The sequence below is a fragment of the Urocampus carinirostris genome, chromosome 3, assembly GCF_059441175.1.
Source record: "Urocampus carinirostris isolate Australia breed hairy pipefish chromosome 3, RoL_Ucar_1.0, whole genome shotgun sequence".
Lineage (NCBI taxonomy): Eukaryota > Metazoa > Chordata > Actinopteri > Syngnathiformes > Syngnathidae > Urocampus > Urocampus carinirostris.
The window spans coordinates 38,761,434-38,905,612 of record NC_142351.1 but is presented as its reverse complement, the minus strand read 5'-3'; the positions used below and the strand labels follow the sequence as shown (position 1 = coordinate 38,905,612).

Sequence of the window (144,179 nt, the reverse complement as noted above, 5' to 3'; positions counted from 1 at the left end):
AAATGACCGGCCAATTTTTTACCGCTAGATGGCAGAAGCCACACAATTTACTTGTGTTTTGTTTTTAGGGTGTTCTAAAGACAGACACTTTCTGTGGCTCAATTAAGAATAGGACACATTGCACCACAAGCACAGCCAATGTGTCTTCGTTACTAATTAGCTTATGTTTACACAAGACAATGACCCAATTCTCAAACCTCTCCAAGGCGACCCCCTCTAAAAACAAGATGTGCAAATAAGTAGGGGGCCAAGGGTTATACTCTAGATAAGTGTTTTTTAAGCATTAGTGTGCCGCAGGAAATTGTCCAATTTTAACTTTTCAGAAAAGCATGCCATTTTTCAGTATCATTGCTTTTTTTCTGACATTAGCCAAATAATTATAACATTCATCCACATTAGTAGGTGGCAGCAGATAACCATTTTTTCTTCTTTTTGTATACTAATCATCTGCTCATGAGGTAGTACATGGAAATATAATAATGTATTTTATTTGATGAGGCTGTTTAAAGAAACATTGTGGATTATTTCACGATTTCTAGGGGTAAAAAACATCATCATGAACTCATTCATTGTGTTAGGGAAAAAACTATATTAGAAATGTAGCGTTTACCAAATTGTTCGAATTAGTTATCTGGCTCCATTAACCAAACACAAACTTAATTCATCTAACAATGCATGCTCTTTTCTTAATTTATGGAAAATATTGACAAGAGACAGGCATTTCCACATGGGGGCAGATTTATTTTCTTAAAGTATTTAACTAAGTGAATTCCATCGAATTTAGCTAAATTATTGTCGAATTAGTCTAATTAGTCTTCGTCGAGCCTCCCTCTCACGATCTCTGATCTGCTCTTCCATCTCTGCTCTCATCTCTCCTTCCGTCTTCCGTCTTTTCACACGGCCCCCAATGGGCGGGCCAGGAACTCCCAACGTGGCCCCCACCTCGTCTGACCGGTGCGTAACGAAGGCCGCCCCCTCCATGGGACGGATCAGGTGCCAGCTTCACCACCTCCTCACTGAAAGGCAACGCCACGTCTAAAAAACTAGCAACAAGAAAGCTTATCAGCCAAACAATGTCTCCTTTCCCTCGTCTGCCCTTGTCCCCATTCTTGTTGTTTTCCCGTAAACATCATTCTTGTCTAGGCTTCAATTACCTCGCCCCACAGCTCAGCCAGTGAATATCTTTTGTATTTAAATGTAATTTGTATTTGATCGTAAAAAATCCCTTATAGTCAATTAAATAAAATAAAAAATCCTTCAATTGCCATTGACAGCTATCGACATCAATTACATTGAGCTTCTTAACAGCCATGGATGACTATAGACCAGCGTTTTGAAAAGTAATTAGTTAGTTATTCACTATTTCCAAAAAGTAACGGAGTTAGTAACTGAATCCCTCTATAGTAAAAGTAACTAGTTACCAGGAAAAGTATTTTTTTCCATTACTTTAAAAATAAGTTGTTGTATGTCAAATAATTTTAAATTGTCTGAGCTGTATTGGTGAATAGGGAAGACCAGACTGGTAATTATGCTAAAGAACCTTCTAGGGATATGACCAGGGTAGATGGATAGATAAGGATTTTTTGAGAGAGCCACATCATATATTTTGAGACAAAATTCAACAAAACTGCCAGACATGCTCTCCAGACAAAAGCTAATTCTAATTTTATTTCATTGTGTGATGTTTAATGATTTGATAATGTCTGTAAACAGCAAGAAAAGTGAGGCAATCCTGAGACATGTTTGGTCTTAGATTTAAACCCTTTTTTTTCAAATCAAACGTTTTCTTTTTTCCGATTTCAAAATCTTCGTTCGGTTTGGAAATTTCGGTTCGTTTGGCAATTTGCATACTCGGCAGCCAATCAGAAGCCTGCATCGAATAACTTCGTGCTTCCGGACTCTCCCGAGCGTTATAAGGTCGTTCATTTGCATATCATTTTGCAAAGTAGATGCACACAGAACACAAGAAAAATGGATAAGTGGTTAGGAATCTAGCCAAAACATCAGCCCCAGAAGAACTATTCAAAAGAAGCTAATATTGAGGATGCTACAAAACATAAACATACACTAAAAGCATCGTGGAAAGAGTAGTCCACGTGGCTTGTAGCAGACGACGCAAAGCAAACATTGCAGGTACCCACTGATGGCAGATGGAAAACAGCGACGTCATATACATGCAATGAATGCTATAAGTAGATTTATAATAAACTTAATTTTAAAGTGTTGTTCTGTTATATATTCTGATCCTTAATACTTTGCAACAATGTTTTTGGGTTTTTTGCGATTAGTCGTCTTATTGTGTTTCAAGTTGTGATAAATGGGGCAGGCAACTTTTCAGAGTTGTCTGGCCTGGTGTCTGGTATCTTTTTGTCATGAGTTTCAGACACTGACAAAAGGAAAAAAAAGATAAAAGAAGAAAAAAAAGAAACATCTACATTTTTATACAAACACATTAACAGATAGTTAAGAATGACTGATAGCGATACAAATGATGCGGAGGAGCTAAACTAGTGTATGCTGTCAGGCCTTTCTGCTGATGAAGGGTTGCATGGATCAGCAACTCACCTATTGTTGTGCTCTGTGCTTAATGTTCGGTGTCAGGTTGGGAAGAACAAAGGGGAATTAATGTTTGGTAAATGTGAGTGTTTTTTGACTCCAGCCATCTCCCACTTGGGCAGGGGTGGCGAACACGTGGCTCTACAGCCACATGCGGCTCTTGGCCAATAAGAATGCGGCTCTTTGCCTCATCATATTTTCTATATACTGTGGCTCTTTGCCTTGTTTCGTGTTTAGTTTTTTTTGGTGTGTATTGAGGATGGACACTTTCCTTGAAATCTACACAAGAACAATACTTGTTGTATTGTAAGGCGAGGAGTGTCTTATGGGAAATAATATTTTTTTAATCGCGTGTGTTTGTGTGTGTCTTTCTGTCATGGGAGGTTAGTGCGTGGTGTGGCTCTTTGACTCTCACAGTAAAGAGCACTGGCGGGATATGGCTTTAGTATATAGATAGAAACACGCTGAAAATAAAGATAACATTTTTATAAACCCCCGCCCAAAAAGCTAAATTAAAAAACAATTTGAACCTATTTTTATGCTCAACAAATATATTTTAACACAGATTACCCCCAAAATGCATATTGACCAATCATAAGACTAAAAAGGCGTTTCGGAGGGAACCAGCTGATGATAGGTGGGGCTTTGTTCACTTCCAAGAGCCGGTGTTGTGCCCTTTTCCGACTCCTCTGCAGATTCCTCCCCCCCTCGCGTGAACGCGCATTCTGCTATTCTGCTGCGCTTCCAACAAAAGCGATCATATTCTATATAAAACGCTTATTAAAACAATAAAGCGAGCTAATTATAACAATTGGGGGATCCTAGTCTATATAACGCGTTTATTTAAACAATAAAGCGCGATATAACGCGTTTATTTAAACAATAAAGCGCGAAGCGCGATCGTATTCTACAAATTGCATTTGTTAACGCGGATGAAAAATTCACCAACGTCAATGTACGCTATGATTTCCGCAATCACAACTAATTGTACACAAATAGTATTTATTTGATTTACTATAATATCCGTATGTAATGTCTTTTTTATTGTGAATGAAACCCTGGTTGCATTGGATCCCGCGGTGTAAACAAATAGTTTTTTTTTTTCCATTTAAAATCGGACTTCCCTGCCTATACTGTTTGCAAAATAAGACACGCTTTAAACCTTATTATGCTCTTTGGTTTTGGGATCCAACTACAGAGGAATACCTCCACTATGCGATGTGTTACTGAATAGGTGTTCGACCAATCTAGTTCGTTTTTATTACTACTATTAATAATAATAATAGTAGTATTATGAAAAACGTCTGAAAGTTTTCAAATTCACTGTGCTGACATATTGATGCCACAGAAGGTTACTCTACAAGTTACAAGTCTGTATCTCCAACAGAGTCTGTTTTAGCAGGGGGGGGAGGATTTGGGCAGGCAAAATCCTCCTCCCCCCCCCTGCTAACTCCTGAATAAAAACTCCAAACGACCCCAAATTCCCTGTGCTGACTTATTAATGCCACAGAAGGTTACTCTAGAAGTTACAAGTCTGTATCTCCAACAGAGTCTGTTTTAGCAGGGGGGGGGGAGGATTTGGGCTGGCAAAATCCTCCCCCCCCCTGCTAACTCCTGAATAAAAACTCCAAACGACCCCAAATTCACTGTGCTGACTTATTAATGCCACAGAAGGTTACTCTAGAAGTTACAAGTCTGTATCTCCAACAGAAGTCTGTTTTAGCAGGGGGGGGGAGGATTTTGCCAGCCCAAATCCTTTTGGGCAGGCATTTCTGCCCCAAATCCTCCCCCCCCCCTGCTAAAACAGACTCTGTTGGAGATACAGACTTGTAACTTCTAGAGTAACCTTCTGTGGCATTAATAAGTCAGCACAGTGAATTTGGGGTTGTTTGGAGTTTTTATTCAGGAGATAGCAGGGGGGGGGGGATTTTGCCTGCCCAAATCCTCCCCCCCCTGCTAAAACAGACTCTGTTGGAGATACAGACTTGTAACTTGTAGAGTAACCTTCTGTGGCATCAATATGTCAGCACAGTGAATTTGAAAACTTTCAGACGTTTTTCATAATACTACTATTATTATTATTAATAGTAGTAATAAAAACGAACTAGATTGGTCGAACACCTATTCAGTAACACATCGCATAGTGGAGGTATTCCTCTGTAGTTGGATCCCAAAACCAAAGAGCATAATAAGGTTTAAAGCGTGTCTTATTTTGCAAACAGTATAGGCAGGGAAGTCCGATTTTAAATGGAAAAAAAAAACTATTTGTTTACACCGCGGGATCCAATGCAACCAGGGTTTCATTCACAATAAAAAAGACATTACATACGGATATTATAGTAAATCAAATAAATATTATTTGTGTACAATTAGTTGTGATCGCGGAAATCATAGCGTACATTGACATTGGTGACTTTTGCATCCGCGTTAACAAACGCAATTTGTAGAATACGATCGCGCTTCGCGCTTTATTGTTTAAATAAACGCGTTATATCGCGCTTTATTGTTTAAATAAACGCGTTATATAGACTAGGATCTCCCAATTGTTATAATTAGCTCGCTTTATTGTTTTAATAAGCGTTTTATATAGAATATGATCGCTTTTGTTGGAAGCGCAGCAGAATAGCAGAATGCGCGTTCACGCGAGGGGGGGAGGAATCTGCAGAGGAGTCGGAAAAGGGCACAACACCGGTTCATAGAGATGTGTCGTTCGTGAACAACGCAAGTCCATTGCCGCAGAAATGACAACAGCACTGTCAAATACAGCATTGGACTCACATTTTTCGCAATTCAGCCCTCATTCGCCTTTTCATTTGGCGCGTTTTTATGGTAAATACTATATTTGTGCTCGATATCTAACTATATGGTAGTCGCCGTTTTGAATGATGACATGATCCAAAAAGACGTCACGTAAACAACTCTGAGGAGAGCAGAAAACCGCACCGCTGAAAACAGCGTCAGATTTGCAGGGGAACGTTCTAAAGCCAAAGAACGCACCGCTTTTGACCGCCAGTGATGGCGAAAAAGAAAACTGTTAAATTACCCCATTACTGAAAACGTTACGCCGTTACGTGACGGCGTTATTTATAAAGGTGTTATTCACATTACTGCCATAGAAGTCAAAGATCCTTTTTTATCAAATACTGATAATGAACAAAAATATACTGAACTCATTCACTGCCATTTACAACTATAAACGTCAATTATTCTTAACTTACTATAGTTTACGACTGTAGATGTCATACATATATCCGGTTTACCAGTAAAATGTTCAAAAAATATTGTGAGCTGAAAACGTTTTTGTTCAACTAGAAGGTACTTTTTCCGTTAATAAAAAAAATTAAAATAAGATTACTTTAAAAAAAAAACAAGATAGAAGTAATCAAAACCTCTCTAATATAGGGTAAACAATGTTATAAAAGTCTTGATTTTAGCATAATCATTATGCAAAATTAGATCACAAAATGTGAAAAATCCCATACTATTAATTTAGGCAACATGATAACTAAAGCTTTAGAAACAAAAACCTAAAACTGGTGCTGGAAAGGGACAATGTGTATTTGACAACTGGGTGTCACTCTATTGTGTGGTGCAACTGAAAGTTAGCGCTACAAAGAATAAGGAAAAGACAAACTACATGGAATCAAAAAAGTTTTCCTTCTCGTTTTTTGACGAGCCTTTCACAAATAAATAGAGGGAGAAAAGATAGAAGAAAAAAAGAATAAAGCAAGAAAAAATGAACAAATTAATAAAGCATAAAGAAAAAAGAGAAAGAGCAAAAAGAAAAAGCAAAAAAAATTAAGTAAAGAATACAGAAAAAATAAAAAGATAGAAAATAGTACAAAAAGGATAGGTGAAGAGAGAAAAAACCCCAAAAGAAAATAAAGAAGAATGGGAGCAAAAATAAGTAAAGAATTAAGAAAGAAAAAGAGGAAAGAAAATAAAAGAAAAGAATAAGGCAAAAAATAAAAAAGAAGGAGAAAATATAAGGTAATTGTAAAAGAAAAAAGGAAATAATCCAGAAAAAAAGAAAATAATAGTTTTTTGCATCATGTTATGTCAAATACATTTTTTGACCGACCAGTTTTAAGAAAATATGCGTCTATATTATAGTTAAGAATTTTTACTTTTATTTAAATCCAAAATGTTTTTTGTTAAGAATGTTTTTTACCACTAGAAGGTGCTAAATATTACACACTGTCCCTTCGAACATTCTCAACAAACGGTGTGGATCGCGATTTTTCAATGAAAAAAAAGTGTGCCTTGTCCACTGCTCTAGGTCACATAATCCAGACTATAGTGGCCTTTTTTGTAATCTTCACCTTCTCCTCAGTTTTGATTTTCTTGGCCGTCGTTTCCCAAAAGTAAAACAAGACGAAGACCCCGACCACTGTCTCGGACCAGGTGGGCTCAGCCAGCCGACACAAACTCACCTTTTCTGCTCTAAATCGAATAATTGAGCGATTGTCCACGTGGCTGCCCTAAAAAGACCCTTAAGCAATAAGACGCCGCAGCGTCCGCTCCAGTTGTGCTCCCCGGAGATTTGTCATTAGTGCTGCTTTGGATATGTGTGTACATGCACGTTGCGCATCCGGTTTGTGTTTATGGAGCCCTCAGGCCAAACATCTTCACTCCCAGACATCTGACGGCAATCTGAGGATGAGAGTTCCTGATATAATCCTGCAACCAGAGGTTCTCCGTCCCTCTTTGTTTGGATGGATTTTCTTTACATTGTTTCTCTGTACAGCTGATTTCTGTTTCTAAAGGACATGGTGTATTATTTAGCGCCCCCTATTGGTCAAGAGCTGACCAGATGATGAACGTGCTATAGCCGAGTCAGATCTGGAGGCTTCTCCTGCTCCTGGTAACCACGGAAACCAGTACTATCTGTTTCATGTGCGGGAGCAAACCCCTACCCAGAAAAATGTCGTGAAGAGGGATGGGTGCCGCCAGGCTCTACTTGCCCAAGGTAACTCACAGGAAGTCATGCCCCTACGACCCCAGCGGTTAAGGGATCTGATATCTGCGAATGGTTAAAAAAAACATCCTTGTTTATTAAAGAAGGGGTGCGTGATTTGAAAATTGAAGGCTGCAATCATGGCTTCAAACAAGGAGATGGCAGCAGAGGAACACATGATTTGTATGCAACTGCATGGCAATTCTCAGACGTGCTCGAATAGACTTTTAGGGTTTTGTTCCACCCCGAACAGCCCTGATAAAAGTAAGAAAATAGCAGATGGGCACACTCTTTGTACTCAGTTGGGAATTGTTAAAACATACTTAATCGTGAAAATATTTAACTTACATTTTAAGGACACTTTAAACTTTGCTCCCCGCCTTTAAAATCAAAACAATATTGATTTAAAGAATAAGCAAAAATGCATCTGAAATACATTTTAAATCCTTGCTGGTGAGGAAATTATCAAATATAATTTAATATTTGATAATATATGATATAATATATTAGAAAAAAAAATTGTCTGAGTGATGCATATGACTTTGCAGGCTAAAACAAATACATTTTCTTGCTCATTTTCAAAAAACCTTAAGTTTACATTTTTAGTTATACAGTATTTGTTCTTTTTTAATACGTTCCAGTTTATTTATCTAACAAAATAAGCAACATATAATATAATAAACAACATGTTCTTATCTAGCAGTTGGTAGAATTTTTTCCTGGTTTTAAGAAATATTTTAACCCCAGTTGAAAAAAAAACATTGAAATGACAAACGCTCTACCGAATGCCAAATAGGACAAAATTGCTTCATTTAGAGCAGGGGTCGGGAACCTATGGCTCGCGAGCCAGATGTGGCTCTTTTGATGATAACATCTGGCTCGCAGATTTGGATTTAAAAAAAATAATAATCGTTTGTTTAAATCCATCCATTGATTTTCCACTGCTCATGTCTTGTGCAGAGTTGCAGTTACTTGAGCGATTGTAAATAATAATTTTAATTGGATGATAACCCTATGTTGGCCATTACTGGGCCGTTGCTGGGGGTACAGGTACACGCCCCCTTTTGCGTCTCTTGGCACTTGGCCGTTGGTCATTAGCTCAAAGCTAACCCTTCGACGGAGAAGATGGCGAAAGGAAAAAAAGATGATGAATATCGTACATTTCTGGACGAATGGACCGAAAAATTTGCCTTTGTGGAGAGGTATGCCTAATTTACGATGACAAAATTGCATCGATGAAATGGTCGAATGTAAAGCGGCACCTCGACACACGCCATGCTGCCTTTGCACGGTCTGCTTTTGCACAGCAATGTGCACTGGTTGACAAGAGGGAAGGTGCTAAGCCGTTTTGCGGCTTGCCTCAACGAAATACGGACTTACCTTGAAATGAAAGGCAACGCGCATCCTGAGCTAGCGAAAACTGAGTGGCTCCTCAAGTTCTATTATCTCGTGGATATTACCGAACACCTGAACCAGCTCAACGTTAAAATACAAGGCGTTGGAAATACAGTATTATTCCTTCAACACGTTGTGTTTGCTTTTGAAAACAAGCTGGAGCTCTTCATCAAGGATCTTGAAACAGGTCGCTTACTACATTTTGAAAAAATTAGAGAGTTTACAGAGGCATGCACAGCAAGTGAGCCCACTCAAACTAGCTAGCTGGCTTCACATCAGGTCTCCTCCAGTCGTTCAAAGCACGCTTTAGAGAATTTCGTGAGCAGTCTGGTCTTTTTAACCACCCATCCAAACGAGTGTTCACTGAACACAGCCGACCTGAGTTGCATTCCTGATGTCTCCCTGGTAGATTTTGAAGCAGAAGTGGCTGACCTGAAGGCCGCAGAGATGTGGATGAACAAGTTCAAATCACTGAATGAAGAGTTGGAAAGAATTGCACGACAGAAAGCGTAGTTGGCGAGCAAGCACATGTGGACAGAAATGAACAAACTTCAACCCGAAGACGAGCTGATTCTCAAAGCTTGGAACGCGCTTCCAGTCACATACCACACACTGAGGCGTGTGAGTATTGGTGTATTGACAATGTTTGGATCGACATATTCGTGTGAGCAGTCATTTTCACATCTTAAAAACATCAAGTCAAACCAACGATCACGTTTAACGGATGAAAGCTTCAATGCCCGCATGAAGCTTAAAGTCACCAAATACCAACCAGACTACAAAACCATCAGCAAATGCATGCAGCACCAGAAGTCGCATTAATGGTGAGTATTACAGTGTTCTCGTTTGCCTGCGTCCTAGACGCATCATTTTTGCTGGCGACGCATAGTGTCAAAAAAACGTGCGTCCCCGGGACGCAACCTTTTTGACACCAAATTGTCATTATTCCCTGATTACTTTTTTTTTAACCACAATTTACCGCACTCCAAACTTTTCGTCAGGCAGATCCGCCATTGTTGTTTTGGTCTCGCGCCGATCTCGGCAAACAAGATCTCGTTGCTTCGAGATGACGTCATTGTTTTGGTGGTTGTTGAGTGAAAGAGAAGTATGCCTCCGTAAAAACAGTTGGTATTAGGTGCAAATCAACAAAAAAATGGTAATATCTTCAGTGTCGGTAATAAGTCGAAACATAATACAGAAAGTGGTAACAACGGCAATAATTTCGGCACGAAAAAACGGCAGAGAAATTCTTCAGAAGACCGCGTAGGCAAGGAAAACACGTGTTTTGAAGCGAACGATTCGACGAAAGAAAATAAACAAAGGAGTACTAGCAAGAAAAGGACTTTTCTGCCAAAATGGACTAAATTATACTCCTGGTTACGCTATGAGGAGGATGGTAATGGATTGGACTTGAGAAGGCATTACAACTATGGCGGGACAGCAAACCACGAAGAATATATGAACTGAAAAATTTGAAGTGATAACTGCTTTGTATTACCAATTAACTGTGATGATTAAAACTGCATGAATATATAAATATTTCAGCAAAATTATTTTGTACTGTGTACAATATTGTGAACTGAAAAATCTGAAGTGATAACTGCTTTGTATTACAAATTAACTGTGATGATTAAAAATGAATGAAAATATATATTAATATAAATATTTCAGCTAGAATATTTTGTATAATGTACAATATTGTTGTGAACTGAAAAATCTTGAAGTGATTGTATTACCAATAAAATGTAATGATTAAAACTGAATGAATATATGGATTTATATTATATATTCGTCGCCGATTTACAATTTCAACCGCGATAACACTAAATTTTGGGGACCCATAGATCTCTGTTGGGACCCATAGATTTTTGAGCATGCGAGTCCCTGGGACCCATCACTTTTCAGAGGTAAAATGAACACTGGTATTATAACAACATTATCTAAAATAATGAATTAAGACGCTTGTTATGCTCACATTTAATTGAATTCAGTCTTAAAATAAATTTCCAAAAAGTGTGCTTTTATGGCTCTCTGATTTAGAGGGACAGTGTATTATTTGGCATCTCAAAATGGTAAAAGAAAAACGTCATTAATTTCTAAACAAATGCATGGTATGGCAGAAGACAGATACTTCATATTAATTATCCTATTCTACTATATATAAACTATTTTTAGAGTAAAAAGATCAGTATGATATAAAACGAGCAAAATTGTCTTAGATGGCAGGTGACAGATACTTTTATCATTGAAAGTATTATTTTCCCAATTTTAATATAAATGAACTATTTTAAAGTTAAAAAAAAGATAAATTGTACATTAAAGGAGCAGAATTAACTAATATGACAGAATACAGATACTTAAACTGAGAAAAATTACATTAAATGAGCAAAATGCATAAACAGCAGATACTTTTTTTATCATTTTAAGTATTGTATAGTATAAAATGCTACTTATTTTGTGTATAATTTTGTTCATTACGTCTCTTCACTGTAATTAAAACTGTATTAGTACAGTATGTTTTCCCTCCAGACTCGGATGCATTTCTAACTAAATAATTAAGTTTAAATGAATATCCCTCCACCAAAAAAAACCCTATATTTACATTGAGGGGAACCCTGTATGTAGCTATTTTTTAGGTTTTTTTGGATAATGAATAAGTAATTGTAATACGTGATTATATTACTCAGCAATTTGCATTCCACTGTGTTTCAGAAGTATTCTATAAATACAGTTTAACCTGTCGGAAGCAGACAGGATAATCTTACAAAGGGTCATTAACACATCCCAGAAAATCATCAGCTGCTCTCTTGCCAGTCTGGAGGACATTGTTGAGTTGTAAGTTGTAAAAATATTCAAATTTTAAGCTAACTCTTTTGCTGACATTGGATTCACAAATTGGAAGCAAAAAAAGGATTTCTCACTGTTCTGTAAATAATGGGGAGTGGAGAAACAGTTGATTCTATTTGAGGGAAGCTCTGAAGACGTGGGAGCCTCCTTTCTGTCCTTCTCTGTGATTAACCACCAGCTGACCCAACAGCTGCCGTTTAACAACCTTGTTTTTCTCCCAAAAGACACAGTTTAGCTTTTCATGTACGAAAACTTGTGAGAAAAAAAAAATCAACTAGATTCTTTTGAATCCGCACGTCAAAAATCATCTGGTTGGGATTGTCTGACAAATGACCTTTCTTTTCCGATTGTTGTGTTAGCACGCCTGTATGAATGAATCACTGGAGTCATCAAGGACGGCCTCGACCCGGCCTGACCCCGCCCTACCCTGGTCATGCGACCAATCAGCTCGCAATCATGCAACCAATCACCTCCCTGACCTTGCTTGCCGTGGCCGTTACGTGACTCCGCCTACTGTCACCAATCACAGACAGTTGACACTCGTGTACAAATCAAACGAATCCAAATTGCTAGTCTCATTTAATCTCTCGGATTTCCTTCGCAATGGCTTCAATTCCTTTTGAGGACGTTTTATTTTACTCTAAGCAAAGATGCTAGCTACATTTAGGAGCGTTTGGTCACATTTGAAAATGTTACCAGTGAGAAGTGAGCCGATTACATTGCAGGTCTTATTATCTATTTGTGTTGGAAAATGAATGTCTACATGTCTTCTGGATTAATTGGAATGCAGGCTCAAGTTAGGCAGGGCACACTATTGCCATTATGAGTTTTGTTTTCTGCTTCTCATGTATGATGACATTTTAAACTCAACAAATTCAACAACAAAGAAACCCTGAAAACAAATGTTCGGACTGGAGTGAAGGCCAAGAGTCAAGTTCACAGCATGGCCCTGGAAAATATTGTATATATCTTGTGACTTGTTTCTGGTGTTTTGCTGTTTATTAAATGTTATTTTTATATTGCACTATTGTTTTTAATTCACAAACATTACACTATTATTTTAACTTAGGTCTCCAAATACTACGTTGTGAAAAAAAGGCTTCCATGTATCCTTATTGTCTTCTCTTGTTTTTCTCTTTTTTTACCCAATTTTGTTGTATACAATTGTCAACAATGTTGATATCAATGACAATACAGACAATTCAATTGAATAGTTAAAAAGTGAAATGATATAAAAAGAGGTCTAAAAGAAAAACTAGCTTTTGAAGTCATAAGCGACCATACCTCATTTTAGAGCAATCATGATGGAGTAAACAGGGCTGAGTCATTCAAATGCCCTGCCAAATAATTTGAAAATATTATTTGGGCGGCACAGCGGCCGGGTGGTTAGCCCGCAGCCCCACAGTGCGTAGGCTCAGGGTTGAATTCCAGATACCGCAGCCTCCCCGTGTGGAGTCGGCATGTTCTCCCCTGTGCCTGCAGGGGTTTCCTCCAGGCACTCGGGTTTCCTACCACATTCCAAAATAACATTGGCTGGTCCAGATTGTCCCTAGGTGAGAAGGAGCGAGTGAGTTGTCTTTCTCTATGTGTCCTGCGTCTGGCTTGCAACCAGTTCAGGGTGTCCCGAGCCCACTGCGCTAAAATAGCGGGGATGGGCCCCAGAACCCCCGCGACCCTAGTGAGGATAACCGGTGCAGAAAATGGATGGATGGAGTAATGTCAGTCAAATTTCTTGCCAATATCGACACCTCAAACTATGCACGCCACCCTTAATATCTCACAACTTCTGTTTTGTTAATAGTATAAGCAGTGTCTGAAACTCATGTCAAAAAGTTACCGGACACCAGAGCAGACAACTCTGAAAAGTTGCCTGCCCCGACATAAAGTTGCCTGCCCCATTTTCCCCAAATTAAAACACAATAAGACGACTAATCGCAAAAAACCCCCCCAAAAAAACAACAACATTGTCGCAAAGTATTAAGGATCAGAATATATAACAGAACACTTTAAAATTAAGTTTATTATAAATCTACTTATAACATTCATTGCATGTATATGACATCGCTGTTTTCCATCTGCCATCAGTATGTACCTGCATTTACTCATCTTCATTCATGCAATGTTTGCGTTGCATTGTCTGCTACAAGCCACGTGAACTCCTCTTTCCACGATGCTTTTAATGTACGTTTACGTTTTGTAGCGTCATCAATTTTGTTTCTTTTGAATATTTCTTCTGGGGCTGAGGTTTTGGTTTGATTCCTAACCACTTCTCCATTTTTCTTGTGTTCTGTGTGCGTCTAATTTGGAAAATGATATGCAATGCTCGGGAGAGTCCCGAAACATGAAGTTATTCGATGCAGGCTTCTGATTGGCTGCAGAATATGCAAATAGCCAAACGAACCGAAATTTCCAAACCGAACGAATATTTTGAAATCGGAATTAAGCAAACTTTTGAACTGAAGAAAAATTAAAAAATGAAAAGTTGTTTTTTTTTGGGAAAAAGTTGTTGTCCACCCGGGTGGAGACGTTTTGTAAGTTGTACGCCCGACGTAAAAGATGCATGCCCCGGGCAGACGTTATTTCGGACACTAGTATAAGTATCGTTGAAACATAACGTAAACTAAAAATATGTATATATGAAACACGGAAAAGCACATTTTACAGTGTTTTAGCTTCATAATGTAGTATTGATGTATATAGGGAAGAAAGGCTAATTCGTTGTGCGTTGCAGTTCAAGCTACAAGTAAACTTGAAGACCAAACGATATGTTAACTAATTCATGCAAAACAAAACAACGAAACAGTTCGGAAGCTTTCACATGGCGCTCCTGAATCCATGACCCCTCTTAACCGCTCCATTAGCTGCGACCAAGGGGCCTAGCGCCAGGAAAGTCGCAAATTACGCTACCAGAGCTCATTAGCTTGTCTCCTTAGTGGTCCTTTTTCACTAGCACTCACCCTTTTATCAAGGGCCTGAGCGGGTATCCCTGGGGTAAACACGACCACAGACGTTTCACGTGGATTCCCGAGCATGAGCAACCTTGTTAACGCTAACGGTCATACGGTCGGATGTCACTTTGCAGCTCAAAACGCTGTCAGGCCTTCCTGGTGAGAAAAAGACAGCTGGACAAGGCGACTATTCATCCCTGTGAGACAACACTAAGCTAACCCAATTTGTGCAACAGTCTCTATGCGTCCTATCGGTGCGATGGAGGCCCCTAATGACAATTGGATAACGAGCGTTTGAGACAAGTTGATATCAAATTAACTCCTCGGAAAGTCGCCACCGGAGCGTCTGGATGTTTGAACTGGTGTCTGTATTTGCCACGAACGTCTCTAATTTCTTGGGTTTAAAGGTTTGTAGTTAGCTGCCGGCGGTCAAAGGTGGGGCAAAGTGCCTTGACGTGCTCGGGCTTAAAGAGGGGGGACGGCTGTGATGTGAATGTAATAACAGTCTTTCAAAGAAATGCACACCTGCTCGTTGCTTTTTGGAGAGATGTGAAATCAACACTGATATGGCTAACTGTTCCACAGATACGCTAAACACTAGCACTGCTAATGGCTGAATTAGCTACAACCAATAAATGTTGTCTTTTTGTTTATACCAGGCAGACCAATTCAGTTCCCTGTGGCTACATAGCCAAAACTACAATACATTTTAATATTTGAATATAGACCTAGCCAAAGAAAGCTAGTCATAAGGCATCAGTGATAACTGATTCAGAAATTTTGTGGCCTGCTTGAAATGACATTGAAAAGCTGGAACAGAAATGGGGGTTTCCATTTATATTTCGTAAGTCAGAAAATACAATAACAAATAGTATTACTCTTAGTAGAAGTAAAAGGAGGAACTAGGCTAAGCTAACTGCCTGCTCATCTAGCCAAATCGTCATTATGGACTCATTTCTTTGTCGTTTTTCTCATTGTGAATAAAAATTAAAAACAAGATTGACAAGGACACAACACAACTATGTTCTCTTCTATCAAATGTTTTATTTATCTGAGATATTTCTGAAATAATGATGCTAGCTTCTTTGTTCATCATCAAACGAGTGCAGCAGCCGTTTTAATAAGCCGTTTTTTATATTATCTAATAAGCAGTTTTATTATCTTTTACCTATATTACCTGTTTTGTTAAAAAGTGGTTATGTTGTATTCTATTTGTACATTTCTTGTACTCGCTAGTGTCTTAGTAGTTTCATTTTAATTAGGAATCTTTTGTCCACGGACCTCTTTTTTTAATCGATGCAGTCAGTGAGTGCAGGGTGCATGTTTTGGAAAAATATATTTTATAAACGATTAGGGTTAGGGTTAGGGTTAATAATTTAAATGAGGAACAATCTAAAGTAAACATTTTAGAGAGGTAACAGAAGACTGAACAGTATGCTTATGTAGCATGACACAACTGAGACCTGGCCATATTTAGATATTCCGATAACTATTGTATAAATAAAAGACTTATATGTTTACCAAAACCATCAGCGTGATATGCTGACAATAATGTGTTAACAAATTCACAAATAAGTCGCTCCAGAGTACAGGGCGCGCCCCCGGCCAAACTATGAAAAAAAAACCCATGATTAACAGTCTCTAAAATACGTTAAATATTGAAGAGTAAAGTTAATAAGCTGTAATTAGAATATTGGGAAGTTTTGAAATCTAAACCCACGAGTTTAAAGCTTATTTGTTTTGATCTTCACTTTGATAAAAATTATCCTGATTATCGCTAGATGTGTACACTGCAACGGCTACCAGACAGTTGATGCAAATTTTGAAGCAAGCTAGCTAGTGTTTGTGTTCACATTCAGACTTCCCATGTGCACTTTTCACTCACGATATATTAAAGCCTAAGGCGTCTTTTGACCGTGTTCAGGAGGTGCGCGTGAGCATTAGCGCACATTGGCATTTGGAAGCTGATGAAAATGCTTGCTAGGGCCACGCTGCTACGCTTCCACAGAACGGCGACTAGTGGCAAAGGCGCTTAAGGCAAAGACGCCCCCCACGCTGTGTCGTTAACCCCCAAAACCCTTCTCTCCATCTCCAGCTAGCTAGCTAGCTAGCCAATGCCCACTGCCTTAGGACAAATATATAGATATATAGATAACTAGATGTATACTTTTTGATAGAAAATTAACGGGAGTGCCATAATGTTGAGACCATAAAATATTGAATTTGGACAAAAGGAATGATAATGAGGAGGAACATGGTGAGCAAAATATCACTGAAAGCACCAAACACAGAACATGAAACTAGAGGAACAACTGTTTCATTGATAGTTATGTGACTACAATATAGTTCCTTTTGAGCGGATTCTACAATGCCCCTTTGTACCTCCACCCCCACCCTTTTTTTTTCATCCGTAATGAATGAAGGTAGGTTTAATTAAATCATCGTCCAATCATAATCCCCGTTGTTAATTAAACTGGATAATTTATAAGTCCAAAAGTGAATATTTATTAGCCGAGCGTGGCCGTGCGCGCTCACCCACACCGGCAGAGCCGATCGGCCCTCCCCTCCAAGTTGCAACCTTTTACTATTGATGCTCTGCATGATTGATAATGAGAGCCAGGCCTCGCTCTGCTCGTCTAATGGCCGCGCAATTAAAAGGAAAATAGTAAATGAGCCGAGGCTCCTTCCCGCTAATCTATGCGCCTTTGATTGAATTTGTCAGCGCTAATTGAAAAATACTGCTATTTAATGTCACCACACATCAGGACGCCTTTAATGACATGATGTCCCGGTGACCCTTCGGGGAGAGGGTTTTCGGGGCGTTCAAGCGTGCCCTTGACTCAACCCATCAGGAGACGGGAGGGGAGGGCTGATTCACCGAGGGTCAGAGGTCGCACGGCTACATATGATAATGTGGCGTTTCTGACCGTTTGACGCCCGCTGACACTTCAAGTCTATTACAGGCGTGGGGAAGGTATGGCACGCGAGCCAGATGCGGCTCTTTTCATGACTACAACTAGACTTTGGATTAAATTATCATTTTTTTAACACTCCTTTTGTATTCGTATCCCCACCGAGCCGGTTTTAATTTGAGATGCATACAAAAAACACATACATTTGTTCATTGCATCAAGGCTTCTTGACTTTGTCTGGGATGTCTGTTTCGACAAAATCAGGTACAAAAATCCCTACATTATAAAATGTTTGTTTGAAACTGTAATATTTGTGCTTTAAGTGTTGGTTTTGACCCAGCTATGAAAACAAAATGATAAAACACTAGCAGATTCAGATTCAGATTCAGATTCAGATTCAGATCTACTTTATTGTCATTCTAGTACACGTGTATACAGAACGAAATGTCGATGCATCTGACCCCCACAGTTTCCTTGAATGTACAGATATAAATAATGTTGTATTGTATTTTGGCTACGTGTAGTATTTTACCATAGTGCCGATAGTGCAAGAAGAGTAGCTAACCAGATGTGCAATATGGGCAGTCAGGTTAACAAGTCAGGTACACAGTAACATTAACACTGTAACAATAACGCTGTAATTACAATAGTGCAGAGAGCAATGTGCAAGGAGTGGCAAGCTATAAAAAAACTGCCAGTAGTGCAAAAGTCAGATTAGCAGCCGTTTAGATTTAAGTTAACTATATATTAGATTGACCATTTAACAGTCTAATGGCCAGGGGGACTAGACTATTGCGGAGCCTGGTGGTCCTGCACCGCACACTGCAGTACCTCTTCCCAGAGGCTAGCAGAGTGAACAGTCCATGATGGGGGTGAGAGGGGTCCCCGGTAATGTTTTTTGCATGGGATAGGCAGTGCTTCTGGCCAATGTCCTGAATGGAGGGAAGTGTAGTCCCGATTATTTTCTCTGCTGTCCTCGTTACCCTCCTCACACTACCCCAGTCGGTAGCGCTGCAGCCTCCACACCACACAGAGATACAGCTGGTCAGGATACTCTCTATGGTGCCCCTGTAGAATGTAATGAGGGAGGGTGGGGGCAGGTGGGCTCTCCTCATCCTCCGCAGGAAGTACAGGCGCTGCTGTGCCCTCTTAACCAGTGATGCAGTGTTTACGGACCAGGTGAGTTTGTTTGTAATGTGCACCCCTAGGAACTTGATACTGCTGACAACCTCCACAGCCTTGTTGTTGATGCAAAGTGGGGCATGGTTGGGCTGGTTTTTCCTAAAGTCGACAATGATCTCTTTAGTTTTGTCGACATTCAGGACCAACAGCCAAAACCTAAATCATAATTGGATCGGACATATTGTGCATTAAATGCAAGTAATATATCTGCAAAGAAGACACTAAAAGTGTCCATTTTGTGCATCTTAACACATACAATACTTTCATACACAAGTTTTACCCTCATTTGGTTGTTTGTTTTGGAACTAGTAATCGATCTTGACCCTTGTTGTTGTTTGTTTGGTCTTGTAAACGTATATTTTGTGTTTTGACTTGTTGTGCCAGGGCAGCACGGCGGTGCAGTGGTTAGCGTGTGCGACACAGTTCTGAGGTCATGTGTGGAGTTTGCATGTTCTCCCCGTGCTTGCGTGGGTTTCATCTGGGCACAAAGGTTTCCTCCCATGTTCCAAAAACATGCATGTCAGGTTAAATGGGCGGTCCAAATTGTCCCTATTTGTGAATGAGCGGGTGAGTTGTCTGTCTCTGTGTACCCTGCGGCTGGCTGGCAAGCAGTTCAGGGTCTCCTCTGCCCACTGCCTGAAAATAGACATTCCCGCACCCCCGTGACCCTAGTGAGGATAAGCCGTGCAAATAATTGATGGATGGATGTATGGATGGATGACTTGTGCTTTTCATTTTATATTTGTAAAGGTCGTGTTGCTAAGAAAGGGATTTTAGCCTTGATCTTTAAGTAAATATCTAGGAGTCGAACCGACTCTAACACTATATGTTACTATCATCGTCAATCATAAGATGTGTACCCCTGACTAATAGTCGGGTAACAAATGAACTTTTTACTCATTTAAATCATTATTTTGAGGTTCATTTAAACATTTTTCCGAATTGAAATATAGGGGTATACTTGTGGGGAATAGAAAGACCAATGTTTTTCAGTTGATTTCGGACATGAGTCGCCACCGAATTCACTAACTCAGGAGTGTTATTGCATTTAAGCCAGAGTGCAATACCAAGGTTCTACCAATAGAGGCAGAAGCACTGAAGCGCTTTTCCACCTTTAAGAATGGTAAGACAAAATGTCACTCTGATTTTATCCCCTCCATCTCTTCGCCGATGAGATGCATCAGAATACACATGCGAGTGTCACGTCCACATTTGACCATTTCCTGGATAATTATTCAAGCGTGTATTTTTTTCTGTTCAGTTCTTAAAAAAATACGAATGATCACCGACACCCTTGTGGACTTTTAAGACGAATGTTTGTAGATTTCCAGGATGTCGAAGATTTGTGTCTATAAAATGGAATGGAGGACAAATAATGACCCCAACGGTAGCACTGTGGCCACATCACGTAGCTGGTGGTAATCTCATTTGCAGTTTCATTTTGTGCCATTTTTAAGAGAAAAAAAAAAAATTGCTCACACCTTGTTTTGAGACCATCATTCACGACCAATGTTTTGCACATTACTTAGTTGAAGTTATTCACTACTTTTTCCAAAAAGTAACTGAGTTAATACCGGAGTTACTCTATCATAAAAGTGACTATTTCCGTTACTCTTAAAAAAAAGTTGTATGTCAAAGAATTTGAAATTTTGTTAGCAAATATGAAACACAGAGTGACCTCTTTGACCGTAATTTACCTGAAGACAAAAGTTTGATCAGCTCAGTTCACTAAAAAGAGCCATCTCTTTCAGGTTGTTTTTTTTTCATCTTGACATATTTTAGCAAGTGCAAACTGGAAGTTAGCATCTTTACCAATCGTAAACACGGATACATTGTATTTATTCATGTGTAGCATTTTGTTTTTACCTAAGAAAGAACTCGAGGTTTGGGTGAATTTTATACATGTGGTTTTACAGCAGTATATTACCGTACATGCAATGATTGTTCAGTCTGTCGTGTCCAGCATGGTCGCCGTGGCGACCGGCTGGCCCCACCCCCTGGGCACCAGCTGAAGCAGATCGCCTAATTTGCGCGTTTGCTTCTTAAGAGGGGTTGTGGGTATTGCGGGTGCTGGTTTATTGCATTTTCCGTTCTGTTTTGCTCTGCCCTGTTTTGTTTGAGTCGGAGGAAACCTGTGTTTGCACGTTTTGAGTAAAAGCCTGTTTTGTTAGTATTCCTAGTCTAAGTTTCTGATTGTAAGCCTTGTTTCGTTTTGTCCCTGAGTGTTGGACGACTTTTATTTTGCTAAATAAAAGTATTGATCGTTAACGCAAATTAGTTCATCCTTCCTGCCTCTTGCCTCTGTTCTGGTCCGGTCTCCTGACACAGTCGCTGACAGAAATCGCAAATCATTGGAAGTAATGGGAATAGAAGCCGGGTTGCGGTGGAGAGAGTGCCAAATTCTAACCCCTAGACCACATATAGATGACATACAAAAACATTTCATGTCATTATAGCTTTATTTATTTTTTTACAGTACCAGATAACAGACAGTCGTCCTGAAAGATGTACTGAAACACAAAAAAACACAACGAGGGAAACATTTTGTTGGTGTATCTAATGATTATTCGGACTTTAAGGGCCTTGACTAATTATATTGTAAATGTTATGTAGGTATAGTGTTCATAGTTTATGTTCTCAATAAATTATTATGACCATGGCTGCACATATTCATCGTTTGTAATGCTTAGTTTGAGCTAAGAAAAAGGGGAACACAATTGTGAACCCATTTTTAATTTAAAAAAAGGGTAAATTTGGCTACTGTGGAAATCTAGGACAACAAATTCATCCTGTATAATATAATTCTAAAGTGTCAAATGACAACAGAACAAAAAAGGAAAGCAGGAACACCAATCGGCGTGAAACGTCACGCCGGAGGTGGCTGTGACGTCACAGCGCCTAACCAATTGCTGATCACTATGTGCGCGGATGGGCGGGGCATAGCCCCGCGCGGTTAAACAGCGGGAGCGCAAATCGAAATCCCCAAACGTCCGTGCACGCACTGCGGAAGGAAAGTTGCTCACAAGGCCGGGATGGAATGCGTCTGCCGCGTCCCGCTCTCCTGAACCCCGCCGGGATCCTCTAACCAAGGCTCTCCCTGAAGCCCACCGGGGGCTCCGCGGCCCCCCTCTGCCGCCTCGCCCACTTACCCGCCCGCTTATCGTCCGGCGTCGGCGTTCTCATGAGCGCCACGTCCGGTCCGCCCTTCGTGGTCATGCAGCGGCCACTCGGAAGCAGCTCCGCCTTCAGCATCGACTCTCTCATCGGCGGGCCTCCGCAGCCCAGCCCGGGACATTTGGTGTACGCGGGGTACCCCATGTTCATGCCCTACCGCTCGGTCATGCTGCAACCGCCACCGCCGCCGCCTCCTGCTCCCCCGCCGCCACCGTCCATGCAGCCGGCCGGGCACCCCGCTCACCTCAGTGCGCTACAGGGCGGCTTCTGCCCCGGCCTGGCGCTCACCTCTACGCTCATGGCCTCGCTTCCCGGAGGATTCTCGGCCGGCCAGCAGCGCCAGGATTCCGGGCGGGAGCACGGCGAGGACGCCAAGAGTTTGCCGCCGGTGCCGGCTAAAGACGACGCAGATACGCCGGCAGGTAAACCTCATTTCTGATTGGTTGACGAGGGGAAGTTGGCCTTCCGTTAAAGAGGCAAGACATATCATGTGTTTATTGCATTATATTTCATGACTATTATTTATTGTCAAGAAACCTCTTTTTGAAAACAAGTATGTATTTATTATCTATTATTTATCATCTGATTATTAACTTAACGGCAAAAACTTTTTGGATGGGGATTTTATGCATTTACTATATTAATTTTCATTGTTAAAATAATTATTTGAGGTAAACACTTCTAAAAATGAAGTATTCCTTATTTATTCTATTATTTTTCTTATTCTTCATTTTAATTATTTGTTGAGAAGAAACGCTTAATGAGTGGTAACATTCTGTATTATGTTATTTTTCATTCATATTTTATTAAGTTAAATGTTTTTCAAAATGAAATAGACCTAACTTTTATTCTTTATGAACATTTAACTAGAAAAAAATGCTTTATGGAAGATAATATTCTGTATTTATGGTATTTTTACATTATCAAGGTAATGCTTTTTGTATTGAAATTGGATGTATTCTATTATATTTCATTGGTCATATAGATTTGGGTAAAGCTATGAAAAGCAAATGGTATGTTTTGATATAAATTATATTTTTGGAGAAAGGCATTTTGAAACGAAATATTCTGAATTACGTTATTATTTTTGTTACCAATGATATTTACTCGAAGAAACGCTTTTTAAAATGTAGTATTCGCTATTCATTAGATAATTTCCCTTCTATTATAATTAACTTACATGGGGAACTGTTTTGGAAGATTGTGCATACTACTATTCGTTACTATTATTATTTTGATATTAGGGATACAGTTTTTGAAAGAAAATATTCAGCATTTATTAGATTGTTTTTAATTACATATAATATGTATTGAATATTAGACTATTTTAAATGCTGTAGGTTTTCACAAGGAGGCTAAAACGCTACTTTAAAAATGATCATTTATTCTAAATTTTGGTTCTCATTGTTTTTTTATTACAGTTTTGAGAATTGTTATCATTAAAATCACGATAAGATTTGCAGCATATGCGCGTCTTTTTCAACCCCTTTTTAACCAAATTACCCAGAAAAAAAGCAACATGAAATTAGGTCAAGTAGCAAGTGCATTTCTATATTAACCCCTCCGGTTGTCTTCATGTCTAAATGACCCACCACTGTGTTGTTAAAACCCCAGAAAAAAATCCGCAAAATTAAATTTGATTTAACTTTTAAATGTTATGATTTTTCATGTATAGGTTCCAACAGTAAATTAAATGTTGTTGTTTTTAAAAAAGAATTCACATTTCCATGTAAACCGTATAGAAAAAGTACAAAGATTGTCCTTAAAATGAGGACAATATTCACCGTAAAATGTACTAAAAACTGTAAATTTATCTTGCAATTTATTAGGGAATTTTAATAATCATCATTATTGCAATATTTTTCATTGCATGAGTCTAAAAATGCACTATACTTTTGTTGCACTATTATAACTTGGGCTAGGCTCAAGCACTATTTTTATATACGTTTGTCTATTTTTCTTCTCTTTGAAATATTTATTGAATGTTTAATCTCGTTGCATACAATGTTTCGCAACGTTGATATCGATCACAAAGATTATTCAATTCAACACGAAGGTTTATTCAAAACAGGCAAAGAGAACCAATTAGTAAGAGTATTAACGCCGTTATTTGAATCAATCGTAGCGCGAGGGCATGCAAGTCCGGACGGGTACAAAGAGGAGGACTGCACCCGCAGGGACGAGAGTTTCTCCATGGACAGCGATGTGGACTACAGTTCGGACGACAACATGATGAGTTCGGCTGCGGCCGGCCTAGATGATGGCCTGCGCCTTCACGGTTCCGTCGGCTCCGGTTCAGGCCCACCGGGAGGCGGAGGAGGAGGAGGCGGGGGTAAGAACCGCAGGCGGCGGACTGCCTTCACCAGCGAGCAGCTCCTGGAGCTGGAGAAGGAGTTCCACTGCAAAAAGTATCTGTCCCTAACCGAGCGCTCCCAGATTGCGCATGCGCTCAAACTGAGCGAGGTCCAGGTAAAGATCTGGTTCCAGAACAGGCGCGCCAAGTGGAAAAGGGTCAAAGCCGGTAACGTCAACAACAAGTCCGGGGAACCGTCCCGGAACCCCAAGATCGTGGTTCCGATCCCGGTGCACGTCAGCCGCTTCGCGATAAGAAGTCAGCACCAGCAACTGGAGCAGAGCCGACCCTAGAATCTGTGGGTCCTCCCTCAAGAACTGAACTCCAGTTTGTTTGTTTTTTTTTCAGAGCGCCTAGCACTTGTTTCCTTTACGCTCTTGAAAAAAAAAAGTTTATTTAAAAAAAATGTTTTACAAGTGCAATGGAATCTAAATTGATTCAACAGGGACAAAAAAAGTCCTCATTTGGAGGTACAATATTCGAAAAAGATCCGAAAACGGACCAAGGACGGAACTTTTTGAGTTTTCTCCTTTTCCCTCCAACCCCCCAGAAAGACGCAGCTAGTTTATTTATATCCAATTGTGCTCAGTGACTTCCAATGTTAAATATTAAATACGTATCAATGAAAGTGTCTTTTATTCTTTACTGGTACACCAGTTTTATTTTGAAAAACAAGAACACTAAAAATACAAACCGTGCGCACTCGGAGGCCTCACCCGTTTCAAAATGAAATCAAATTAGTGATGCTGTTGAAATAAAAACATGACGGTCTTTAAAGACTATTTCATTGCTTCAATACCACAGCAATACAATTTTCAAAATAAAGACGAAGGAATATTACGGCAAAAAGTTTTAATCATGACTACTTTATTGGTATTTCGTTAAAAACACTTTAAATTAACAATGTTCGATACAATAAGGAAACCATGTAATTTATTGTCAAATTATTAGCAAAATAACAAAATATTCACGGTGTGGATGCCCTATGTGGGGAGGTCGATTAAAAACGAAAATAAGCTAAACACATTTTCTAACCTAATTACTTGTATTTCAAAAGATAATTGGTCCCCCATTACCAGGTTAGGATTTTTTTTTATAAAGTACAAATTCGGGCCAATAGGTTTACAAGAGTTTCTATTTATTTTGGCGCCTTTAAGTACAGCTATAAAATGTATTTTCAAAAAAATTACTTGTATCATTTTACGTATACTGGCGAGAATTCCCGTGAAATCTCACTTTCAAAGAGGTTGAACGACCGGATTTTCCTGATTCCTACTTTAAACGGAGGACTATGAACGCAACATCTTTGAATTACAGTCATACGTCAGTGCTCGACTAAAATCCTTTCGGAATCGGTTTTCAAACACCGAAATGTTGGAGTACCGAAACATTTTTTTTCACATACGAGGTAGTAGAATTTACTCTTATGTTAATGCTTATTCCAAACTACCCGAATTATAAATAAAAAAAAATCTTCATATATAAATAGCTAATCTATTACGGCAGGGCAGTGGTTAGCGCGGGTGCAGCACAGTTCTGAGGTCATCAGATCAAACCTTCCCGTGTGGGTTTTGCATGTTCTTCCCGTACTTGCGTGAGTTTCCTCCGGGCACTCCGGTGTCCCCTGCCCACTGCTGGGATGGGCTCCAGCACCCCCACGACCTTATTGAGGATAAGCCATGCAGATAATGGATGGATGGATTTTTTTAAACATGTGCATAAACCGGGAGACGGATTAGTCCTGCCAGAATGTACTTGCCCAAGACACACCACAGGAAGTGGTGCCCCAACGCCATTGGCGGATAAGCGATCCGTGAACCGAGAACAAACAATTATTCAAACGTGTCTATAATAAAGATGAAAAAAGATAAAGAAGTATAAAGCAAGTTGAACCATTTACTGTACCTTTTGAGCATTGGTTCAATAACAGATTCTCGCATTTCACAATTTTATCATTCTTCAACTCGACCGCTCAGTTTTCCTTTTTACCAGATCACTAATATTCTCAAGAACCATTATTATTGGTAAAAAAGGCAATAAAACACACTAAATCACTGGGCTAACAGCCAAATTGGCCACTCATCTCACTTTATGAGCTGTGTTCAGGTTTGTTTAAGTGACGATTTTTGTTCACATGTACAGAGAGTAAAATAGAGTAAAAAATTACTCTATTCATTTGTTCAAAAAGAGTCGTGTATTACTGCAGTAACTGTATATTGCAATCCCTCTTTAATCGCGGGGGCCACAACCACTTGCGATATGCGAAAACCCCCAAAGTAGACCACGCCCCTATTTTAAAATGTGCTTTAGAATGGAGAGCCTGCTGATTTAAGTGCCTTCTACTGGTCTCTGCACGAAGCAGTGTGAGATCAGGGTTAATGTACCACATGAGCCCAGTTCATTTCAAGCGGAAATAAAATAACGGCAAAGAAAAAGGGCCGCCAGCGATATGCAAAAGGGGATAATGGGTCGCTGCTGCACAAGTTCAATTCATTTTTCTGTGGACAGAACAGCAAAAAAGAGACAGCAGGCCTGATAAAAAGGCGCTCTTCAGTTTCCTGCTCACAGTAGTATGCAATTGGGGGTAATGGATCGCAGCCGCATAAGTGCAGTTGACTTTTTGGTGGAAAGAATAAAAAAGAGCCGCCGGGCCCGAAAGAAATGCGCTCTGAGGGTTCCGCTCGCAGCAATAAGCAATCGGGGATGACGAATCGCGCCTACACAAGTGCGGTTTACTTTTTGGTGGACAGAAAGACAAAAATGCGCTCGCAGCAATAAGCAACTGGATAATGGATTGCGGAATATTTTTCAAACTGCGATGCATTGGGGCCACAGAATACAAAGCCCTCAGTAGCGAGGGATTACAGTAAGTCCAAATTTCTCCCCTAAACAGAGGACCCTGAACACAACAACACTGAGATACATTTATGGCTTATATCTTCTACTTAATGTCCTTGAAACAAAATAGACATTTTATTATGATTGTCATGATTGCACAAAACCTGCAATTGGCTAAATGCTAAAAAAATACCGAATGACAACTAACAGGCACAAAGCAACACAGAGTGAACATTATTGTGGTCTTTATTGAAAAGCGACACATTAACAGAAGATTCTGTGTTATCATACTGTACATCCAACTAAATAATCATTAGAACCACAAGAACATCGATAACGTGTCTGAACGACAAATCAGAATATGAAACACAGGTAACAGGTAAGGGGGGGTGGTTGGGGAGGGTTGGCGGGTCTGGGGCAAGCCATACAAAAAAAGCACATGTAAGAGAGGTGCTAAGCTAGCAGTGAGGTCACGGTTAGCATTGACAGCTTTTTATTTTATCTTATTGAGAGCTAGCTGCCCGTCTAATGTTGGCCCACGAGAATTAACCACACAAGCATTTTTATTTTAAATACATTTATTTTAAAAGATTTTAAACAAAAACTGAGCCAACCGGTAGCTACTGTTTGAAAATAAAGTTAAAGCATCACATCGCAAATAGCCACCAGGCTACAAGCTAATGCCAAGTGAATTTAGTGCATTTGTTTCCCATAAATAAAAAAAAGCATGAACCAGATATACGTCAAAAAACAAACAAACAAAAAAAAAATCACAAAATAAAAGTTTTTTAATGGGCCGTCTCATAGTGAGGTTATACAATCACAGGTTGAAAACAACAACAACAAAGGCTGGGGCGTTACAACAAAAGGCAAAGATGAAATTGTTTGACTATAAAGCGGGGTACACACGTATCGGTTTTCCAATGATCGATTTCCGTGTGGTATGTCTCCAATAAAGACAGCACAAATTCCATAAGCTCTCTTCTATTTTATTTTCTATGAAACTGTTGTCTTACAGCGCCTCTCACGGATAGGTGTGGTACTGCAGTAGCCGCCTGGTTTCTTCGGCTTGTGCGTACCCAGCTCAAGATCTGTATAAGTATGGAGCGAGGGGTTGGCAAACTGACGGAAAATTAATTCTGATGACTCAGCATTATCGATCCGAGGAAACAAAAGCAAGCTAACGACACATTCAGTCAAATGGACGAAATAAGCGAGACGATTCGACGCAATCTTGCTTCCGAGTGTCGACACACTTTGAAGGCAAACTGCTTGAGAGCAATTCAATAAATAGATCCGACCAAAAGTCGTGGAGAATAGAGCGCCATCTTCAGTCTAGCGGTTGTCAGTACAGCTTAAGGAGGACACAGTTTTTTTTGTTTTGTTTTTTGCACATGAGAGAAAAAGCCCTTCCCTTCTTGAAGCTAGACACTCAAACAGTCGGGTCAAAAACAATCCCATTTGGATCAAAAGTGGACGATTGCCTAGTTGGTTCATTTGGCATGTATTTTTGGGGTATTTTCTAACATAGAACTCCCAAAATTGGGTAATTTTGTTGTGAAATAACATTCGAAATGTAAGCCGAATCAAAGAAAGGGTCATTTTGTTTGAATTACTAACCTACACAAGTAGAAAAAAAGAATATTAGGTTATCCCTAATTTAAGTAAAAAAAGAAACATTAGGGAATTTTGTTTGAATAAAAAATGGTTAAACAAAATATAAAAATAAAATCATAGAACAATAGTAAAAGTAGTAATAATTCCAAAAAACATGGGTAAGAAATATATTTTGGGGCCTCTTTTTCAACTTGCTATAAAAACAGGCGGTTATAAGACCAGAAAAAAAATTACAGTATTCAAAAAACGAAAGCATTTAGTTTTAGTTATATTTGTGTATTACCTAATGCAATGTATTTTTTTGCATAAAGCCCCAAAAGCTGGGTAATTTTGATATAAAACAACCTCCAGAAGATAGTAATGTTGAAACAAAAAATAACTAAAAATGGGATTCAAAATTTTTTTTTAATAACAATCCCCACTAGCCCCCCCTACACCCCCAAAAAACTATCCACCCAGCCCAAATAATTTGTTTTGTACATTTTTCCACCAAAACGTTCGAACAAATAATCGGGCCGTTTTGTTCCACCCTTAAAAAAAAACAACAGACGGTAATCAAAATGAAAAAAAGAAGAAGAAAGCAGCTTGTTTAAATCATGGAACACAGTTATTTGAGTACAACCCCCCCAAAATTGGGTTGTTTGGTACAAAACGTCATAAAAAAACCAACAACAAAAAAAAAAAACAACAACAAAGCAACCAAAATTGCTTCGTTATTTGAATTATATTAACCACTGAAAAATCAGTCATTTTTTTAAAACCCCCTCCAGAAAACAGATCACTGTACAAAACTAATACTGTAATTTATTCATAACAAACCACCCAAAAGACAATATAACCAACTAGAAAAACATTGCTTGGCGTATTACAAAAAGAAATACCTTCTGAAAACTGAATCAGACCCCCTAACACCTCCCACAAAGCAAATTACTTTCTTTTAAATCGCTTGAAATGTGTAATTTGTTTAACACTAAAAAAAAATAAGAGAAAGAAAAAAAACTCACATAAAATCCTTAAAGAATTGTGTTGTTTCTATGTAACCACATCCCCAAAAATGTTTGGTATTACAAAAACAAACAAAACTAATAAATAAAAAACAATAAATTAATTGGTTATATGATTGCCCGAAAATAATGTACTTTTAAATCACCCTGATAATTAGATCGCTGTGTGTTAAAAATAAAAGTGTTATTTCTTTGTAACAACCCACAAAAAAAGTGTTCGTATTACACAAAACAACCAAAATGAATTGGTTATTTTTTTCGGAACAACTTCCTCAAAAATCAAGTCATGATGTTTAACACCCTCAGAAGTCCGATCATCGGATTCAAATCCGGGAAAAAAAACCCCAAAACAAACAAGAAACCTTTGTAGTTGGTTCATAACAACCCACAAAACTGGTGTAAAATGGTGTAAAACAAGAAACTATAACCCTAAAAATGGTGTAGTTTTAAACCCTCAATGAAACCAGTACAAAAAGGTAAACATTTTGAATCCATTTTGGGTTATTTTTGACCCGAGTGCTTTTTGAACGCAATAAAGAAATAAGCTTGCAAGAAGTGTCCCTGGTGTAAAAACACAAAAAATAAGAAGTTGGATTCCCTTTTTGCTCCACTAGGAAGTAAACATAAAAAATCAGACACACATGATTCTTGAAGGGACGGTGGCGGACGTCAGTCTTTTTGAGTTTGTTTTGTTAGCTTGTGAACGATGCTAAAGGAGTGAGTATGTCCTTCCCTTTTGACTCACGGGACTTTTATGCTACGTCTGGAGCGATTTGGAAACAAATGAGACCATTCAGCGAGACCATTCAGCGAGACCATTCAACGAGACATGGGAATTGAGTCCATTCGCTTGCTGGTTAAATCGAAACGATCGATGGGTCGGAAAGTTATGAGACGATTCCGGCAATCTTACTCGGTCGCGACAGAAAGTCACAAATTTGCCACTTTTGTGCTCAGTTTCAGTTCTTGCGCTAATGAGACACATTTTTTAAGTTCCAGTCTAGAAGATAATCTATCAAACCCTTTCGCTGCCACTGACTGCTAAAAATGTACATTTTAACTGCAGCCAATGGATGATAGAGGGCGTCCTTGAGCACAGTTTTCTTTCAATAACAAAAACCAGGGACACACTTTCACCCACTTTGCTTCCGTTGAGGACGACAGACGTCAAAGATTTTAACCGGGCAGCAAAGAAGTGAAAGGGGGCGCCTTTGAATCGCCCGAAAAAAATAAATTAAAAAAACAGCACACTTTCAACCCAACCTGTTCGCTGCCACTGATGGCTTAAGACGTGAAGGATTTTAACGGGACAGCTAATGAGAGATAGGGGGCACCCATGAGCACGCTTTTCATTCGAAAACAAACGACGCACTTTAACCAAACCCATTCACTGCCGTCGATGGCTTAAGATGTCAACGATTTTAACTGGACAGGGAAAGAGTGGTAGGACGCGCCGCTGAGGATTATTTTTCCCCGAAAAAAAAAAAAAAGGCGCAGCTCGTTCACTGCCACTGACGGCCCAAAGCGTCTAATACTTTACCTGAGCAGCAAATGTGTGCTAAGGGGTGCCCTTGAGCACGCCTTTCCTTCGAAAACAGACGACACACATTCAACCCGACCCATTCAATACCACTGAGGGCGAAAGACGTCAGATATTAATTGGGCAATGAATGAGTGATAGGAGGCGCCCTTGAACTCAGTTTTCTTTCGTAAACAAACAAACAACTGACTTTTAACCCAACTTGTTTGCTGCCGCCAACAACTAAAGACATAGAAGAGCCAATAAGCCCTTGAGCACGTTTTTTCCTTTGAAACCAAACAAACGTCGCACTATACTCGATGCCGGTTTTGAAATGAAAAGCGACCTGGCTCTTGAACGCCATCAACTCAGCCAACTTCTGCCTCCAAAACAGGAACGTAATCGTGTTGCAAATATGCCACCGTATTTACAGGCTGGTTCCGATTGACCGTCTCCCTGAGCCTGATCCGACATTTCCCGTAGAGCGGTCCCGACGGCGTTCACCTATTTGTCACATTTAACACGGGTATATTAGTTCACAGAAGTAAAAATAGAAAAGAAATTGGAGGCGGTGCCATGGGACTGGAAACGCTTGAGAGCAAACTGGCCTTGTAGTGTCTTGAGGATCAGGATGACTGCAGCCATTTGAGGTGATCGTGAGTCGGTTTGATACCCAGCATGCTTTGGGTACTGACCCTGGGCGCCAGGTCGGTCCCCGACGGGCGGGGAGGGCAGAGCCAAAAGTCACAGCAGGTAGAGGGGACTACGCCGGTCAGATGAAGGCGCTGCTGCTGCTCCCGGCGCTACTACAGCTGTTGTTGCGATTAGCGTTGCGGCGAGCTAGGTTGGGCGTAGCCATTAGCGGGTAGCGCTCGTCCGGGCAACCGTACTGGGCTAGCGTGTCCACGCACTCCTGGCTGTTGGCCTGCCGGGCGTACGCCAGGGCGCTGTTGCCGTGGGCGTCCCTCGCCATCAGGTCCACGCCGTACTAAGCACAAATGGGCAAAATATGTTAGCGCAGGGGTCACCATCCTTTATGAAGCTTAAGCTACTTTTTGGTTACTGACTTGCGCAAATAGCTACCAGTTTGAGATGCATTTCTAAAAGAATGTGTAATTAATCTGTTATTACTATGTGACTGTTGGTCGGTTGGATCCCTTAACCACAAGTAGGGGCACCATTTCCTGTGGTGTGTCTTTGGCAAATACTTATTAAAGTGGAGTTAAATGTCTGTCTTTCATAAGGGCACTGATTTATTTATATATATAAATTATGGGCTAATTTTAGAATGAAGTCTGGACAAACTGATCCTGTATTAAAAAAGAAGTGGTCCTCAAACTCTGGCCCCCGGGCCAGATACAGCCTATCTCCACATTTGGTCCGGCCTAATGAATAATACCAGAGTACTTTTTTAAACCCCCAAAATAACTTCAAAGTCTGGATGCGCGGTTTTGGTTGTAACAGTATTTGAACCCTGGCCACAGTTGTGAGAGCACCAAATTCTTAACAATGCACCACCAGTGGTCTAGATGATATATGAAAAGGCATTGGCTTTTATCTCATTCTTACACTATCTTTAGTACCAGATAGTGTTAATTTCGTAGTGCATTTGTCACTTACAATTCTCATAATAGAAGAATACAGAATTTAGTGTTATTGTAACATGTGAAACCCACAACAGGTTAACCATAATCTCTGGTACCATTAAAAATGGAGTGAAAATGAGATAAAATATACTGACTTGTTACAAGTCATTGATACCACTTATGGTCCAGTGCTCTGAGAACTACGCTAAACTTGAACTTGTTAAGACTATGCACCACACAAAATTATGTTTTCTAGATTTTATTCCTGTAAAGAACTTAGTGTTATTTGGTTATTATTTATTTAATCGTTTTATAATTTATTCTTACTTTTTTTCATTAAAGATTTGGCTATACATTAGTCTTAGGTAGCTATCTGACTATCCTATGTCATTCTAGCTAGCTATCTGGCTACCTTTCACCCAGCTCTTTAGATAGCTACCTGGCTAACCTTTTATCTTTTCAGGCAACCGGTTATCTAGATAGATAGCTTTCTTTTCTTTTGACATATAGCTAGACCCATTTTTGGATTTTTCCATTCTATCCGGCTACCTTTTTAACAGTTTTAGCTGGATATCCAGCTACCTTTTAAACTGTTTTACATAGCTATCCAGAAACCTTTTTAACCGTTTTAAGTAGCCATCTGCGTACCTTTTAACCAATTAGCTAGCAATTAAGCTACCTTGTCCATTAATCCATCAATGTATGGTTGAGTATCTCTTCTTTAGAGGTGATTGGACACCATACTAAGCGATTCTAGGACGGTTTTACCCGTTTTTGACTCAGTGGGATTACAATTTGATTCATAATGGAAAAATTTGGTTGACAAAACCGCTTTGTGGTTACTTTTTTATTGTCATTTTATATGCATATTAATGAACCTTTTAGCACCCAAGATGAATGATGAGTCATTTTGATTTTCAGTTCAAACGAACGGTGATGGGTTGGTAAGCAAAAGTTGCAACACGTTACCCAGATGAGTAGCTGCGTGATGACCACATTTCCTTTGCGGCTGCCCAGATGCAGCGCGTTTCGCCCATCACCATCTCCGCAGGTTTCGTTGACCTGCTGACGTGATCCGTGTGCCAGAAGCAGCACTACGGCGCGAAGATCTTCCTCCACCGTGGCCCGAAGAAGCTGCTGGCCCAAAGACAGATCGATGCATGGCAGCGGCGGCAGAAAGACGCGCTGCTCATACTTGGCCCGGATCCAGCGCTCACGTTCTTCCCTGGGAAAAGGACAGCAGAATGTCAACATTGTCATACATAGATCCCGAAGTTATCATGGTTTAAGGAGACCAGAACCACCCGGGGAAATTGAAAATCAGCAAAGTAGCATCACACCGTCATAAAAGCCCCCAAAGGGCAAACTTACATGGGGATGACGTCATTACAGACAGAGTATAAATCTAACAGAATAAATACTAACTATTTAAAAATAAATACACAGAACACAGAGTTGCAGTTGAATAAATGGTCTTTATTGTCATTACACCAAAGTACAACGAAATTGGAAGGTTTCTCCTTCCAGAGTATGAAAGCAATTTACAGAGTAGCTGGTTAGCTATACGCTAGCATCGGGTAACCTCGACTTGAGCCAGGTCACAGTGATGATTAAAAAAGAACCGTCCCGAATGTAACGATTTTTCACGAGTTGTAGCTCCTGGTCATCCATTTCAGGGGTAATGGATCTGGCGTTGTAGAGATACACGCTTGACAGGGGTAGCTTGTGACAGTTGTTAGCCTAGCCGTAGCACTTAGCCAGAACTACAGTCTCGACTTTGCTTTCTTTGCTGACGTTGTCTCAGTTGATTCCCGGACGCAATGATCTCCGAAGCACCTACGGGTGATCACTTTTTCTTTGTGCTCTTCTGACTTTGTTGACCTGTGCACCTGCCCTTTCCGGCTGTTTACCTGACAGCATACAGCAGCCTATCACAGTTGCAAACACAGACAGTCACGCCCACCCAATACACACACACGACCTTCCCCTCGTGATAGCTGCGTGTTCCCTGTCTGAAGAAAATTAATAGATGACAATAAAGACAATTCAAATTCTGCCCAGCGGTAAACCAACGATAACCGAAGTACGAAGTAGCGTGGGGTCTCTGTCCACAAACTGCGTCGGCCTGAAAATAAAACACAACATCGTCAGCAACCGTGACTGGGCTTAATCCGGTAGCCGTCATCTCTACGAATCTGACCATGCCAACAGTCACTCATTCATGGGATTAGTGGGAGGGGAAGGAGACACTGAGCTAATTCCCCTTTTAAGAGAACAATTCCCTGCTAAGGTGAATGAAAGGCAACACAAAACGAAAATGAAGAGATAACAAGACAGAAGATTATCAAGCAGGAGATATGATCAGTTATTCTATGGTTGCAATTGCTTTCCACTAGTGCAGTAATCATTTGGTAATACTTTATATAATCCTTTACTAATAATATTTATTTCAAACATGCAAAAATAAATTACGATTCAGTTATAAGTTTGAATTGGAAAACATTGAAAAATCTTTTGAAAAAAATACAGTAATAGAAAAATTAGTAACATGGTCACTTCCCCCCAAAACACAGACCTTCAAAAAAAGCACTTTTTTTAGCCAAATGCAAGATGCAGTCGCTAGCAGTACTAGCGTACAGCTGTTTTTTTTTTAATCATGGCGACACGAACGGACATGAATGTGCCTTGTGACATTCACAGGAAAATATGTAAACTCTCCACTTTCTCTTCAGTCTTCCACAATTTTTTTTCTCTCGAGGTGACATTAACGGACCGGACTGTGCTTAGCGCCACTTACAGGAAACGATGTAATTCGTCCGCTTGCTCTTTCTGAGTATTTCTTCCTCGAGGGGTCATTAACAGACTTAAATGTTCCTCGTGCTGTTGACGGAAAAAAACCGTCAAACCTCCGATTTCCCTTCAGACTTCCAGTTTTTTTCTTGATATGACATGAATATGCCTAGTGCCATTAACGGGAAAGTACATGAATCCTCCACTTTTCCTTAAGTCTTACTTGTTTTTTTTCTTTCTTTCATGAGTTGATATTAAAGCACCTGAGTGTGCCTAGTGCCATAAAGTCAACCCTCTGCTTTCCTGTTTGTCAAATCATGTTTATTAATCACAAGGAGTCTCAAAGAGCTACAGATTACTATTATACCAAAACCTCAACATGGGAAACAATAAAAAACCTTGAGAAGGGACCACTTCACAGAGTTTATTTTTGTTTAGTTTTTTTTCTGCAGGAAATGTGAAAGGAACTGAATATGCCTAGTGCCATTGATTGAATATAGCTCAACCCTTTCCTTTCCGTTCAGTTTCCTTTTGGGTAAAACTGAAAGTATCGAATCCCATTGACAGGAAATACAATATTCATTTTCACTTGCTCAGAGTTTTTTGGCCTTGCTTTTATCTTGAAGTGACTTTGACAGACTTGAATATGTGCGCAGAGCCATTGACGGAAAATTACGTCAGTCATTCATTTTCACTACCTCAGAGTTATTTGGCTTTGTTTTTATCTTGAAAAGACATTATATGACCTGAATGTGACTAGTGCCATTGACAGGGAAATACATCAACCCTCCGCTTTCTCTTCAGATTCCTCTTAGTTTTTTATTGATTTTATTTTGTTCTGTAAATGCCATTACGACCCTGAATGTGCCCAGCAATCCGAGACCTTGCGTGGGAACTTGCCACAATCTCATTAACTTCCCCAGAGACGAGCAATAGCTGCTAGCACGGCGGAATGTCTCGGGGGCTTCCTCTTCCGGAGCGGCAAGGCCCGTGACCCTGCCGGACAAAGCCCGGAGGTGTTGCTCCGTGTGTGCGACGCGGCGGGGCGCCGACCTTCTGTCCCCACGAGGGAAAGTCAAGTCCGGCGGGCCCGGGAAACGCATGCCTTTCTACCTCCTCCGTTGCCAAGACTCCCATCCTTGTGTGCTGTGTGTGTACACAGCGACTCCATCATCGCTAACTAACGAGTCTTGAAAACACACAGCTCTCGACAGCGGAGAGGCTAATTGCGCTAATTAAGCGCGGTGTGTGCGAGGCTGTTTGTGTGCATGTAGCCTCATATTTCTGCGTGCTAATGTGTGTCTCTTTTCACATCCCATTAGGCAGAGCGCTGTTTTCCTGCACTCAGGCATGCTGGCTAGATAATTAAACATGAGTACGGGTGAGAAGACATGGACACGTGTGCGCATACATGCACTAGCGGGCACCGGAGGGGGAAAGTGTGTATGTGAGTTAAATTAATGAAGAAAAAACGAGGACCCAGTGGAAATAAAAATCAGTTTTCAGCTTTTGTTGCATCTCTTGCCAATTAGTCTGGACTTTTTTTTTAATTTCTGGATTTTTTTGGTGGGCGCAAGCGACATCCACCTGTTGACAGACGTTGTGTATTTTCTGATTTGGTGTGTGTGTGTGAGTTTGAAAACGTTCCTTCCGAGCACCCCCTTTATCTCTGTGTGTTTACATGCATACACATGCTGGGGCCAGAGGCCATTTGGCTTCCCCCCCCTCACTGCGATTCAAGGGGTCACCAATCTGTGACCCCTCAACACACAATGATAGTCACACCCATCTAATTAACATAATTACACAATAAATAATTGAACAGCGAATTTTAACAGATTCTTGCTACGTATTGAGTGTGTAAATGTTTACAATTTTACAATTGCAGTCTTTTGTTCAGAAATTACAAGGGATATTAATTGGGTAATAAAAAAATTTAAAAAATGTATATATGTGTGTACTCTTTTTAGCAAATAACACACATTCAATGGGGTTCACATTTAACTGGGGTTCTCAATATTTGAAAATACAATGGAAACACGTAAGGAAGTCAGAAACACAGATTTACACTCAGGCTACCTTCAGGTAGGTAGGGAATTTACAAACAAACTAATATGGTCTCCAAAATAATATTGCTTTTTAGACATTTTGTGTCCTAAGAGTTGAGCTAAATTTATTAATTAGTTTTTGCTGATTTTTACGAATGCTGCGGAACCTGAATGAATTGTTTACATGCTTAGAGACAAACAAATAATATTTATGGCATTAGCAAAAAATTTGATCAGTGGTTAAACAAAGGCAACATTATCATGAAAACAGATGTTGTCAGACTTAATAATGTATAAAACTTCAGAATACATAAGATACATTTTTAAAATTATTTTATTATTGATATGTATGTGTAGTGTGTGTGCACTTGTATATGTGTGTATGCACGTGAATATGTATATGTGTAGGTGCACGTGTATATGAGCGTGTGTATGCGTGTGCACGTATAGTTTATGTGCGTGTTTTAGAGGTAAGATCGGTCCTAAAAGAATTAGCCTGACACGAGTCGCAGGTATATAAACCTGAACCCGCCCAAATGGCAGGTGACAGATTAACTTACTTTGATAAACGAGCCAAAATAAACCTGAAGCTTTAATTTGACGCCAAAGTAAACACAAAGCTTTACTTCGGCCGCGCGTACTTCAGAGCAGAGTTGTGCGTTTCAGCTGAACTACCCAGCTTGGGGTTTACTTAGGCCGAGCCCCTCAAATCAAGTGTGCACTGCAATAAATTAACTGTTTGGCGCCGAAGTGCGCATCTCGGTGACGTAAGGGTAATACTGAACAAAAGAAAATCATATTCTGCAGATTATAAGATGCAAATAGTAAAATATTTGGCCAAAAGCAGGAAGTTTGTAAAGTTTGAAGGCTATTGGCAAGAAGCGGAAATTACATCTGACGCGAGGGAAGTGGAAAGAGGAAGCTGTGCGTCTTTTACCCAAAGAGGATGAAAATGTCTTTGGATTTAGTGATTTGGAGTTAAACTGATAGTTTGGTAAGCATTTTCTTTGTCAGAATAATCACTTGAGTAAAAGTAAGTGCATGTCGTGTAGATCCACCACTAAGGGGAGGAGGAAAAAAAAAAAAAACGGCGAGAGAAAAGCCCAACCGGCCCTACTTTATGATTGACGTTTTGAGCCTGAAAATTCGGGCCAGGTCTGGGCCCGGGCCCAAGTTCTTACCTCTAGTGTTTTTGTATGTATGTATATATATGTGTGTGCATGTATGTATGTATATGTATGTGCATATGTACAGTATGCGTGAATGTTTGCAGTAAAGTTATTTATATGGTTCCTACTTAGCGGAAATTCAGTCAATACGGGTAGTTATGCAACAGATTAACTGCAAAAATCAAGTAAATGCTGTATTGATTTGTGATGTGGCCTAATTCAAATCCTACCAAACAACTAATCATATGTAGCTTGGCTTTCATGTATTTTTTTCACGTAAATTGTACATTAGAATGTGAAAATAGCTTATGGGCTTCTGTTTAAGGCTATCATTAATTACAGTCTCGGAGAGTGTATGCGTCAGAGGTAATGAGCGGTAGGAAACAGGGTTAAGAGTGACACTGTGTCAATGGCTCCTCTCTTAGCCTAATTAGCCCTCTAATTAATAGATTAATAGATGGGTAAGAGCATCAGCTAACTGCCGAGCTAATGTGCAGTTGAGATGAATTACCGTGTATCACTTTTTGTCACAAAGGTGAGCTGCAGGAATTCTACGCTTAAAAACCTCCTACACGAAGCTGTAAAAAAAAGTGGAGACAAAGAACGAGGAGAAGAGGCTGAAATCAATTAGCCTTTGCCGGACGGTCGTTAGCTGCCCTCCGATAGGCACAGCTAATTAAAGGAGATGAGAGGGGGGAAAGGGCGGAGGCAGGGGAGGCACTCAACAAAGGGGGCGACCCATGCAAATGAGGAGAGACGATCGGAAAAAGAAAAAAACTTGAAATAGGCCAAAGGGAACACGTCAATGAAGAGAGATCAAAAATCATTTGGTGGTGTGAAAAACTAATCGATTCAACGATTAATCATATTATGAAAGTAATCACCTTTTGAGTTACATTGAATCATACCTATACCATTTGTAAAACAGTTTAAACGAGGAGTTTGAACTTTGTGACTCTACTCAGTAGAGTCTACTGCACTCTCTTAGCCTGTGTCATCATTACAGGCTCAGTTAGCCTATTCATGATGTGCGTACAAGTACCTGCATTTGTTAGACCAGGGTCGCCACAAGATTTTTCCATTAAAATTTAGGACTCTTTAAGACCGTTTCGAGACCACATCAAATTAAAGTTAGAACCAATCTCGCAACTGTTTCGGCATACAGACACGGGAGGCGGACGCAGAGTTGTGACGGACCCCAGCGCCCCACACCAAAGCAGGTACTTCAAAGCCCCGCGCTGAAAGAGCGCGGAAGGTATTGCATATCCGGCAGCTGAGGTTTGGTTTGCAAGGGCGGCCGGATCGCTCAATAAGAGGGTGGAACTGGTCCCCGACCCGGCCAGGCCCGGACTAAGGGTAGGACTGATGCAGCCATGAGCAAGACCGCGCAAAATTTGGGGACAGGTACGGACAGACCCGAGACCCGAGGGAAATCGCAAGCCACCGCAGCCGCTGAGAGAACAGGACCAAGTATCCGGTTATCCAATGTAAGACCTTTTGAAAACCATGGGGGATCCCTGTCGACACACTCTAATAAAGACCTCTTTTTTCATCTTTTTGAGGTTTGGGTTGCCGTTTGGACTACTAGAAGCAGGCCTTTTTCTTACTTTCACCATTTTCATGCTACACTGACTAATACAAAAAAACCTGCTGGGACAAGCATGACGTCACTGTCCATCACTCCCTCAAACCCCCAATCCTCAAACCTAGTGTGTTCCTTTCCAAACAGCTCTGATAAAAGCAGATAAGCGAAGTGAAAAATTAAGCATATGGGCTCTTCTACCTCAGTTGGACATTGTTAACACATACTTAACAGAGAAAATATTCCACTTTAAACTTTTGAAGGACACTCCAAATGACGCACCCCGCAGTTAAATCACATATTTTTGAGTGTTATATTTACAAATTATTGACTGGTTTATGATATCCCTCAAAAAGTTCAGTTAATAATAAGGAAAGAAGACATTTTTCAGCTTGCCGGGAGAAGACCATTCAAAACCCTTATTAAAATCTCCTAGGCTACAAAAAGCAGATAAACCCTAAAGAGTATGGAAAACAAAGGATCGGAACATAATTGGCAGGCAGTGACCATGATGCAAACAGTGCGCAAGGGCTAAATAATAGTCCAAATAACCCATAATAGGCAATCTTCTTTGGAAGTGTTCAACAGTCAAAATGGAACCACCCTGCCATTAGAAGCATTCTTCATTGCAAGCAGGTAGAATAAAAAATCTAACACAAATTTAAATTGATTTATTAACAAAACATTAAATCAAATATTGAATTACTATTTTTTTGCCACCATAATTTTAACTAATGTTCTGTTTCAGAGTTCAGGATTTGAAATAAATACTGAAATATATCTGCATCATTGATTAATTCACAAAACACTACATTAAACATTCCAAGAGTTTTTTTGCTGCCATCATTTAAACTAATGTCCTGATCTAGAATTCAAGGGTTTGAATTGACATATTTCATCGGATTCATCAATTAATTTATGAAATTTGTATAACAATGAAATGACCAGTTTACCCCGGATGTTTTAGAAATCAGGAATATAAATGGCAATTAAAATATTTCATCAATTTATCAGATAAATGACCACTTTTAACAGATTTATAACAATTTTATATAATCTTACATAATCTAAATTAAAACTAACCATTTTAAATATAGATTTCAATACATCAGAATAATCATAGAAATTAAAATAATTTGGATTTATGTATCATTTGAAAAACAATAATAATAATTTGTCGTAAATGTAATCAAGTATCATACATAATAATGCAGAGCCAGTGGCAAACTGCAACACGGTGTGGTACGCTGCATGGACAGCAGGAGAAAGGGGAACCTTGCAGAGTGTCATTAGCACAGCCCAGAAAATCATGGGCTGCTTTCTATCCAGTCTGTCCAGCATACTGACATACGGCATGGAATGCTCGGTAAACGGCAGCAGACAGGAGAACCTTAGAGAGTCATCAACACAGCCCATATGAAAAATGTATTTAATTTTGCCAATGCTTAGTCTTGTTGTCTCTGTAACAGCCAGATCTGCATAAATAATGAAAGACAGCCAAATGAAAGCATTGCAAATGTTTATCAGCAGCGCGTGAACCCATTCAATCCAAACATATTAGCCACAAAACTCCATTCTCCCTCCCCACACCATACAATGTGTGGGCCAATGAGCCACAGGGTGGGAGGATGCTCACCGGCGGCATGCATAATCCCCTTTCTTAAATATATATATATATATATATATATATTCCGTTGTGGGCTGGGAGCACGGCAGATTTACGTAGTGGCTGTTATTTACTTGCTTGTTAAGATTTCCGAGATGAGTCAGGCATACAAAATGCGTTTTTAGCCCACATTAGCCGAGTCTCTCGCTGACAAGCCAGCATGAAGGCAATCTGATTGGCTCCTGTCAGCCGGTTTAATGTCAATAGTAAAATTGGAGGGCTCATTAGGCCAGTCAGAGGACGCGGCTGCGGGCGCCGGCAAAGCAGTCATGTAAAAAATAATGTCTATTAGGACTCATTTAATCAAGGCTGGATTACAACCGAGGCCCAATTATTTGTACTGACCCCTTCCCCCCTCCTGCCTGTCGAGAGGCTTCTCCCTGCCAGCCCGTGTATAATGGCGGGGGGCGATGGGGGTGGGTGCTCAGCCATTGATGGCCCGGCAGAGAAATAATACAGAGCCACGGTGGCAAACTGCATCACGGTGTGGTATGATGCGCCGACAGCAGCAGAAAGGGGAACCTTACAGAGTGTCATCACCACAGACCAGAAAATCATGGGCTGCTCACTGCCCAGTCAAGAGGACTGGTGTCCTTTCACTGAGGAACATTGGAGAGCATCCTGAAATATGGCATGGAATAATGCGTGCACGGCAGCAGACAGGAGAACCTTACAAAGGGTTATTAGCACAGTGTAAATTAGGGTTCAGCAACCTTTTCGGTGAGGAGTGCCACTTTCAAATTTCCTTGTGAATCAGTGTGCCACACCAAGATTAATGACTCGCACAACATTTTTTTTATATCCAACTGAGCTGTCATTTTACACTAGTCCAAAAATAAAACATGGATATACATTGAAATCGTATAATTGACCTATTTATCTAGCACTATTCTTGTTGATCAATAAACTAAAACAGAATGTGAGCAACACGTAGAAGGGCCTGTAGACATTCATGACTTCAACTTTTGACCATAAGAATCAACCATTCTTCATCAACGATGAACTACAATAAAAAAAGTGATATGGACAGCTACCATACTATTCACCATTGAAATCTTATACCAGAAAATATCAAATTGAAACACACACGCACGCGTTCTGCCAGCCCCTCCTCTTGACGTTCAACACTTCTGGCTGACATGGGGATGTGTTTTATTCTTGTTTTTGATTGTCTATTTGTTAGGCAAGCCACCAAACAAAACCTCAGAGCTCGAAAAGAACGCTTCTTTAATATATTCGCATTTAGTAAAAGACTTTCCGTGCTTTGCTATGCAGTGAGCAATGGTGTTTTTAGCAGTGACAATGGTTTTCAGGCTCTGTGTTTGTTTGCCGTACCTGAACACAGCGCGTTTTAATGTCTCCGCCTTGTCAGACTCGTCCTTGAGTTCATGTTCTAATTTTTGAACCCGATACAATACAAAACTCAAAAATATTGCCCACCCCTTAACTGAAGTCATACATGTCCGAATATGTGTCATGATCACAGAAACATGAGGGCATCAGCGGTCATAGTTCCCCTTCCTCCCCTTGCTGACATTACTCTGACCCAGGGGGGCAATTATCTGCTGATGTGACCCCCCCACCTTTTCCCATAAAGTCCCCTGAGCCCAATCCCCCCACCCCGTCCTGTGGACCGCCGCACCTGACGCCCCACCTCCGATTGAAAGCAGCAGGTCTCATTTGAAATTTGTTGGTGCTGGGACAGTCTCTTTAGGGACGGCGAGGGAGGAGGAGTTAAGGGGGTGGGCATTATTACTTGGAGCTTGTATTTATTGCTGTCCCTGCAATCAGACCAATGTGGAATAATACTGGTTGAGCGCCTGTCGAACACGAGCTTCTGTTAGGTCTGGAGGGACAAAAAACAGTTTAATCGAAAACCGGTTATCAAAAAAATCGGCAAGTATTTTTGGGGTAATGGATTAATTGTTAAGATACATTCCTTATTTCCTACAATGTGAGGTTGAACTGACCTATTTTAAAATACAATGATTGAAAGAAAAGGTTTTTCGGATTGTCAACAAAACTAGCCTATTGATTCAATATTTAAATGGGTTCTGGAAGCCTTTGGCAAAGCAGCATTGTTTTTTTTCACACAGAGTGCAGAGGCTCAAAACTGGTGAGTCTTATAAAAAGGGTCACCAACGTGACGTAGTGTTCTTGTTTGCCCGCGTCCTAGACGCATCATTTTTGCTGGGGACGCATAGTCTCAAATCAACGTGCGTCCCCGGGACGCAACCTTTTTGACACAAAATTGTCATTATTACCCGATTACTTTTTTTCTTTTTTTTTACAAATATTTACCGCACTTTTGTCAGGCAGATCCGCCATTGTTGTTTTGGTCTCGCGGTTCGAGTTTTTGTCTGCACGCCGATCTCGGCAAACGAGATCTCGTTGCTTCGAGATTACGTCATTGTTGTGGTGCTGGTCGTCGAGGGAAGGTGAAAATCAACACAAAATTGGTAATTTCTTCAGTGTCAGTAATAAGTCGAAACATAATGCAGAAAGTGATAACAACGGCAATAATTCCGGCTTGAAAAAACTGCGGAGAAATTCTTCAGAAGATCGCGGAGGCAGGAAAACACGTGTTGAAGTGAACGATTCAACGAACGAAAATAAACAAAAGAATACTCCTAGCAAGAAAAGGACTTTTCTGCCAAAATTATATTCCTTGTTACCCTATGAGGAGGATGATAATGGATTGGACCTTGAGAAGGCATTACAACTGTGGCGGGACAGCAAACCACGAATAATATATGAACTGCAAAATCAGAAGTGATAACATGCTTTGCATTACCAATTAACTGTGATGATTAAAACTGCATGAATATATAGATTAATATTTCAGCAATATTATTTTGTATAATGTACAATATTGTTGTTAACTGAAAAATCTGGAAGTGATAAGTGATTTGTATTACCAATAAACTGTGTTGATTAAAACTGAATGACTATATGGATTTATATTATATATTTGTCGCCGATTTACAATTTCAACCCCGATTACACTAAATTTTGGGGACCCATAGATCTCTGGTGGGACCCATAGATTTTTGAGCATGCGAGTCCCCGGGACCCATCACTTTTCAGAGGTAAAATGAACACTGACGTGGTTCCTGTGGGTAACAGGTAGCTCCCTAAGACCACCTATTTAGCCCGTGGACTGGTTCTGAAAATGGCTCACCAGTGATGGGTAATATTTTAGGAATTTTTATTGACATGTTTTGACTGTCTATTTTAACCCTCTTTTATTCTGAGAATAAAATCGTTCTGGTAAGTATAGAAATTGTTTGTGTTAATTGTACATGTTTAATGTACTCAATGGTTCTGTAAATATGAAGACACCAAGTCTCAAAGACAATGACCGAAGCAGCAGAAGAAGCTGTAGGAAAACACCGGAAGAAGATAAAGAAGTGGGTTACAAACGAAATTCTCCAAAAGTGGGACATGAGCCATTGAGAAGCAGCCAAGTATAAACCAGCCAACGAGAAAAAGCTTGGTAAAGCAAAGGAGAAATGGATCGAAGACCAACGATCAGAGTTAGAAGAGTGCCTCAACAAAAACAGTTCAAAGAAAGCCTTTCAGATTAAAAAAGACCTCACAAAAACAAAACAGGCAAAGGTCAGCAGCATTCAGGATGAGGCAGGAAAGAAGCTAACTGAATAAAAAGAGATCATAATAGATGGACAGAATACTGCTCCAAACTCTACAATGACCCGACACAGGGAGACCCTGGGGTCCTCAAGAATTCCGGCCTAGAGGAAAGTGAGAACTTCCATATCCTCAAAGCAGAAGAACACGCAGGTATTAACGCACTGAAGAACAGAACGTGTCCAGGAATCGACAACTGTCGTCAATTGTGCACAGACAGAAAATTCAGAGGTATGGTCAAGTTCATCAGTATTGGCTGAGATAATTATCTAGGGCACAGTCCAAGGGGGCAGGAGGAGAGGAAAACCCAAAAAGTAATGGGTCGCCAACATTTAGGAATGGACTGGTGCCAATTGTGCCACTGTGCATTTATATAACATACAGCAACACTCTTTCCAGATGTTTTCAAACTTGAGTTTTTTTCCACAATATTTCCCCCTTTATTAGGGGAAAAAAAGAGAGAGAAAAAACAGGCCAGGGACCGTCAACAGTGGAGAAGGCTGTCCGGGGTTGCGTCCTCATTGGTGCCCCGAGGACCCATGGGGTAAAGCATCCTTGAATTGTAAATATTAAGTATTTTGTACTTTATTGTAATTTTCCATAATAAGTATTTAGCTGTTTTCCCATTTATTTATTTTTGCTTAACTTGTTTTTTATCTCAATTGGTGCCAATAACTGCGAAATGCATGCAATATGGTCACTTTTAGATAGATAGATACTTTATTCATCCCCGTAGGGAAATTCACACTTCCAGCAGTCTACCCCGTTGTTTATTTACAGATAAACATGATGCCCTAGGGGTGCTTGTAGCGGAGTTGATGACGTCACGCTAGTCCAAAAGTTCGACATCCCTGCGGCAGATGGAAATCTTTTCTTTGTGAAAATCCAGGGATACACCACCTCGTGTTAGCAAGTCCGCCTCCTCTCCGATTCCCCCCGGCTTTCGTGTCTCTGTATAGCAGCGTTGAAGCCGGATAGCTCCGGGTAGCTCTGGGTGGCTACACGTTAGCGTCAGGAATGCTAAACGTGAGCCACGTTTCCGCAAAAACACAGCAACTGCGCTCCCTGTGCGCTTCGATGTTTTCCACCAGCACTCAATGATCTTATTTGGTCGTGAGTTAGCATTTACCATGATTACGGATGGTACCGAAGACTTATAACGCCGCTAGCCGCTTAGCTAGCTCCGTCTCTTCTTCCACGATAGGCCCCTTCATCACGCCGGCACGAGAATTCTTCAGGGCAAGAATTTTATTAAATTTGCGTATTGTTGGTGGTTCAAATTAAGCTGTCTAATAACAGAATAAAAGGAACAAGGGAAGTAAACGATGAAGGCAAGGACGGCCAATGAAGTAGGATGCCCGGAGCCCAAGGGGAAAATGAAGGAGGGATGGTGAAGGAGGTGCATTAGCATGGCTGCCTGTATTAAACGCTTTCCCTCCCCCACTTGCCGACTGCCTGGTCTGACCAGAGGGAGAAATTATGTTCATGGAGATCACGCCCCTGTCCAATGAAATATGTGACAGGCCAGTCTCCAGCTGTTGTCATCATCTCTTCATCAACTTCCATTTTGGATGGCACTGTTCTGCATCATCTAGCCCTGGTCAACATCAAGGAAACCTGAGCTCCACTTTTAAGCCATCCAGTAAAGGTTACTTGGGATTGTAAGGTTACCGTAAATTGTCGTATGGTGGTGGGAATCAAACATTTGTTAATCAGCTAATGCGGTCCAAACCCCCGGTAATCCAGGTAAAAGCATTTAGATTGTATAAAAATATTAAACATTAGCAATTATAATCTCAGCCATTTTCCTGTCAGCCATTATTTTTCTTTTTTTTGGAAAAGAGTTCGTCAAAAACTTTCCGTTACGCAAGATTTTTCAGGACATTTAATGTATATATATATATATATATATATATATATATATATATATATATATATCTCACAACATCCTTTCCAGATGTTTCATACAAACTTGACTGTATTTTCCACAATATTTCCCCATTGATTATTTAAAATCATCAACCGAAATCTTTTTTGTCCTTGTCCGATCGCCAGTTTCCATGGATGGCTCCAAACAATACTTAGAAGATAAAATATTCTACTACGCCTTTAGCATCAAGTCTTGGGACCCATAGCTAATTGAGATCAAGTTTGTTACATGGGAATCTGAACTGTTTGAAGAGAGAGAAAGGTATTGTAGGATGGAATTCAGCCAATAGCAAATCGGCATTTTTGTGTTTCTGTGATATTAATCAATTGCAGGCCGGGGTTTAAGATTATGTCGACGAATAGCTGAGAGTATTTTATAGCCGTAACTCTTTGTACACACAAACACCTTAAGTTTGACTTAGGGGCACGTGAAATCATTTGTTGCTGATGTTGTATATTAGGAAAAATTATGTTAAAAAATGCATCTTATTTCACACTGCAGAGAAGGGGTCGGAACCAGTTTTGAGCCAGGGAGCCACAAAAGTAAAATTATTTTTAAAGTTTTTTTTTTAGAGAACAACGCCTTACACTTTGACAAAATTCAACAAATCCACCAAACCTGCTCTCAGAACAGAAGGTCATTCTTCAGCACATTTAATTTCACTGTGTGATGTCTGATGATTTCGACAACATATATGAAATAATAATAATGCCAGTGCCTGTGTCTCATTTCAATATAAAATACGACTTAAAATTTACAGTTACTTAAGACTGTTGAGGCTCATTTTGACTGCCATGTCAAAAAATACAGAAAACGAGGATACCAACGTATTTACCTTCAATGCATACGGAGCTGGACGAGAAAGAGTGCGCACGTCTTGTCGGGTGTATAGCTCCACTCATTCCCACAGCTCACCCAATCAAATTGCTCTATTGATCTCAGTGCTTTGCTGGAGCTTCTGAGTAAAAAGTGTTTTAAGTTAAAGTGTGTTGTGTGGGTTTTAATCCTAAATTGTCTTAACAATTAATAAGATTAATTAAGATTGTTTTATGAGCAGTTGGCACGGCGGATGGGTGGATAGAGCAGTGTCTGAAACTCATGACAAAAAGTTAACCGGACACTAGGGCAGACAACTCTGAAAAGTTGCCTGCCCCATTTTTCACAACTTGAAACACAATAAGACGACTAATTGCGAAAAAAAACAAAAACATTGTTGCAAAGTATTAAGGATTGATAATCAGAATATATAACAGAACAACACATTAAAATTAAGTTTATTATAAATCTACTTAAAACACTGATTGCATGGATATGACATTGCTGTTTTCCATCTGCCATCGGTATGTACCTGTATTTACTCATCTTCATTCATGCAATGTTTGCGTTGCGTCGTCTGCTACAAGCCACGTGAAATCTTTCGACGATGCAATTAATGTACGTTTACGTTTTGTAGCGTCGTAAATTTTGTTAGCTTCTTTTGCTTCTGAGGTTTTGGCTTTATTACAAACCACTTATCCATTTTTCTTGTGTTCTCTGTGCGTCTACTTTGGAAAATGATATGCAAATGCACGACCTTATAACGCTCGGGAGAGTCCAGAAGCACGAAGGTAGAAGATGCAGGTTTCTAATCGGCTGCAGAGTATGCAAATTGCCAAACGAACCGAAATTCCAAAATTTCCAAACCGAGAAGATCTGGAAATCGGAATAAAACCAACGCTTGATTTGAAAAAAAAAAAAAAGTTTCGTTTTTTTTGAAAAAGTTGTCGGCTACCCGGGCAGAGTTTTGTAAGTTGTCCGCCCGACGTAAAAGATGCACGGCCCGGGCAGACGTTATTTCAGACACTGGTTAGAAAACAGCATACCGGTTTCTTTGAGATGCCGAGACGCAATACAATAGCAGCCCATATTGTTATTTGACGTCGTCAGATTTCAGACAGGAATCGAGACGTATCACGTCGTACGCACTAACACCGCAAATATTTTGTTGTTGATGTCATATGCGACAAAGTTGAGGTGAAAAAAAATCAACTTTTTGCACATCGTGACGTGAACAAAATCGTAAGCTAGGGACGCTGTAACCAGGGTTCTACTGTACTTGGTTTTAAATGCTTTAGAGTTTTTAAACCCTGTTTGGTTCTTCAGCAAGTCCCAAAGCACAAAAAGACAGCGCCATCCTCTAAACGTTTCCATTAACCCCCGGCTGCCCGCGGTCAAGCGTCCTTGCCACAGCTGGCGCACTCGCTGGTATTGGCGCCACAGCTGATGCCGCAGCTGAGGGGGCTGCTAAGTTTGGGCTGGCTGCCCACCGCTTGTTGAAACAGCCGAGGGGCGCAGGGTTTTGCTTGTTGGCGTTGCGGCTCATCGTTTTAATTGTGACATGCTAATACCAGCCCGGCCAGCACCCTTGGGCCCGTTCGCTCGGCGTGTTAAATAGTTGTCGGCGGACAGCAAGTGACAGCACAGCTAAGTTGGGCCTCCTGGCTTGCAGACTGCTGAGGTGATTTGGAGCCGTGTCCCCGTTCCTTGTGAATAATGACCTTTGGCTAGTTTTCCTACAGGCTGGCCTTGACCTGGTTCCATTCGGGTTTGTCGTGGAGGTTCTGTGGAATTTATAAGCCAGGGGTCATCAACCCCTTTAAAGCTGTGAACTTGATTTTGTTACTTAAGAGCTGAATGGGCCAGCATTGCCGAGCCGATAGAAGATTGTGTTCAGCTGCTTGGAGTGGCGGTGATGGAGAGCTGCAGTACCCGATTTGCCTGCCAGATGGCGTTAGAGACCAGACAAAAGCAGAGGTTTATCGATTTTGTGGTATTTATTGGGAGGGCCTTGACACAAAACTTAGCTAAAGATACCCTCTTAGGCCTAAAGTACAACAGTGTACATTTTTTATGAAAGTTGGTTCAGCCATTAGCGGTCCTACCCGTGATATTAAGGTAGGGTGTTCACTATTGTGTGACGTCATCATGCACATATTGTTTTGAGTTATTGAAAATAGCTGCTGTGTTAGGTTAAATGAGAGCCGTGTTTACATTAGGTTGTTAGTGAATAAACATGCCAAAAGGCTGGCAGAGGATATCCTGCTTATATAAGTTGTTCATTACTGGACGCACAAGTAATGACTGTCAGTAACGTTATCTACGTTGTAACAGCGGGAAAAATAATTAGTTAGATTACCCTGTTACCGAAAAATTAATGTTGTTACGTGACGGGTACAGTACAAAAAGGGGGACAATGTTAGGCAGTTTATGATATATTGGCCAGTCTGAAAAGGTGGGTTTTGAGCCTGTATTGGAAGAGAGAACTATGTTATTGTTACTATTTTGTACTTATAAGTAGGGTTAAAAATCACAGTTCACGGATCCTGTAACCGCATGGATAGTCAAGGCACAAATGAGGACGTAAGTCTGGACAGCTTTCTCTACTGTTTTTGGGTCATGGCAATGTTGGGACCAGTCCATTCCCTAATCTTTTTTGATCTTCCTCTCCTTATACCCCCTTGGGCCTGTGCCCTGGAGAATTATCTTGGCTTGGCTAGATACCACTGATGTTTCCGTCGGCGCACAGTTGACGACAGTTCTTCGTAGGGTTCGATGTGCCCTCTTAAGGTGTTGCGCTCCGTTTTGTTTGTCACATGGGCTAAGTAGCTGATGTCTAGAAGTTTCCTGTAGCATCGCATCTCCATGGCCAGGAATTTCTTTTCCAGTTTTGCTTTGAGAGTCCATGTCTTGCAAGAGTAGAGGAAGATGGAAGTAACCAGCGTTTGCATGAGTCTGATCTTTGATTTCACTGCTATGTTCTTGTCCCCATTTATATACATGTTTTTTAACACAAATATTTACATATCATAGATTTAAAATTCTATTTTCATAGGTTTTGTTTGTTGAATGTTCGTTTTTAGTTTCACTTATATACTATTTTGGACTTTTTGGTACACCCAATTCTATGTCAGATGAGCAAACCTTTTTTTCTTCATTTCTCCCATCTTTGCCTCACTTTTATTCTTTCACCATCCTCCTGACTCTTCATCATATCTACCCATAAATGTCATGCTCTTTATTTTGCTGAGTGTCCCCGTTTCCTTTCTGTCCAGGTCCAAAGCCCCAAACAGGATGTGGTTAGGAGGTGTGAGCAAGGAGAGGGAGGGGGTGTGTAGACCTTGACAGACAGGAGGTCAGTGTAATTGCTGCTGGCCATATTTAACATTAAGATAATCAGGCCATTAATTACCCTTTGGATCATTAAATCAGCCACTTGCAAAATGAAATTTCGGCCTCTATTACTCACTTGAGAGACCAGGTGGGGGTGGGGTGAGTGTTCTATCTATCTATCTGTCTCGCCTGACTCTCCTCCTCCCTGCTTTCCCTGTGATGCTTATAACTTCCTACAAAAATGCTGCCTTCCTTGTACGTGCGTTTTCAGGAGCCCTGGTGAAAACGGTGACAGATTTTGATGAGTAATCGAGTCCATGATACTCATTTGACCATTCCTAATGGTCCAAAAATTTAAATAGTATAAAATATCAACAACCAATATTGATCAATTACATCATAACTAATTACTGTGTCAATACTGAAAAAAGTGATGCACAAAAAAGGTTGGATTTTTTTTTTCCAAAATGTTAAAAAAAACATTTTTTTTCGTTTCAATCTGATGACTCTCCCTTCCCCTAAATAATACACCCTTACTCTAGTAAAGCGTGTTCACTGTGAAGGTAAGGAAGTCCCGATTCATGGAGCAAATGTTTTAAACTTATGGCCAGCAGGCCAAATGTGGCCCGCCACACACAAGACTCATGAGAATAGCAGAAGCACATGAGAATAATGAGCTGCATCGACTTGGACCTTTAAATATGTCCACAGGATGTCACCAAAGCCAGGCCCCTCTCACAAAACACCCACTGTAGATGTATTTGCAAACTACCATCAATCAACTGGTGGTAAAAAACAACAACACATTTCATCTCATCTCATCAGCCGTACCGCTTATCCTCATTAGGGTCGCGGGGGGGCTGAAGCCCATCCCAGCCATCTCTGACATAAAATAAAAGTCACAAACACATTATTTAAGGCAATACAAAAATACAAAATAAAAAAGGAGACCTTTTTAAAGAAGCTTCAGCTTTTTTTCTATAATAAATATTGGTTCTAACAGCAAAATTCTAAATTCAGGTAATCATTTTCGTAAAAAAAAAAATACAAAGCATAATGACTTTTAAATCATTACCTCAATCATTTAAACTAGTGTTTGCATGTTTTTTTTGTCACTTTCCAATCTGTATGAGTTTCTCCCAGTTTCTCCAAGACTGTAGTGGAAATAAATTCAATTGTTGTTGTTGTCCCCCCGCCTTTTTTTTAAACAAATGCACAGCCAACAGATGAAAAAAAAAAACCCTGATAATTAGAATTTAATTGTAAGCTTCCGAGAACATCCAATGATTTCAGCTATGGCAATTTTTTTATGCCATTTAATAGTTCGGCCACCATCAGAATGTTTTTGGCCCCTGATCTAAACTTGAAGTTTGACACCACTGACATAGAATGAGTTGGATGAGTGAGGGACACAAGCCTCTTTTCACTGAGTATCCCACACTATGTCCAAATTAGACCAGATAGAAGCAATCAGAATTGGGAATAAATGAATAATGTGTACATGATGAGTTGTTTTATGGAGTGTAAATACCGACAGGGGCCTGTGAGGCAAAGAAAAGCACAGAACCTAATGAGAGGTGGCTACTGTGAAGACAAGGAAGAATTAACAAGAGTGAGGAGCAGTAATCACTTAGTGGCATACTTTTTTCGTTTGCAAGTTAAACACTACAGTTTATTGTGGTAACCAGTTTCGGTGTTAATATTTGTAAGTGAATTGAATTAAAAGCAAAAAAAAGTTGGAGTGAACTATGTGTGCATAGGTGTATGTTAAAAAACATGCATATCAGACTGATCGCATGGTAAGCAGGAAGTTAACTCTCCTAGTCCACCCTAAGAAGTAGAAAAGTGAGGAGAAAGGTACACAAAACGAAGCTGTAAGGTCGGGGGTCTTTGGCATTTCCTTGTGGCTCCATGGCGTTTTTTAAAAAAATAATTGATAATGGAAAATGATACGGTTTCTGTACGAGGAAAAACATGACACAAACATTCTTAACGTTTTCAAATGAACATAAATGGATATTGTAAAGTATATTTCATATATAGATAGATAGATATACATAGATATAGATATTACATATATATATATATATATATATATATATATATATATATATATATATATATATCACTCCCGGGCCGCGCGACGGAGTGAGTTCGGCGGACGCGCAACGCGAGAAAAGACGGCGGGCGTGATCGGGCTACCCCCGTAACTGGGGGGAGCCCGCTCGTCCGACAACCCCAGTAGCGTGGCGCGACGACAGGCGGCCGTCTGCGCGCAGCGGGCAAAAGGCGGCGAACGTGCGCGGGACCCCCATAACTGTGTCGGTGTCGTGCGTATCGCGCCCGAAAGTACCCGCGCCGCGGGTTAGGGGCTCGCTCGCGGGAGCGACCGAACGGCACCCGCAGTGCGGCGCAAGTAAAAACCCTGTCGTGAATTTAACTCCGATCGTCCCGGGCGGACGTAAAATCGCCCAGCTGTACGACTCTTAGCGGTGGATCACTCGGCTCGTGCGTCGATGAAGAACGCAGCTAGCTGCGAGAACTAATGTGATTTGCAGCTGCGATTGGCCGGCAACCAGTTCAGGGTGTCCCCTGCCCACTGCCCAGAGATGGCTGGGATGGGCTCCAGCCCCCCCGCGACCCTAATAAGGATAAGCGGTGCAGGAGATGAGATTTTTTTTTTTTTGAAGGGGCGTCGCTACTTTGCGGATTTTCACTTTTTGCGGGTGGTTTTGTTCCCCATTAACCGGGTCTAAAAAAAATAATAATAAAAAAAAAAGATTATATATATATATATATATATATATATATATATATTTTTTTTTTTTTTTTAAAAGGTGCGCCGCTACTTTGAGGATTTTCACTTATCGCGGGTGGTTTTGGTCCCCATTAACCGCGATAACCGAGGTCCCACTGTATATGTGTATATATATATATATATATATATATATATATATATATATATATATTATGTGTAAAAAATGTGTTGCCTTCCTTTAACTACTTTCATAGAGTTTTTAATTCTTTTGTGGCATTTGTTGTTTTTTTTTGGTCCAATATAGCTCTTTCAACATTTTGGCTTGCCAACCCTTGAGTCCTGTGAAGACAAAGTAATGGGATTTTCAAGCCACAGTTCAACTGCAAAATTTAGGGAAATGGCAAATATCAGATGCTTCTAGAGCATATTTCTTGGTCCAACCAAGGTTTTAGTCGTGTGTAAAACAAGCAGGACATTCAGTGGAGTTGAAGTCATGAGGAGGGCGCGAGTGGAAATCAAGGCACTTAAGGAATGGTCCGATAAATACTATTGGCGGGTCCCGCGAGTGATGCAGCTGCAGTGGAGCATTACAGGTAAATTGAGATAATATTGACTTGCTCTAATCTCTTCAGGGGGAAACATACATCAGCTTAATAAATAAATAGGAACATGAGCAACAATAAAAGCATTAGTGCCATGATGGACTAGGGTTAATGGCAAGTCGATACGGGTAGTGCCTGTCTGTGTACAGTCGATGGCTGACTGATTCATGTTTATTTGCATTTTTCGCAGTGTAAGTTGTACTCTTGTGCTCATTTATACTCTCATGTAGAACGTATCCTGGGATTCGAATTTTGTACATACGAGGTAGTAAAGTAGTAGTTTTCAATTTTTTTCTATTAGGATACCCCGACATTTTTTTAGCCGAAAATGGCAAAAGGGCGCTTTTGGGGTATTAGCCAAAAGAGAAATAATCCTGACTTCGCTCCTCAATGCCCGACAACTCATTTTCAGTAGCCGCTAACAAAACTTTGGCTAATGTTTTCATGCTAACGCAACAGAGCTACTGTATTGAAGCTTCTTTTTCTTATTCCCCATGTCAGTTTGATTTTGGGTAGCTAAGAGTTAAGTTATCAAAATAAAAGCTTAGAGATGAGCAGAATATTCCAGGCTTTTCTTTGGGGTATTCTATTTCGGTGGGGCGGTAGTAGCTCAGGAGGTAGAGGGCTCGTTTTAGAATCAAGGGATCCCAGTTCGAATCCTGGCTCGTCCGTGTTACATGTCGAAGTGTCCTTGGGTAAGACACTGAACCCCTAGTACCCCCAATAAGCAGGTTAGCGCCTTACATGGCTGCAAGGCCGCTATTGGGAAATGTGGAGCACATTGTAAAGCGTTTTGGGAAGTCATTGACTTGAAAAGCGCTATATAAATGCAGATCATTTCATTTCATTTCATTGTTTCAGTTTGGGGTGTTTTTTGGCCAATGGTTTCTACATTTTCAATTTCAGCCCAAAATGTTCATTTTGTTCCCTATATTCAACTACTTTTTCCCCCTAAATGTTCCTTGTACAGAGGGGAAGCATACAGCTGTAGTTCTCTCTTTCTATATTTTCCATTGTCAACCTATGCACTGTAACACCTTCCCATTTATCAACTTGTTTTCGCTTCTGGTGTTGTAACTGTCATCATGGGTCTATTACAGTTGTGGAATCAGCTGTTTTTGTGCCAATTGTTCTCTCATCTTTCAACCAATGCATGCTGTTTTCTCCTTATTACTACCTTGTCATTTGAAAATGGATCTCTGGCTTCTGTTAGAGGAAGAATGCTTTAATTGTATTTTCCTGCACAGGTTTTCACCTGCAGTACATGATTTTGTGGTGTCATTTAAGTAGTGGTGTCATTTAAACACGTTACTAAGGGAGCTAACTCAACCTTAGTAATGTAATGCTTTGTAATTGCGGGTAAGCCATAGGCGGCTAATACTAACGATGCAATGAGTGGTAGTGAGTGAAGCTAAGCAGTAGCAAGCTACCAGTTGTTTCAGCTCAACCAATGCTAATACTAATGGTGTTGATACAGCTGCTAAAATTAATGAATACCTGCATTAGCGATGCTAGAGAATAGCAGCACATTTTAACAGCATATCTGTCAACCCTGAGCGACTAAAATGTGTACAGGTGAAGCTAAATGAATCCAATGTGAATGTAAAATATCAGCTTATTTGTTTCTTTAGAATCACACTAGAAAAAGATGAATGAAAATTGATTGACTGAAACAATGAAAATGCTTAGTGTAGAGTGGCACAGAGGGTGCTGAAAACTCTTCTTCTCTATCATAATGCAGAAGCACTCAATCTTCACTTCTAATGACCCCACGATTTTGCAAGATGGAGATCTACTAGTTCTTCGTCTGTTTTTAGCTGCTAATTCCGTTTCCACTCGTTCAACTTTTATACCACAATGTCCTAATTCAACTCCAGTAATCACAGAAGCGTACCATGCAAAGTTCCATGTTATTTATCAGATTTTGTCAACAATGGCTAAAAGATGTCACTTCAGGATATTAAATACTTTTCAATGGAGATAGGCGAAAAACAAAATCATATAACAAAAGAAAATCATATTCATTGCAGAATACGAACTGATTGAAATATTTTAGTTTTAAGGCTGCTGATTCTGCCATGTCTCCACTTGTTAGATTTTTATACCACAATGTTTTAAGTTTACTGCCAATATTCACGGAAACAAACATTCAAACCATTTCGTAAACAACATCCAAAATTCCGATGTTTGATGGAATTAAACTATTTATACTTAATGTAGTCAAAAAATTAATATTGAATAAAAATCAAATTATTTCGGGATACAATTGTATTGAAATATTTGGGCAAAATTGCTGCTAAGGTTCACTAGCACTAAATACAGCCATGAAAACATCCATCCATTTTCTTCCGCTTATCTGGAGTCGGGATCCACCTCATCCGGCGGGATCCCGAGGCGTTCCAAGGCGAGCCTAGAGACAGAGTCTCTCCAGGATGCCTTCGGTCATCCCCGGGGCCTCCTGCCGGTGGGATATGGCCGGAACACCTTCCAAGGGAGGTGTCCAGAAGGCATCCTTCAGATGACAGAGTCACCTCAACTGGCTCCTACAATACGGAAAAGCAGCAGCTCTACACCGAGTTCTCTCCGGATGTCTGAGCTTCTCACCTAATCCCTAAGGGGGAGCCCAACCACTCTGCGGAGGAAACTCATTTCAGCCGCTTGTTCTTTCGGTCATGATCCAATGTTTATGACCAAGGGTGAGTGAAAGGAATGTAAATTGACCAGTAAATCAAAAGCTTTGCTTTTTGGCTCAGCTATTTCTTCACCACAACGAACCGGTACAGGAACATGAAAACAATGTTTCTTATATAGTCTGTAATTTTATAATAAGACACTAGCATTACCACACAGCCAGTGAAAGTAATAGTCAAGATGAATAATCATACATTTTGGCTTTTACACTCCACATTGCCTACCTGCTGGCGTCTGGTCCTGGCTTGAGATGCCCTTGTGAGTTAGCCTCCCAAATGCTGTTCGCAAAGTCATTGCCAATGGCCGACATGACCTTGATAAGCTCCAGGGGCCACTCGTCAAGGTCCAGCGATCGCACCCGGGACACGTGAGTGCCTAAATTTCTATGGATGCCCGAGCACTCAATACATATCAAGGCACCCAGGTTGAGGCTGGCCCAGTCCGGGTCTGCAAGTGTTAAAATGACAGGATTAGTTGTATATGAACGCAGTTCAAATGAGAGAAAAAAGAAAAAAGAAATGGGTATTCAAATGTTAAAGGCTACCCATTGAACGGTTTTCACATGAATACTTATCTAATCGTACCTTAAAATAATATAATCTAGCCTAAATCAGTAATTGAAAAAACACAAAGTAAAGGCCTGAAAGAAAAAACTGAATGGAACAAAATAAAAATAAAAGTAAGAATAATAATACTTTAATAATAACACATTTTTGTATGTGATTACCCCTAAGGGCTAAAATTTCGATATGCATTTGTAAAATAGCAACTAACAATGTTATAACTATGTTGTGGCAGTTATATTTATGTTATTACCAGGTTGTAATCATAAGAAGTAGTGTTAAAATAGGTTCAGTAGCCCACTAAAGTAGCATGCCAGTTAGAAATCAAATTTCCTAGAAATTTACAATGAGCAATCACTGGTGAGCTACTTTCAGAACCAGTCGGTGGGCTACTTGGTGTTCTTCGGGGACTACCTGGTGCCCAGGGGCATCATGTTCGTGGTCCCTGAACTAGATCTGACTTTTACCTGATTTATATACAGCAAATAAAAAGTACCTTTTCAGTTTTATCTCAATTATTCATCTTTTATTTTTAAAAGATATATTTGTTCTTTTGCTCGTTTGTTTCTGACTGACCCCTCTTTAAAAACTTCTGAAATGACTTTTTTGTGCAATTTTCAAATCATTAATTTAATGAAACTGAGATTTAGTAGTGATTTGTTGGGTCCTGTATAATTTGAATGATTATTTACACATGTAAAAAAGTTTATAGTATAAAAAAACCTGCGTATTTTTGGTGTAAATTTTCTCACATCAATGCACAATAAATTGTAGTAATAAATACTACACTGTATGGAGCATTTTTTTAATTTGGTAATCTTAGGTACGACTCTGGAGGTACTCAATTCCTAACTCATTCACTGTCATCGACGCTTTCAGCCATCAATACCAATGACTGAATTAATGCCAATGATGCCTATAGCCGTCAATGGCAGTGAATAATGTTCTGACTTTTTTATCTATTGTAAAAAAAAAATAATCGAGAGGCTCAAAATACTAAAATTTGGTAGGTGTTAACTCTACTTTGAAAAAACAAACAAACAAAAAACAAAACAATGTTCAGTACTCACTTTGAGTATCACAGTCTGCACAGCGGCTATTTCCACGAATATTTCTGATAGACTGCAGCGCCATGGCTTCCGTCTGGCTGGTCAGACGAGACTGCAAGAAGACACATTGGCTTAGTTTGGTCACTGAGTGCGGCTTATAGTGCATAACAAGACACTTACTTTGTTTTTGCTGCTCTCACAGGATTGAAGGCTAGCCAGGATCTGACCCTCGATGACCTGCACCCAGGCGTCTCGCTCCTCATACGAAGTGGCTTCGAAATGCCATGTTTGACCCGTAAGTGATACAATGATGAACTCAAAGTTCTCCTCTAGCTCTGTTTGGAGGTGGGAGAGACATGATTCATTTTCAGGACCGTATTTTATATATTTGTATAAAATATTGCTTAAGGATTTTTTTGGGGCAGTTTGATAATCAAGGCAGTTGGAGCAATGCTAAGCATGGCACGCGTACGTCACCCGCTTAGTAAGACAGTTAAGTTGGAAGTCTATCCATCCATCATCTGCACCGCTTATCCTCAGTAGGGTCGCGGGGGTGCTGGAGCCCATCCCAGCTATCTCCAGGCTGTGGGCAGGGGACACCCTGAACTGGTTGCCAGCCGATCGCAGGGCACGCAGGGACAGACAACTCACTTGCTCATTCATACCTAGAGACAATTTGGACCAGCCAATTAACCTGACAAGCATGTTTTTGGAATGTGGGAGGAAACAGGATTGCCCGGACGAAAACCGACGCAAGAACATGCCAAACTCCACACAGGTGGTTTGATCTCACGTCCTCACCACTGCGCCGCCGTGCTGCCCAAGTTGGAAGTCATAATTTCCAAAACCTTTTTTCCAACTAAACATAAAACTTGACAGTAAATGGATATAAGCAACATCGTGCAATATGATTTAAGATAAATCCGATTACTCCCCTTCCTTTCAATGTTACTCTAGCAAAAAAATAAAGTCCAAAACTGTGCAAAGCATCTACTGCCACTGTGAATATGCACATATTACATATCAATAATATATAGATTCTAAGATTTATATTCTTTAGGTATATATATTTAACTTTTTAATTCGTTTCACTTGCACTGGTAGGAGAAGTCCTCGAATTTTGTTATACTTGTTATATGAGGACAGCAGCACAGCGGCGCGGTGGTTAGCACGTGTGCGGCACAGTTCTGAGGTCATGGGTTCAAATCCAGCTACCAACCTTCCTGTGCGGAGTTTCCATGTTCTCCGGTTTCCTCCCACATTCCAAAAACATAAGTGTCAGGTTAATTGGCCGGTCGAATTTGTCCCTAGGTGTGAACAAGCGAGCGAATTGTCTGTCCCTGTGTGCCCTACAACTAGCTGGCAAACAGTTCAGGGTGTCCCCTGCCCACTGCCCGGAGATGGTTGGGATGGGCTCCAGCACTCCCCGCGACCCTACTGAGGATAAGCGGTACAGATAAAGGATGGATGGATGGATGGATGAGGACAATAAAGACCTTTCATTATTTCATTTATTGAGGGACATAAGCCATTTCATAAATTCAGCGCCTAGCTTCTCGGCATCACTGACAAGTTGGAGGTAATCGTGGGAGGGAATTAACCAATTATATGAGTTTAATTTGTGTTATGTTGTGGAATGTGAATTAATACGGAGGGCGCTGCGCGACAAGGAAAAGCAGAGAGGCTCAGGAGAGCTGGTAGCTGTAAAGACGAGGAAGAATAACTGAAGTGCGGGACATGTTTTATGAACAGTTCCAATATTATTATTTTATATTGAAAAAAAAAGAATTAACAATTGTCCTTAAAGTTACATCACAACAGAGCTAGGAAGTGATGATGTGGTAAGCCGGAAGTTCATTCCTAACTCAAAGAGTAGTTGTCCGGCCGTCACCAACAAAGTGGAAGGAGAAAAAAAACCAAGAATGAGTGGGTAGGCGGAAGAGGAAGTAATGGGATTGAGTCTTACATTGTCAACTCCTCAAAGTATTACAAGCACAACATAAAATGAGTTTGAAGTGGGCCTTTTGTAAATCCTCCTGCTTGAAACGGCACTGTGTAGACGAGCGTATCCGAGCGCCGCCTGAAGGCCGTTCACCGGCGCGATATAGGTAATTACCACCAACGCTCTCGGCTACTGTGAGCGACATTCACGCAGAGAGGCGGCGTCGAGGCAATTTGTGAACTCTGACACCGGCAACCTTTAGCGGCGCAAACAGACAAACCAAATAGAAATGGGAGGGGCCACCGTGCATAGCGTGCAGAGCCGCGTGTGTCTATGTGACAACGGGCCGCCAGGTGCAATGAGAGGGGAGGTGTGAGGGACACAAACGGGGCCCCAGGAAACACAAATTAAAAGCTTAAATGTCAGCGCGCACAGTATTGCTTTGCGACACAGGTCATTACTCTCCATATCAGCAGCCTTTTACTACTTTAATAACCTGGAAAATAGCACATGCTGCTGTTCGCCACGCTCGCTCACGTGGACGCAAAGCATGGCCTGGATAATGTCACCTGACATCTTTGGGATCCCTTCATGCAGTTGGGAATGTGATGTAGTCAGAAAACGTGAGGTGAGACGTGATATCAACAGGTCTTTATGTGAGGGCACGACAAACTTCGCAAAGGCCAAAGAGGATTAAATGGAGATGAAGCACCCATTTGACATCTAACTGCTGATGGCAAGAGCAAAGACAAATTGTGTAATTGTCAAGCTCACACACAGGGTCTTTTAGTGTCGTATAAAATGGCCCAGCTATAAAATAAGGAAAACACGTAAAATAACCCAACGCTTCAAAGATAAAATTATTTTGTTCCAAAAAAAGTTTTACCTATTGGCAGTATTTTTTCCATTTCAAGAAAATGTTTATGAAAAATATACCTCGAACTTTAAAGAAACTGGCTGTTGTCTGGTACGTATGATTTTTGGCGTGATTTCATTTTTTTTAGTTTTGATTCTAACAAAAACAGCCCAAATTATTGTAAAACAAGTAGGACTGTGTCACTGCATATAGTAATAATTGAGTTATCCAGTTATCTCATCTCATCAGCCGTACCGCTTATCCTCATTAGGGTCGCGGGGGGGCTGGAGCCCATCCCAGCCATCTCCGGGCAGTGGGCAGGGGACACCCTGAACTGGTTGCCAGCCAATCGCAGGGCACACGGGGACAGACAACTCACTCGCTCATTCACACCTAGGGACAATTTGGACCGGCCAATTCACCTGAAATGCATGTCTTTGGAATGTGGGAGGAAACCGGAGTGCCCGGAGGAAACCCACGCAAGCACGGGGAGAACATACAAACTCCGCACAGGAAGTCTGGAGCTGGATTTGAACCCACGACAGGTTCCCATGACATGAACTGTGCCGCACAAGCGCTAACCACTGCGCCGCCGTGCTGCCCGTTATCCAGTTATAATCTTTTTGATTCTTTTTCATCATCACATAAATATTTTAATTAAGTTAATCATTACGTGATAAATAATTGCAAATTATGATAATCCACATAATCGAATGCACTAATTTACTTTGTTTTATACTCTAGGTGCGTTACTATATATATATATATATATATATATATATATATATATATATAAATGACTATCAGCTATTTTGAAAGCACACTTGTGAAACCATTACAGGCTTGTTCTGTAATCAAAAGCCCTGATAATTCCGTTTTTGTTTTTATGTTTTTTTTGTGATAAAGAAGTCAAACTGCTAATTCCAGCATTTGTTTTTTAACCCATCATGTCTTATGACCCAGATGTTGATTCCAACATGCGGAGGAAGAAAAACTCAGTCTTTCAATTGCAACGATGTATCACCCAGCCGGTTAGTGATCTGGATTTCTAGGCTTCTGGGGGACCGGCCGATCCCTTTTAAAGTAAACCAATTTTCTCAACAATTAGACCATCCCGTTTGGAGTGAGAAGCTCAACCACTAAATGACTCATAACATTTTTATTCACACAACTGATTTTGTGCAAATCAAGCAACCATTTGCAGATATTAGGCTAGTGTAACATTTGAAAATATTGAAAATAAGTTAACTACTAAAAAATTGAGATCTGTGCACTCCTTAAAGTAAGTATAAAAATACTTAAAATTAGAGGAATAATACATTACATGCATTTAAATTTTAAGGAAAAATCAGTATTGCGATTTAAAAGGTTTTCTATATATTAGTTATAAATAAAAAAAAATACATTGGTACCCACTACCCAGTATCCGTATAGATGTGTGTTGCGTTTCGGCATTCAGTTAAAAAATATGGTATTGAACATCGCTACTCAAAAAGAGTATATTTTATCTTGCATTGTGACTCTAAACCTAAAAGAAAAAAAACATGCGTTGTATTTGGTCTTTTCCGCAGCTAACAGTTGGAGTTGGGAAAAAAAAAGGAAAAAAAAAACACCAAAATTCATATCAGCGAGTGTGACTTTTTAAAAGATCAAAAATCTAAGAGTTTCTAAAAAAACTGACATCGATGCAAACTTAAAAAATACTAGTCTTTTTTTAGTTATCAGTACTAGCGACGGTGGCTAACACTGGGATCAGCATTCCTTCTAGTGCATGTTCAACAAAATGAACTACAAAATAGAGGATAACACATACATACAGTACATACATAAACAGAATACTATTTATTACATTGACAATAAATAACTGAAATTTTAAGGAACTGTTGATATTGGATATTCTTTAAAAAATACCAGACAAGTTTTTGCTGATAATTTTAGCTAATGGCATCAGTGGTTGGTATTGGTAAATTGGTATTGGGCAGAGGAAATATGGTATTGAAAAAGCAAAACGCAACAAAGAAAAAAAGGCAAAAAATTGTGATTTAAATTTTGAAAAGATAGAAAATCAGTGATCGGCTAAAAAAAATAGTTGTGTTTGTTGCATCCCTAAAAATAATCGCCTTTTTGAGGTATCAATAGAGTGATTATGGCGGATACCAGTATCCAGATCCCACTAGTATTTGTTCAATAATAAGGAACAAGAAAATACAGGATTAATACTTTGTGAACATATATTTGAAATTCTGAACGAAAAATAATGTTGCGACTTAAAAGACTTTCTTGAAAAATATCAGCCATGTTTTTCCAGAAAAATCTGCAAAATATATGGTTGAGTATTGATATAAATGACTGCTCAGTAGTTGCATATTGATCTCAGGCTTAAAAAATATGATATCAGACAACATTACTTGAAATCAGTAAAACGATAAATGATTTGACAGCAGCAACAGTTTTTTCGCAAAAAAATGCTTTCAGTCAGTTCCAGGTAGGGGGTGCCTAAGAAAACCTAATGATGAAATTCAAAATGTGTTATTCTGAATGAGAAAATGAATTGCAATTACTTCAGAAAGAATATCAAAGCATGTATTCCACTATTTTAAGGGGAAGAACATGACACTTGCCCACACTACGTTAGCAATCAATTGTGAACTCAAGTGCGGGAGGTCTAATGGGGCGAGCTGTGAGACAAGAGGGCGTTTTTCCCTCATGAATTACGCCGAGCCTCGCGCTGACATGGCGATACTTCAGCCACCTGTCCGCCTGCCCGGCGTGACGGTCTGCCGGCCGCTCGCTGCTTAATGGCTAAATTGGGACGACTGTAACTAATCGCTTATTGAATAATGGAGGTGACAGCGCTGATAAAAGATTTCAATACCACAGATTATTTATAATATTTCACTTAAGCTTCTGCGGCTGACTCAGGGGGGGGCCAGAGGGGGGAATGAAGAGGAAGGCTGATGAAATGAGAACAAAGAGGGGAGACTGGGGGAAGAAACGTGATGGAATGAGAAAATGATGATGTAGAAAGGAGGTGAAAATAAAGAAAAGAATAACTAGTACATGTGTCTGACCGACAGACTGTAATTTGCCTTTGTCAGCTGCTTGATGGAGACGCTAGCGTCACATCTGCTCCGGCTGCTTGCGCAGCTGCTCTGAATGTGGATGTGTGTGTGAAATCGAACCTAAGCGCTAGAAAGCGAGTTTCAAAAATTTGAAAGTGTGAGAATGATTGTTTAATATGTATGTGTGTGTGTATATATATATATATATATATATATATATGGTTACTGTATTTATTCGTGTAGAATGTGTTTTTTTTAACCCCAAAATTAACTCAAAGTTTGGCTGTACGCGAGGTTTTGCTGTATTTGTGCAGGGATTAATCAAGCATTAAATATCGCTGACCACAATCTCAAACCATTGGTTGCAACAGGAATCGAACCCAAGTCGCGAGGGTGAGAGCACAGAATCCTACTATTGGACTACCAGTGATACAGATAACATACAAAAAGAAATTATACTTTATCTCCGTATCACACTCTTCACTCACAGTGCCATTTGTCTGTTACCTTAAGTAAAAATAGTTTGATTAGACGAAATCTAATGCCTTTTCAAGTGTCATGTACATCTCTTGAGTGTGCATTATACACAGTATGCATTATACACCAAAAAATATGGTTACCTTCAGCGGTGCCAGAGAGGCCGTCTGCTTTAAAGTTGCTGGTGCTTTTCTTCCGTCGGTGCTTCTTGCGGTTGGCATGAGGTGACGGGGGCGGGTCCATCTTGGGACTGGTTGTACTGGAGATACTGGGACTGGAGGACATGCCGTCACCCATGGCCCCTTCTAGTAAGAGAGGAAAGCACTTGATCAGGGATTAATTAACAATTAAGGCAACACGCAACTTGATTACGTACACATTATTTTTTCAATTTACATGATGATTATTATTCAATTTCCAAAGTTTCTGTTCTTAAGTCACTAATTTTTGCGATACAAGAAACTGAATTTGAACGTAAAAGACACTGGCAGTTTCTGGTGAAAAAGATGACAAAAGGTTTCTAAAAAAACATGCTAGTGTTCGATATGTAGAATAAATTGAAGCTTTTTTCAGTGTAGAAAAAAAACTATATTAGTGTTTAAGGAAAGAGACGGCTCCAGCTACGGCAAAGAAGAAGACGATAGTCGCGCCAAAAACTATGGCGCTAGGTTTGATGAAGAAGTCTTGTTTATTTGTATGGCCCTTAATCACAAGGAGTCTCAAAGTGCTGCACAGACCACAGACTACTAGTACACCATCCCCTGATCTAAAACCTACATGACGGCAAGGAAAAACCGCACATGATGTAATCAGCCTTCCCGGATGACCAGGCTGCAACAGATGTTGCAATAACAAATAATACACAGACATAGTTGTCTGAAGGATTATTTTTTCTAAATATAAAAGCGAATTTTGTGTGTATTAAGGAAATCAAGATGTCAGATTCAGGAGGAAGACTGGGGAGAAGGAAATGAAAAATGCTTTAAGTTCAGTTTCAAGTAGATGACGCAAATTTAACCAAAGTAGAAGTAGCCCATCTACGACATTGAATAAATGACATTGGGACCATCGTTTTGGAGAAGACAACAACGCTAATTCTCTGCAAAAACTACAGTCTTAGTTTTCATTCATGTAGATTACACTCGTTTTGGCTGAAGACTAAAGTGATTTTTTGGGGGGGAGAAAATGACAGCCAGATTTGATGAAGATAAAACAAATTTTTGGTGCAGATTATGACGTTAGTTTAAGAAGAGAAAATTAGTACAAGACATACCTTTTTGTCAGTGTAGACGACAATTATGTTTTCAGCGAAGACTAGCTTTGGTAAAAAAGATGACACTAGTTTTGAAAAACAAGTAGCCAGTCTCCGAAAATGCATATAATGCTGCTAGTTTCAGCATAGGACACTGGCTTGGGCAAGGATGACATCATTCGTTTTCGACGAAAGTTACAGTGCTACCTTTCGCCAATGTAGATGACACTAGTTTTTGGCAAAGAAGAAGACGCTTGATTTTGGCAACAACTAAAAAACCGGGGGAGAAAATGCCACCTATTTCCCCCAAATACAAGACAATGCCTTTTTTCAGCATAACAGAAAATTACGCTAAGCCAATTTTCAGGAAAGGAGAAACCTACATTATTCAGAAAAAAATAAGGATGCAGGCTTCAGCGAAGAAGAAGCTAAATTCAGACATGAAATAAAATGGCACCAGTTTCATCTTAGGGAAAACAAATTACGCTAGTTGTAGGTAAAAGTTGTAGTAAGAGGGCACAGCGGCGCCTGTACTTCCTGCGGAGGATGAGGAGAGCCCACCTGCCCCCACCCTCCCTCATCACATTCTACAGGGGCACCATAGAGAGTATCCTGACCAGCTGTATCTCTGCGTGGTGTGGAGGCTGCAGCGCTTCCGACTGGGGTAGTGTGAGGAGGGTGACGAGGACAGCGGAGAAAATCATCGGGACTTCTCTCCCCTCCATTCAGGACATTGGCCAGAAGCGCTGCCTATCCCAAGCTAAGAACATTATCAGGGACCCTTCTCACCCCCATCATGGACTGTTCACTCTGCTAGCCTCTGGGAAGAGGTACTGCAGTGTGAGGTGCAGGACCACCAGGTTCCACAATAGTCTTGTCCCCCTGGCCATTAGACTGTTAAATGGTCAATCAAACACATAGTAAATCTAAACTGCTGCTAATCTGTACATCTGTTGGTTTTGTTTGACTTTTTGCACTACTGGCAGTTCTTTATAGCTAGCCACTCCTTGCACATCTGTTTCTCTGCACTATTGTACTTACAGTGTTATTGTTACAGTGTTATTGTTACTGTTTACCTGACTTGTTTACCTGACTGCCCATTTTGCACATCTGGTTAGCTGCTCCTCTTGCACTATTTGCACTACTGTAAAATACTATACATAGCCATAATTATTTAGTATATTATTAGTACTCAATACTCCAACTCAATACAACATTTTATTTATATCTGTACATTCAAGGAAACTGTGCGGGTCAGATGTATCGACATTTCGTTCTGTATACACGTGTACTAGAATGACAATAAAGTAGATCTGAATCTGAATCAAAAGATAACGATGTTACTTTCAGCACAGACTACAGTGCTAGATTGCAATAAAATTGACGATGCTAGCTGGCTTTAGCGGAGAAGAACAGGCTGGTTTCGGAAGTAGAAGATGCCACCTTTTTTTCTTTTAGTTAAAAATCTTATTTCTAAATGGATAAAAAACAATTTTCAGATTTGGAAACATTTTTATTCGTCACATTTAAGAGACATTTTGAGGGTAAGAGTTGTTCTTTGAACGGTGTTATTACTTAAAAAGCAACAAAGTAGCGAATGTCAGTAACTTTATTGTAGAAATTGGTTATGAATAAAAGTTTAATATTAGTAACAAACGATGTATTGATAATAATTAACATTTTCAATACAAAGATGAGTTTTCTTAGAAAATGTGTATTTAGTAATTTGGTATAAACTGGCGTAGTTCACTACAGAAGATCCTAAGAACATAGCCTACACATTCTATTTACAATAATAAACAGATAGTATAGTGTTCATTGTTTTTATTTTCAGGATTATAGAAATGTCTTATGTGGATTTTTTTTTAAAAGGTAATCACAATCTGTTGTAAAGAACTCCATACATTTGAAAATGTTTGCTGCTGAAGGCTGAAATTCTGAAGATTCGGAAGATTAAAAAAAAAAAGTCTCAAAATGATGATTGATGAGGAGAAAATGGTTGATTAATGATTGCATCTCTATCACTGCAATTGAAAAAAATAAAGTCAAGATGAGGTGTATAAAAAAAATTATTGATTCCTATGAATATCTTCAAAAGGAGCTGAACAGAATTTTGAACTTTTATACTTGGAGCCGCCATCACCTGTCATCATTGCAGCCTCTGTCAGCTCATTCAGATGCACGTGCAAGTACGTGCATTTCTTGGATGCGCTCAAATAAAATATTATTTTTTAATCTTATGTTGTGCTTTCCCTCTTTTCATGCGACACTAACCAATAGAAAACAAACATTTGAAAAAAAAAAACTGTGGGGACGAGCATGACGTCACTTTCTAGCACTCCCTTCACCCCCATCCCTTATACCTTATGTGTTCCACCCCGAACAGCATCGCTAAAAGATAAAAGCAGATGGGCGCGGTGGAAAATCAAGCACAAGGGCTTTTTTAACACAGTTGGCCATGGTTGACACATACTTAAGAGAGAAAATATTTAACTTTTTTTTTTAATGACACCTCAAACAATGCACCCAACCTTTGACTTCCCATGGATAACTGTCAATTTGAAATATTCCCGAGGGTCAAAACAATATAGACATGGCATGCCATAGAAAATCATTCTTCTTTTAAAAGCTGCATTAACAACTTCTGCATTTTTCACAAGTGTCTATGATGCTGATTGGAAAGTGAAGGTGGGCTGTGTTTGCAGAGCAGGAGCAGCGTCTCTCTCCGCCCTCCATCTCGATCCTGGCTGCTGACAGCTGTGACTAGCGGCGGAATAAAATAACATTCAGTTTCCATCAATATCACCGCGTGGCGGTGACACTGACATGGCCACGGACGAGTTGTTGTGTGTGTGCGGATGTAAAAACACTCAAGCTCACTGGCCGCCACACTGCAGACAGCCCCAAGGACGGCCATAACTTATTTTACAATCGTTTAGTCTCAGCTCAAGTGGAAAATGTGACAACTTATCTCTGCTGACAAGATGCCATCCCCGAGCGCGCAATTAACCGGCGTGGATTAACGGCGTTCCCATCTGCGCGCTGCGCTCCATCCACATCAAACAAGACCACCACACAACCCCCCCACCCGCACAAAGCCTGCAGACTTCTTTGACTTTCTCCTCTGATTGTTTCCCCTCAGCCTATCAACAGTTTGGACAACAGCGGCTTGGCTCAGCTTAGGCTGCTGCACATGTGCCAAAGTCTGCAAACTGTTGTTATTAAGGCTTGAAATTAGAGGTGACACAACTGATCAATTAATTGTCAGTTAATCGATGATTTAATAAAATCAATATGTATCTGTTTAGCACAAATTAGATACCAAATTACAACTCTAAGTGCTGTATTAAAAACGAATCAATATACAATAGGAACCACCCCCTTTTCCCCAAATACCACACCAAATTTCACCAAACACACACACACACACAGGTTGAATAAAACAAATAATAAATACATTAAAAAAAATAAAGAAAGAAAATAAGGCAAGGCACAGACTAACCATGTGAGAACGGGACCTGAAGGAGGCTCATTCACACTGATAGGACTGGCAGGAGATTAACTTCCACAGTGAATCCCCACCCTCCAAAGATTATCCAAATCATAAGAATGACATACTTTTGATAGTAAATGTTTCGATATCACAACCGTTTCTGTCACAACCCCTTAATATTTTACTTGAAATAATCTGTTATTTTTCATAAATCATCGTTATTTTTACAAATCAATGACAATACTCAAGAAAAAAAATGTAGGGGCTATTGAAAGTGACTTATTTAGGTGTAAGTTTTTAGTCTGCCAATAGTTTGTTTTCAAATTTAAATAAGTTATGATCACCTTGCCTTTTTTCCTGACCCTTAAGGGCCTAATTGTTAACTAAATTATATGTTTCTATGAATTTTTTTGAAAAATGTTAACTTGAAATTAGTTTCTGTTCTATATGACAAAGATTTGACTACCATTAAATCAAATCAATTGATCAATTACTAAATAATCAACTTTGTAATTGAATACTCCAATATTTTCCAATATAAAACTGATCATTTTGCAAATTTTAAAAGATAAATATTTTATTCTTTTGGGTTTAGTTTGAAAGGGATTTTTTGTTAAATGATAAAAATATACTTAAAATTAGCAAAAGGAAGAACAAGATAAAGAAAAACTGTGGTACATGCAAGGATTTACTTTTGCAAGTGTAGCTTTTCTTGCCCAAGGTACAGTACTTTGCTATTTTCATATACTCAATACACTAGGAGGCAAGAAAATTAACATTTTTTACATACGACAACGCAAAAAAAATTAAACCAGGTGGCAACTTTGCCTTGAAAAAAGTTAAAGCATTTGTAATGAGAGTTATGTTGGTAGAAATCGTCATTAATAATCTAAATTCTATTAAGATTATTTTAGCCCTCCTACTCCCCCAAAAAGTTTTTGTCGATTGAATCCAAATAAGAGCTGAGACAGAGTATCTGATCGTCGATTTCTCCCAAGTACTTTTTGACGCTAACTGATGTCGTGCTAAAAGGTGACAAGAAAAACGTTGTAAAAAAAGAAGACTGAACGAGCTAAAAAGAAGACACTCGGCTTGTGTGGGAAAGCACCCTGCTGATAGCGTTTCACAGCTTTAATCATTATTGTGGAGGGCTGGAGGCACGACATTCAAGACATGACATCAGTGTCATTCAAGATGATCGTCACTGAATTGAAGCTTCTTAGCGGGTGTGTGTGTGGGTGCGGGTTATTTGGCTTAAGCGAAACTTTAAGACGATAAATCAGAAAGTGAAACAAAAATATTAGGGATGCACTATAATTATCAGGCCGAATATGACGTTATTGGCTCAAGGGGAAAAAGAAGACCCAATAATCAGTCACTTGACGCAATGTTATAATATTCAATCAGTAAAAAAATTCTTGTTAGAAAGACTATAAGCATCTAATTCATAATAATAGACTCGGGCGTGACTCATCTTCACCTCTCTTTAATGTACACAAAGCACCGGAGAGTTTGCCCATCACCAGTGGCATGGCTCAGAATTTGTGCAGCACTGCTGTGATGAGATCAACCTTTAAACTTTAGTGCGGTTTGTTTTGGATTGTTTATAGAATGTCTTTTTTTGTGTGAAACTCCTGCGTGTGTTTGTGTGTGAACGCAGATTTATTTAAGATTGACAATGGTTATGACGTTTCCCAAATGTAATTTCTCCCTCTATGCATGACAATTTCTATATTTAGTTTTCAATTATATTTTTACTGTCTACTAATGTGTTCATACATCTAAGATAAAGCCACTTGACAAGGATGAATGATGTATTTATCTTCGCCAAGGCACGTGAGCCTTTTAGAATTGGAGCACATAGATAATGTTTAGAGGAGAGAATTTGCTATGATGAACACAACCATAATCATATTCATATACACCTTCTGAAATTTTTATATACGTCAATATTTTAAAGCACTTAAAAAAAGATCTCGTCATTATTGCTATTACGTACAAGTAAGTATTTTGCGATTGATTAAAGTCAAGCTAGTTTCTCCAACATTTTTTGGAGACGTTTGCCAGAGCTGCATAATGTGAGTATTACTAAAAACGAAAATAAGCATGCAGATTTTTCTCCCTAAATAGCATGCAAAACCGGTTATCATTATTGGTCTCCAAAAGCAGTACTTTTATCAGTTATCAGTAGAAAAAAAACGTAATAGTCAATCCTAAAAAATGTATTGGTGAGTCAGGCGTCATTGCAGATGTCAGAATTTTGAGTTGAATTGAATTTAACCGTCTTTATTATCGTTGATATTTACGTTGTGAAACACTGTATGCAACGAGATAGGACATGGCACTCCAGAGTACAACTTTTAATAAAGACTTTGGAGGAAAAAAAGATGATAATTCTATCAGGATAAGTAGGCAAAAAAAAATCTTACAACGTAGTGCTTGGGGAACTGTCCCAAGTTATAATAATAATAATGCAATGAAAAAGAACACGTCAAATAGTTGTCTTCTGTGTGCTGCAGTTACCGTTGCCAATTCCCGAGTTGGCGATGATGGTGGCGTCACCCCACTGGTCTGCACTGGAGACGGAATATGATCGCTGATGGCCGCCCATTCCATCCGAACTGCGGCCGGTAAAGGACATCAGGCTAATGCCACTCGCCATCTGAGAAACTGATGTGCTGCTGCTCACCAAACCTAAGAAAAAAAATAATACACATAAAATCAGAGTTTTGTTGGTTTATTGCCTCTCTCCGACAATGAAGTGATTACCCCACTGACCTTTCACCTTGCTCATATACTTCTCTTGATCTCCACTTTTTTTTATAATAGTTTCACCACCCACCCCTCAATTACATTCATAGACCCCTTCCACACTAACTGCAGCTCATTTCTTGGTGCTGGAAGAGTGGTTTCTTCCTCTGATTGCATTAATATTCATGACAATAATTAGTACATGAGTACGCTTCACTGAATATTCATGCTATTAGCTCGGCCATGTGTGTGTGTGTGTGTGTGTGTGTGTGTGTGTGTGTGTGTGTGTGTGTGTGTGTGTGTGTGTGTGTGTGTGTGTGTGTGTGTGTGTGTGTGTGTGAAAAACAGAGCCATATCTTATTTTACGACATTTATTGTCAGGAGCTCATCAGCGGTCTTACTGGCAGTTTCCTCTGCAAATCATTCAAATCACCTTTATTGATTTCAAGGACATTAGGATACAAAAACATTTTTGTCAATATGCCAAATGTTAGCTGCTTGAATTGCAAACTGCCGCACTCACCGGGTGTGTGTCCCAGCTGCAGGCTGCTCATGTCCTTTGTCATGCCGTTGGTTTTGGGGCTGGGCATGACAGTGCACGTGGAAACCGCCCGCGGTGGCCGTTTACCTGGCACCTTGACTGTGGTCCTAAGCAGGTCGATCTCTTTACCGTGGACATTTTGCATGTAGTCCTAGAAGGGATTAGAAAAAACCACAACGTTGACAGTAGGAGTCAAAGTTGACAATATTAGATTCTATTCAGTGGAAGATTTTGAAAATGGGAGAATTAATTTAGTCTGTGGGCAGCACGGCGGCGCAGTGGTTAGCGCGTGTGCGGCACAGTTATGAGGTCATGGGTTCAAAAAGGATAAGCGGTGCAGATAATAGATGGATGGATGGATTTAGTTTGTAGCTTCAAGCTACTAATGCAAGCTTTGTGAATACTAGCCATTAGCACTAGTGTCGTGGACACTAGGGCTCAATCCGATTACTTTTCCTTCCCCTTGATTTTACTAGTTTCTCTGCCAAAGCATGTTAAGAATGAGGGCAAAATGTTGATTGACTTTAAATGAAACCTGGTTTGTTTTGCCTTATCACGTCAAATGTCTGGTGTATTCATAACTATTAATTCTATCCGACAAAAATAATTATTAATTGCTCCAGTACTCTTTAATGGGATGGCATATCTCAGGTGTAGTGAATATTTTTTGAGAGAAGCAAATTTACTGCAAAAAAAAATATTGGAGCAGATTTGCACTTTTGAAGTTTCATTTCATATTTTGGGCAGTCTTTTCAATAAAAAAAAAAGAATCAAAAACATAACATATATTACTTTATACATTCTATGTAATATGTTATTTTATTACAATATTATAGGATGTATTAGTTATACATTAAGTATTAGTGAAATGTTTACGGACTCAATTTCATCTCATGGGTTTTTAATCTTGTTTTATACCCATGCACGTTTAAATTTAAAATAGGTTGCGTATTTCTATGATTTAAAACAAAAGCTTTACAGAAAGCACAGTTAGCAGTTTTTGTCCCCTTTAGTTCAACAACAAAAGGGGAACATGGTCAGAAATTTGAAAGACGAAAAACATTTTCTTTGAAAATGGGATAAAGTTGAAAGTGTGATTTGTATTTATTTATATGTATTATAATATATATATATATATATATATATATATATATATAGTATTATAATATTTGTTTTCCACAACGCCAACACCTACAGAGTATTTAAATGCTACAGAAAAAAACCCTGTAACAAGAGTCTAACAAAGACGCACTAATCCCTTTAGATAGGCTCAAATAAACTGCAGGCTCAAATGAGGACTGAAGCCATTGATGATGCGACCTGCTGTGATGTAGCTAGAAATCTTTTGGACCAACAAGGGGGATTTCTTAAGCTTGCCTGCTCCATCTATGAGAGATAAAGAACAACCGCACTCGCTTCTCAACTTCAATGACGACTTCATGTTTTGCAAAATCTACCTGGTAAAAGTTTTATATAATAGCATCTTCCCAAGCTCATTAGTCAAACCACTTTTAACACGTTGATGCACGCACACGATTCTGTATTGCTTTAATCCCTTGCAAGCGCGCTGCTCACTTCCTTTCTTGTTCAGCCTGACAAAAGGCCAATTCAAAGCCAAGTGCTCTTGATGGCATCTTAACAAGCCACTGGAGAGCCATTGAGTCGGCAGCCCACTGGGTAAAGCCTCTACGCATGGACCCGCGTGCAAGCGTGCATTCCTACGACAGATTGACTGAGGTAATTGAGTCTCCATTTGCATGGGGCTGCTTTCATCGACGGCCCGGTTGTCCTCTCGTATGCCTGGGACATATGTGTATCGACTCAATGCATGCAAAGCAGGTGGCCGTGGTGTATGGAGGTACTTTTTTTTTTTTAAACACAAAACAAGTGTGGGTGTGTTGACACAGAGGAAAGCCTGAATCCATAAACCATGGATCACCAACTTTTTTTGAAGCTGAGAGCTTTTTTGTCAGTGATCAGTGCAAAGGGCTACCAGGGTGATATGCATTACTGTTGGTAACACGTTAGTATTATGTTACTACTAGGTTGTCACTATTAGAAGATTAAAATAGGTTCAGTCTACCACTGAAACATTTGCCTTGTATAAGGGCACTTGGTGGTTTCCGTGTACATATTATAGACTAATTTAAAAGAAAAAGAGTTAGAAATAATATTGGAAAATGTCATTATTTAATAACACTGAGTATGTTTACATGCAATCCTGCAATGGAAACAGAAAACTACCGGTATTTCCAGTATTATACTTGTGTAAAGCCATGTAAATGCGCACAATGATCCGATTAAGTGAGTATTGTGATTACAATGGTTCAGTTATTCCTTTCGGTTTCCAAATACTTGTGCATGCATACTGATTGAACAATCTAATTGCTTGTGGACAGATAAATGATGCATGATACATGCAAAGTGGCGTACTAACTAAAAAAGCCTCATATTAATTTCTGCGCGGCATTTCCATTTTATTTTCTGCACCCATGACAAAAATGCCACAAGTGTATACATCCATAAAATTAGATGACACAGTTGTTTCTATCCATACGAAGTGTAAGTCTACGCTTCAGGCAAGCCACGTGCATGCACCACTTGTAAAGAGACAGAGCAATGGAGCTCACTCATGAAGCGGGGAGGACGCAGCACAGTATTCCGTCTAAATTGGTAATTGACATAAATAAAATAATCTTTCATTTAATATCATAAGGTGAATGTGGAAATTACTTCTACGTGCGTAATGACGTTGCACTTGCTTTGCCCCACAGTAATCAAAATACTCGCACACGCATGTAAACAGGGTTTATAGTTTGTCTATAGGCACGTGAACGATTCATTTGGACATCTCCAGAAATTCAGTATTACGTTTCCAGTCAATGTATTGTCTGCATGTAAACGTGATTGGTGATCATGTCAGTGAGCAATAAAATTTGCTACAAAACCAAAAGGCCCTTTAATAGTGAGCTATTTTTCAGAACAGCTCCTTGGGCTACTCAGCAACCTGGTGCTGGGCACCATGTTGGTGACCCCTGCTATGAAGAATGTAATGGATGGAAACATCACTGCAGACAAAAGATCAAAATTCAATTTTGAAAATGGCATGCGAGAACACTTGGCTCTCAAATGCGAGCATGGCAATCAATTGCCATATTGGCGAATGTTTGGTGATGCAGAAATACGACCACAGCAATAGCTGGTTCACACTTTCCTGGTGAAGAAGGCGGCAATATTTCTATCCACTTAATTAGAGGCATTAATGTGATTTCTTTGCGCATAGTATGGCAATTAGCAGCACTGATTGAGTTTCATCCGATTAGCCTCTGCAAACATGCTAATTGACGGCGAGCTACTCGGGAAAACCAGTGTTTTTGTGCTGCAGGCATTTGGTGTGTGCTCATGTGTTAAGTTATGACTTTTCACACTAATTTACTGCATCAGCTGTTCTCATCGCTGATGGACATGGAAGATTTGCTCGAGTGTGTCAGGAGAACGCCCTGGATGGGAATCAAACCCACAACCTCAGGGTACACCCCCTCAGGTCTCTGGATTCACCTTTAGTTAAGGGATGAGTGACTCCATAATTTTGTTTTCAAAAGTGAGATAAGCACAAAAAGAACAAGAAGCAACGGTGGCAGATCATGTAAACAAATTTAGAACTGAGCATTTTCTGAAAATAGCATGTGCAATGATATCTGAGTCGAAAGTTTGATTTCCGCTTATTATTATTTTGCTTTGGCGAATATGCAATTTTGAATCGTTTAGTGCATTAGCATCATCATCTGTCCCCTCTTCTCTCATTTTCTTATCGCAATGCACTCTCCTGTCCAATCAAAGCTAAAATGCCCTACAATATGTAGTTTTATAAAGGAGGACTGTTCAATGCAGCATCAACAAGCCATTTAGTTTTCATCATGACTTTAGTAGAATGAACTTGCCTGTGTTCTTTGCATGTTCAATCTTTCAACCGTTTTACTTCTTCTGTATCATTTTGTTTTCTGAAAATATTTTTTGAAAAACACTTAAATACGTTATTTTTTGTTTTTTGTTTTTGTGACACTTTATTAAAATACTTAAAACTACTACCTAGTAATAATACGCCAGTAGGTTAATCACGATTCTATAGGAAAACGTTTTCAGCGAATCAGTGCAAAATAAAAGTTAGGAAGTTTCAGTTTTGAGTTTCACAATATTTTATATTGAGTGGATCCCTGTAAGGCTTTTTTTAAAAAAAAAAATCTAATTTATTTTAATTTGAATAAGAAGCTCTCAAACATTCATGGATTTAACCAAATTTAGTTATTTTGCCACTAATACTGTGGACAAGCTCATTAGTAAAAAGAGGTATTTTATGGCCTCAAGGATTTTTCTGCTAGTAGTCGCCTAGTGCCAAATAAAAACAAAGAATATTTTTGATGATTAGTATGGTTAGGTAGTATTCAAATTCTGACAGTGTGCAAAATGGTCACCATGGTCAAAGACACCACCATAAATACAACACGGTTTAAAATTATTCACTTGTGTATGCTGAAATGTAACAAAAAAATGGACAGATTTTGAAGAATTAAGAATTTGACAGATTGGCCTAATAGTGACACATGAGAACAACAAAGCAATTTATAATTCCTGCTTGAGAAGCAAACTGGCAAACGCTTCTACTACAGTTCGTGTGTGTGTGTGTGTGTGTGTGTGTATGCGTGCATCTTACATGGAGACTTGGGTGATAGGTGAGCAGGCCATTATCGCACAGCGTCACATACTTTTTCTTCCACTCCTTGTTGAGGGACTTGCCGCTCCTCTTCAGTAACATACCCTGCCGGACAAGCACATATTTTTACTTAGCTAGCGCCAAAGAAAATTATTTAAAATATGGTACTCATGGGTGATTATGATCTTCTAGGACAATATTACAATTAATATTTGGCATGACAAATCATTCGAATGATCCGTGTCTTTAAATACATGATAAATTATTCCAAAATTATTTTTTGAGTGAGACTTTATGGGATGGCGTGAGATGGGGCTGCGGCCGGGGGACGGGGTCGGCTGACCCGTGCAGAGTTGCTAGGCTGGGGGGGGCTGGTTGTCCCAGTGGTATTGCTCCGTCCCCCAGGGCTGCTTCTCCGGCGCTTCTGCTGAGGGTGGGATTGGTGCTACCCGCGCTACGGTGAGTTGGTTGGGAAGCGGGATGGATGTGACAAAAAAATATTAAAAAGAATACTATGTAGTGAAGTAAGGCTTTTTTCTGTTTGAAATTAATTGTCAAGTGCCAAAAGGGTTAGGAAGGACAGAAATGAGCCAAAACAAAGCTGCGTTCTGATATATTTACAAGCAAATACAAAAATACGTCACTTGAATTCACATTCAAAATCAACTTGGTGTGCATGTCACATGACATGACACATGTAGCATTCATTCAAAGCTTTGACATCTTTGTGACAGCCTTGTGCTGTTCAGTCAAGACACTCGGCTTCCATCAAAAAATATCCATTAATGAGTTTGAGTGCAACGAGCACCATAATCACGCAATTGTCCGTCTCTGCGTATGCCGGCACCCTAACGAGCTTACATTTGCAGGCATGCTTTAATTGTCTGACTTTTTCCCTCTTCAAGCTTGTTAACATGGTCGCGTAGGAGCGCCGAGCGGAGAGATGCGCATCAGCCGTGGCTGAGTGAGCAGCGAGGCCGGGCCACCGCCGCCCACACTTCATTTGTGCTCCATTCATTAGGTGAGAGAGCAGGAAGGTCGCCTGGATGGCGAGGGGAGGAGTGACAGGGGGGGTAAAGGAAGGCGGTGGGAGCAGATAAAACTGTCCACTGATTAGCAATTAAAGCTGCGCTGCCACGCGTGTCACTCCATTGGACCTCAACAACATTAACACGCCGACACAGGATATTAATAGAGTCCAGCCGTACAAGGGAGGGGGCAAGCGGTGGCGGCAACCGAAGAGGAGACTAGCCAGGGAGACGGCCGGCGGCCCCAGACGGACCGGCTCGGCAATGCTCACGGGGCTCAGCTTTGATTAAGATAAGCAGTTGTTTAAGAAAGGGCTTGAAATACATTGGAATAAGATGACTGGTGGCTCAGGGAAAAAGGAGCAGCAGACAGAGTGACCATTCGTCTCAATTTGCATTGGGAAACTGGGAGAAATACAAAATAATCACACAATTGTGTCACCTTTCATAAGAAACAAAAGAGACCGCATAAGAGTCACTTGAACTACTTACCAAGATGTGAAAAAGTTAATAAAGTGCGACCTTACAAAAAGCACTGCTTTTGGTCTTGTTTGAGACATATTTTGCTTGAATGCAGCTTCATTTTATTAAGTCTAAATTGACCGAAAAAAGAAAATTAGGAAAGATCAATTTAGACTTATATATCAGTTTGTGAAAGGCTGCAATATAATACTGCTTGTCAAGGGCATAGGTTTCGGTCATGCCATTTTTTAAGTGATCATAATATTGGTGGGGATGCTTCTCTTTCGTCCGTGCCAAAACTACGCCCTTGTTGCTTATTATTTGCCTGATTTTTTTTATGATTCTTTTACTCATCATCTCTTCCAACAAAAATATGGGAAATGTTTTTTCCGTTATATTTTTGGGTTAGAATTCAATTTTTTTCTATCTAATCATTCATTAATTCAAATGTATTATCTGTAATTCTGTTATTTTCTTGAAAAATAGTATTGCAAGAGACACATCGGTTTGTGGCAGTCTTTGAGCATGTCGTCACATCACAAGACTGGTACATTAATGTAAACTGATCAGATTTCTTCAATACACACAGGAGAGACAGAGCTGTAACAGAAACAAATACTGAATATAGAACTGGGATATCCCTTAAATAAGGCTGTCTTAAACTAATAGGGAAATACAGACAAGGAGAAGTTTAGACAAAAGAAAATATAATATAAACTATCAAATAGTGAGTTGAGTTATTATTATACATGTATGTGTCTGGAACTAGCACTCCACCTCCCCCTAGAGGGCGCCAAACTGGGGGGACTGGTTTGACCGAACACACGTGCATCTCATGAATACCAGCTCTACCTAATGACTGGTTCTACTAACACATGCGGTTGGATTGTTTCCTGGTCCAGCTTACCTGGTCTGATTTTTGGCTCCCTTGTGCCCGCCATCGTATAGGCCGTAGACCATTTGAACTTTTCTTTCAGACTGTGTTCCTTTTTGTGTTTATTATTTATTCATCTGCCAGCCAAGACTTTTACAGAAAGCCTTGGTTGTTGTACATTTTTTCCGCTCTAGTAACAGAATGCTTTTTATGGTATCAATCGCCTCAAGAAAAGCCTTGCCATTCTTCCAACTCCATATCATTTTAGGTATGAGGACTGTCTGTAATAGCTAAACCAAACAGGCTCAGGCGGTGTTCTGTGGATATTAACAATGAACAATGTAACACAGCCTTATTCCCATGAAAACAATTGCGACAAAGACATACTGTAGGAGGTGTCCAAAATTGTAATGAGTGACACTGAGTGGAATCTTCACTGCTAACATTCCTCAGTTTCAACGGTCTGAATGACTTTTTGGGACAGGAGACATCAGCGGATTAATTTGAGTCATGCATCTAGCACATCACATGCAATCGCTTTGCATGGCGGTCTGAACGCTGACGGCTAAAATGTTTCATTATGCACATCTGCAGGCTGGGTGACACACACACAGGGCAATTCACCCTCAGGAGTGGCAGGGCTGTCTTGATGGTGCACAAGGTCTGTGTGAGGAAATAAATATGTCCTCACATATACTCATTCGGCACTACCTCGCCCGGTGAGGTATTGTTTCCTATTGCTTAGGAAAAGGTCGATAGCTGGGGGGAGGGACCTGGGGGAGGCTGCATTGATGTGGAGGATGATGTCATTTGTTAAGCGTCCAAAAATGTCCAAAGGCACAGGCGAGTGCCACAGTTAAGTTCAGGTAGAGGAAGCTAGATTGTGAAATAAGACTGAAAAGAAGTGCCATAGTGCTTAAGAAAGGTCGCGTGTTGACTGGAGGCTGAGAGATGAGCTCGTTCATTAGATGACATCCGGCTCGAACCCGAGGGTCGTGCAGCAGTCACAGTCAGATTGAAATGTTAAATAGGCCTCTGCTGTGTTCCATAAAACTTGGAAGTTACGAATTTGGTGGTTCACTTTGTACTTTCAAAATCAGCTTAAACAGTGAACTATTAATTAGTTGGCTGGTAAAATTATACCAATAAAAGAAGGTCTGTTTTTCTAGTGCATCGAGAAAATGATTATGATTAACTTAATGTCCATCAATGTGTTTAAGTCTATTACCATATTGTTGCTGTCATGGGAAAAATGTTGATCGTTATTTTTCAAAGTAAAACCAAACGTCTGGCTCTCCAAAATAATTACTTTTAGTGAGCTTCCTCAAAACGTCAATGATTTCTAAATTATTTTTTTTAAATGACACCAAGGTACTGACCAACATTAGGAATAGATAACAATAGAAACATTAACATTGCTCAAAAAGTGACCCATAAATTATGTTCCGGAATCAAAGTCTTGGTTTTTGAATCAACACAGGTATAATTGCGCTTTTAATTCTGATGAGGTAAATACATTTGAACTTTTACAGTTATTTTAGCAATGTATTGATTCGCCTGGGTTGCAAAAAAAACTCACGGTAGTCAGTGATTTATCTGATGGAAGATATGTTGTAAATTAATATACACACCATAGAACAGAGGCAGCACGGCAGCGCAGTGGTTAGCGCTTGTGCGGCACAGTTCATGTCATGGGAACCTCCTGCGTTGGTTCAAATCCAGCTCCAGACTTCCTGTGCGGAGTTTGTATGTTCTCCCCGTGCTTGCGTGGGTTTCCTCCGGGCACTCCGGTTTCCTCCCACGTTCCAAAAACATGTATTTCAGGTGAATTGGCCGGTCCAAATTGTCCCTAGGTGTGAATGAGCGAATGAGTTGTCTGTCCCTGTGTGCCCTGCAATTGGCTGGCAACCAGTTGAGGGTGTCCCCTGCCCACTGCCCGGAGATGGCTGGGATGGGCTCCAGTCCCCCCGCGACCCTAATGAGGATACGCGGTACGGCTAATGAGATGAAATGAGGCCATAGAACAGGGGTCACCAACCTCAAGCCTGCAGGCATCCTACAGAAAATGGCAAAGCCCTGGTACTAATAAAAGACTGATGTTTTAGTAGTCGACTGAGCCGAATTTTAACCTAACTTCTAATAGTTTCATTCTGGGAATAACATAATACTAAAAAAGTAATAACATAAGTTTTTGCTTTTTAAATGCATACCAAAATTTGTTGCCTTTTACACTTATCAGTAACAAAAAAGTATCCCTCAGCTTCAAAAAGGTTTCTGATCCCTGCTTTAAGGCTATGAGAAGATGCGTATAATGAGAAGATATTCTGGGCTTTATTGATGATGCACCAAAGTTCTCCTGATGTTTATGGTTGGTCGCGAGAAATAATTTGTTTGCAACCTAGAGTCTATAGATTGAGATGGTCTGCTGTAAACAAATAGAGTATTTAAACCCTCCATCATCCCAATGTTCATTCTAACACAATGGCCGCTCATGAGTCAGATCCAAAAGTAGATATTGGGGCGCTCAATCGACTGGACAGAGGTGGACACCCTTTCCACAGAACAGACAGATCTCCGTGGGGCCACGACCCTTTTGTTCACCCGAATCCCACTAGAGCAGGAAGCTAAATTGGAGGTGTCACCCTCCGACAGAATACGAAGGGTGAGGGTGACAGTGGGTGGGAAGAAAGCTGGACGCTTGCCTCCTCTATCGCGGCGGCCATCGCGGCTCATCCATCATGCTTGCCGACAGCTTGTGTATGCTTGCGCCTAGATTGCGGGCAAACGGTTGCCGTGGAAGAGATGTGATCAACAAAAAGCATCCCTAGATCCAACTTTTGCAAACTTTGCATGTGCTGCCGCTGAAAACAGACTGTGAAGATAAAAATAATAAAGTTGACTAAGGGTCACTTCCTCAAAAGGACAAGGTTAGTGACCAAAGTAATTGACTATTCGGGCAATGAATGACAAAGCCAATAGCTTGCTCCAGCAGTTAGTTCGAGTGTATGAACAGACATAAAACACAAAGACCCTGAGGCCAACCGCGGTCATCATGCGACAGCCCCCCTGGCAAAGAAAAACCAGAGATGAGGTATAATGAGCATGTTCTTTGATTGACGCCTGAGTGCCACGTTTTAATTATTCCTCCGACAAAATGGGAGTGACGCCCCCTTGCAAAATCTCATTTGCTGGGGTGAGCGCGCGTGACAAAAAATGTCATGGCGGCCAAAACATCTCTGAGCGGTGACAACCTTTTGCCAGGAAATTATATTTTCTGTAGCCTGGCGAAATGCGGATGCTGTGTCACCCTCGTTAAAGCCTTGATAGCAGGTCTTTAATATTCACCGTCTTAATTAGGGCTGCGGTTAATTAAATTAAATTCTTTGGCTGCTAAATGAAGCAGATTATGAGACATATTTTATTGCCAGGCGTGAAATTACAGCCTGCAAGCCGCCAATGGCAGCCCAAACTAATGAATTACAGGGTAAATAACATCCGAATTAAGCATGCAATATAGCTCCTGACAAAGCAGCCGGCGCCGAGAGGGGATGAGCGCACTTGTCAAAACCAGCCAGTTGTCTGCAACCAGGGGAGCCCATTTCGGTGTTAATCGCTTCCTTACATGGAAAGAGGACTGTCCCGTGCCGGGAAGTATGCCCCGTTAATGATTATTGCAGGAACAGTGGGTGTGATCAACAAAATTCAACGATCCAAAGGTTTGCGATTTCACTTTGTGTTCTTAGTGTTTGGTATTCAATTATATAGGAAATTATTTTATATTTGCAATACCAATTTTAAATAATTACCAAGACATTTTAGCATTGCAAAAATTATATTATGAACATTAAAAACGCGTCAACTACTTGGCAAGAACAGTTTAAAACCGAAAATAAATTGTTTCCCCACAATGTAAACCCTACTTAAAATTATAGAACACAACTAAGTTTAGTATGGAAACCTGGAATGGGTCTGGCTAAAATCTACAACCGCTCTCCCTGTGGGAATTGCCTTTCCCAGACATCATTCACAATCAATTAGTGGTAAGGGCCTGCACGCATGAATGCAACTTAACATTGACTGACACAGTTTACTTGCTGCGATATGGTTCCGTCATTATGAGTTCAGGTATTCGTGTTGACCTATTTGGCAATTTCACTATCAGTAATTTTTTTCTTGCAAAATAAAATTACGCTGATTGGAAAATAAATACATTAAAAAAATTATATAGTAGAGGGGTGGCGAACACGTGGCTCTAGAGCCGCATGCGGCTATTGGCCAATAAGAATGCGGCTCTTTGCCTCATCATATTTTCTATATACTGTGGCTCTTTGCCTTGTTTCATGATTATTATTTTTTGTGTATATTGAGGGTGGACACTTTCCTTGAAATCAACACAAGAACAATACTTGTATTGTAAGGTGAGGAGTGTGTTTTGGGATATAATATGTTTTTTATTGTGTGTTTGTGTGTGTCTGTCTGTCATGGCAGGTCAGTGTGTGGTGTGGCTCTATGACTCTCACAGTTAAAAATTTCGGCTCTTTGTGTCAAACTTGTTCGCCACCCCTGATATAGTAGAACTACGGCTTACGGGGTCTTTAGCTTACGGTATTGTCACGTCGCAATGTGGGCGACCATGTTGTTTTAGCCCCTCGTTACAGAATTTCTGATTCATAAGATATCAACAACAAATTATTTTTGTCTGTAAGATGCCTATGCGTAATTGGTCAACATCATAGAAGATGCTGGTCTGCTATTAGTGTGCATCACTGCTTCATGAAGATGCCAATATACTATTGGCTGAACTCCACTCTACAATGCTCTCTCTCTCTTTGTTTAGTTCGGAATCCCATGTGAAAATTTGAATTTATTTAGCTACGCAAGAATTGCAGTGATGCTAAAGGGTGAAGCAATTACATGAGAGTCAAAATGAAATGAAATGATCTGCATTTATATAGCACTTTTCAAGTCAAGACTTCTCAAAGCGCTTTACAATGTGCTCCACATTTCCCAATAGCGGCCTTGCAGCCATGTAAGGCGCTAACCTGCTTATTGGGGGCATTAGGGGTTCAGTGTCTTACCCAAGGACACTTCGACATGTAACACGGAGGGACCTGGATTCGAACTGCGATCTCTTGATCTCAGGACGAGCGCTCTACCTCCTGAGCACACATATTGTTATCTTTGCTAAGAAATATTGCTGTAACCAATCGGTGATCTGGGCCAGGTGTAGGCAACCCAAAATGTTAGAAGAGACATACTTGAACAAAGAAAACAAAAAACAAAGTCGTCCGGAGCCGCAAAAAATTAAAAGCCTTTTATAGGCCATATAATGAGAGCTGTATGTATCTAGATTAGCACTATTAGCCTAATAAAAAATGACTAAGTTGGATGCAGCTTATCCTCTGGATAATGATGCACCACATAATTACTCTGTTGTAGGCTACTGCCTCAAGTTTAACTTCATTACAGTATTAATTAATTACAGTGTGTTTTTTGCTTTAACAAAATTAAACAATTGCAATTAAAAAAAAAAATCAATCACATGATACAACTCATTACAGGCAATTGAGTATTCTGGCACTGAATGTCCTTGATCTGTTGTTAGGTGATGGTGCTTGTCAATTTAACGGCCCTTTCATTCACTGTCTTAGTGGAAAAAGGCACATCTTTGAATTGACCCGGTATCGTACAGGCCAGCTGGAATTTTTTTGATTACTCTGGTTAAGATTGATCTCCTCCAGACAAACTTTTTCCCTCATCCAACTCCCCAATTTTTTCCCCTATCAACCTTTTTGAGGGTTTTTTTGACACTCACGAGATTTTCTCGACATGTCCTTACGCAAGTATTGTTTGCTCTCAAAGTGATCTGCACAAAAAACGGCAAACTTCTCCGGTGTCATTCCTTGCCTGTGATTTGACAGTTACCACACGCGAATGCCTGTAATACCAATACCTGAGAGTTAATCCATTGTGGGAAGTTGCAGCCACCTTGTGGGTGTTTAGGAGAACTACTTCGATTGATTTTCATTTAATAATAATAATAATAATTTCCTTGTATTGTCATTCTGTGTAACAATGTACACAGAACGAAATGTCGATTGCATCTGACCCGATGCAGCCGCAGCCAAGAGTTAAATCAAGGGTTTTATCCAAACCCGTCTCCTCTTCTTCAAGGAACCATTTGAATGTTCTCTTTTAGTCCAACGTTTGCAGAGTTAAAGTACCGGTAATTCAAATAGCGCTTGTAAAATGGGGCACTTCTTATATCTGTTCTGGCGCTCATCTAATTTCTCCAGAAGTCATGCAAATGCACATTTTCTCTCACTTCCAACCGGGTACTCTGCTGCAACTGTAGCGTTCCCTGGAAAGTTCTTTCCACATGACCCTTTTTGCTGTTTGATAACTTCTCTCTACAGAGCAAACATTTAGGTAATCAATCCGCATTGGCAATCAATAAAAATGAATAGGTCCAAGAAACGTTGAATCCTCTGTTTCTTCTCAGTTATATTTTTCTTTGGGATACATGACCTATTTGTTAAAAACAGCCGCCTGCCTTGTTGGTGATGCTTCCCCTTTAAGCCACCTGGGATAGTAGAGCAAGAGAGAGAGAGAGAAAGCGGCGGAGCAATGCACCACCGTTCAGCTTGTAGCTTATGAACTCGTACCAGCTCCTTGTGGAATTGTAACATCTATTCCACACATTTTTACAGCACTGGAAAATGTTAAAAATGGAAAGAGGACTGTCCCGTGCCCCGTGTCCCTATCCTCCAACAGAAACCATATTAAAAGAAAAATATATTTTCCTCCCCAATCTGTATAAATGTGTAAACATTTTTTGGAAAAGCGCTAGTGAGCCGCTGGGCAGCGATAAAGAGCTGCACACAGCTCTTTAGCCACTAGTGTTAAACCCTGACTAATAAAAAGAATATAAATAGGTGGTTAAAGCAATGACAATTCTCTCAAAAGGAAGTTTTCATAAACAGTTTTAGTTCTTATCAGTTCTCTCCCCCTTTCTGCATCCACTCACTACTTCACTGTACCAGCAACAACTAAGGTAAATAAAATGTTATGTTTATTTATTTACATGTACACTTATTTATAATGTAATTAAATCATATACACGCATATTACATTACTTTGTCATTGCTGTTTCATATATCTGCAAAAGACCAGGGCACTACGGTCCTCGAGGGCTGCATGTCCTGCCTGATTTTTTGAGGTTTGTCTGCTCCAACACAATCAATTCCAAACACCAGGATCGTTAGCAATCTCCTGCCAACCAGAGTTGAAGAAGAGAAACCTCCAAAAATCAGGCAGAACATGCGGCCTTTGAGGGCTGGAGGGCCCAGTTCTGGACTATAATGTTTTTAATTGGGGTACCAGGGGTTTGGAATTTATTAACTTATTACCATAAGTTTTTATCCTCCGCTATTAGACAATTTCACCTTACGATCCATTCCTCAAAACTGATTAATTTCAGGCTCTACTGTTCACAGAAAATAGTAAGAATCTAACTCCTAATGCACTATGCATATTACGTACGATCGTAATTCCCGAAAATTGTTTATTTTGGGTGAATTTCATTGTAGCTTTCGAACAACTTTGCCAGTCTGTCATTAGATCCTAGAACTCTTCAATCGACTGCCTGATAGAGATGTGAGCGAGCTGTTTGGCTTCTCTGCGCCAATTAGCAGCTAATTAGTGAAGTGGAGCAGATGTGGAGGAGTAAACAAAGCTGCATGAATCTGCTGCATTCCAAAAAAAATGATTCCAAGGTTTATTATTCAGTGAGACATTTCACTCGCCATTAGGCCTGCAGGAACTTGTTTTGGGAGGACAGTCCATCACGTTGCTATACATAATGTTGCCAACGCTTGAAGGAAAGCCGCAAAAAAGTCTGGATTTTTTTCTTATAACTACTTGTTATTTGGAGTTGAACAAGTAACATCTCTGTTGTTGAACAATGATAGTACAGCATTAAAAACTTGTCCACTTATTTGCATCATCCTATGCGTTGATGTTTCCGTTTAAAAAGGCAAACGTATAAACATAGTACGAGCACTGGACCAATTAGGTCAGACTGTTCTAGTTACTGTGACCCAACCATTCCAACAGGTCTTTTTAATGAGCGTGCTTCTTGCAAAAAATGTCCCTCTTTAAGAAGAGGCGGACTGAACCGGCATCACCTCGAGTGGCTCAGAGTCGCTCTAATGAGATCAGGATTGGTCACCGAACAGCACACAGGTAAGCTCTCCAGAGTCCAACCCCCATAAACACTCGCCCCGTCGTCCGGCTGATTTCCCCTCTAATCTTTATGACTGACAGCTCCCGTGAGGGTTCAAAATGGAGCCGTTTAGTTTGACCTCTCTGGCGAACACGCAACAGGACATGAGGAATGGAAACGTAGATTAGAACATCAAGGTGGGCGCTTTCATTTCTGTTTGATAATGATGCTGGCGCACACACTCCAGCAGAAGAACTTTACACTCAGCAAACGTTTAATATCGCTGTCAAATAAAAGAAAGATTCATTTTCACATTTTTACGGCTCCTCTTGAACTACAGGAATACAGTATTCCATTAGTTTTTGTATTTACTCCGGTTCCATAAGCACAAGTGAAAAGTGAATTTGGGCAGAGAACAATATATATAACTGTGCATGCGCAGTCTACATCATCCGGGATGTTTTAATGCTGCAAAGCACTGTGGGACTTATAGTAAAAAGATAAATTAAAGAAATACAAAGACAGCACTTGAATTGGTACCTTCGCTAAGGAATATAGTTGTAACCAATAAATGATCTGGACAATTATTAAGAGTAAGGAAAGCGAGTGAAAGTTTTAAATCAGTTTGATTTTTTAATCCGCCATTGCTGAGTCTGGCTCCCCCGGAATCCACAAAAATGAAATACAATTTTCCTTTACATGTATAATTATTAATAATGTTATTTAATCATATGCAGTATATCACATTCAGGTAGTACTTACTATATATTATTCTGTTCCATAACTACGGCTTTAGAGGAATTTTTGCAAAGTAGAAACTATGCACACTTGCAGTATTCCTCGTTTGCGATATTTTTATGCCGCAAAATATTGTGGAACTTAAAGTACAAATGATACATGCAAACTCCCTCTTACTTGCGAAGCCTCATGTTAATTAAATGAGGATATTTCCATTTTATGTTTTGCAACAAGGCAAAGAAAGCTTTAGTCAATATATAGTAAATGCAACAGTTACATTAATTCATATTTAGTGTAAGTCCACCGTTGTATCCAACCATATATAGAAGATATCATAGTTGTATCCATCTATATGAAGTGTAAGTTTATGCTTATTACAAGCCAGTAACACACACTTTGTAAACAGTTAGGACACAGCAACGGAGGGCATTTTTGGAGCGAGGGTAAACAAGCCTGGCACTTTGTTGATTTGGGTGAGTTACATGGATTAAATAATTCTTTAATTAATGTTATATGGTAAATACAGAAATTAAGACTATTTGTGTAATGACATCACTGGTGCTTCCCCCCAATCAAATTGCTCACGAACAGCATTAAAAAGATATTATTGAATAATATTCGTATGTTACTAGCAAAGTAAACGATTCATTCGAATGTCTCTAATCAGCGTCAAAGAAATAGAAGACCGTTCCCCGATTGGTTTGACTGTATTGCACTCTTAAAGCGATGGCAAAATTCTGCTATGCACAAAAAAATCTGCAGCACTAATTAATAGAAAAAGTCTGCAATGCACAGAAGACGTGAAAGTTGAACTGCTATATAGCAAGAAGACACAAAAAAACTGGACTTTTGAAATCCACGAAAGAAACGCCACCCTCAGGCAATTACCAATGCCTCGCTTGCTCTCTCTCCCGGTGAGACGGCCCCTAATCAGAGATGCAATTTGTTCATTAAGAAATTACAAACGAGGCTGCGGCGGCAACACGAGGGTCATGATTAGCACTCGCTAATTGCCCGATTTGCTCGTCGGGATGAGAGCCCGCCACCGCTGCGACATGTTGTCTGCAAATTAAGAGCCAATTCCAACACTTCCCTCGCCGACACAGCAGGTTGCTCGCCCTCCCCTTCCCCTTGCTCTTTTTTTCCTGAAAACGTAACCGAGCCAGGAGAAGTGCTCGGCCGCAGATGAGAGAGCGAAAGCAAAAGAAGCGGCTTGAAGTGCCGCGTGGTTGGCGTGAAGTGGGCAATCGAGTGGGGCAACGGAGGGGGGAATGCGCCAGTCTCCTAATGATGCGCTTGGAGGACCCAAGAGAGCTTGGCGCTTTAATTGATGTCAAGTGTGTGATTTCACACTTAATGAAGAGCTAGCAGACAGCAAGACTTACCTGTTTGATGGGAATGGCTCGCCCGCTGCCGATGCTGTCGGAGCGAGCCTCCAGACCTTTCTTATCTTTTTCCGTCTCGCTAGTCTTCCTCGACTGTTAAAGAAAAACAGTCTGATCATTCACTATCTCAATGATATCATTAAGAAGGCCCGAGCACCCAAACTAACAGTGAATAGATTGGAGCGACGTTTGGACTGCTTGCGGACGGGAGTTGGCGTGTTGGTGGTTTGCGGGACGTCGATTCGAAGCTCCTTCTGGCTTGTGCTTGGTGTGGACGGAACCGATGACGAGTAGTCGCTCAGACTACCGCCGCCGTTACTTGTCTAAAACAACAAGAAATACAGCAGGGGTCAGGAACCTTTTTGACTTAAAAGGCCACGAAAGAAAAATATCTGTGAATTTTTTTTTTGTGAGAACCATATCATATTTCCAGACCAGATGAAACAACAACACTGGACCATCTTTCTACAAAAAAGCTAATTATTAAATCATTATTATTTCCCTGTGATTATATGATTATTTTATAAAATCTAAATTGTGATGTTAAAGTCCAAGCCTGTGTCCCATATCAATAAATAGCCTGGTTTGTTTTCCTCTCGCAGTCAAGTACCTTTAAATTATAAAAACAAAAACGACATAACTTGTTGAAAACAGCATCTTTTGTCAAGGAGTTATGTGTAATATGCAAATAGATAGATAGATACTTTATTCATCCCCGCAGGGAAATTCACATTTCCAGAAGCATCCCTTCGCTGAGAACAATACAATAATTAATACAATGATTAAAAGAAAGGCTTTATTGCGCTGCCAATGCATTGTATTTCACAACCATAATGGCCTGGCGATGACAGGATTTCTACTTGGGCGAGATTGGGGTGTGGTTTGTTGAAAAAGCGCCATGGAGCCGTTAGGGAGTGCCAAAGAGCTGCATGGCCGCATATACAGGAAAGCATGTTTATCGCTTTTATTGGCATTTATTGGGGGTGCCTTCACCTTAAACATAGCTAAAAACACACCCAGAGGCCTAAAGTGCAACTGTGTAAATTTTCCCAAAAGTCGGTTCAGCGGTTTAGGAGCTTACAAGAGACATATGAACGAACGCACGCAGGCTAGCAAGCACGCATGCACCCACACGCACATTGGGATTTATAAATAAGTTTAGATGGACTGTTAAAAGCATTTGAGCTGCTGCTCAAATGACGCCAATGCTAAAGCAGTTAGCATTTAGCAGTTGGTGTTGGCAAGAGGCCAGCATTAGCAAAAAGTGTTAACGCTATTGGCTAGCCTAGTAAAAGCAGCCGGCTAAGATGAGCAGTTTAGTCACTAAATAGTCATTATTTAATAATTTGTCAATGACAAGGCATTCTTCTTTTGGTAAAGTCACTGATTAAAAATCAAATGAATCCTGATCAGAAGCTAACACAAAAGGTTCATGCTGAAATTGTGTGTGCCTTAGATAGAACTTCTGTGAAAATCAAAATTTAAATACCTGTTTGAAATAACATGGTTATGCCTAGAATAAGTGATCGACAACCTCGTGTTGAGTTCTGGTACTGACCTGGTTGACTTGGACGTTGGACACCTGTGCGGTGCAAATGGACGAGTGACTTGGGGAGTTTGGGAGTGATTTGCACGGGCCAATAGACAGCTGCTGCTTCTTCCGTGCAGCGACGATTTTCTGGGCAACTGCAATACAAAACAAAGTTCAATTGTTAAATATTTGACCACGGAATTGAAAATGTGTATTCGTATGAGAAAAAGTAAGTCAGTCAAGCAGCAAAGTCACAAAATTAAAAAAGAAATATGTAAGGTTTACCACAGAACAAGGTTCATATTTGCACTTTGTTCAACAGAAGACATCGAGTACACTGATGTTGAAAAAGATGAGTCTCTAGTAGGAAGTCTCTCCACAACTAGGTTTAAAAATGGATAGAACGTTTGTCACGGTAATTTGCATGTAACTTCAAATTAATGTTAAACGAGTTCCAACTATTTTATGACACACAAGCTTGGTCCCCATTGGAGGCCTTTAACAAGCTCAGAAATCAGTTGTGCTTATTTGTTAATGAAACAAGTTGCATGTCTGAGACATAAATGTAGAGTACAACGCTTTTCCTGATGTCCCCATGTGTACCCCCATAAAATATAGATATTTTTATAACGCATCTTAGCTGCACATAAAAGTGTACTGTGCTCAAGGACATTTAAATTATGTTTATGTCATGGCTAATTATTTTTTGTTGTGTAATTTTATTTTTATTGTTTGAATATTATTCATCGAAGGAAAAAACGCACAGAAAGTGTTTGGTGACAAAATCAGATGTAATCCCCCCCAAACCTTCTGAGGTTGCCCTATTAAAATTTGTGTTTTTTAATGCTTTAAATCAAATTTAGTGCTTTAAAAAATAGGACATATTATATTATTTTGCTTAAATCCTACTGAACACATTTGATGAAATGGTTGGATTGAGACTCTGTATACTTAAAATCAAAAGCAATCATTTTTGTCCCCCCAGGCCTTGCCCCTCTGCAAAATTTTAGTACCGGATGCGGGCCGTGATCAAAAAGTTTGCCCATTCTCAATCTAGTTTCTCCCCGATGATAGTGCTTTGTGGATACATCTGTAGGTCAGGAAGAAGAGTTCGTGAACAGTTACTATAAGGATGCGCTGAACATTCAAACTGCACATTTAATTTGATAATTTAATTAACAATTTATCTTCCTCCATCAGATTTCTAGCGTGAGAGTCAACCGCTTGGGTCAACATCGGCGCACTTATCAGATTTATGACAGAACGTCACATAAAGATGGTGGTTGGGGAGTGTCGCTGAGTCTGCAGTCTGTAAAGTGAAATAGAGAAAGGAGACTTTTAAAGCTCACAGATCTGATATTTTAAGCACACTTTTCGAAAGCTTGATTTTGAAGGGCAAAATGATCTGAACATGTGCCGGCTGCACATCGATAGATACATACTGGCATACAGCATCCCAGTGTTGGGTGCACGGCAGTACACAGGAAAACCTTACAGAGAGTCATCAACAAAACCCAGAAAATCAGTCTCTCTTGCCCAGTCTGAAGGACATTGCTGATAACATTATAAAGGACTCTTCTGACCCGGCCACCACTTCTTTGACGTGCTGCTTTCTGGCAGCAAAATAAGCCATCATCACCCTAAGCAAGCAGACATGACTGAAAAAGAAATATCCTGCCTAAGTATATAAAAATTATATTCATATTTTACTCTTAATTTTGCTCAATGTTGCTTTATAGTAATTGCACAATTTTCATTGCACTGTTTTGTAAAATACTTACAACTTAGGCCAGTCTATGTACACTACTTTGTATATATTGAATATCTATCATATTATCCTTTTATTTTACTATCTTATTACATATTTTTCCTGGAATGCATAGTCTAATCTTGTTGTGAACAATGTACACTGCTTTCTAATAAATAACAATAAAGACAATTCTAATTCAAAAAGTTCAAGGAAAGGGAGCCGAAGACTTGTGCAAGGCATTACATAAATAATACAAACAGTAATTATGAAATGAATTCATGGGTACCATATTTATTCATGTATAACGCGCACTTGTGTGTAAAGCGAAACCTAAAGTTTGGTTAAAAATCAGTATGAAATTCGGTTGTTGATGATTAAAATTATCTTAAACTAAGAACTCAATACCAACATAAAATTTCCAAAGTCTGATTCATCATCAGACACAAGAAGAGTTGTTTCCCTCGCTGTACCTTTTTGCGTCTTTTTTCCATCTTTCAGGGCGATTTTCTATTTTCTCCATTCTCTAACTTTTGTCTCTAGTACCGTGAGCAAAAATAGTGATACAATGAGATAAAATCTAATGCCTTTTTGTATGTCTTCTAAATCTAGTGGTAAGGATTCAGCGCTCTCATTGCCGTGACCTGGTTTTGATTCCTGTTTCATAAAATACTTTACGATTGTGTTCAGCAATATTTTTGGACTGATAAATCATAGAATAAATATGGTAATTTACTGTAAAACAGAAACAAATGTACATAAAACCTTGTGCATAATTTAGACCCAAAATCTATAAGTTCTTTATAGGTAAAACAAAAATTGCACATTATACACGAATAAATTCAAGAAGTAAGAACGACACAACAATTAGTCTAAATAAACTAACTCATAATAAAGAGGATGTTTATATTGTGTTGTGTACTTCAAGTTGAACACAGACTTTGACATGTTATTAAAAAGCACTGTGCAAAACTTTACTTTGTTTTCATGGTCGACTTCTTCTAAAAGCACAATTGTAGCCTGCAGGTGAACTTATCGTGTGTGTACGTGTTGGAGTGGATGAACATTAGCAAGTGCTCATCTCAGCTTGTTAAAGAGTGTGAACGATGTGCTCAGCTTCCACACTCTGACAGATGAGGAAGAAGACACAGACTTGTGTGTGTGTGTGTGTGTGTGTATGTGCATTTGGGGCTCATGTCGCCATAATTAGGCTAATTTAATTAGCACACTGATGGACGAGGACCACGGCATAGTCAGCCGCCCCCCCTTCTCTCACGCAGAGGTCACTTCTCCCAACTGGACGAGGCTTCACTTTTCATTACACGTCTCATGCTTGTGCACACGCTTGCATGCACGTGTGCACTCTCAAAACTAAAACAAATAAGCCTATCTGTGCTCATCCACAAATCATAAAGGAATGAAAACAAATACAGTAGACCCCTGGGATAAGGTGTCCCCGCCTCACAACATTTTCACTTAATGGTGTGGATTTTCGACCCCTTTTTACAGCATTTTTACCACTTTAAGAAATCAACTAAAACGTATTTTTGGTGATCAAATACATTAAGTTCAAACTTTGCAGGTTTTGTGTGTATGACTTATGTCTCTGAGATCAAGATATTCATGTCTTTATTTTCTTTGTTATGAAAAAATTCTGTGTTTGATCCAAGTACTAAATTTCCTGCACTATGAGGCACACCAAATTATAAAAAAACTCATATATTCTTTTTATATAAAAGGTGCACTGAACTAAAAGGTGCACGGAGTTAAAACTGCAGTGAGAGCTACCATTTGTTTTCGTGAGCAAGTGTTGCGTAGTGATACAGATAATGTACTTAAAGCTAATGTTTGTACTTAAAATGCCAGGGACAAATGTAATCGAATGTAGTAAACTTAGTCCTAAAAGATATAAAAACGCAAAAAAGCACAAGGGAAAAAAACTCTTTGGTGTATCTGATGATGAATTGGAGTTTGCATTTATTTGTATCTTTCCGGACAACTTTCTATTTTCTCAATTCTATAACATGGGTTTCTGACGCCTAGTAAAAACAGTATGATGATGGGATAAAATCCTAAGCCTTTTCGGATGTCATTTGTACAATTGTCTAGTGGTAAGGTTGCGGCGCTCTCATTGCAGAGACTGGGTCAATTCCCATTGCATACATTTTTTTGCCATTTTCGTCAGCAATGTTTTCCAGTTGATCAATAATTGCATAAACATGGTGGTATGCCATAAAACCTTGTGTAGTAACACATATAATCCAATGTTTAGATGCATTTCCAACTTTGTCCACCAGTATTTTGCGGCATATAAAGCGCACCAGGTTAAAAGGTGCACTTTCAAATTACTGGCCAATTTGGGTTTTTTGAAGTGTGCCTTTTCGTCAGTAAAACACGGTAACTTAGAAATATGAGTTTTGTAAAATAACAAATAATGCATTTGGTACAACGTAAATAATAAAAGTTGAGAGTTAAATATTTTAAGTATGTGTTAACAATGCCTTACAGAGTTCAAAGAGCCCTTATACTTGATTTTTTTACTGTGCCTGTCTGCTTTAATCTCAATTTTAGTAGAGCTGTTTGGAGCGGAACGCATTTGAGTGGTGGGGCAGTACTTGTGACGTCATCCTTGTTACTGTAGCGTGAAAAATTATAAAAGCCAGAAAAGGCGTGCTTTGAGTGCAGTACAAATGCTAACCAAAACATGAAAAAAGAGCGCCTCTAAGAAAGCAAGTCATGTCAAGTCAAGAAATGCATGTACTTGCACGGGCATCATAAACGAGTTGACTGAGGCTGCATTGATGCCAGAATATGGTGGGACCAAGTAACAAAGTGAAAAAAAATCTCTACAGCTCTGTTAACCTTTAATTTGATATTTACTTTTAAAGTAAGTTTATCTTATTTTGTCATATTTCTGCAGTAGTACTTATAAAGAAGAAACACAAAAGGACAATGCGGACAAAGATGGCACCAATACCCCTTCTAAATTAGTTTTTCAACATACTAATATACATATTGTCATATTTTTACCATTTTGCTCGTCAAGCCAGATAAAAAAGCTAGACAGGCTGCGTGTGACCTGCGAGCCGTAGTTTACCCCTGCTTGCTTTAGGTTATAGAGTTATAGGAATCACAACAGGTATTTTGAAATTCAAGTGTTCGGATGCTATGCATTGGGCCATAGAATAGAAACAATGTCTGGACCTTGATAAAGGTGGGCGTGACTGTCCTTAATGCACCAGTGTTTTATGAATCCTCGCGGGGAAGGTTCTCGTCCGCAGTGCCCCTCCTTGCCTTGCTCCCCTCGCTATGATAAAACTTAATTGCTGATCGGTTAGAGCTAAATAGCTGAGCGGGTCAATTTCCCTCCTAATTGACGAGCAATTAAGAGTTGGCGAATGTGCAGCAGGGGAATGTGACCTTCCCTTCAGACTGGACTCTGCAATGGAAGATGCTCACCATCCTGGAAGACTCGCTCCACATTAAGGCCGTAAGTGGCGCAGGTTTCGTAGTAAGTGCAGCGCTTCAGGTCGTTGGACAGTTTTCTGGCCCGGCTGTCATCAATCACCCTTGGGTTGGATGAGCTGATGGCGTCTGAAGAAAACACGTGTTAGATTAACGAATTCAATGAAAGCAAAGATTACTTGAGATGTACAGGGTTAATGGAATACATCACACAGTCATTTATACCTGGTTGGAACAAAACCAATGCTATAGTTCTCAATTTACATATGGCAAAACTAGATATTTGGTGCCATCTGTTGGTAGAGATCGAAAATGAACTCAGGTTTACGATTGTCAAGACACATGTTCTGTATGTACATCAGGGTCGACAACTTATTTGAAGCTCAGAGCTACCTTTTTGTTTACCGATTAGCGTTTACTATGTATTCATAAAATATTTTATCATGTAATTTTTACGTTATTTTTATTTTACGAACAGGATATTAATAATAAAAGTAGGGTTCAAAAAGCGCAGTCAACAATTAAAACATGAATCATTAGAAATTAAATTTCCTCTGAAATCACAGTGATCAGTTACTGTTCCTATTTTTGGAACTAATTCGCAGACTACTCAGGTGTTAAGCATGAAAAAAGTGTGGAAGTGTGTTTAACACGTTCACAATGTTCTTTATAAGGGCATGTTCTATAGTGAAGATTAAAAAATAGTGAAGATTAAAAAAATTGAAACAAATTTTAAAAGAATAATTTTTTTAAATTATGATGGAAAATGTATCAAATAGTTCTAAGGACTAATATATTTAATTTGAAGGGTTGAAACTTCTTCCACCACGCAGCTGGAAACTCATAGGATGTGTTGTTAATTTAAACATTAAAAAAGTTAAAATAATTAAATTATAATTGAGAAAAAAATTAAAATGTTGTAATTTAATAAATTACTTGATATAGGAAAAATACCATCTTAATCCCAAAATTTAATTTGGTGGGACAAATTACTACTATGCCACGGGTCACCAACATGGTGACCGTGAGCACTACGAGCACCCGAGTTGCCGGTTCTGAAAACAGCTCTGGAAAGTTTTATTTCTAACTGGTATTAAAAAATATTTGACATGATCCCAGTCTTTAAATACACAACTAATTCTTCCAAAATGATTTTGAAAATATAATATATATATATATATATATATATATATATATTGTATGTAATATAAATAGATAAATAGATAAATAAGTCAGTATTCTTGCACAAGGTATAGTTTAGTGAATGACTGAACCTATTCTAATCCCACTTCTAACCATTTAAACCTGGTTATAACCAGCGTGGTACTAAGATGATAGTTCTTCTGGATATGGAATGAGGAACAGCTTCTTGCCAAACCACCCTGAACTCCCATCTACAGTTTCATGGGCACAATGTACTGTACAACTGCCACTGTGAATATGTATGTACAGTATTGCGTGTGTTTGTATGTGTGCATGCGTATCATTCATTACTATATTGTTTTTTTAACGTTTCTATCCTTTTGCATTACTTTTCTATTTTGTTTTACTTGCACTGAAAGTAAAAGCCTTACAATTTCGTAACACTATTGTACAATGTCAATACGGACCATTCTTTCATTCATATCCACAACATTCTGATAGACCTTCGCTCTTATCACCAACAAAACAGTAGCTCTCAGCTGAAAAAATGTTGTTGTCCCCTGATGACAAGCCCATCATTCCTAAGTGCGATTCTCCAGCGTCTCCACTAGATGGAAACAGTGCATAAGGAAATAAACCTTTGCAAGGCTATGTGACTGTAGGGGTCAGACCTTGCGTTCCGACTAAAACCAGCGGCAGGTCTGCAGCGTTTCTGTAGTTGGCAAGGCGGTTAAAGTAGTGATAAACTGTCTGGAAGCTGATTTCATCCTCCAGACTGAAGACAAAGATGACTGCATCCACCCAAAGGGCAAACTGCACACAGAAAAATATAAGAGAAAAAGAAAGTGACCCATTAATGGACGGATCACACCAACAGTGAACTGTGTGTGCATTAAGTGTTTACCTGTGCTTCTGGCGGACCACCTTCATCCCTAATAAGCAGCAGGTGACTCTGCCCATCAACCACCATCTCCTTCTTAAAGCGGCCACCTATTAGGAAGCATTACTGCATGACATGAAGTAAGGAGAGAGGCGTGATCCGTTGAATTGAATGGACTATTCTTTTTGTAGACCCCCGGGATACGGTGTCCCCTTCTCACGACAATTTGACTGTAAGGTCAGTAATGAAATGTGATTTCAGGCTTTCCTTTCCCCCACTTTGCGACATAAACAAATTATATTGCATGCCCAACAACTTGGTCTTGGTGCATTTAATGAGTAAAGTCACTAAGATGCTTCTCTGCTATAGGTCAACCTCATTAGGCAGGTTTGCTATTGGTTTGCGTCACAGTATCATGTAAATGCAGATATGCTATTGGCTATTGGCCAAACTAACATCTACATTGCCTTTCTTTCTATTGGTGAGTTAAGATTCTCGTGTGCTTCTTAAAACGTTTGTGAGTCAGTTTCATACGATACAGTTTATTTTGTTATGTATTTATTCACTATAGGTCCCAAGGCATTCAGTGCCGCTAAAGGGACAAGAAAAAACATAATGAGCCATCAAAAAGGAAGCTTATAATTATCAAAAAATATGAAGAGCACATAAATCGCTACTCTCGCCAAGTGCCATGGTCAGAACCAATCGACAATCGGAACAATTATTAAGAATAAGGAGCCCAAAAAAGCAAAGACATTTTTAAGAACATTACAATTCTCTCAAATGAAATTTTTAAAAATCAGTTTCAATTTAATGTCTTGTCACTTCACCCCCTGCACGGAATCCAACCGCTACACCATTTTCCCAGCTCAAGTGATGGAAAATAAAAATAAAAATTATTTTTTCCTTTACATGTTCATGTATTTTCTATTTTAATCATATACACATATACTACACATAAGTTGTATAATATACTATTTTATCCTTTTAATATTTTTATCTACTATAGGTTTCTATACCCCGCTGTACATAAATTTCCTTCCGCGATACTGACCTCAGAACTTATTGATGAATTAACTGAATCCTGGGGGTCTATTGTAATGGATGAATGAAACTTGATGTTGAAAACCTCTTCTACTGATTGTGAGATTTTTTGGCTACCCAAATGTCCAAATGTTGAATGAATACAGAACAATATCTCTGAGAAGAAGCAATGAAAGATTACTTGCAATATCATTGATGGGTTATTGAAGATGAGAGGAGGGGAGAAAGACCAAACTAAGGGAAACATTGTAGAAGCCAGGTGAGTTGAGGTTCAATGTTCATAAATGTCTTCAAATGAAATATATTTGCCAACTAAAGAACCAATCTTTTGGAATGAATTGAACCCAAAACTGTCCTCACCAGGCTGCTGCAACTGTACAGGCGTAATGAAGTAAAGAGGAAGGTGAAGAAGTGGATAGTTACCTGCATCCACGTCAGCTAGTATACCGAAAAGCAAGAAGACAAAGGAGAAAAAAAAAAAACAGGTGAAGGGTAGACGGGAGGAAATCTTGGGCTTTAATTCTGCCCTAAGGTCAGCACGCAAGAGATCACAGCCAGTTGAGAGGATGATGCATTCAAATGAAAACTCCAGAATTCTAATCCGATGCATTTTAACTTAAAAGCTTTTACCAGAATTGTGTGGAGCTAATTTAGAAATATGTAATAGTGTTCGCACACACTTGGTTGTCAAAACAATAAATCAGCCATCCTGGGATATATTTTACGCAAAGATGACACTCTCATGTCTGAGCGTCCATGAACACAACACAGTCAAGCTGCAACTGCTTTTGCTGGGTGAGCGGCCTCAGAATAGTTCTGGTTAGCGGCTTTGTGGCGCTGTGGTCGCTGTGCTCTTTCCAAAGCCACCGTCTCAAACTCCGAATCAATTGGCATGGGAATCAAGACTCCGGCATATTTTTAAGCTCCGGGAATTTGAAAAAACACAGAAACCTATTTTGCCTGCAGGAGTGCAGCAGCCAGTAACAGTTACTTTAAACCACACTTGCACCAACAACAACATCAAACACTATAGGAGCAGATACTAAAACAGTGTTCCTTCAGCTTAAGGCACTTTAAAAAAAAAAATGAATGCCTTTTGAAATCAAATTTAAGACCAAGTCCACCAAAAAACACAATTGAAACACACAAAACAAAACTAAATAAAAAAAACATAAATATTTCTTGCACACAATGCATTGTGCCCAAAACACTGGCATAGGTTTTAGCCATGGTAAAATGTTCGTCAGACAGCCACTTCTCATTAAATTAACACTTTCCCAATGTCCAAAGTAAACGTCTCTGTCTGAAGTTGACATGTGTATTGTGGGTAGACCTAAGACATGCGTCTGCTCCGAAATACCCAACTAAAACCACATCACCGTTTTGTAGTTCCATTAATGTGGTCAGGTGATGTTGCCACAAAAATAAATTGGCTGATTATTAAAAAAGACGATTAAAAAATGTTACCAATTTTTTTAGTTTCAAATTTTAATGTGTTCACATTTTTAAGATTTTCATAATTTGGATTTAAGACATTTTAACGCCAATAAAGGCATTATGTATTGAATAATGAATTCAATGCCGTTTAAGGTTTTTTAATGATTCGCGGAAAACCTGTAAAAGTGAAAACTAAACAAATAAATTGGCGAGCCTCTGTCAAGTTTTACCATCAACTACTTGCTTCAATTAAGCATTGTTTAATTGTCCAACAACCTATAAAGACATTAAAGCGACAACTAATTGAGAAAAGGTGAACAATATTTTATACCGATTTATAATAAAATATTAAGAGTGTGCGTTAACCACAGGTGCCCGTTATACACCGAGAAATACGATAATAATGAGTAGTCGTTAGACCCTCTTTAGCTTGTTTCACGGAGGCTTGTTTCAGGCTTTTTTTGCCACTCGGATTAATGTTCATTCAACCGAAAAAGACTGAAAGACTACCAAATCTGTATACTTTATAATTCATTTTTTTTTATCTGTATGTACCTTCAGGGGACTCCTCCTGGACATAAGTTCCTGTCAGGTACCTGTGGACCAATGCTGACTTCCCGCTGGCCAGATTACCCACGATTCCCTGTACAGAGACGAAATTTTACAGTTTATAGTAAATTCTTCAAGCTTCGGATGTAGTAAATTATGTCAGGGAACTCACCACTTTGAGTTCCGGCACAGACCGACTCAGAGTCCACTCCTGGCTGTTCACAAACGCATCTGAATATGACAAAAAGGGTACATGTCAAACACTTTGTTCACTAGGAATGGGATAGTCTTACAAACACAAACAACTGTAACCGTTGATCAATAACTGAAGCTTTATGCAAAAATTCTGGGAATATATTCCAAAGGGAAATCAACAGGTATATGTATTTAAAAAAATAGAGTTTTCCAGCTCCATTTCGCTTCGGTTCGATTTTCCCATTACCGGTGCAATTGCAGATTTTCTCTTTTAAAAAGTTCCACTGATACGTACGTGCTTCGCGGAATTACAGCATAACTTCACAAGCAACAGTACACTCAAACCAATCAGAGAACTGTCTTGTGTTCCCTGGGTGTTGCTTGTCATTGAGGAAGCAGCATCCCTACTTGCTGAATGTTACTCACTAAATATACCCGCACTATCATTGATTATGTTTTCGTGCAAGGAACAGAAAGACTGGGATCAGAGTTCTCATTTTTACACCAATCCGAACTAATCCGAAACAAGCACAAGCGACGCCATTGTGCAAATAAGACATTGTTTCCACAACATTTAATAAAGGAAGATTTTCGTTTGTGTAACCCATCAAAATCAACCAAATAAGTGCCCCGACGACCCTGGCAGTTAAGGGATACGTAAACCGTGGCCTGACACATGGATACAACTGTGGCATCCACTGTATATGGATAGATACAACTATGGCATTTGTACTGGGGAGGCAGAAAATAAAGTGGAAATCAACACATACACATGAAGGTATTTTAAGCGTGAGTCTCTGTTCTACAAGTCAACAGTGCTTTGTGGAATCAAAATATCCCGTGTGAGGGAAACTTTGCTTAAACTAATCAATTGTCTAACACAAAGTTGATTAACCAAGAATACTGTACATTTGGATTAAAAAATTTGAAGCTCGGCTTAAAATAGAGGGGAAAACAATTGAGGCAAAATACATTTAATTGCCGTTCTATTTATTCAACACCTTGAACATGCAGTGTGCATGCTCCATCATATGCACAAAAGATTGTTACAAAATATATTTTTTAAAAGAATGACTTATTTTCATTAAATGTTGAATAGGACCTTGCTAATACGTATTTATGGGGTTGCTGCATTTTTAATAGGCTGCATCAGTAGATGAGAATGCATAACTTAACAATCATTCTTTTGTACTATAAATAAAAGGATGAGCAACATAAACTATTTAAGTATAGATTTAATCCTATTTAGAAATACATCTATTTTAATCTTGTGAATTGCCTTGGGTGTTGACCCTTACAAAAGTTTATATAAATGCATGCATATGATTTTCAAAATTCCGTCACCTCACACACAATTGAAATGAAAACTTAGTGTGAAACATAGGAAAGCATGGGTGCATGTGAATCAACTAGGCCAGTAGGCCAAAACCCCCACCAGACCTTTTCACTAATTCATTAGATACAATCTGTGAAAGCTCCAATGTGATAAAAGCCCTCCAGGTACTTCAGAAGCTTGGCCGACTTGCACTTTAACTCATCTGATCATTCAAGGAAATATCTAGAACGTGCATTGACCTAAAAGTCAATTATGGAGTGCTGCACGCGAAGGTGCTTCAACGTATACTGGAATCTCCGATGCATTCTGAATGTACAGAAGTAACTCCGTAATTGTTACTGCGATGCTAGTTCTTTTAAACTGAAGTTTTTTTTCTTGCCTTACAAGTTCTCAAACAATCTTGAAAATTGGCTCATCTCTTTGATGACGCAATGTTAACGGTTTTAAGGGGAAAACCTATAGGCTTTATGGAAGAAAGTAATTAGTGTGAAAAATGTGGCATTTCCTGCAGAAATACATTAATCAAATAAAAGACACTCTGATATGTTTTTAAAATAAATTAATAGTGGAAACTTGACTTGGTTAAAATCGATTTGATGCAGTTTTGTACTCATATGTTTTTCATCAAAACTGATTTTCTGGTTCAAATTGTTTTTGGTACCCGCTCAGCAATGATTAAGGTCAAATTTTCACACATCCACTCTTATCAATCTGGACAAAATACAAGAGAATCCGCACACACAGGACGACATTGTAGAGGTTTTCCACAGATGCCTGCCTGTGTGGAAGCTGGCTGCCATGCAGGATGTTGATTCAGCTGTTTCCTGTTTTTAGGGCCAGATCCATTAATTTACTGGGTGCTCATTTTAGAAACATTTTAAAAGGACATTGGGCAGGTTTCTTTTTTCAGCCTCAGGGTCGTGAACTCTGTTTTGGTCCATTGTGGTGACGAATGATGAGAGCAAAAGGCAAATCTCTGGATTTTTTAATCGATCTATGTTCCTACCATCACGTATGGTCACAATCTGTTTCTCGTGAAAAATAGAACAACATCCGAGATGAGTCTCATCCGGGAGAGACACTACTCCAACAGGTGAGAGGAGCCAATCAAGGTGTCTGGGGCATCTGGTTCAGATGCCTTCTGGACACCTCCCTTGTTCCAACAGCCTAATGCAAGTTAAATTAAAGAATTTTAAAGACCTTATTACTGCATTTCAAAAATCAAATTTAAGACAAGAGTAGACCAAAAAAATGATAAATGTTACTAAATCTTTCCAGTAAAACAAATATAAATCTCATTAATGTCTTTACATTTTCAAAACTATCAAAAATTGGATTTAAGACATTTAATGCTAATTAAGACCTTATTTTTAGAAAAATCAATTTATTAACTTTTAAGACTTTTCAAAGATCCGCGGGAAACCTGACATCCTTAGAAACGTGTTTGCTGCATGTCTCACTGGCAGGATCCCCTGAAGTGACCCATTTCATGTTTGAAAAACTGTCTCATCTAGCCTGGGAATGGCTCCGGGATCTCGTTGCACCAGTCTGATGAAGTGGCTAGGTACTGGGATGTCTCGACTTACCTGCTAAGGCCGCTGCCCCCTCAACCTTACACTTGAAAAAAACTTCTGCGTTCTACTTTAAAAAAAACACCACAAATCCAGCTCCAGACTTCCTGTGCGGAGTTTGTATGTTCTCCCCGTGCTTGCGTGGGTTTCCTCCGGGCACTCCGGTTTCCTCCCACGTTCCAAAAACATGCATTTCAGGTGAGTTGGCTGGTCCAAATTGTCCCTAGGTGTGAATGAGCGAATGAGTTGTCTGTCCCTGTGTGCCCTGCGATTGGCTGGCAACCAGTTCAGGGTGTCCCCTGCCCACTGCCCGGAGATGGCTGGGATGGGCTCCAGCCCCCCGCGACCCTAATGAGGATAAGCGGTACGGCTGATGAGATGAGATGAGATGAGATGAGATTTTTTGAATAAATATACAATATAGGATAACTAAATAGTACTTTGTAGGAACGACACCCTACAGTGGAACCTCGGTTTTTGAAAGACTCAGTTCGAACAAATCCGAGTCCGAACAAAAAATTCGAGAAATTCTTGCTTCGTTGTTTGAACAAAAATCGGAGTTCGAACGCCGGGGTGGATGTTTCACATCACATTTTTTTACTCCTTTTAATTTTCCCAGGTGCAATTGCACCTCCAATACACTAGGGGACGTCCGAGATTAAACAAATGTGTAGCAAATGGGCCGACAGAATTTCACCACACCGATGAAGCTGCAGCCACCAGAGTCATCATGACTTTAATGACACCGTCATGAACCACTTCCGAAAAGTACTAAAAAGAAGGCAGAAGCAAGTTTCATTGGATAGATATTTTAAGAGAAAAGAACATCCTGTAGCCAGTCATCCGTAGCAAAGAGATTTGAACATGTGAGCACCCCTCAGACAGAAGAGCTTTTTATGGAAGGGGACTCTCCTTCCAAACAATAATTTTCCTTCCTCCTCCATCCCTCTCACCGTCCATCTGCGCCTTCTGCTGACCACCACAAAAAGGTAAAAAATCCTATTCATAATTTTCTTTATCCTTTTTTTTATTTTTACACGTTCATGTTAGCGTAATCTTTCGTACGGAAGATTACGCTAACGCGAACGTACGATTAGCCTGGGTTACATTTATGTTATTTATGTCTTAAAGGTAAACAAAGGTAAACATTCAGGGTGTTGGAACGGATTAAAACGATTTACATTATTTGTAATGGGAAAAATGATTTCTGTGTTCGAACAAATCGCTTTTCAAACAGGGTTCTGGAACGGATTATGGTCGAGAACCGAGGTTCCACTGTATTTTAAAAACCAATAGCCCTACTACATAATTGCCTGTTTTTTTTTTTCGCAAACGGGCTTTTATTTCAGAAGGTAATTTTATGTATTACCTTTGAGCACTCTTGGGCTTAAATATTATTCTGACGCCAAAAAAAGCAGGGTAAATACTAATAATCTGCCTAAATTACTTTTTTGTCTTTAGGGTCATTAGGTAGCTGGTAGAACAGGACACCTTATAGTGATCACCAATCAGCATTCAAGTTCAACTTCAAAATCCAAGCTTATTCTTGAGCTTTCATGTCATCTGCTGACAGAGAAAACAAGACGATTGATGACAGTTCCTTCCTTCAGGGCAAGGTGTGTGAATGCCTTGTATGCTAACTGTCATCTTACAAACTGAGGCACCAACTGCCGTCAAGTCAAGTCACATTTATTTGTATAGCTCTTAATCACAAGTGTATCAAAGGACTGCAAAGGTTACACTTACACCATCCCCTGATCTTAAACCAACCAAGTCATGTGCATATTACACTACTGCTACTTTGCCGTACACAATTCCCCACCCACATCTCTTAATACAGTGGGACCTCGCTACTTCGCGGTTCGATGTTCGCGGGTTCAGAGCTTTGCAGGTCCCCCCCAAAAAAAACAAAAAAACAACAACTTTTTTTAAGCTATTTGGAAGGGGCATCGCTACTTTGCGGATTTTCACTTTTCGTGGGTGGTTTCGGTCCCCATTAACCGCGATAACCGAGGGATTACTGTACATACTACCTTTACATTTAGCAAATTTTAGGTTATGCATTCCAGTTGATAAACTAATCAGAATAACAACTAATCAGAAGGAGCATCACCTATAGTCTTACATTAGCCTTCTGATGAGTCTCTTTACCTGGCCCAAAATAAATGTAAATACATTTATTTTCTTTCGCTGAATGATATGCAAGTGAGGTGACTTATCCCCTGAAATGAATGATTATGCATAAACACAAACAAGAATGCGTATTTTGGGTTGTGTCTCAAATGCTGAAAACAATTCAATTTCACTTAAGGGGAAGAAACTCAATGAGAAGCCACAGAATTAATCATATGTAGAAATACCTAGTAAGTAAACTCTCTGACCTACATATCATTCCTACACCCAACACATCCATCCCCCACCAGCTTTGCACGCACACAGCTGGCACCACACTAGCATTTCTCATTTCATGCCAAATCAAACAAAGCCGCCGTGACACCAGCTAGCTTGTGACTGGTTCCCTATGCAAATGCTGCCAAGGTTATAAAGCAATGACATGTTATAATGTTGCTCCCCCTGCTCCAAATCTCTATTTTTGACTACTAAGGGAAAGTTATCTAATTTCCTGACACATTTGAGACTTATAGTAAGAGCTTTAATCAGCAGGGGGGTTGCCCACCAGGTCGCGCAAGGATGGCAAGGCATGTATGACATAAACATGTTGGGTGGACAAAAACAGACGTTTTAAAATATAACTGCAAAAAGTCTGTTCATTACGGTAGTGCTATTGCAGCTTGAGAGTTAAACTATGTTGCGGGTGTTACTGAATGGATGTTCCGAGTATGCTAATGAAGTACGAAGACGTGAATGGGGGTTAACAGACAGCAGACTGGAACAAGTGTTAATATCTTAACACTGACACTTATATTTTTAATATTGGTGAATATTTAAAACATTTGCATTTACTGTCTTTTTTTCTTTCCAACCCCCTTTTGAGATTACCTTGACTGAAACGTCGTCAATGTGCAGCAACACACACAAGGAAGTAGACAACACCGGAGTCTCACTTCCCCTTTAGTGAACTCCAATTTTCCTGTACTTCAGAGCTTTGCTTCCAAAAGAACGAGTGTCGTGATTGCGTTTATTAAGAAATATTGATTAACGTGATTAAAACAAAAAGCGGATCGTTGTCTATAGATTGTTTATTAACACATATCCCTCCGAACGTTACCAACACTGGATACGACCAATGTAGCTAAACGCTATAATATTTACGACTACAACTAGTTTTCCACAAGTAGGCTTTATATAGTGTGCTGTAGTAGACTAATTGTAAAGCATCCTTATTGTACGTAGTTATTCACTGATCGCTGTAACTAGAGCACTATTGTGAATGAGACCCTGGTGTTATTAGATTTCCCCGTTTAAACAAATGTTTGAACTGAATTTAAAATCTGACTACTACTTGCAAAGTAAGACACACTTCAAACATATTGTGTGGCTATGGGAAACCTACAGAGGAATACCACAATTTTTAGTTATGTGAGTTGTGTTGAACTTCAATTTTTTTTACCCGAAAAGGTTTTAGAGCGCTATCTAAGATTTATTTGAATTCCTAACAAATATTCTTTTTGTCATTTTGCACTCTTAAAAATGTCTTGCGCCAATTTTTAAACTTTTACAGCAGATAAATATCGGCTCCTAACATCGGTTATCCGCCTCCTCTTCATACTAATAATCTGTATCGGCTGTATTTGGGAATTTGACGGATATCTGTATCGCTATATCTGTATCGCTATAAGAATCTGACTCCCGTTCATGTAAAGGTGAACTCGGATTTTCCTATGCTTCTCAGCGCTCCGCTTCCAATAAAACGAGTGTCGCGATCGTAGTCTGTATAACTTGTTTTTTAAGAATAATTGATTGGCGTTATTAAAACAAAAAAGTGATTGTTGTCTATATAATGAGTTTATTAAGACAGACACTCGAACGTCACTAACACTGGAGGCGACCCAATGCAGCTAAACGCTATAATATTCATGACCAGGGGGCCATTTTAGAGTCAGAGCTTTGGGGGTGCTAAGCACCCAGAGTGTCATTTCACTTTCCCTTTACACCACCATCCATATACAAATATCTTTAAGTGATTAAACATATTGATTCAGTCAATTAAATAAATAATGAATAGATGAAAAAAAAGACCTCTGTGTTCTCAAACACAAGATGTTTTACCACCAGGGAAATAAAAAATCAGTATCATAAAAATCAGTATCAATTAATATTTTTCAATAGTTATTGGTTTATACATAATCCGTCAAAATGTGATGATAATGTGGTCAACTGTTGAGAAGGAAATACATAATTGTCAGAATTCATCTTAACCCGTTGCTAGGACTGTATAATGGACTGGAACATTTCAAAGCAGGGGAGTGGTTCTGACACTACGTTGTTCACATTGTTTTGTTTTACTTTTTTCATATTTAAGCTTATCCTATCCTATATTGAGGAAAAGAGATTTAAAAATAATTTAATTTTGGGGTGTGCTTGAGCCCCCCCAAAACAGTCTGGTTACACCAATGTTCACAACCACGACTAGTAGTACACAAGTACGCTTTATATAGAGTATTATGTTAGCAATGAGCGCATGGTCAGGGGCAAAACTGAGAAAATCGAATTCTTTAACCCGCCCAACACAAACAGCTTCTGGGGGCAACAGGATATATGCAGAAACTTGATGCTTATTAACAAATAAGGAAGAGCTATTATATTGCTTTCCATCCATTCACATAAAAACCATACCCATTACTAGGGTAAAGCAAAGAATGAAAATTTGAAAAAACAAATAAGATTTAACCCAGACTAGGCAACCACAACACTGCATACATTCATTAACTTCTAAACTTTGAACTCAGGCCGGGATAAATAAGCGGCAATCTTTCTGATGACAAAATCATTACGCAGAGAATTTTTGAAGACGGATGGACTCACTCAATCAGCAATGGTGGTTAAGGAAGACACTTGTGAAGACTACCCTAAATTACAAAAACAGACCTAAATTTAGAATGGTTTGAAAAAGTTATGTAAAATAAAGTAAAGCTTGCTAAATGGAATTGGTTCACAACAGTAAAATTACAATGTGGCAGCACCCTAACACAAAAGATCGTTTTCATTGAAAGAGATCCTTCCCCAAAGCAAGAATGGTTTGCTCGATATTCATGTGTATATGTGTGTACGTGTGTGTTGCGTAATATTGATTTGATACTTAAAACCCACTGTAAAATGTGGTGACTGGAACTGGAAATTTACTCCTTTCATAAGCGGAATTCTTGTTCGTGTAAACCCATTCGGCTTAACAGATACCTTATGTGCATGCACATTTCTTCTTCTCCTCATTTTTTTATTCATTTGTGCTACAAAGTACATTTGTCCTGTAATACAGAAACTATCACACACAGAAACTCTGAATAACTTGCTATAAAAGAGTCACGTAAACTGGTTGATTTCTTAAGCATTTTCATCTTATTTTCTTATTTTGCAATGTTGTATCTATACATATAGTTTTCATTTGGCAAGTTGATGATTCTGGTAAAGAACCCAAAAGCACAACCTAATAGATCGATTAGAATGTAGAAAATATTATATGTAAAAAAATAAAATAATAATAGTCGGACGCAGAAAAATACAAATGACTGTGAAAGAGACCTTGAGTTTTGCCAAAAGTGAATATGAAATTATGGGTATATGTATTTAACTGCAAAACATAACATAAATTGTAACTAATGATCAGGCCGGTGGGGCAACTAAGGTTGAATTCCATTACTCTCCCTTCACCTCAATTTTACTCCACCATGCATAAAGTGGTGGAGTGAGAGACACAAGACCCTTTTTCACTGCATATGCTTGGGAGCACCCTAAACCTCTCCGTATGCCCCCTCTTTGAATTACCAACAAGCTGGAATCATGGGAGAGACGGAACAAATGATTTGATGCTGCCTTGTGCTACATAATATGTGAACATACATTTTTTCCCAGAGCCAAGTCGGACAAGGGAAAGAGCAGTGGCCCAGGAGATGTCGTTGTCGTAATGATGGGGAGGAGTAACAAGAGTGAAGCGCAGTACTCATCTGGTGGTATCGTTGTTTATTTTACAACTTAAATGCTAAGGTTTGTTGTTTAAAACAATTTCAATGTTACTTTTTTAGGAGGTGAAGTTAAAAAAAAATTTAAAGAGCAAATAAAGAGGAGGAGCAATTGTCACCACTGTTACACACAACAAAGGAAGCTCAAAGTGATGACGTGGAAAGCAGGAAATGCATTCCTAATTCCTAGAGAAATTGTTCCTTTGCCCTCACCAAGAAGTAGAAAGGGGAGAAAAGGATAAACAAGACGAGGGTAGATGAAAGAAGAAGTAATGGGATTAAATCCAAGTGGCTCATTTTTGTAGGGAAAGCTTATTAGCCTCATGTTATGCAATGTGCTATTTTTGAGAGGCCGTTACATCTCTGATGGTCTAATGCTGTTGAGGTAGTTATCACAAATGAAATCACAGAAGGTTGGCTCCCTGATAAATTTGCAGCAGTGCAGCCGCCTTTGGAATATGCAAGAGAAGATGGCAGGGGAGAAGGGAATCCAAGCATCCTTTCATGTTTTTGATCTGTTATGTGTGTGCTGCACATTACTTCTGCATGGCTTTGGATGTAGGTCACAAACACAGACTGACTATACACTCCTTCACACAAGCCCGCGCCTATACTGTATTGACTTTGACCTCTAAGCCAAAAGCTAGCACACGACTGGGGGCACTAATGAGCTGTAACTGCTTGCGACATTATACTACGATAATGTTTTCAAACAGAATATAGTCATTTCATGGATGAGAAGAAGCCTCTCACTTGCTAGGTTTCCTGTCAGTACTTATTGGGTCTGTTGGGAAGATTTTGAGGTCAGGGGTTGACAGAGCTGCATAGGCCAGCAGAGTGACACTCAAGTGTCACATTCTCTCAGTGTGCTGTTTTTTTAATCCGCTTTAGATGTCAACGTAGCGAGTGTGTTTCCCAAAAGCATGAAACCTGCTGGGTTCTGTGACCAAAAGCCCAAGCAGGAAGGTACAAATCATCACATGGAAAGGCAACGAGAATACCTTTGATCGTTTACGTGGGAAGTCTTTCCTCTGAAAAAACATGCAACGCATTTTAAACTCCCTCGAAGGACGGCTTATGTACACCTGAAGATGTCTGGCAACACAAGCAGGGAAGCTCATTATAACAGCCACAGTCAGCACATGGAAAGCCAATGAATGCAACCAGGATGCAAAATACAAAGGAAAATTTAGATTGGCCTAAAACATTAAATAAAAAAATACAGATACTTATTTTACACTGACTTGCTAAAAAAAGTACAGTATAGAGTGATAAATAACTGACAGTCATATTACTAGATGCTAATTTTAAGTGTTCCATTTATTAAAATTCTCATAAAACAACAAAAAAAGCATTTAAGTGCTCAAAAAATCCTGTTAGACAACAAAGTGATAGAGAAGAAGTAAAACAGTTCAATCCAAACGCAAATAAGACAAGCAAGTTGATTAAAGTTGCTGGTTAGTTACATTAAAAAATGGCATGTAGCTGCTAGAATGCACAATGTCACTAGCTTATGCACATATTTTGGGGGAATTTAGTTTTTAATGGACAGAATAGTGATTAGGGATGGTAGTGGGGTAGTTGGCACAGTCTAAATTAGCAAACTACTCACACTTGCACATTGTCCAAAGTAAAAAAACATTAAACTCTCCTGGCACATTGCTAAGTGCCAGACAGCCAATTGACTTAGGGGACAAATGGAATGAATGTCACACAAAATTTATGTTCGTCTGAATTAAAACAGCTCAAGTGTAGTAAGTTAGCTCTATAGTGTTAGCATGTGAACATAAGCCAGTGTCCAACTAACAGCTAACAAAAGTTTGAAAGCAAAGGGACACATTTGAGAAAATGCCTTGTTGATAAAAGCATGGGTTCTCCTGTTTTGACCTCTACGTCCTTCATTTTTGGTTGCAAAATGAAAAATAAGTAGCCGTATCGTGCACAAACTTGACCGCAAGCCTTGAATGGCTCACCTCACCATACTAGTTTTTTTTCGGAAGCCTTTTATGTTCAATTTTTTCTGTCGTCCAAGAAAATAACTCACCTTTGGTGTTTTACGCAGAAAATATTTTGGTCCCGAAAACTGAGAAAATCCCTTGTTTTTATGACACATTGTGATAAAGACGTGGCCAAAAATGTCAAACCTACATTTAGGTATATAGGTCATGACAAATGAATGCACAAACAAAATTGAATGGCACAAACCCCAACATGAGAGAGCTACTTAATAGAAATAAAAAAACAAACCATTGAATAGCAGATAGACCAGTTATTGTAATAAACAGACTTTAAAAATGAAGTCGAGTTTGTAGAGCCTGTTTTTCCAGTTGCACAGCAACAACTACACTGTTATAGTGCTCAACCTAATGAGTAAACAAATATTTTTTATGGTCTACTATGATTCATTGTCATTGTGATCGAGCTGTTTTGGTGGAATATCCCTCTGTAAGGGAATATATTGAGACAGAAAAAGTAAAACAATGGTAAATCAATCAATTCTAAAAAAAACCAGTCACCCCTATGTGAAAACGCAAAGTAATATATTCTATCTATCTATAAGGATGTTGCAATCTCATTGACGTTCTTAACCCACCATAAGCATTTGTTTTTAACAGCAGGGCACACAATATTTGCACTTAAATCATTGTAACTTTGAATGATCCATGGTGTTTGTTAACAGCCTTTGTTGAATTCCCTAAATTGGTTTAAATGAAGGTGAGCTCCACATTTCTCCATTGACAGCCATTAATGACTTCATAATTAATTCATAAATACATCTCTAATTTAGCCTTTTTAGAGAGACGCCATTTTATTGTCTTATACAGCCGTATACATGTCATAAAATGGGCGTATTTTGCAGAAACTTATTTTGCATTGATAAAAGAACCTGACCTTTTAGATTTATATTGCACTTTCTTGTCAGATCAGTTCAGTATATGGATAGATGAAGGAAAATCCCACCCCTTAAAAGTGTGCAAATTAAAACACACTGTGTGTACCAACCATGGCACGTCTTGCAGTTGGGCAAAAATAACTTGCATTTGTAATAAATATTTTGCGTAGGAATTTCCTGTACAATTTCAGTTGAGTTGTACCTTGTTAAAACCAAACACTTGAACCCAACAAAGGTTACTCAGAAGAAATTGAAAGGAAAAAATGTATGCAAGCAATAATCGTTTACAGCAAAAACGTGTACATACGAGACATAAAAGGAATCAGAAAATTATGATGGAACGTTATGGAATGATGTGGGCAATTTTATTCCTTCAAATCAATTGTGTCATTTAAAAAGAAGTTCCTTTTCATCTCATGTTGACCAAAATCAAAGTAACAAATGACGAGGGAATTGACTTTTCAGAAATAACTAAAGAGCTGCATCAGCTGTGCAAGGCTGGCTCTTATTCAATTTAAGGTTCTCCAGTGACTCCATTATATCAAACATAGACTCTGTAAGTTGTTTCCCAATTTAAGTGATGAACATTGCAGCAGGTGCCCTCAAAGTCCTTGTCAAATAACTCATATGTTTTGGTCATGCCCTAAACTGATTGAATATTGGATATTATTTTTGGGGTGCATTTCTGATATTTTTGGAAAACATATCAATCCATCGCTGCACATAGCAATCTTTGCCAGGTTCCCTGACCATCACTTGACAACTGTTATTCCGTGTAATGTTTAGCCTTTGCTTCATTGATAGCCCTTAGGAGGATACTACTTTTGTGGAAATCCTCAGAACCACCAACCTTTAAAACATGGCTACACTATATACTCTTTATTTAAGTTACAACAAATCTCATTTCATCTCAGAGGATGTGGCAGTACTATCTATACTCATTGGGCACCTTTGCTCCACTATTTTGGAATGCTCCCACCTGACAACATAGTATAATAGACCAGGATGTCAGGGTCTGGTCACTGCTAACTTTAAATTGCTTCAGGCGCAGATTCTTAAGAATATTGAATATCGATTGCACATTGGGAATGTTTACCATAAGATTTAACTAACAAAATAAGTATTTTTAAACATCTTGAAAAGTGGGTTGACATTTCTTTTTTGGCAGATGCTACACATTAAACTATATTCATTGCGTTTTCATCCATTTTACTTTGTATAAGTTTAATGTAATAACATCTTTGGATAAGGAAGTAGAAAAATATCTTACACATTTGCAGATGTGTAGGTTTTAAGTTTTTTTGACAAACACTTGGATTTGTTTCAATTGTTTTATGTTTTGGACTGGCGGCACAGCGCATGAGTGGTTAGCGTTTCCGCAACACTGTTCTGAGGTCGTGGGTTTAAATCCAGCTACCAGCCTTCCTGTGCGGAGTTTGCATGTTCTCTCCATGCTTGCGTGGGTTTTCTCCAGGCACTCTGGTTTCCTCCCACATTTCAAAAACATGTATGTCGGGTTAATTGGCCGGTCGAAATTGTCCCTAGGTGTGAATGAGCAAGTGAGTTGTCTGTCAGTGTGTGCCCAGCGACTGGCTGGCAACCGGTTTAGGGTGTCCCCTGCCCACCGCCCGAGGATAGCTGGGTTGGGATCCAGCACCCCCGTGACCTTATTGAGGATAAGCGGTAGAGATAATGGATGGATGGATGGATATTATACATTATTTTGTGCACCATTTTTATCAGTCCAAAACTTCTATATTCAAATATAAGAGGAAATTAAAAATGTGTTTTCAAAAAATCAATTTCATCGATTAAGATCAAAGAATAATCAAACAATTCATTGATTATAAAAAATAATTGTTAGTCGAAGCCCTACATGCAGGGCTCACCTGTCGAAGGTAAAGGCTGTTATGTGTTAGAAGCAACAAGGAAAAAGATACCTTCGCAAAACATCTCGCTCGCCCGTGTTACATGTCGAAGTGTCTTTGGGTAAGACACTGAACCCCTAATACCCCCAAAAAGCAGGTTAGCGCCTTACATGGCTGCAAGGCCGCTATTGGGAAATGTGAAGCACTTTGGGAAGTCATTGACTTGAAAAGCGCTATATAAATGCAGATCATATTATTTCATTTCATTCTTCAAAAGGCGTCTCAACTTGTGAAATATAATTACAAATTTGTAAACCTTTGAGTCTTCAAAAAACATATTGTGTTCACAAAGACAATGTGTTTTTGTATATTATTTGAATCAATAGTATTTTACTTAAATGAATGATGTATTTTTTACACCACTAGAGGTGGTTATATAATATACACTAAGTCTTTTAAGGAAGCCTCTTCTCCCCTTCTGACGTCATCTTTTCCCTTTGTCATTCCAATTTGTTTCCACTTCTGCTCGTTATCGCAACAAAGTCATCTCACTGACAGAGACCCTCTTTAACCTGAGATGTTTTTGTTGGCACCTGGGATATGAACTACTCGTAGTTCCAAGTAATGAAAGACAAACAGCAGCAGCTTGAACCAAACATCACCCTGCCGTCCTAAACAAACACACCCCCAAACATACACACACACACAACTCATACATTATTGCGGTTTACCGTATGTGCTTCCGTTCACACTCTCTGTACTGGACTGCAAAGAAGTTGTTCTACGACGTCTCAAGCGGACCATACTGGGGCTTCCTACGGGTGTCGAGGTGCCAGTCACGTCCCTTCGGTTGAAGATGCCGCTGAAGAAGCGTACCAGCCTCCTATCACTGCAACGTCCTCCACTCCCTCTCCAAAACGGTGGCGCTGGCACATCCTTGTGTGCAGCCAGAACCTGAAGGTCGCTGTTGTCAAGCGTGCGATTCTTAGCGCCGTTCACGCTCTCCCAGCTGTTGAGTTCAAACGCGGGATCCTTCTTGTTTAAGATAGCGCCGACCTCTAACGTCCTACTTTTTTCTAAAGTACGCAAGCGAGGGCGAATTGAGGAGATCTGCCGCGTTTCATCACCGCGGTTGGCGTTAGGTATCGGTTTGTTGTTTTTGTCCTTCATTAGCGCTTGCAAACGTAGCCGCTCGCTGCCCGTCCAGTGCCGGAAGCTGAAGCTGCGGCGTAGCGGGCCAGAGTGTTCCTCATAAGGTAGCGTGGTAGGTGTGGATCCATTCAAGGGTGCATTCCCATTTAATTGTTGTAATGTCCCGCTTTGGTTTAATGAATCAGGGTTCTTCTCCAAACTCTTAGACTTGAAGAGTCTCTTCATTACACCGCTACTCACCACATTTCCATGAGAGCCTCTTCTAGTGGAAACGTTCTCAAGTTTGGGAGAAGGTGGCATCTTCGTCTTCATTTGGACTTGCTGCTTCCGGGTCAGCTTAAGCCTTCCCAACTCCAGCTGCCCAGTGCTATACGTTCTGAAGTTTCTCATGTGGTTTAGCGATTTGAGATCGTCAGACTCGTTCTCCACTTCCTGCACTTGCTCCAGCAGACCAACACGCTGGGCCTCCAGTGAGGTTTGCTGGCCATAGGCCCCAACATTTGCCTTTTGAGTTGTTCTGTCTCCATCCTCCAATATCTCCTTTTTTACCAGGGTGAGGGAGATACGGTATACTGTTTTTTTCTGGGGCGCCCCTTGCTCCATCCCTTCAGTACAGGTCCCATCCAGAAGAAACATGGCTGAAAGTGTTAGTCCTGGCTTAGAAACTTAGCACATCTTTGTTTGCAGATTTTTTTTAAAGTTCCTGTCAGCAGCTCCTTCACAAGTCCCACATGGTTTAGACGTCTCAGCATGTTAAACTAGTTAAACAGCAACAGTCCTGTTCAACAGAACAGATTCCGTCAGCGAGAGGCGCAAAAAAGCTGACAGGAAATACATTCCGCGTTCATCCCCACAGAATTCAGCTGAGCGCGCAAACTCGCCCCCCCCCTCTAAAAAATGAGGGTGGGGGCTTGCAGGTGTCCTCACTGCTATCACTTCATTCGTTGCATGTCCTGCTGTCAAAGCCGCGCAAAGGCTCCACTCGTGTTTACAGCTTCATGTGCAAGCGCCTCGCTTCCATTGAACGCATGCAGTCACCTTTTTCTCTGCAATCGGAGCGCATTTTAGTCCACCGTGTTATTTGTTTCAAAAATATTGATGTCAGGACACGGTCGCAGGGAATCCTTTACAATAGTCCCGGCTCCGTCACCTCCACCGCGCTCTCAGCTGTGCACGCTCGCACTCAAGCAAGCTCAATGACCCGCGTGTGCACAGAAGCGCAAAAACAAAACATGGGACGGAGTTAAATGCATGATTCTGAGTCTAACTTATATTTAGTGTCATACCAGGCCTTTCCATGCAAACTTTTGGTTAAAGGAACAGTGTGTAATATTTGACCACTAGAAGTAGTATTGTCCCGTGCAAAAAAAAAAAAAAAAGACAGTGCTACAAAGCAGAAGGAATTAGACAGGGAGCCAAAGTGATCAAACCGCACCACATTTCTTTTTTTTCAGTCTTTGCAAAGGAATAAAAGGGAAAAACGAAAATAAAAAGGAGAAAAATGACAAAAAATGTATCAAAATCAAAAACATGAGGGAAAAAATATAAAAAGAAAAATGGGAACAAAATGGAAAAGGAAAAATAACTTTTAAAAAGTGGATAAAAAAGAAGCTAGGAAAACCAAAGAAAAGAAATAAGTACAAAATTAAAAGGAAAATTGTAATGACAATAATAAAATCAAGAAACCGTACAGAAAAAAGGAATCATAAACAAAGACAAAATGAAAATACAAAAAAAGAAAAAAAGAAATTAAAAAAAAAACAAAAGCGGCAACAATTATTTTTTAAAAGAAGTAAAAATTAAAGAAAAAAAGACAAAAGAAAAAAAAACGAATGGAAACGAAGAAAAAAGTGAAGAAAGACAAAAATGGGGCACAAAAGAAGAAAATAAGAGAAAAGGAAAGAAAAACAGATAAAAAAAGAAAAACAGAAGAAGCTAGGAAAAAAAGAAGAAAGAAAAGGGAAATGAATAAGGGAGTCCAAAAAAAAGGAAAAGATACAAAGGAAAAAAACAGAAGAAAGAAAAAAGAATAAATAAGAGAAGTAAGAGAACAAACATAAAAAGAGAAAAAAGGGAACAAATATTTCTTTAAAATGGGGGAAAAAAGAAAAGAAAAGTGAAAAAAGTCAGGTTTTGAGGAGTACCCGTAGAAGCAAGATAGCAGACAATAAGGTCAAGTCCCTATAGAGCCTTATGTTATGTAAAATCAATACTGTACAAATTTCTCGTGTTTCCCTTTTGTGGGAGTGTTTAAAAAACTACAAAAATCCCTTCCAGGTTTTACTTTGTACCAAAAGGGGGCGGGGCCTTCTCCCTATTCCTTCTGCCCGTTACGTTTGTCAGGAACGCCCCGGCATCTCAATAAAGATGAACTTGGATTCTGTTTTACCACAAACATGCTGTGCCTGCCGTGAGCATGCTGAGTTGGATGCATAGTTTTGACGAGAAAGAAGGGAGAGTAAGAGGGAATACTCCACTTGAAAACTTAATAAGATATTCTATGTTGCTCTATGAGGTACACGTGCAAAAACAAAGGAAGAAGGGCACTTTTCAAAAAGTCTAATTCATACATAAGGCCAGGGTACATCAGGTAGACTCTTAGAACAGCTCACTAGTGATGGGTAATTGTGATTTTCTAGGAACTTTGAATTCTTACGGGTATAAGAAATTATTGACATGACCATTCTCTTTATATAAATGAAATACTGCCTTTTTACAAGGGGATGAGAGTGTGCGTGCTGGTGGTTTTCTTTTATTATAGTATAAAAATGGTGAAAGTAAGAAAAAGACTATTTCAAATACAGTCCCAATCTTAACCCAAACGCCAACGGTCTTTTGATAACAAATTCAAAATGAAATATGACGTGCACATTTTAATGTCTGCATGGATATTTATTCATAAATGTGTATTACAAAACTAGAATATATTTGTTCCTCTTGCATTGTCAAGGTATCAGATCTAGACTTTGTTTCGGCAGATACAAAAACCAAATCGATCATTTTATTCCTCTTGGCTTGGCAGCTCAGCACCATTTTTTAACAAGCTGAATTTCACTTTATTAGATAGGAAGTGAGCACTCTAAGAACTTGTGTCTTATGTGAAACTGGTTTATTTTTACAGCTCTTTGGCCAGGAATTTAAAGCGCCATTAAGCGTATTAACATATGTCAAGATGGCAAGATGATTCACAGCCTCCCGCTAAATTTACCCACTCATCTTCCACTATGACTTGTTAACTTAACACATGCACACACCTGAAGAGGCAGCAGCATCTTCATCCCCCATGCTGCTACACCCCCTTGAGACAGTAAAAAAATGGGTCAGTCAGTCAGATGTGGGAAGCGGGGGGAGGGCGGTTTGCGAAACATCTCACGATGATAGGAAGAAGCCCGTCAACACCAAAAGCATGCAAATGGGGTGAATGCTAGCTAGCTAGCTAGATAGATACTTTATTCATCCCCGCAGGGAAATTCACATTTCCTGCTATGATAACTGGCTGCCATGGGTGTTAACTGCCCCAGGACAATTGCCCTGAAATTTATTCATCAGCATCTTCAACAGTCTGCTCAATAAAACACTCTCAATGTCAAATTGTGCTTGACAGGTGTGGTTTCATTTTATCAAGAGCTCACCCGTGTTGACATACCTGTGAGCAACAGCGTTCCAGCAATTTAGCGAGTTCCCGCAGCAACAAATCCACCAATATGACAAATACATTAATAATGTGCCTGACCTACTTGTAGTGTTCCACAGCTTCCCACCACCAGAACCCCCCGCAGAGTTCACTGCCTCGGATATTTGACACAGCTTGTATTATCATTTTTTTTTTCGGATACTTGAAATCTTCAAATCATTGTGAAGTTATGTCAATTTCAGTGACCTATTTTTGAAGTAATTTTAGATTTTGTTGTTGAGATACCTTCCCAACTACATCTTTGGAATATTTGACTTTGCCATGTTAAAATGTCACATTCACAACCCACTTGCATAATAAAACAAGTTTATGACTCGTATTTAGTGGTCTTTACTTAGAGAGGGTTAAAGCAACATATCCGTTTAGATTACTTGAAAATTCCAGCATTCTCAGTAAGCAAATACCACTAACTGCTGCCACCTGCTGAGCAACTTCAATACTGCACTCAGTCTGGACCTAAGAATTGACATCCCCAAAACTCAAACCAACGATATATTCTAAAACAAGGATGGGTAACTGTTCGAAGTCACGGGCCAAGGGGCCGATCCTCGAGACCTAGCCATTTTTTTTCAATTTATAGATAAATATACATGATATATCCATCGATCCATCCATTATCTGCACCGCTTATCCTCAGTAGGGTCGCGGGGATGCTGGAGCCCATCACAGCAATCTTCAGGCGGTGGGCAGGGGAAACCCTGAACTGGTTGCTAGCCAGTTGCAGGGCACACAGGGACAGACAATTCGCTCGCTCATTAACACCTAGGGACATTTGGACTGGCCAATTAACGTGACATGAATGTCTTTGGAATGTGGGAGGAAGCCGGAGTGCCCGGAGGAAACCCACGCAAGCACGGGGAGAACAAGCAAACTTCACACAGGAGGTTCGATCTCATGACCTCAGAGCGCTAACCACTGTCCCGCCGTGCTGCCCTACATGATATATTTCTTTTTATTTAAATAGATTAGTTTTATCAAAAAAAAAATTGAAACAGTGACAATGAAATCCTTAAAGGTCCTGTAAAATTCCCAATCCAACCGTTTGGAGAATATTAACGGTTTTGGATTCTTTTGTAAGGTAAGACTCTGAGGTTGTCTCCCAAAGTGAAATAATCACTGCAAATGCTACTAAAATTTAGAAATCTGAGTTGGAACACAGAAATAGAAGGCTTTTATTCTTGCCTGACTTTATATTTATTTTTTGCAATCAAATGCCCGCAGACGAGTGTAGCATGGGCATCTTAGCTGGAAAACAGGTGAGACAATAGATGTCAGCCTTACCTGTTACCTTATCAAATTTGATCACAATCTAAAAAACTAAACATTGTATTTTACACATTTTCCTAATGGTTGGTCTAGGCGTTTCCAAAAGTGGCCATTTGGAGACTGCCAGTCAAGAGCACTTTGTCCTTCATTAGCGCTTGCAAACGTAGAGTTTTGCAACTGTGTACAGTGGGACCTCGCTACTTCGCGCTTCGATGTTCGCGGGTTCAGAGTTCCGAGGCCTGTAATAGTAAAAAAAAAAAAAATAAATAAAAAAATAAAAAATAAAAATTAATAATGAAAAATATTACATTAAAATTTGAAATAACATTGATTTACAAAATTTGAAAACAAAATATTCAATTAGAATTAGTAATTGCATCATTTTACAAAATGTTAAAACAAAAAGAAATCCACGTATACGCTAAGCCATATACCCAAGCTCATTGGCCAGCACTCGCTGAATACTCGACTCCCCATTGGCCCATTCACTACAGTATGCCATGCATATCACGAACGTATACTGTACAGCACAATACAGTACGCTTCTCGCCATAACTGTAGCCTTTGTCTTTTAAAGTTTTGTGAAGTCCTCGTGATGGCTCCTAAACGCTCTTCATCTCTTGGTGCAGCTTGTGAACCAAAGAAAAAGCGAAAGATGCTAACAATTACCGAAAAAGTGAGTTTATTGGACAAATTGAAAGCAGGAAATGGCTACACTAGTGTAGCCTGACAATATCCATTACGCCGCCTCTTGCAACTTCTCCTGCATCATCTGCGCCGTCATCCGAGGAGCAGTAAAGCTCTTCCTGCCCCTGTGCAGTCATTTATCGTTATTACCTCATCGTACTGCACAGGTCTTTTTATCAACTACGCTTAAAAGAACATATTGTAAGAGGTAAGTTAAATTTTGTTTTATTGTTTGATTGTTTAACAAAAATCTCTGTCCCTAACCGTATTCCATATGGTGCACTGTATTCTACTGCATACAGGGGGGTGTACTGCAAAGGTTTTTTTTTTAAGGTGCGCCGCTACTTTGCGGATTTTCACTTATCGCGGGTGGTTTTGGTCCCCATTAAGCGTGATAACCGAGGTCCCACTGTATTTTTATTTTGCAAATTTATGAGACATTTTGAAAGAGTCGTAAATGGTTGACTTCTCTCTCCAGGAGTCCATCAATACTTGTGCACCCATGCGCGTAATAACGCTGCATAAGAATGAATCACGAGATCCGTTGCGCACTTTGATTTTGGGGTCTAATTTGAATACAACGTGAATATCTGCGCAACATGCTGTTCATAATTTAATTTGCTGACCAATGTGTCAATCATCATTCAAATCAGTTACTAATGGCTAAAGATGTACAGACCTAAAGGAAGCCCTTTTATCAAACTAGACCTTATTGGCTAATGCCTTCTGAGGACTGTAAAAAAGCCTGCAGTTGCCCGAGAGTGGTGTCAATCAAAAGGTCAGAGGCTAACAGCGGTATCAAAGATAATTTGACCAGTCTGTTTATTTGCAAACGGAAATAATGTGGCAAAACGAGCAGATTACAACACGAACCCGGACAGAAAACAGGAATGATAACCCAATAGCGTAACGTTACTCACAATTTATTGGGGAGAAGAGGAATGCGCGCACACTCGATCCGGGGATCGATGGTCGCGGAAGTAAATCGAAATCAGAACTTAAGAGTGGTCAAAATCAAACAGATCGGGCCAAAAATAAAACAGGATCAAACACAGGCAAATTCATAAGACTTGGCATATCACACAGAGTTTAACAGGAGTTTCGCAGACGCTCTGACACCAGGCAACTCGCGAGACCGGGTTTAAGTAGTCCGGCAGCATATGTCAATGTGTTTCAGCTGGTGGCAGTGGATGGGGCCAATTTGGGCGCCGTGGCAACGGTGACAGAACCTGGCACCACACAGCAGGGACCAATTGGGCGCCATGGCAACCATGACAGAACGTCCAAGGATGCAGAAATGTTAAGGCAAAATCCTTTTATCTGTCGGCATTATCACGTGTTTTGGAGTAAATATTTTACAGTTAGATTTTCTGGACGGTCCTGGGTGGATGACTCCATTTTTGCAGAATATCAGCTCATCAGCTGACTTCCTTGGGGATTTGTAGGTGAGCCATCAAAGATTTATAGTTTTTGGGTATCTTGTTTCAGACTGATTATGATGTAACTGTGACGAATATATTTTGAAATAGTCAGCACATCTTGAATCACAGGAGTTTAATCTTTCCAATGATATGTGGCATGATGTATTTCTGTGACTTGCGACATTGTACGGACTGGTATTTGTATTATTATAAATGTAGTATTTCTGTCGGGGTTTTTTGTATTCCCATAGAAGGCCTCTTCTGTAGTATTTTGGAAACAAAAAATGTAGTTGTAGTTTGTAGAATTTCTGTTGTATTATTTCTGTAGTAGTGTTTTTGTTTTATAGTATTACTGCAGGGGTATTCTTGTAGTATTTCTGTAATGATATTTCCGGAGTATCTTTGTAGTATTTCCATAGTATAATATTGGTGGAAAATCTGTCATAATATTTATAGAGTAGTATTTTGTACTTTGTATTATAATATTACTGTAGTGGCATTTTTGTCGTATTTAATAGAATAGAATAGAATTTTATTCTATTCTATTATTATTACTGTAGTGACATTTTTGTAGAATTTCCAAAGAAGTATCTTTTAAGTATTTCCACAGTTGTATTTTTATAGTATTTCTGTAGTATATTAGTAGCATTTGCATAGTAGTATTTTTTAAGTAATCTTCTTTAGTATTTTTGTGGTATTTCTGTAATAATTCTGTAGTTATATTTTTATATTATAGTATCAATGTAGTATTATTTTGTTGTATTTCCGGAGTATTGTTTTCTTTTCTAAATGATAGCAAAAATAACACATTAGGTCCCTGTTTTTAAGCACCAAATTTTATACTTATTTTTGAAGCAGTTTTGTAGTATTTCTGTGATAGTACTTTTGGTGTAGACACAAAATACTAGGGCTGCAAATAATGATTATATTAGTAATCGATAAATCTGTCGATTATTCATATGAATAATGGATGAAAAATAGTCCACAACACAACATAATATTCTATAAAACAAAACAATTGAAAAAAACAAGTGTTTGACAAATAACAATAAACGAAAATACACACAAAGGTATGCTCTACACTTGCAAATATGAAAATACATTTTTCCTACCATATTACCACACAAAACAAAAACGAAGAAACCACAATAAATACAAAAATAAAAAATGAAAATGCAGGACAGTGACGTCATGCTCATCCCCGCAGGATTTTATTTTATTTCTGTTCGTCAGTGTAGCATGAAAATGGTAAAAGTAAAACAAGGTAGAACAGTCCAAATACCAGCCCAAACCCCAGGCATAAGGAAAAATTATGAGTTTTTTCGAGCATGTTTAAGAAATGCACGTACTCCCACGTAAAAAAAAATTATGAGCTGACTGAGGCTGCAATGATGAAACAGGCCAGGAGATGACAGCAGAGAGTTCTAAATTACGTACAGCGTCTTTAATAACTTTATTAATTATTCATATAAAAAAACAAAAACAATTATTGTGTGATTTTTTGGGGGGTCAAGATTTTCGTAGTTTTCATAGAAAATGCACGTTTCATAATTTGCTATAAATTGCCAGAATAAACTACAGAAGGTTGTTGGTATTTTGTAGCTCTGTAAGCTTTAAAAGAAAATAAAAACATTTGTACTGGAAATTGATTTTTAAACATTTTTGACGGATCGTGCCTCCAGATTGTTAAATTAAAAAACGGGGGTCTTGGCTCAAAAACCGTTGAGAAAAACTACCCTTACATATTTGCAGCCAATCAAATGGCACAAATAAACAACCTACACACATACTTATAAAGAATATGAGTTAAAATGCTTACTTGGGTAGTGCTCACAATTATTTTCACATACTGAATCAACAAATGCTTCAAAAGCAGCAGCAGCAGCAGCAAAAGCAAACACACAGCGCAACGCTCGCCACCAGATGTCGTTGCTGAATATAAAGGAATGCTTCCTAAAAATAAATAGGAGCTGAACGCCAGCTTGAAGCAAAAAAAAAAGGACGAGGGCACAGGGAGCGTAACCAAGAGGCGCAGACTTAAAAAAAAATGCATTTGAGTTTCTGCAGCGTGGCATGTTTGCAGTACTGTACTATCATAAAAAAACAACACATATCAAAAAACCACTGCAAATTAAATCAAAGTCTCACAAGATTCAGTACATGTGGATTACTTAGATAATGGTTAAATCTAAAAAGCGGAGGACCAGAGAGAACAAATGTGCACGCTTCCACTTAAGTTTCGCGTTTGAAAAGGAAAAAAAAATGTGGTCATTTCATACTCCCAACTATTTTCTTGCAATTCTTGTCTTTTCTGGTCTCCAATTTGTTGGTGGAGGCGTGGCTCCAAGGATAACGTTTCAAATTGCTTCTTACAACAACTAGCAAAGACTCCTCTGATGGTCATATATAGAAAATTACATGGGACACGTTTTTTCTTTTTACATAGTTTATGTACATGTATGTAGCTATTCCTCCCAAAGAAATAATTTTAAAAAAACACATTCATTTGTGTTTTAAACGCTTAAAATCAATGTATAAAACAAATTTATTATCTTAGGGACTAACGTCAAGAAAGACACATCGAGAAAATGGTGAAGCTGTTCAGGATACCCAGCTCTTTCAGGAAGTCGCCGAAGCAGTTCCGGGAGTAGAGAAACAGGACATTCTGGAAGTTTTTCGTGATGGAAGGCCGAGGAATGATGGTAAACCCAGGATTGTGAAGATCCGATTCCGGAATACAAGGTCAAGGCTGGCGTTTCTCCGTGGATTCAATCGGGTGAAAAGTACCTTTCCGACGTTGTCTTCTAGATTTGTTCGTCCAGATATGACACCAAAAGAAAGGGAACGCGACAGGGAACTACAGGACGTACTTAAGCGCCGTCGGGACGAAAGTGAAGTAAACATTATTATACGGGACGGAAAAATTATTGTCAAGCCGAGAAATGCCTAAGGTCGCCTTTATTGAACAGCCCCTTGATTCATCTCATTAATGCCCAATGTTTGACTTCTAAGGCAGATGACTTATTCTCGTACATCAATTTCTACACCCCTGATATTTTGGCAATTACAGAAACTTGGTACTCCGCTGGTGACACAGGGCCAACTATAGCGAAATATCATACCATTAGAACTGACGGAAAAAATGCTCAACCTGGAGGAGTTTTGCTCATGATTTCTCATGGTATATCTGTGTTTTCTGTCTCTAATTATCAATTTGATAGAATTGAGTTATTGAGTTGTGATATTCTTATTTTTGGGGTGAAGCTGAGAATAGTGCTTGTATATCGCTCTGGTCTGAGCTCTTTTCAGGCCAACGTCGCTATGTTCGAACATCTGAATTCTATTTTTGATACGAAATTGCAAATTCTACTTTTGGGTGATTTTAACTTTCCTGACCTTCACCACAGTTTTCTTCAAAATTCTGATACTAATCTAACTTCAATGTTCAAAAACTTGGTTTCAAATGCAGGTTTGTTTCAGCATGTCGATAAACCAACCAGGGGGTCCAACGTATTAGACCTTTGGTTTTCTACTGACATATATCTGATTAAAAACATTGACGTTGGGCCGAGTTTCTCTACCAGTGATCACGATTCTGTTACTTTCCAACTTAACCTGGCTCTTAAAAAAGACACCACTGCTCAGAATTACATACATTTTAAAGACTGTGATCTACATGGCAAGAGATACTTTCTGTCCAGTGTCAACTGGTATCTCTTATTTGATAATTGTGGGAATATTGAAGAAATGTGGGCAATATTTAAATCTGTTGTTTACACTTTGATTTCTGTATACCTACCCTCAGTTGCTGTTACACCTCACATCAACCGGGATATAGCTGAATTGCAAAGGCGAAAGCAGTTTATTCACAAGCTTTATAAACGTGATCACTTGGCATACTTGGAAAGTTATCAAGATGCTTCAAGGGAACTGCGGAGGGCCATCAGGCAGGAAAGGGTGGCTGAGGAAAATAAAGTTTTAGAGGCTAATAATACTCGTCAATTCTTTTCATACATCAACCGTAAACTAATTTCTAGGGCATCTATTCCCAACCTGAAGGCATCTGACGGTACCGTTGCTACAGATAATGCTGATAATGTCCGTATATTAAATGATCAGTATGCCAGTGTTTTTGGTCGTGACAATGGTGTTTCACCCGACTTTCCCAGCAGAACTTCAGCTGTTCTGAATTCTGTGGAACTTTCAAAGGAGTTAATTCATAAATACTTGATAAAACTTCCCAGCAAATTTTCAGCCGGCCCTGACAAAATTCCAAATTTCTTGCTTAAAAAGCTAGCTGACTTTTTATGTGAACCATTATTTTACCTGTTTTCTAGATCTTTTGATGATTCACGGCTGCCTGAGGACTGGCTCAGTGCTATTGTCATACCCATTTTTAAAGGGGGGAGCACAACAAGTGCAGCCAACTATAGACCAGTTAGCTTGACTAGCTGTGTCTGTAAAGTATTTGAGAAAATTATCTCAGATGCCATATGGAAATTTATACAGGAGCACAATCTTTTTACGTTTAAGCAACATGGGTTTAGGTCCGGACATTCTACCATGACTAACTTGATAGCTCATTTGAATAATATTACCAGTGTGTTTTTTGTTCACAATATGGCTGGTCATGTTTACTTAGACTTTTGCAAGGCTTTTGATAAAGTGTCTCATGACAAGCTTTTACAAAAACTGAAATGCTATGGTATTAGTGGAAAACTGTTTGATCGGATAACTGCATATTTGTCAAATCGTAAACAATGCGTAAAAACTGATGATGTTCTTTCAGCGTGGTCGGAAGTTTGTAGTGGGGTACCGCAGGGCTCAGTACTAGGACCATTCTTATTTCTGTTTTTTGTGAACGACCTACCTGAGGCCATTCAAAGTAGTGACATCTCAATTTTTGCCGATGATGCTAAACTGTCGTCTTTCTTACCAAAAACCCAGGTTGCAGGAACAATTGATTCTCTCCAAAATGACATTAAATCAGTTTTTCTTTGGTCCGAACAGTGGCAACTGCAACTGTCATCTCATAAATCCTTAGCACAGTCCTTTTTTCATGGTTCTGTTCCACTGTATAACATTAATGATCATGATTTGCATGTTGTTACTGAACATAAGGATCAGGGTGTCACTCTTACTTCAAACCTAAAAAGTTTGTCACGCATATCGCCAAAATTACCAACAAAGCCAATAACATAGCATCAAACATTTATTGACACTTTTACAACAAGAACCCAGCATTATTAGTTCGAATGTTTTGCATTTATGTTAGACCCGGGTTAGTATATAATAGCGTTGTGTGGAACCCTACTTACTCAAGGACATCAACCTACTGGAAGGAGTTCAACGTCGGTATACGAAGCGGATACCTGGGATGCACAACTTGTCATATCCGGAAAGACTACAGAGACTGAACTTGGACTTTTTGGAGCTCCGCAGAATTCGATTTGATTTAATTTTTGTGTTCAAAGTACTGCATGGAATGATTGATGTGCCTTTTGATCAATTTTTTTAGTTCTGTCGTGTTGATGGTTTACGTGGTCACAGATATAAGTTACAGGTGCCTAAACCTACCAGCAACTTGCATGGAAACTTTATTTCTTTCAGGATACCAAAAATTTTGAATTTTTTGCCTGACCGGGTTATTAGTGCAAATACGGTGCAAACCTTTAAGCAAAGGTTGGCAGAAATAGATTTGTCAAATTTTCTTAGGGGAGGGGGCGTAAGGTGACCATATTTGGCCATGCTCACTCTCAGCATTAGTTTTTTTTTTGTGTCATGTTTTGATTAATGTATCCAACAATACCTTCAATAAACATTTCATTTAACGTTTTCTTTAAATGCTAGGAGCCTTGAATGAATGAATGAATGAATGAATGAATGAATGAATGAATGAACAGACGGACAGACAGACGAATGATCGATCACCAGGCAGCAAATGGCACTTAACACTTAAATTTGTCACCTTTGCCCTACATAGTGTCCTTAGTGTGTCCCAAAATTAGTAAACCATTTTGTATGTGTGAACAATGCCAGCTGATGACCCAAAGATGAATAAGAAGAGTTTATTTGAGCGTGTCTAAGAAATGCATGTACTTGCATGCGCGTCATAAACGAGCTGACAGAGGCTGCAATTATGATACAAACCAGAAGATGGCGGCAGCAAGTGAAAGAAATAAATCCATATTCCGTCCAGCATGAGGAAATGATCCTCACACCGCTGGACAAAAAGGCTAACCCTGAATGTGGATCATAGTATCAGTAAACAAGCAATTTAAAGTATATATATACATATAATAAAAAGGCAAACTTTCCAATCTGAAGCCTTCATTCTAAATACCAACAAATGGACACTAACAAGGTGATGTTTGTCAACCCAAGGTGCCCGCTTGCTACCTTCAGAGGAAGATGCAAGCGCATAGTTACACAGAGGACAGGAAGCCTATTTTTATACCTGCATGTGATCAGTGTGGGACTTGCCTCTTCTATTGTTCGGGTCAGTGTCCGGCAATTCCCTTCCAAGAGTGTTTGTAAAACGGGGAAATGAGCTGCTTTGTGCCGCTCCAGCTGCCGATGCGACGGCAATGTAAAAACCCGGCGGAGCTTTTATCAGGGAGAGAAATGTCAGTTCAGCGAGTGACCTCTGAGTACACCCCCTCTCCTGAGTACTACCATGCGCTTGTGTGAAATTACTCACTGATGGTAAGGATGCATCAAAAGCGTAGCTGCCAATCTTTAGATCCGGGGTCAACAAGCCTTGTAAAGCTAAAGTAACTTTTTTTGTTCTAGATAGCGCGAAAGGCTACCTGTTTAATTTATATTCTTAAACAATAACTTATGTTATGACTATGTTGTGACAATGTTTTAACTAGAGCTGCAACAATTAGTCTACATTGTTGACAAAATAGTCAACAATAAAGGCATATAACATGTTTGTAATCTCTGCTGAGTCACTCACGCGCAGAAGCATCTCTGTCCCGAACTGTGACATACAGAAATGACGGCGTCAACATCAAGTACGCATACCAAAACTTTTAAAGTTTGGGAGCATTTTAGCCGGGATACGGCCAAAAGAAGAAAAAAATACTTGGAAAGTAGACCTTGCGCATCATGTCAGTATCTCGGTGATGCACGAACATTAAAAGAGAAAACACTTCAGGCAGTTGAACGAAATGGAGTCTGACTCACCTCAGTAAGATACAGGTAATATGAAAGCCAACACAGTTTTGATTAGGGCTGCAACCACTAATCGATAAACTGATTGAAATCAATATCAAAAGCGTTGGAAATAAGTTTCATCATCAACTTGTTCTGAAATTGCCCTAACGATGCCCTTAGTACGTGTAGAACCACTTAGGTCCAGCAGAAAGCACCCCAAGACTATTGTACAAACACAACTTCCGACCTAAACAACAGTTTCAGCAACACATTCACACCTTCCAGAAAACTAAAATGACTAATTAAGTAAATAAATAAAATACGAATGGGGGATAGATGTATTGTGATATTAAAAATAAAATATATAAATCTAATAAATAATAACAGAAATAGGTAATAAAGTAAAAAATTTAAATAAGAACAGCGAAGATAGATGTATGATAACAATAAAAATGCATTCAATAAATAATAACAGTAATAATTAATTTAGTAATGATAATATGTATAAAAGAAAATATTAATAAAGAAAAAATAATAATAATATAAAACATAAAAACTGGTCTATGGCAGTTTTGAGATCATGATCATCAATATCAAACTGTGTGTCTATATGTACCGTATTTTCCGCACTAAAAGGCGCACCTAAAAGCCTTTATTTTTTTCAAAAGCTGACCATGCGCCTTATAATACAGTGCGCCTTATTTATGGATCAATTTTAAAGTTGCAAAGTTTCCCAACTAACTTGCAGCCGCCGACTACATTTTCCCCCGAACGCCAAGTAGTACGCGGTGTATGCTGGGATTTATTTACCGGCGTTTCATTGGCTAACCAATGTGTCAATCATCATTTGAATCGATCACTATTGGCTAAAGTTGTTCGGAGGTCAAGGGGCGGATCCTTGTTATCATTTACAGGCTGCCATTGGCTTAAACGGCAAACAAAGCCTGCAATTGGCCGAAAAAGATGTGTCAATCATCAGTTGAATCGATCACTATTGGCTAAAGTTATTCGGAGGTCAAGGGGCGGATCCTTTTTATCATTTACAGGCTGCCATTGGCTTAAACGGCGAAACAAAGCCTGCAATTGGCCGAAAAAGATGAATGCGTATAGCATGTGGCTGACGGCATAGAGAAAGCATTTTTTTCTATTCTGTATTTGTAAATATTGTATTCTCCTGGATTTACTACCCTCACGGATATAAGAGGACATTGCCTGCACATTATTATGAACACAACGACTTCGGTGAGCTATTCCGGGTTTTATATTGTCCCTGTATCTTGTTTCAGACTGAACTCGATGTTTCTGTGATAAGCGGTGCCGATAATGGATGGAATGGAGTGTCTATTTTTAAATTAAACTCAATTCCAAGTGTTTATTGTCATATGCACAGTAAATTTGCGAGCGAAAAAGAAAATAGATACTAAGGAATGGTTATCATTTCTTGAATCCCAAGACTTTAACCTTCCGAATGATGGAACGATGCATTTGAGTGACATCTTACGGACACCGCATCCGCACGTGTTCTCGACACGTATTTGCATCTTTGCAAGCTTTCGGAATGTTAAGGGGGTAATAAGTTGGACTGAACTATCTGAATGTTATGTCCACGTTCCCATTGTAGCGCCTTATAATCCGGTGCGTCTTATGTATGTCAAAAATAGGACCAAAAACTATTTTTTCGGGGTGCGCCCTATAACCCGGTGCGCCTTATAGTGCGGAAAATACGGTAATAAAAAAGGTTGCCAGGTCTCTCTTGTAGGGAAGCTTTAAGGGAGAATCAGATTTTTTTCAAGCTTCATATTTTGCAGTATTTCCTGAATCCATCTGTTGTGTCGGAGAGAATGTATGTGTCCACATAAGGAGAATATGTCTTCTCACAAGTAGGTTGGAAAAGGAAACGGCGGTTAGTGCTGGTCTAGATTGGTGCGATGGTGGCAGGACTCCAAAGAGGGCAAGGAGTGGGTGAGGGCAAATTGAGACAACGAGGACTTGTTTGCAATATTGTAATCCAAAAGCCATTAAGTCTGGGACTAGACCAAAAACAAATTTAAGTTATCAACCAGTGACTATTTACATCGGTTGCAAGAGTCAGGCTTTTACTGTTTATCGTAAAGATATTTGACAGACTTGTCTATTTTATTGTTTTATACTATAGTATATTCAGTGTTTTTGTACTATTTTTCTACAAGTACAAAACTCCAATATTTAAAAAAAGAGGAGGGAATTGAAAATGTGTTTTTAAAAAAAAACAAAAAAACGATTCATCGATGAATTGAAAAAATAATCAACATATGTCTATCGATTATTAAAATAATCTTTAGTTGCAGCCCTAGTTTTGATGCATTATACATTTTATGCATGTGCATTTTGCTATAAAAAGAGCTTGACTTTTTACAAGACTGTGCCTAAAAAAGTATTTGAAATTAAATGCATGCAGTCCGAAGAACAAACATCAGATGGTAAAATGTTAAAAACGACAAACGTCAGGTGTTAAAAGTTTGATTTTAAACTTTTCAGAAGCAATAAGTACTCTTGTTATAGACTTTGCAGTTGACCACTTAAGGCACTTGATCAATTGTACATAATATTTGTTTTTAGTTTACAGGGATAGAAAAAGTTTACTTAATTTGAATTTAATATTTTTTTGCCATTCCCTAAAAAAATAGAGGTTTATTTATGGATTTATGTCTATACTGACCGAGGACTATACCCTAATTGGTTTTAGGTATGGCATTTTTATTCAATTTATGTACGAATCCACAGTATGTTCAATAATAGATGTATTTTTCACCGTACCCATTATCTTGTGTAATTATCATTTGCCACGTAATTAAATCAACATCATGGTAACTTTGATAAACCATTTTAGGAGTCTGTGACTAGTCTACTATAAAATCGTTAGTTGCTGCCATAGTTTTTATCAGGTTGTAATTGTTAGAAGTAGAGCTAAATTAGGCCAGTTAGAAATCTAGTTACCTAGAAAATCACAATGATATTTCAGCTGAGCTATTTTCAGAGCTTGTCAGCTGGCTACTCAGCTGTTCTTGGGGGGCTGGGTTAATGTGACCCCAGCTGTAAATCAAGAGTGATTTTTTTTTTTAAACACTTGAAATTCTCAACCTGTTTACAAATAGCTCAGTCAAAATTGTTCGGACATGGCAATGTGGCATAACTGCTTCGGGCTGTTGTGTCTGGAGAAAACACAAACGAGGAAAAAGATACCGATCAAGCTTGGTCGTTTGTTTGTTTGCATTTTGACTTGAAGGGTGAGGCGTGCACCGACCGCTCAAATGTGCTGATAGAGGCAGGTCTACCGTTAGAGAGTCTACTTTTAAAATGTCCAATTGACATTGTTGAATTTATCCTGAGAAGCGACAGATGATCAGGCATTGAGCAAGTGGACACCTGAACATCACCAGCACTGCATAAGAGAGCAGAGTCAGCTGACTGTTTAACAAGCAGAAGAGGATAGTACAAAGTGTTCACATAAATTTTGTGTTTATGGTATAGAAGTGAGCAGCAAAATCCTTTCATTTGTATACGTTATACAACAATCATCGGCCAGGTAGACCCAATAATTTTTCTTCTTTAGCCATGTTTTATATTTATTCAGCCATCACTACAAAGAAAGAGTTTAAGCATTTAAAGTATACTATATTATGTTCCATGTAGTAGTAGCAGAACTTGATTGTGTTTTCTCTCTACCTCTTCATAATATTTGCGAGGCATCGGAAAGTTAGTCCGATTAGTCACAGGATGTGTATAGGATGTTAGGATTGGACAGGCTTATGAACTTGCGTGATTATAATCAGTTTTTTTTTTATTTGTAGCTTATCTGTATCACACTCATGCCTATCTTAGTGCTTGAACTGAACATTCATTTAATTTATATGACAGCTGCTGGTGTAGTCTACAAACAAGTGTCTTAATCCTGACACAATTGAATTAGTTATCTGTCCTAGATTTACACAAATTGAAACATACTTATTTAAGGTTTTACTCCTTTGGCAAGTCATCGCTGCCATAAATTGCTTCATATGCCCGGCAGAGTAAAGGCCCACATTAAACCACACCACCTACATTGGATATTACCGAATCTTACTGCAATATGTATTCTGTGTAGCACTATTTAGTTACTCTATATAACACGCTACAGTGGGCATTTGCACGTCACACTGGGTATTTGTATATTGTATTCTTTTGGCTTTATTATTGTACTGTTCTCAGCTCAGGGATGCTGCTGGAAATGTGAATTTCCCTTAGGGGATGAATAAAGTATCTATCTATCTATCTATCTATCTATCTATCTATCTATCTTGAGCCTGACATAGCCGTAATTGCCCAAACAATACATTTGCTTGATGTAGTTTCTCCTTCATGCATCACCATTTGTACATCTATTTCCATTCATTATAGCTCAAGAGTACAGTTTTGACAATGCCAGTTGATAAGAATGAGTGATATATTTTTCTTGGCCAAGGCATGTGTGCCTTTCACTATTGGAGCACTTAGAAGAGACTTATTTTGACATAATGAACATACAGATAAGGATATTTATATGCACTTTTTGCTATATTAATATTTCAATGTTATGGTAATCATATCAAGACTGTATATTGTCATTATAATTATTACTGAGCAAATAAGCACTGATGTATTGATTGAAAAAGTAAATGTCTAGTTTCTTCAACACTACTTGGAGACATGCTGTATAATGTCATTGTAATCGTAAACAAATATCAAGACGCATATAAAAATAAATTGGAATTTGTGTTCTTTAATACGATCTACTAAATATAGCATGGAGTTGTGTTAAAAAAGTTGTGTCATCAGTATCAGTCTCAGGAAGCAGGATAGTATTTTTTATGGGAAGGAAACATCAGTTATTGGGCATCCCTAGTTAGTATTAACTGCGGTAGAAGTAAGATCGGGCCTAAAAAAATCCAGCCCGACACGAACCTGGCTGCGGGTTTAAAAGCCCTAACCTGCCCAAACCCAAACAATCAACTTGATTTGAGGGACCGGGCCCGAAGTAAACTCGAAGCTGCACTTCGGCTCAGTGAATACTTCAGCGCCAAAGTACACGCGGCGCTGAGGTGCAGTGTTTTTCAGATTGGGAAGGGATTTTCCCCCAATGGGATGCAAGTGAAAAATCTCTCGTGTTCTTCAGCCTCACGCTGCTACATGTCAAAAGTAGATTTATTTAGTCAGGCAACATTTGTCACCCAAAAATTTAAAAAAAAAAAAAAAAAAAAAGGAGAAAAGAAAATGTTGGTCAAGCTCTGCTCCAATTAGGTCTGAGCTCAAGTCAAGAAAAGGGAGGGGTGCCTTGGGATTCGATTGAACAAGGTTTAAGAATCAAACACAAGACTCAGCACAGCAGGGTGGCACTAATTGGACCAGACCGGGCGTAAGAAGTTTTTGATGTTTCTACGGACAGAAAAACACAACAACAATCATCTTTTCACTCACACTTTTCAGACTACTGTGTCCCGTGTGAGTTACAGCTTCCCTACAAGAGTTTAGCAGGCGCATTGATAAAAGCAAAAGTGGCGTTTGTTGCTAATCCCATCTCATCACCAGTTGGTAACAAGAGTAACTGACCCCTGACCTTGGTTTGACCTATGTACTATGCGCTGCTGATTTGATGACTTTACCCCGCTGAAAGTGGATGAGTTGATGCTGTGTTATCTTGTTACTTTGAGGTCCGACCATATATGCTTGACATTCATCCTAGTGTACTCAATGCTAAGGCATTTGAGCAAAATGTCCGCTTACATACAGTATTCCCTCTGTTTTTGCGGTTAATGTTTGGTAACCACCCATATTAGGTGAATTTGAATTAGGAATGAATAAACAGGCTCAAAGATAGCATCTTCCACAGAGCCAACACCACCCTCAAGCATGCAAAATGGTGAAAAATATAAATTTTGCCGGTTGCTTTGAAAAATGGGTCCTCATTTATCGACAAATCTTGGATTTTTATTTTGTTTGCTGCTAAATGTTATCAAAATCCTTTTGATGCACTATTTTTTTCCATGCAATACTTTTACAATCCATTTTACCATTATCACAAATTATGCCAGTCTCCAAGTACAACCATGTAAATATATTTGCCTATCTATCCTTACACACGTCTTACTTTTCTCCTTTGAGTCTTTATTCAGTTTTTACCTTGGAGGGCCATGTCTAATCTCCCTGTTCATCTCTAAAATGTGCAAACAACGTTAAACTGTGTTTTTATCAATTACATTGAAGACAATACAATTTAGGCAGCAGGGTAGTTAGCACGCAGCCCCGTGGTGCGGCGGTCTGGGGTTCAATTCCAGCATATAGTGCAAGTCCGTGCTTACGGCATGCCAAAAATGAGCACAGTTTTTCGACAAACATCAACAAATCACAATTTTTGGGATAGGAACAAAGAAGCACGGTATGTTGATGTTTTTAGAAAGTGACATAAATGAAATCATCCTTTCTTATATGTCAAAAGTTAACTGCAAAATTTACGTCGGTCGTACTTGCCCCCCGATCCGATGGCTTGCAAATGGATTATTTCCTGTGCGAAAATGTAGTCAATGATACACAGATGAGGGATGCTGCACCCCAACTGCCAATCAGCACCCAAGAAATAGTAGGCAGTTCCCGATTGGTATTAGGGCACTGTTGATAGTAAAGTGATGCAGTGATTTTGTCAAGTACGTATATCCATGAAACCTAAAATCTGCAAGCCACCTAGGATACGAAAGTCGAACAGCAAAAAGGGGAGGAAAAGTTTTGAAATAATAAACAAATAATAAACACAAGACAGAATACATTTGTCACGATAAACCAGGTACCTTTCGGTCATCTATTGGCATTTTTTTTTTCATTTGAGATCACCTCAAATAACCTCTCCATCCACTTTCTCTCGCCTGTCTTTTTCAATATCAATTAACAACTGAAACAATGTTACCCTTAAAGTGCAAGGGAAATGAAATCAACTTAAGATTAGGGCTGCACGATTAACCGAAATCGAATCAATATCGCGATGTGACATAGTGCGATAGCGTAACCGCAAACCACTGCGTTTTTTTCAAGGATTCATAGTTTCACTTTGTTATTTGATTGACGGAGTGTTTGGCCAACCAGAATGGTCACATATCGGTGATAAACATTGCCGGCCAATCAGAAGCAGGTTTTAATGGCACCAACCAATAAAGGCGAGGCAAAGTTTACAAGACTCGTGTGCACAACTCTGATAGGTTGGTGTAAGCTGCCAGTTGGCTAAACACCGCATACTCAAATGGCCACCAAAACAAACGCCACAGCTCGTAGCTTGACTGGCTAGATACATTGAAAATAAATTCATGAATTAGACTCTGAGGAAAGTCAGAAAAGCGCAAGGAAAAACTGATCACGAGCTGGTGGTCCCTGGATTTTTATCGCGTCCGGGAATTGACTGAGGCAGCGTTGGATGGCTAAGCTCACAGCTAGGCTAACAACTCTTAAGCCACCACTGCCGAACGTGGCTAGTCACAAACGTCAAATCCATTACCAATAAAGCAGACTACTTGGAGCTACGACTAGTGGAATACCGCTACATTGTGTATTTCAATAATCACAAAGATATTGCAGAAGTCGCAGGGACCAGACTCTAGCGTGTAGCTTGACAGCCCCTTAATCATTTATTTACACTAAAAAGAATAACGCTCCAATTTTGTTGTCCCTTTGTATGACAATAAAGACCATTTATTCAACTGTAATTCTGTTTTTATTTGTACATTTATAGTTGATATTTTGTAACAGTCATATACTCTCTGTCTCCAAGTACGTCACCTCAAGTTATGTTTGCATGCCACCATGTTTATGTTCTCCCCGGAAAAAAACAGCACAGAAAATGCACTTTTCTTTTAAAATCAACAATTGTATCAAAATTGCAATTTCGGTCTGAAAAATTGTGATTGTTTTTTTTTCTTCTTCAAATTCGTGCAGCCCTACTTCAGATTCACATACTACGGCTGCCAGTGCACTATGACCGCTGTGACTTAAGCATTAACATCTTCACGTCATTACAGTTCCAAGTACTCACTTGGCTTTATGCGCACAGGAAAGGGGCCTGCAGGGCAACAGATGATGATGATGATGACGATGCTACCCGGAACATACACAAGCACTTAACGGAGGGGAATTGAATGTCTGTGCTTGGCCCTAATCTGCATGGGGGGTGGGGTTCAGGCTTGCATTATGGACAAAAGGTGCAGAGATTTCAGCTACTGCATTACATAAGTGATGGCTTCAGTCGAGCACTTACAAAAAAACAAATCGCAGTTATTGGTAATGTAAAAATTCAGATTTATTTTCTACTGTTCCTAAAGTGAATATAATGTTCTATTTATTTACCAATTTTAAAGAAGCCTTGAATGAGTAACTCTGCAGGCTCCACACAAAGAACATGTAAAATAAAGAACGAAGCAGTGCTTAACGCCATCTGATGCTTGTCGAGCAGAAAATTCAGGAGGACTAATAAGGACATGACTCATGAAATCTGCATGTTGGTACAAAAACCAATGTCAGTTATTTTGTAATGGAATATAATGGAATGAAAACTTCAAACTCTAATTGGATATAGAACATCCCTTGCAATACTCAGGGTACAACAGCAAAGCAACATAGCACACAAATATGACAAGGACATAACTTAGCCTCATATCTTCCCAGGAATGTGTAGATGCCATTGTATAAATTGTCAATATTAATGAATATGTGGAGTGAAAAACTGTAAAAACCCCAAAAGGAGATGGTAATTTATATACAAAAATGAGACCCCAAAAGCAAAAAAGCGACCATCAATAATCATAAGCAGAACCGAACAGAGAATCATCGACATGCAATCCACCTTGCCCATACTTCTTTTAATTCTTTTTTCAAAGACGTTTTTAAAGCTGAGAGCAACTGGTAATGATTTATGCAAGGGGCTACCAGTTTGATATGTATTTCTAAAACAGCTTATCATGTTACTACTATGTTGTTACTATGTTAGTATTGTGTTGTTACCATGTTGTAATTACTAGAAACTGGGTAAAATCGCCTTAGTCAACCACTAAAACATCTGCCTCGTATAAGGGTACTGAGGGATCTACATATATACATTTTAGGCTCAGATTTAAAATTGTTTTTGAAGAATGTATCACGTATTTATAGAAATGATCATCCCTCTGATTTCTCATGCCAGTTGGAAATCACAGGTGAGCTATTTTCAGAACTGGTGTGCGCCTACTCAGGTGTTCTTAGGAAGTTACCTGGTGCCCGCAGGCACAAACTCAGAGACACCTGCTTTTATTGTACAATGAAACCTCAGTTTTCGAACGCCTCTCAGCTCGAACAAATCGGAGTCCGACCAAAAATTTCAAGTAATTCTTGCTTCGCTGTTCGGTCAAAAAAGTCGGAGTTCGAACGCCGGTACTGCGTGAGTGCGTACGCTAGGGTGCGATGCTGAGCGGCGTACGGGTGTAAATCGCTCTTTTCGTGACCAACTGTTATCGCGTGCGGACATGCTTCGTTTTGCTTTCGCTTTTAATATAGGTGTACGAAGTGTTTTAGCCCCTAATTATGCCTCCATTACCCTCAGAATGGAAAGCACCAGCTTCTCATCCAGACAAAATAAACCCAAACAATCAGAAAATATTCTTCAAGAATTCTTAAGAAGCTTCTTTACGAATTTGAAGCAGGTTCTGTCCTACCTTCAATGGCAATGACGTGCTCCCGGATCTGATTCTGAAGCAAGGGCTCTTCCACTCGCTCCAGGAGCTCGTAGATGGAGTAGATGTTGGGATGGACGGACTCGAACCTCTGGATCTCCGCCCGGATGGCGGCCGAATTGGCGAGGTGCTGTTGGTAATTCATTATTGCCTCGAGTGGTTCTTCCAGAAGGGGGACGGGAAGTTTGCTGAAAAACTAAAGAAATTATTTAATTATTACATCATATTTTCATTTTACAGTTTTATTATGATCATACTCACATCCACTGGGCAGCTATTGACCGCTAAGGGTACTCAGTTCCCGGCGTCTCCCGGCTCCTGTCTCAGGGGCGCTGACAGATGTGCAGCAGCCTGAGCAGGACTTCTCCATGTCTCCACTACCAGAGAATGAAATGAAGAAGACACCGACGTCGATTTCCAGTCGTTTAAATCACCATTTCAAAACCAGTACCAGTCATGAGGAATAAAGTACAACGGGATACAACGCAGTACAACGGCCTTACGGTTAGCTACGGTAGCATTTAGCTGGACCCCGGCTAAAGCTAACTAGCTAGCTTTAGCGCCCCAAATTGGGAAGCTTTGTTCAAAAAGTGTTTTGGGGTAACAGACGGAAGTCTCTCTGATATTTTAGCGACACAGAACATCTGGTTCGGGAACAGCTGCTTGCTGGGACCGTCCTACCCGGAGCAGTTCGATGGGTCTGCTTCCTCCTCCCGAACCCGGTCTTGTTCGTCTCTAAGAAGCTCAGTTTCCAAAATGTGCTTAGAGAAACCACGCCGGTTTCCTTAAAAAATATTAATTCGCCACTTTTGTTCTGTTCCGTTTGGACGCCAGCCCGTCCCGTGTACCGACGTCCATCCCCGGTAGACTGAATCCACAGCACCAATGAAGGTGAACGGTCGTTATTCCCAGCAACGAGCTTCCGGTGAAATTTGCGCATTTCAAAGTAAAACTCTAGTTTTATGTAGATTTTGTTTTAGTACAAAACCTACACAGATCGTCACAAAGTAGTAAAACCATGGCATGGTTACCGACACCTAAACAAATATTCTAAAAGTATTCTTGAAATATGCTGTTATGTGTATTGTTTTTGGGTCATCAGCTCTCCCTGGAGACGAGCAACAACAACCACTTGTCCACTTCCGCTGGAGTTCATTTGACGTCACATTCTTAAAAACATGAGTAAAAGTGTTTTCACACTAGAGAAGGGAATCGCAGATATTTAAGTCAAATTATATTTTATTTTATCGTTGGGTGTTTTCGATATGTGAAATGAAAGTAAATTTGTAAAATATTGTTGTATATAATGTTGTAATAATGTTGTATCAACCTAAGATAGAAAATAAACAATGTTATTTACTTTCATTCGTGACGTGTTTTTAAATCACGTGGCCGTCAATGTAATAAGTAAACCCAAAAACTTTTTCGAAAGTACGCATTTCAGATTTGTAATATTCGAGACCGGGTGTTGGCCTGGAGAGGGATGGACGCCACCAGGCTGTACTTGGCCAGGATACATCACAGGGAAGGGATTCAACCAACCACTTACAGAGTGTTTGATTTTAAGTTCATGTGCCTTTTAAATTCAATAAGCAATTAGTATCATCCGAAATACTTTTTTGTACAGTAGACCCCCGGCATACGACATTTTCCCGTATTAGGAGATGATAGAAATGTATGGTAATTAGCTGATGCCTCCCAAACCCACAGTACCCCAGATAAAAAAAACTGTTAATTAAGTACTAATATACATGCATACTATTAAATAACATCACGATTAAAGATGTGTAGGAAAAACGACATTTATTTACATTTGGTGTGACGTGACATGAGCTGGTACAGTGGAGTTATTGGGTGGATGCAGAAAGGGAAGGAGACAGCGGATTAAAAATAGCTTTATTTGCCTCCTACTTTTTACATACATACAGTACCACAT

General features: G+C 39.4%; 2 protein-coding genes and 1 pseudogene across 4 annotated transcripts; 2 read left to right on the top strand and 1 right to left on the bottom strand.

Annotated features, from left to right (window-relative positions):
- Positions 1–21,745: 21,745 nt before the first annotated feature.
- Positions 21,746–24,952, top strand: gbx2 (gastrulation brain homeobox 2). The gene is made up of 2 exons (XM_088329993.1): positions 21,746–22,393; positions 24,097–24,952. Exons 1-2 carry the CDS (start codon positions 21,979–21,981, stop codon positions 24,615–24,617), a joined length of 936 nt encoding a protein of 311 aa, XP_088186119.1. The 5' UTR covers positions 21,746–21,978; the 3' UTR covers positions 24,618–24,952.
- A 2,438-nt stretch (positions 24,953–27,390) lies between these two features.
- agap1 (ArfGAP with GTPase domain, ankyrin repeat and PH domain 1) lies at positions 27,391–143,188 on the bottom strand. 3 transcript variants are annotated; one of them, XM_088331751.1, is made up of 20 exons: positions 142,925–143,188; positions 142,505–142,620; positions 142,226–142,439; positions 103,298–103,356; positions 103,132–103,219; positions 100,120–100,205; positions 99,887–100,028; positions 98,067–98,201; positions 92,888–93,015; positions 91,497–91,652; positions 91,330–91,422; positions 78,619–78,723; positions 73,890–74,058; positions 73,139–73,309; positions 66,014–66,175; positions 59,714–59,868; positions 59,555–59,645; positions 58,146–58,368; positions 33,858–34,113; positions 27,391–32,290 (listed from the first exon to the last, which is right to left on the bottom strand). In XM_088331751.1, exons 3-20 carry the CDS (start codon positions 142,386–142,388, stop codon positions 32,075–32,077), a joined length of 2,598 nt encoding a protein of 865 aa, XP_088187877.1. In that variant the 5' UTR covers positions 142,389–142,439; positions 142,505–142,620; positions 142,925–143,188; the 3' UTR covers positions 27,391–32,074. The 3 variants fall into 3 exon arrangements, with proteins under 3 accessions (XP_088187877.1, XP_088187875.1, XP_088187876.1); XM_088331749.1 differs by lacking the exons at positions 142,226–142,439; positions 142,505–142,620; positions 142,925–143,188 and adding exons at positions 101,563–101,577; positions 117,857–119,479; XM_088331750.1 differs by lacking the exons at positions 142,226–142,439; positions 142,505–142,620; positions 142,925–143,188 and adding an exon at positions 117,857–119,479.
- Positions 54,352–54,497, top strand: LOC148369641 (5.8S ribosomal RNA; annotated as a pseudogene).
- Positions 143,189–144,179: the final 991 nt, after the last annotated feature.

What these genes read in the sequence shown, in the direction of transcription:
- gbx2 (XM_088329993.1), top strand. Translation starts at nt 21,979, where the DNA reads ATGAGCGCCACGTCCGGTCCGCCCTTCGTGGTCATGCAGCGGCCACTC. An exon ending in CGACGCAGATACGCCGGCAG is followed by an intron (nt 22,394 to 24,096) that starts GTAAACCTCATT and finishes AATCAATCGTAG; the next exon opens with CGCGAGGGCATGCAAGTCCG.
- agap1 (XM_088331749.1), bottom strand. Translation starts at nt 118,913, where the DNA reads ATGTTTCTTCTGGATGGGACCTGTACTGAAGGGATGGAGCAAGGGGCG. An exon ending in GAGCCATTCCCATCAAACAG is followed by an intron (nt 78,724 to 91,329) that starts GTAAGTCTTGCT and finishes CTTGTCCGGCAG; the next exon opens with GGTATGTTACTGAAGAGGAG. An exon ending in CCTATCACCCAAGTCTCCAT is followed by an intron (nt 74,059 to 78,618) that starts GTAAGATGCACG and finishes AATCCCTTCTAG; the next exon opens with GACTACATGCAAAATGTCCA.